The 144179-nt window shown below is 40.3% G+C and overlaps 2 protein-coding genes and 1 pseudogene across 4 annotated transcripts; 2 read left to right on the forward strand and 1 right to left on the reverse strand.

Annotated features, from left to right (window-relative positions):
* Positions 1 to 9949: 9949 nt before the first annotated feature.
* Positions 9950 to 101560, reverse strand: LOC146624750 (polypeptide N-acetylgalactosaminyltransferase 10-like). 3 transcript variants are annotated; one of them, XM_085364114.1, is made up of 14 exons: positions 101417 to 101560; positions 93992 to 94005; positions 84281 to 84290; positions 79636 to 79726; positions 75368 to 75506; positions 71139 to 71305; positions 42255 to 42440; positions 37460 to 37643; positions 30774 to 30891; positions 16238 to 16345; positions 13923 to 14144; positions 12190 to 12306; positions 10559 to 10708; positions 9950 to 10114 (listed from the first exon to the last, which is right to left on the reverse strand). In XM_085364114.1, exons 1-14 carry the CDS (start codon positions 101558 to 101560, stop codon positions 9950 to 9952), a joined length of 1815 nt encoding a protein of 604 aa, XP_085220240.1. The 3 variants fall into 3 exon arrangements, with proteins under 3 accessions (XP_085220240.1, XP_085220239.1, XP_085220238.1); XM_085364113.1 differs by lacking the exons at positions 84281 to 84290; positions 93992 to 94005 and adding an exon at positions 82416 to 82430 and having other exon boundaries at positions 79636 to 79738; XM_085364112.1 differs by lacking the exons at positions 84281 to 84290; positions 93992 to 94005 and having other exon boundaries at positions 79636 to 79738.
* On the forward strand, positions 22023 to 23333 carry LOC146624751 (general transcription factor II-I repeat domain-containing protein 2-like). The gene has a single exon (XM_085364831.1). It carries the CDS (start codon positions 22023 to 22025, stop codon positions 23331 to 23333), a length of 1311 nt encoding a protein of 436 aa, XP_085220957.1.
* Positions 101561 to 132094: 30534 nt separating the features above from the next.
* LOC146624752 (histone H1 pseudogene) lies at positions 132095 to 132896 on the forward strand (annotated as a pseudogene).
* The last annotated feature ends 11283 nt before the right edge of the window (positions 132897 to 144179 follow it).

Consider the following 144179-nt stretch of genomic DNA (forward strand, 5'->3'; position numbering starts at 1 on the left):
AACCCCATGGACTTACAGCAGGAAGTTCTGTGTTTATTTCAGAAATGCTACACTCAACAAAAATATAAACGCAACACCTTTGTTACTGCTCCCATTCCCCATGGGATGGACGTAGAGACCTAAAATTCATTCCAGATACACAATATAACCATCCCTCCCAAACAGTGGTCACAAATCAGTCCAAATGTGTGGTAGTGGGCACATCTGCTATATTGAGATAATCCATCCCACCTCACAGGTGTGCCACATCAGGATGCTGATCTGACATCATGAGTAGTGCACAGGTGTACCTCAGACTGCCCACAACAAAAGGCCACCCTGGAATGTGCAGTTTTGTCTCACAGCAAAATGCCACAGATGCCACAAGCAATGAGGGAGCGTGCAATTGGCATGCTGACTAGAGATGGCACGATACCACTTTTTTATGTCCGATACCGATACCGATATCATAAATTTGGATATCTGCCGATACCGATATGAATCCGATATAGTGTTTTTTAATCAACAAAACTGTTTTTTAAAATATCTTGCTGCATTTTGCAAGTCTGCAAGTTCATACTCAAGTTTAAAACAACAACTACACTAAAGCTATTCTGTTATACCTGTATACAAAAAAAATATTTCATAGTTCAGCAATACTGATCAATCTAATAAACTTAGACCTACACCATCCTCCCTATTCTGGTATTTTAAAGAGTACTTAGCGTAAATATTAAGCAACCTAACTAATAGGGTTCCAACTCCCAGCAACAACAAAAATAAATAAATAAAAAATAGGGAACCACCCCTCACGCGCCACCTCATGATGCTTAATCGACGTAATCAACCTTAATTTGATGCAGTGTGAAAAAAAATGCACAGAAATCAATTATTTTTCAAGAAATATTAAATAGATTCAACATCTTTCTTCAACAAAATTGCAGACTGCACAGATGGTACCCTCCCAAAGGAAAAAGCACTATAGCTTACTATATATATTAGACTTAATAGTTACTATATACAGTAATTGACTTCTACTCATTTTACATCAAATTAAAACTTTGGGTGTCAGATAATTATTTATTAAAAGCTCGACATTTTAAATGAGAATAAGAAAGAAAAGTATGTCTTTGTGCCCCCTTTTCCCAGTTAATGCCCTATCGGCCCCCCTGGCTAAACTTTGCTAGATCCGCCCCTGCACAGTTACCAGCCGTCAGCTACGTAGAAAAAGATCCTCGAGTAGAAAGTAATATTAAATAAATTCTAACAACAGCTTATCAAGCTTAAACGTGCTGCTGTTGTTCAGCCGCTGGTTTCCTCTTTCTGGTGCAAAGTGGGCCAAAAACAAACAAGAGAGACGGACTCGCAACAGAAAAGCCGATCAGCTGATCATTTAAGCAGTTTCACGATTGAAGTAGCAGCCGGAGAGCGAGAGGCAGTCGCTCGTTAAGCTTAACGCAGGAATGCTTTACAAACATTCAGAGATGGACTTACACACTTGCTTTACTTCTCTCGGTGATAACTTTGTCGGAGATGAAATGCCAGGTTGCTAGCGAAGCTCCACATGCTATCCAGACCACCGTCAGGTCACGCATGCCACAGCCGCTCTATCACGTGATGCCTACTGCTCCGACGTGCTAACGTTCTGAGGTGAGTTACGGCGTGTTGCAAGTTTTGTGAGGTGCTTTCGTGATATTTAATGGATCGGATTACATTTTTTATTTTTCTCCGATATCCGATCCAGTAATTTAGGTCAGTATCGGACCGATACGTAATATCGGATCGGTCCATCTCTAATGCTGACAGCAGGAATGTCAACCAGATCTGTCGCCCGTGCATTGAATGTTCATTTCTCAACCATAAGCCGTCTCCACAGGCGTTTCAGAGAATATGGCAGCACATCCAACCGGCCTCACAACCGCAGACCTCGTGTAACCACATCAGCCCAGGACCTCCACATCCAGCAGGTTCACCTCCAAGATCGTCTGAGACCAGCCACCCAGACAGCTGCTGGAACAATTGGTTTGCACAACCAAACGATTTCTGCACAAACTGTCAGAAACCGTCTCAGGGACGCTCAACTGCATGCCCGTCGTCCTCATCGGGGTCTTGACCTGACTCCAGCTCGTCGCCGTAACAGACTTGTGTGGGCAAATGCTCACATTCGATGGCGTCTGGCACGTTGGAGAGGTGTGCGCTTCACGGATGAATCATGGTTCACATTGTTCAGGGCAGATGGCAACTGAGAATGTCCCAGTTCTTGCATGGCCAGCATACTCACCGGACATGTCACCCATTGAGCATGTTCGGGATGTGCTTGACCGGCGTATACGACAGCGTGTACCAGTTCCCACGAATATCCAACAACCTCGCACAGCCATTGAAGTGGAGTGGACCAACATTCCACAGGCCACAATTGACAATCTGATAGACTCCATGCGACGATGTGTTGCACTGCATGAGGCAAATGGTGGTCACACCAAATACTGACCGGTTCTGGGTCCCCAGACCCCCAATAGCGCAAAAAACTGCACATTCCAGGGTGGCCTTTTGTTGTGGGCAGTCTGAGGTACACCTGTGCACTACTCATGATGTCAGATCAGCATCCTGATGTGGCACACCTGTGAGGTGGGATGGATTATCTCAATATAGCAGATGTGCCCACTACCACACATTTGGACTGATTTGTGACCACTGTTTGGGAGGGATGGTTATATTGTGTATCTGGAATGAATTTTAGGTCTCTACGTCCATCCCATGGGGAATGGGAGCAGTAACAAAGGTGTTGCGTTTATATTTTTGTTGAGTGTAGCTTTTCACGTGTAGATACGTGTAAAAGTCCACTGGACTCACATTATACACATTGTGGGCAATTTTTCAAAAAACAGTATTAATGATGTGAAAGGATATGTCTGTGAAGGTTCTCAGTCATCCAGGTCATCGTAGTCTAAGGAGCTTGCAAAGAAAAGCGTCTGGACTTCTTTAAGTTGCTTGAATACATTTCACCTCTCCTCCAAGAAGCTTCTTCATTTCAGTTCTGGATCATTAGGGGGTCCATTGTCTCTCTTGGGGGGACACTCCCACAGAGCTTAAATCTGGAACTCTCCACCATTTGACTCTAGAACTGGAGAAGCTTCTCAGATGAGAGGTGAAACGTCTTCAGTCAACTTAAAAAAGTTCAGGCGCTTTTCTTTCCAAGCTCCTTAGATGATGTGAAAGGATATATCTTTAAAAAAAGGTCCTTCCTTAACCAAAACCAGGAAGCAAATGAAAACAGTGTGAGGCAAAGTGCAAAACTCTCTGCTGACAAATTTGTGACTTGTACCCTTCCAACCTTTAAATCTACATTTTTCAAAGTCGTCCACTTTCAAGCTATTTGATAGAGTGGTATGAGAACACACAGTGTTTTGAGTTTTAGCTATAGTGTGCTCTAACATGCTGCACTACTAATATATTATAAGTACCTTGAATTATATGTTATCGCCATAACAATCTGCCCCTTGCTCTCTGCTTCTGATCATTTCTCTTGCAAGCATTATTCCTGTGATAGTTTCAGACAGCTGTCAGGGGGTGAGAAAAAAACAGTGAGTAGTATTCAGCATACGCCGTTTCTTTTATGTAAATTATAATCTTTTTTCTGAGCTGAAGAATCATTTAGCGGCAGTTTGGCTCCTGTACATGAGAGCTGCATTTGGACACCTGCCTGGCGTTCAGGCAACCTGAACAGAATATATAGCATACTGTCTAAATCTGTTAAAAGACGGAAGTGGCGGTAGCATATGTGTCGCCAACAACCAGCAAGGAACTGGCTGTTGTACAACAAAGTGCAATTTCTGCTTGTCGCTGTCAAAAAGCTGTTACTCTACAGCTTCAGTCAGCAGTTTACTCACCCAGACTGAAGGGGTTTATGAAAATATAACAACAGGCATTTAACTGCGTGACTGCGCTTCAGACAGATGAGGAAAAAAGAACAAAAAGAAAAGCTTTACCCGGAAGAGGTGATGATGATGAAGAAGGTGTAACACTAATTCTGACTGTATCATATCAAAAGTTGTACTTTAAATGTTTCTGCCAATGACTGTTCCTTTGATTGTTCAGCAATCCACCAACGCAAGACATTTCTATGATTATGTGAGAGACACATTCTGGCTTTCATTCAACCATGCACATAAAATAAACTTGGTTTTGGCTTTGTGACAACCGGACGAAAATAGATCCTCTCTTAATATGCAATTAACAAGCAGTTTGTTTTCATTCGGTGTCACATCACCTAAAAAAGCTTTAAGGATGAAACTAATATGTGCTTTTTTGTGTTCCAAACAGTCAAGCTTGTGGAGGATTTGGCTCAAAAACATCGCCACCAGGTCTCTGGTGGCCTGAGGGTGCCACTGCGACACTACAGTCATGACTTTCCATTTGTGTGTGACAGCGGGGCCATTAATAGCAGCAAAGCCCTGTGGGGAAGCAAGTTAGCTGTAATTATTCAGCTATGAGCAGAACTGGTCTGTCACACTTTCCACAGCTCCCTCGCGGAGCAAATCTTAGGCAAGGAGGAGATTTGGGATATTGCAGTCACACTAGACGGAAGTGTTTCCCCACAGAGTAAAACTGCACTTTCGTAAGGGATCATTGCAAGTTTCACTCAAGACTCTCTAAAAGCTTTATCTCCTACATGTGATTAATACATTTATTACCCTGGTTAATACACATCAAAATAAATGCTCCTGACCTAGTTCTGCAAATATATTATCAAGATTGACAAGATATATCTCGACTCTAAAGGAGAAAAATGGTCCTATTCTTTCATCACATTTTTGTTTTAGGGTTTGTCTCTAGCTTGCATCTTTACATTTCATGCTGTGCACTATTCATATCACACATCATCAAAAAGCAGTGAGAGCAATTGCAGGGTTATAATATGATAGAGGTGAATGTGAAGCTGAATGTGCTACTGGTTCAAAAGAGTGCATTATAGCTCCAGAATAAGTGGCTGTAAACTTACAAGAAAGATTACTATATTGAAGATTATCTGCCATTTGCTTGTGATTATTTATAGATTTGTGCAGAGTTTGTAATGTCAACATTTCAGTCAGAACAACACCTCTGAAGATAATAAAGGGAATGAAAGTATTTCAAATGCTATTTTCACATGAGAAAGACCAAAGAGCTTGTCCACTATTTTGTGAAGGTAAGATTGATTACATGGCAAAACAATATAGATTTAACTGATCATTAAAGAAAGACAAAGGACAAATTCAAAGACATATCCCTTCTGACTCGGTCTAAGATATGATAGCACTACCTCTGTAAAACAAAATAGATTTTAACTGGCACTGAGAAATATGAACATATTACTCCAGTATCAGCAAATTTATAGTGGCTGCCTGTTCCATTTTGTATTGATCTTAAAATCTTACTAAGCTTTAAATAGCCATGTTCTGATTTTTATGAAGAACTTGTTAGTCTCCTATATGCCTGGGTGCTTACTTAGATTGGTGCATGGAGTGCTGGTTATTCCAAGGTCTCAGTTCATAAACAAAGGTCAGTATTTAGTTTTTTTATGCTTTTAACAAATCTGATATTTTTTAATAAAGAAAAATGCAAAACATGGCTTCTGTGAAGCCATTCATAACTATCAAGAAAAATGCCACCCACCTGTCTTTTCAGTCATTTTAGATATTGACTGTATAAAAACTAATATTTGTGATGTTTGTCATGTTTTTGTAGCAACAGAATCTTCAATGAACTTAAAAAAATAAAAATAAATAAAACTTCCCTGATTAATCACAGCTGAATTCATCTGCTGGACTCTACAGTATGTGTGTGCTCTAAATTGGTGTAAAAACGTGCATTTTAATATGTCTAATGATGACCATGATATGTTTATTGGATGCTGGGTCTTCAACTCTTCTGCCTAAATTTAAGAATTTGTTCATACTTGTACTGTTTATATGATTCTGCAGCTGCACAAATATGTATTCATGACTGTATTCATGAAGTAAAACTGTTTTGTTTTTTCTCCATGATAAGATAGAATAAGTACATGCTAGAAGTTTAATAATTCATCCTAACTTACTCTCCGATTTCTGCTTCATTTTCATCTCATCAATATTACTCTACCCTCACTGCATGCAAAAATCTCCAGGTTAGGGGTATTTCTGCAGTGGCTTCCACTGTTTGTCTGACCTTGATGGCATTAGACAGCCAATAATTTCTCGGGAACCATACTCAGGTATTGGATTTGCCACTCAGGTTGATGACTCACTCTGTCAATAAAAAAGTGAAAGTGCCGAATGAACTTTGGGCCTCAGCAGCTGCTGTCCTTTGCAGATAATTGTTAGCTTGCTGTGCAGGTTTTATCCCCAGACTGAGCAGAGATGATGAGTTTGCGTGACCTCTGTTTTATCAGATTTCCAATAAGATGTTTTCAGACATATACAGGTGCTGAGTCAAGGATCTGCCTGATCATAGGTTATCCATAGGTTGCCTGTTACTCTAGAGTAGCCGGGAACATATTCTCTCTGTTAAAAAATGACTAGTTTCTCACACAGATTGGGTATATCAATGGTATGATTGTTCCTTTCAGTCATATAGTTTGTGCAACAATGTTTGCATATTATTTTGGGACATATTTGAATTTATCCAACAGGTTGAACACAGTGCTTAGTTTTGAGTTGATTTTTTTCTTCTGTTCATTGTATTTTTATTCAGTTACATGAATGGATTTCTGTTGTTTGTTCTGCCTGTTTTGCATACCATTTATTGGCACCACTGACTGATACGCATTTTATTGACGCACATATTCTGCCTGCAGGCTTGTCTACTAAAAATGACACTCTTATACAACTATACAATTTTCTCATCTCTGCATGCAATTTCTCATGTGTCACATTTGCAAGTAAATTAGTAATCAGCATATGTGTCTTTTATTTCTTTCTTCTCTAAAATGTCATGTTTTTCTGCAGCTGATGGTGGAGACAACTCATCACTATGATAGTTGAGAAAATGAAAGTGAAGCTTCTAACTTAGCCACTGTTGTGATATGATTTATTTCAACCTGAACTATGTGAAATTAAACTAGTGGAAATGGCAAAAGATTTTTTAAAAAACAATGCAAAAGTGAAACCTTTGCTCCAATTTAAGTTTTAAAAATAGTTTAGTAAGAAAGACAACTTAACTATGTATAGCAGTTATTAAAACCATTTCACAGCTTTATACACAATAAAAACACGCTGATAAACTATAAAAAGAGCAGAGGGTAATAAAACTTACAGTAGAATCATGCGATACACAAGTGCAAAGTCAGTAATAAAATACTGTGTATTTAAGAAAAAAATATTTTAAAAAATAATTAACAATATTTCTTAAAGCTAACTATGTAGCGTGCTTCAGTTCGGCTGGTCATTCCACAACTGCAGAGTCCCTTTTAGTCTCCAAGCATGAGGTGAAAACAGTCAGCAGGTCCTTGCATGAGGATCCCAGGCTGTGCACCAGAGTCCTGAAATCCCGAGATTTTGAATCCAGTTTGCAAGAGTTTCCTAGATGAAGATAGTTATTACTATCGACTAAAAATAGCATATTTTTTGATGATAGAGATCTGAACAGATTTGAGCTCCTGGAAAAAAAATCTATGCAAGAATGTGGACATCATGCACACTCCATGCGGAGAGGTACAAACCCAAAATCTTATGCTGTAAACCACTGTGCTGCCAATTCTGGACCTCTCTGACCGAATGATCTGTAGATGTGTTTATGAAAAAATGGCCGCCCCTCCCGGAGCCTGGTTCTGCTGGAGGTTTCTTCCTGTTAAAAGGGAGTTTTTCCTTCCCACTGTCACCAAAGTGCTTGCTCATAGGGGGTCATTTGATTGTTGGGTTTTTCTCTGTATGTATTATTGTAGGGTCGACCTTACAATATAAAGCGCCTTGAGGCGACTGTTGTTGTGATTTGGCGCTATATAAATAAAATTTAATTGAATTGAATTAAAAGAGTGCACACTGGTTTCTTGCATTTTGTTTAGAAATCAACAATAAAATGATAATGAAACTTTTGGGAGACAGGGCTGTACCCTGAGAATTCCTTTAGCTGTTAGAGAATTGCCAACACATGCAAACAAGCAAAGTGCAACTTCACTTTTGTTTTCTGTAAATGGCATAAATATCTGTTGGTTTACAACTGTTAATCAGTACACATGAGAAAACTGCTTAACCTTGCCTCAGTAGTAGTTTAGCATAGCAGAACATTTAATGAAAATATAATTTTAAAAAAGAAGTTTTTACCTGTAATTTACCAGACAACACAAAATACATTTTGAAATGATGTTCACGTAATATTTAGTTTGTTTATAACATTATACAAAAAAGTTCACTTTAAAGTCTTTGTGCCTTTGAAAAAAGTATATTTTTAGTAAATCTACACACTGTGCAGGATTTTGTCCCTCCTCATTTTCTCAAGTTGTGCCTTTAAAGAACTTGGGGCCGTGAGTAAAAAGATAGCATTGACAAAAATATATAAATAAATGAAATAAAAACTGGATAGCTCATCCATTAAATCCAGCAGTATCGGCATCAGTATCAGTATTTTTACCGCAGTCAAATTACGTTTTTTCCTCTTATACATTTTTGAGGTCCAAGTCTTCCATCTTTAAAAGCTCCACATTTTCAGGGTTTCCACAAGGCAGTCAGGTCTCACCATCGTTCTCCCATCCTGACGATAAACAGAATCAAAATATTATCAAAATCACAGATTTTATAATAGGCATTTTAAAATGAACTGTGTCTTTGCACTCACTGAGCGTTTCGGGTGCTGGTGCTCAGGCAAGCATGTCCTTCTTTTATCTCCTTTCCCACGACAAGCTTGCGCTTCATGATTGGATTCTGGATGTCACTGCTTGTGGTCCCACCAGCTCTTCAGCTCTCAGGGACTGCACTAGATCACTGTACCACAGGGTATGTCTGGAAAGCTGTGTCTTATTCACTTGTAGCTTTCATTCATACCTTGACAACACTGAAACAAAGGGAAGATATACAGGTTCCATAAATTCTGAGACCATTATAGCTCTATTTAACAGGCTTACTGGGTAATCCTTAAGGAAGTTAAAAAAAAGGCAAACTAGCAAAACATTAATGATAATCGTGTTCGTGTCTAGTTTCTTCACCGTTGTTAAATATTATTGAAGTTGCATCAATAAATGTTCATCACATTGGGCGACATGAAATATAAATATTTTTTAAAGGAGTAAACTTCTTTAAAATCAATCATAGGATTAACACACTGCAGGCCACAAAGTCAAAAAGTCACGATTTTTACTTTTAGTGTGAACGGCCATGATTTTGGGTTTGCTTCGCACACTTTACAGTTTAACTGTGAAGTTTTGGCAAATGTTTGCAGGCAGATCAGCATCTTCCATGCAAAGTACATAAGACACCAGCATTATGCTAGAGAACAAAGCTATAGCGAAGAGATTTTCGGTACAGCACCGTATCTTTTTGCAACCAATTTCACCTAGGGAATGCCAGCAACCACTTGCAAACTGGTTGGGGAACACACAGGTTCCTTACTGACTGACGGTTGCCCAGGTGCAGCAAGGTCTGTGTGACCAGGGCTTTATGATTTATGAGCATGTTTTCCTTCTGTAGTGAGCCTTGACCCTGTTGCCTTACACCGGTTATGCTGGCTGCAAACATAACTACTGGAAGCAACACATACAACCCTGTATGGTGTTTTATGTTTATCAGCCAGGCAAGGACCACTTTTAACATAAAAGTATACTCTAAAATGTACTACCAATAATTTCACGAGTCTTCAGGCCACTACAGTAACAGTGTGAGAAATTAAAAAGCAAAGTAATTTGTCCATTTCAAAACAAAATCAAACATCTCTTCCCTCAGAAAGACTCACTTGAACAAAGATGACCTTTGAGTCATGATCGTTCTTTTTGGAAGACGTGTCATCTCACTGTTCAGTAAGCTCAGTTGGTGCCCTGGTTGAAGTGCTCCAGCACAGTGGTGTTGGTTCTTTCAAACAACCACAGCTGGCTGAGAGAGGCAGGGTCACACGTGTTCATGAAGACTCGCCGCTCACTCGGACTGCTATCAATACAGCTGTTACTGACGGGATGATACAGACTCTTATCCTGGAGGAAAGATAAACATATACATATTATACAAGAAGCTAACTTCTTCACAGGACATTTATTTCCTTCTTTATACAAAGAGAAAAATCTAATACTCTGTGATTAATACACATTTTAAAGCCTTATACTCCACAACGATTAAACCTATTTCTCAAACTTGTTGGTGTTCTATATGGCATATGTACGCATTACTACCGGCAGGATGTTACACTTTGCTCCTGCAAAATTTAAAGTGTCTATCGACCTTTTACCAGGCACACACTGAAATACTTGACATTTCAATTTTTATTTATTTTTTTATTTTTACTTTGGTGACTTTTTAACAAATATAAAACCTTCCTAAGGCCAGGACAGTTGGAGAGCATTGAATAGGATGAATTAGTAAATACACTAATTTTCTACAAGCAGTGAACTCTAGAATTTCTCTATTTCTGTTCATCATACCTTTCTGTACCGCCAAAGCTGGTTTCCCTTCATGCCGTGACAGTCATACAGGGTGACTGGGCTGCTGTGGGAGATGGCATCAAAGCACAGCTTCCTTGTATGTATGGGGTCACCCACCCGGATATCCTCCCTCCAGCCAAATGTTAACACCTGCAGGGAGCACATCTGAGCTGTAACAACATCTGACTGTCCTTCCTTTGTCTACGTGAAATTTCTACCTTTTTTTCTGTCAGATTGATTTTCTTGTTGAAATTGGGGTTATTATGGTAGTGTTGCAGTGTTACATGGTGTAGAGATAGTAAAGCCGATAAAATAAGCATTTTGGATTTATTTGATTTATACAATAGTTTCTCCACATCAGTGTTCAATCGATCTAGCCCAAATAGTTGGAGGTTACATTTACACTCAGGTCCATAAGTTTGTGGATGATGATACATTTTTTAGTAGTAATGCTGTACAAAACCACAGTACACTTAATCAATTAAGATATACAGTACACATATGAATCACTTCCTTTTGTCACTAAAGTTTTTACTGTCTCACCCATTAAGAGTTCATTTCCTATGATCTGTTACCAAATCCAAGTTCAACATTTGGAATCAAATCCAGTTTTTATTTTTATTGAACTTTTGATATTAAAAGAAAAATGTTTTGCCATCCTAAAACATATGGACTGCACCCTATGACCATACAAGCTGCAAAATGTTATGGATGTGATAACTGTACACATTTGGTCACCACATTCTAATTAGAAGTTTTGAAAAAACAAGCTGTTTTTCCACAGGGAAGCATATCACTTTGCAAAAGTTAGAATGAGGTAACTCATTCTCACTCACTCACTATGTGTTAATAGACCTCTCTGCATTGAATCATATCTGTTATTAACCTCTGTCTCTCTTCCACAGCATGTCTTTATCCTGTTTTCCTTCTCTCACCCCAACCGGTCGCAGCAGATGGCCCCGCCCCTCCCTGAGCCTGGTTCTGCTGGAGGTTTCTTCCTGTTAAAAGGGAGTTTTTCCTTCCCACTGTCACCAAAGTGCTTGCTCATAGGGGGTCATATGATTGTTGGGTTTTTCTCTGTATCTATGAAGTGCCTTGAGGTGACTTTTGTTGTGATTTGGTGCTATATAAATAAAATTGAATTGAATTGAATTAATAGTACTATTAAAATGTATCTCAATTAAGTGATTAGACTTAATTTTGTACAATTATAGGATAAAAATGACAGGGCCAAATGTAATTCAAATATAACAATTTAAATAATGGGACAAATGATCGTTCTTTTGCAGTATTATTTTGACACCGACGTCTTTTCTCCACCTGTTAATTTTCTTTTTTATTTGCTGTTTGTTTAATTTAGCCCAATTAGGGTTTGGCTAAAAATGAATAGCATGACATTAAAAAGGTCCACTTTCTGTCTGTCTGTTTAGTTTTTTTTTCCTCCTTAATATACCTTGTTGGTAAAAACACACTTTCATTAACATGCTACTAAAGTAAGAAAACAAATGAAAATAATTTACCTGAAAAAAAAACAGCTTGTTAACAACCCATCATGTTGCTAGAACATCATCTCAGAGGCTTTAGGATATGAACTGAAAACCCAATAAGCTCATTTAAGAGGGTGCCCTTACCTGTCCGTGACTCCACCCCACCTCACCACGGCCTTTCACACAGTTCTCCAAGCGGATGGGGCTCCCTGACACAAAGTGTTTGACCTCCATACACATTCCACTGCCCACATTCTGTATCTGAAAAGCACATATATAACTATGATAAACTGACATAAACCAGAAACCCATAAACATGCTGAGATTACAATACACAGTATAATCTCCGCTCTTAGTCCTACACAAGTAAATCCATACACTGACTGTAGTCAGCAGATTGATTTTCAGTTTTATCTTTTTTCTTAAGTTCTTTTTTGTGCACTTCACATGTAAAGGCTTGGAGGCATTTTTTGCCTTCCAGGAGTGTAACTAGGCACCGATAGGAATTGCAGCTTGTTAAAAATACTAAAAAATAGTGTGTTATTGCAAACGTGTTTCATCACTGTTTCTTGTCTTTTTATACCACTGAGAATTCTTTAGCGCGTACCTCAATCCTTTATACCTTTTTAACAATTCTTATCAGTAATCTATTTTTCTTAAATCAAAAAACCCTCAAAACATTACAAGTTGAAACCAGTAGAAACGATTTTCCTGCCTTAAGCTAGTTTTTCGTGAACTTGTTACAGTCACATAATACATTCATGATGAAATTTTACAGTGAAATTATAGATTTTTGTTAAGTCTGTTGAAAATTTCAAACTTTGGTAATCTGTTCCTAAAAGAAATTATTTTTGGCTTTGGCTGATCATAGGATAGGGTAACTAGAGTTGTTCATATTTCCAACAGCTTTACTTCTGTGGCTTCAGTTTGGGTACATTGAGAGCAGAATCTGAATATTGTGAATACACTAATTTTTCTTTCCATGAAATGAGTTAGCAAAAGAGCCCTAAGGCATGAAACATGATTCCCAGACAACAAACAGGGAACTAGAAGATGACGATATTTTCAAAAGAAAGCTGGAAAAATACTTTGACCTTTTCATTACGCAGAGTTAATTTTCATACATTTTGTAATAATTTTCATCTTGATTTGATATAATTATTCATCTTGCTTTTGCCACGAAAATATTCTCTGCAGCACAACTGAAACATGCTCATTAACTGTCTGTTTTCTGATACTAAATGATTTATTTGAGCTACACACCGCAGTATTATATAATATATCTATTTGAATTTATTTATAGCAGCAGAATACAATTTAGCATCCAGGTTCTGAGCTAATTACTTTCAGCAAATAGTTTGCGTACAAAAATTGGTGAGTGATTAGTAAATATTCCCTTTGTGGCTACAGGCGGATGCTCGGCTATTTAAAGGGGAGTTAATGGATTGGAGAAATAGGGAATTTTGCAGCAGATGTCAGAGGCATGTTACACATGTATGACCAAGTGCAGCTGGATGTGACTGTGTGGAGTCATGTTCCTTGAGCCAGCTGGTTACAATTGGGGGCTTGTCCGGGATTCTAAATGAAAAATCAAACACGAAACATACCCTATGCCTGTATAGTCTCTGGAATTATGAAAACACAATGGGAACAAAGTTGGATTCACAGATTTTTTAAAATGTATTTATTATTTTTTATTATGACATCTAACTGCAGACATGTATTCAGTTTAGCGATTCCATATTCATTGTACACACAAAAACCTTTCCAGATGTGTTTTTTCATTTATTTTTTAGTTTGTATCTCTATGCATACATCTATTTATTTAATTTCTCTACATATATGAAAGCAGTTTCATGAACTAATCCAGCTCTTACCTCTCCCCAAGCAGCAGCAGGAGGTTCTACTGGTGGATAGTGTTTGGGAAGATCCCAGGCCACTTCATTCATAAACCACTTAAAGCTTTTACAGTTTAATCGGGTCCTCAGCTCTTTCTGCGCTGTCATGTCACCTGCAGACAGGTGCCGATACTCAGGTCGACGCTGGTACACATACTCTGCGTATTCGTCCATCCAAACTTCTGCTACACGTTTTAGATTCTGAAATCAAGTTAAAAGGAGTTTCACATGGTTGGATTAATTCTTTAAAATAGTTTTTTGTTAGCAGACAATTCAAATTTCACACAATAGGAACCTCTAACACATTATCAATAATGGGAGTCATAAAAAAGGTTTAAGGGTCCACTTATGAGTAATGCAAACTTTAACATTCCCATTCTCTTCAATTTGTTGTGGCTTTATACTTTAATGCAGCGGTCCCCAATCCCCGGGCCTCGGACCGGTACCAGTCCGTGAGTCGTTTGGTACCGAGCCGCGACAGTTGAGGCTCAGGTGTGAAATGTATGGTTTTCAGGGTTTTTAACGGTTTTCAGCATTATTTTGTTATCGTTTTTATTGTTAACTCGGTTTTCCTCCATCTTTTCACGTGTGTTATGAATAAACCTTCTTTTTTTTTTGGTACTAGTTTTATTTTGTTGTATTTATCCGCAACACCTTAAAGGCCGGTCCTTGAAAATATTGTCGGGCATAAACCGGTCCGTGGCACAGAAAAGGCTGGGAACCACTGCTTTAATGCATCAACTATGTGTTGTGTCAATGGATTCTGAAGCTGTCTGTGTTTCCACCTGCAAACAAGTACCCTAGTATAGGTCCTTTAGTTCCTGACAGTGAGACCAATTATATGAATGTTTACCTAGTATGCTGGGGTTTTTTTTTACTGTATATTTGTCTCTAGGAATCTGCCAAGACAACGGCATTTTATTGCTGCCGTTTTTGACCATTGTATTTGAGCTACATATATTGAAACTGACCTATAGAGTGCTCTCTTTGATTCAGCTTTGATTGAAATGATACCTCAACAAACGGGAAAAAAAGAACTATCCGCTTTTATGTAAAGGGTCAGGTGATTCAGGGACATCAACATTTCAATGAAGCTAAGTTAGAGACTGTTCCTCAGAAAAACAAAACAAAGCCAGTTACTTTCAGCTACACACTGAGCTATACCGAGCCATGTTTCAGGCTGAGAGCAGAGGCATACATAATGAATGGTGTTTGGCTACACCTCAGATGATTAAGCACTTTTAGACAATTTCCTATTCTGTGTAGGTGCTGAAAAAAAAATAACAAAAGAACTTAAGCTCATTCTTCACAGTAGCACCTGGAAAGGCTATAAGTTGTAGATAGTGGATACCCTGCATATTTCTGCCTCTTGCCTGGTGGTCTTTTATGAGTGAATGCTGAGCAGACTGTAAAGTACACTGAGATGAAAGAGTAGTGTACTTAGCAGAGGATGCAGAAAATACAAACCCTGCACCACTCTGTGTGTGCATGCAAATGTATAGCATGTGTGTTTACATGCAGGGTTAATGTATGTTTCTGTTTACTTGTTTATTGGGGTTAATTAGCTAAAGGTTCATTTAAAAGGCAGGGATGCATTCAGCTTCACTGCTCAGTGGACTTCAGAGGCACAGAAGTTGCTACAGTGTGTGTGTGTGTGTGTGTGTGTTTGTACTTTTATGAATACACACTTACACATACACATATCTACTAAAAACATCCCATCTTCCATATAACGTCATAATTAGCAGAGATCCAAAAATCATGTTTCTGTATTGCTTTTAAACCCTGAGTGTGAATACAACAAAACACTAGTTTGTCAAAAATCTGTTTACCTAAATGTTTACTCTTGTTTGAAGCATGCTGGTTGACAGTTAATCATTCATTCCTTATTAAAAATCTTACTGGCAACAATAAGAATTTTTTTAAAGGGTAGGGGGTGGTGAGTGTGAGCAAGCATGTGATGGGATGCACCATAATCCAGATTGAATACTCCTTCTAGTACTCCTTAGGATATTATAGCATTATACTACCATATACTACTGTAATTCAGTAAAATCAGAATTATTAGTCTTTTAAAAAATGAAAAAAGGAGCTCCTGGAATGGAAAAAAGGATTTTCTTTAATTGATCAGGCTTTTTATCTCATTGACTAGTTCTCTACTAGTTTATAGAATACAATAAATTGTTGCTCTATGACTTAAATGTATCAGAAGTAATGTTAGAGCCTGTGTATTTTGCTTTTATAGTATGCAGAAAATCCATCACTGATCCACTGCACATAGTGAGAAGAATTACCTTTGCCAAGCTGATCCCACCAGGCACTTTGTAGGGGACATACTTCCTATAGATGTGTCCTACCCTGGAGCAAGGGATGTCCTCCATCCGACCACCACACATCCACAGCTTCAGAGACACAAAGAGAGGGAAAGAATACTTTCATCTGATGAATCTTTATGGTGTTTAGAAGCTTTGTCCATTTTAAGATTCAAAGAGATGCACAAAGGTAAAGCAAGGTGAAGGAAGGAGATGACGACAGAGATGAGCAGAAGACTGATGGCTGAGCAAAAGGAGGAATAAGGTACAGTGATTCGAAGAGGCTTATAAATCCTGGGAGACCAACAGGAGAGAGAAGATGTAATAAAGATGAGAGGACAGAGCAGAGGAGGCAGGGGGCACAAAACAAATTATGCCAAGATGGTGACCTGACTTCACCTAAGAAGGAGGACCAGATGAGAAAAGGTCTTTCTGACAAATCACTGATACAATGCTTATGTTACGACACTATTAGAATATTGTTGGTATTCAAAAAACACAACTGGTTTACTAAAACGTCTGCCGTTTTATGGGAAAACAACATTTTTGTTACTTTTTTAATAGCTTTTAAGTACCTTTGTCTGAAGTGTTGTCTGAAGCAAAAACAAAGCATCATTGCTTCTTTTTCTTTTTAGCTGTCTATCTGACATAACAGAGACATTCAACAGTGTGTCTTCATTTTAATCCTCCAGCAATAACAAAGGCAACTGTGATGATTTGCTTACTTGGCTTTCAATGAGGAAAACAGACCATGAGAAGAAAGGGAGGCTATGAAAGGGGCGAGAAATAAAAGAAAGACTTAAATTCAGCAGGCAGGATGGAAAATGGGTTTTGTTTTAGCAAAACTAAATGAATAGAAATGAGAAGCTCATTTGAAACATAAGTAAATACTATCAACACAAGTTTGAAGACAGCCAAAGAGAGAGGCAGAGAGAAAGAGTGGTTTGGTGCTGCTGGTCCTGCAAAAAAGTCTGCTAATATGAGACTAAACAGGCTAAACGTGGGGAAAGTTTGACAACTTAGACATGAGCGAAGGAAAAGAACATGTTTTATACATCACTTCTAGTTATACAGACATACATTTCATTAGTTTGCGTTTTTTAAATCGTTGAAGGATCGCGGCAAACCCTTTGAATGAACTGAGCCGATCTCTAACTGTAAACCTATTACTACACAGCAGTTCATATGTAGATGTGTAGATACAAAGAATTTTTTTTCTGTAGTTTCCTGAGATGTGTGGCTCAGTGGCTCCCACCCTGCAGAGATGATAACATTGAAACTATAGAGGAACGTAGAGCAGATTGCATCTCAAATGCTGAAGACTGAAATATCAGCTAGTTGTCCTTCCAAGTCATCAAGTGCTGTCAATTCATCAAACCCACAGGCATCTCAAAGATATGCACAGTGTCCTTTGGCACTGAGTTATGGTATTACTCAGACATGTCTCAGTAGCAACATGTCACATATGGATGCTTCTAAAGAATCTCTTGCTGTTACATTTAAATGAACTATTTAATGGATTTTTTCAAAGTTAATGTTAATGCTGCTAAGGTGTTTATGTAATAAACAAAAAGCTGATCTTTTCTTAAACCTAGCCAGCAACTTATGGGGAAGTGAAAACTAAACTTTTAAGCAAATCAAAATAAAACAGAGCAAAAACAGAATTACCTTTGCTGGTGGATCAAAGCACCATGTGCAAATCTGAGATTCTGCCAGATGTTTTTATTGTTGCACAGCTTTTCATATGGCCTGGTCTAGAACCAAAATCAATAAGCTAGCATACACAAACTGTAGATTATGTGAGGAAAAACATTTTTCGAAATGTGGATTTTGAAGTGACCTCACTCTCACCTTATGATTATGAGTTTTTTATTTTTTGTCCTGTCTACATCCCCTCACCCACAACTGGTCACAGCAGATGGCTGCCCCTCCCTGAGCCTGCTGGTGATTTCTTCCTGCCAAAGGGGGGCTTTTCCTTCCCACTGTCGCCACATGCTTGCTCATTGGGGATTGTCTGACTCTGAGGTTTGCAGCTGAATTACTGTACGGTCTTTACCTTGCAAAAAACTGCCTTGAGGCAACTGTTCTTGTGATTTGGTGCCGAACAAATAAAATTTAAGTGAATTTACAGGAGGCAAGGAAAAATAGAAGCCGGTAATTGAATCCCAAATGTTCAAGGAATGTTTAGTGTTTAACTTCAAACAAGTTTGATTATTATTCAAGGATTTTTAGTGATTAAAATACATTAAAAATATTTTTGGTTTCCAATGGATGAATCATTTTCTACGGGCTGCTCTATGAGATTTTTAGCAGTACCTGCATAGCAACACTTTTTTTTTCTTCTAGCAGTTTTTAATATCGCTTTTGCAATACAAGTAGATGAAATACCTATCCCGTAGGAACCGCCATAAAGACATGAATCTATTTGTGTTGGGTTTTAACTTTGAGACACTAATGTGTGCCAGTGAATTATTGATATACTTTGAATTATTCTGACAGTCTAAAAATATTAAACTGACAATCTGGTTGGCAACAAAAGGTAAATATTTCAGGTTCTGAAAGCAATTAACATAAACCTTGGCACACATGGCTTGAAAGTTGTATTTTGCTTTTCATTATGAAGACGTTCATTAAACATTAACATGTTTAATTGTTTTGCCAACTGCCGTTTCCAAGGGCAGGAATTAACAGTCAAGCTCAAGCCAAAACATAAAACCTACTCTATGTCAGGTTCAAACTTTAACCTCCTAAGAACCGAACTCTTCCATGGCATGCATTTTTAATCTCTCTTTGATATTTGGGCTGATTGGGACCCAATGAATGTAAAAATAAAGAATTGCCAGATTTTTCTTTTTTCCTAATTTTTGTTTCTAAGAAAAATGAGAGCTACATATGAGGATATTCATATAAAATTTAGATAGAACGGTAGCAGCATAATGTCCTCGTAAGTGGATACCAGGCCCTTGTAGAGCAAAACTGATTGTTTTGGTCTAAATAACCCAAAATGTGATATCCACATATGTGAACGCCAGGTCCTAGGAGGTTAAACACATTCGGGGCTCAAATTTTAATTAAACTTGCAGACTAAGCTTACAGACATTAAAACAATAAGACAAAACCACTGACTATCTAGAAATCTACAAAGAAAAAGCGCTATCAGGCCAGTTAATGTTCCTCTATAGCAGCTCGACTTTCATTAATGAGGCGTGTAATCTCGTCACATGAAAATGTGTTTCATGGTCCAAGTAACATTAAACTCATATATCGTCCAGGCATGAAGTTCTCATGACCCTGTGCTGTTATCACTGTCACTCTAGTACAGCTAGAGTCTCTCTGCTCACATGAGTGTTCACAGCTCAGTTCAAGAAAAGAAACTACAGAACCACTGAATTCACTCCAAATGCATAAATAAAATATGTTGCTGCAAGAAAAAAAATCCAGCACTGACTTAAAGTGCAACAAGAACTTGAGCTGTCTGTACTCGTGTCCAAGAATAAATAAAACATGAATGCATACAGTTTGATTTTCTTCTGTGTTTCAGTGGCCTGGTCATGTGTTTTGCCTCCACTGCATGAATAATAATGATCTAACAAAATGCTCGCAGCACTAAATCTAAAGTCAGTATACAATAGCATCAATTGCATTTTAATGCTCTGGGACTAGAACAACAATCTGAATGGACTGACCTTGTGTGGTTTTTTTGTTTGTGTGTGTGTGTGTGTGTGTGTGTGTGTGTGTGTGTGTGTGTGTGTGTGTGTGTGTGTGTGTGTGTGTGTGTGTGTGTCAGTGTTTTCTTTCAACAGGATGTTTTATGAGATGCCTTATGAGTCTGGCGTGACACCTGGACTAGATTTACACTGGATGGCATTACCTTGGCATGCTGAGGAACCTCGGAATAGTCTTTGACTGAGATTTGTCCTTTCACTCACACAGCTTCTTTGTTTTTTAGTTTTTTTTTTAAACCTGCACAGCGTTATAAAAATGGGAGCATCCCGTCTCAGGGTAATGCTGAAAAACTAGTCCAAGCATTTGTTACAACTGTAATCTGCTTGCCCTAAACGCACTCTGAAATGCCTTCACTTGATCCAAAACACTGCAGCAAGAGTCTTAAGAAGACCTAGAAAGAGAGCTAGTTCCCCAACAGAAGCTTCTTGTCAAAACCAGAATCAAGTTAAATTTGCCCAATCTTATCCTGAAAACCTCACAGTGAGCAGACAAAACAGAACATCAGCTTTTGACATTATTCTTCAACCAACTAGAGGCTGGACCAGGGTCACCTGAACTATTACCTTGCAGGCCTACTATAGATTGCTACAGGGCATCCTGAGCACTTCTCCATCTCTTCCTTTCTCTTACTCTCCATCCATTAGCTGTACGTTTTCTCTGTTCCAAAGTTTGAGTTTGTCCTGTTTATTATTTTATTTCTATCTATCACGACGTGTTTCCCCAAAGGGATGAGTTATATTTCTGTCTATATTATAGATCTCATCCCTTGAGTTGACTTTTATTGTGATTTTCTGAAATCACAAGTAAATTTAATTGACCAAAGACCAATATAAAAAAAACTATAATAAGCAGGAAGGGGAAAAATCCACATCAAACATAATATGAGCAAATACATATTATTTGATGATGTTGCCGTGGAAACAAGAACCAGAAAGCCAGTGTACTTTTTATTCTTTCAATAAGATGATTTTATCACAGGCAAGGGTAGAAAAGTTAGTCTGTAGCTGTCTATGTCCATCCAGCGCTAAATCCATAAATATGAAATAACATTCTTTTAAAAACATTTTTTTTTCAATTTATGTTTTTAGAAAAGTTTTACCCTGCCAACTATTTGGAAGTTGGCAAATGTTTTCTTTGAACAAATACCCCTTTTCTGGCTCCATCCATGGAGGTTTAATTATTTCTGCCTCCAGAGCAGCTCTGTCTCCAAATGTTTGCATAAATGAAGCTCGTCCGAAGCAATATAAAGACTCCGCAGTTGGTTTTATGCCTGCACTGTCCCTCTCACCCTCCCTGTGAGGTCACATTGCTTCTGCTCTTTGGGCCTTTATGTTCTGACATTATCTTGGTGTGTGAGCTGGAAATGCTTGGTGTTCCCACACCGCTGTCACCAGGATGGAGCTTTAGATTAACTGTACCACTGAGTAAAGTAATTGTGTTTCACATGCAAGCAGGGCCCGGCTGTCTGTGGGAGCAGCAGTTTGGTTGTAAGGATTAGTATGAGAGCCTGTTAATCTTCTCACCTCAGGAGACTGGCTGTCTGCACTATATCAGCTAATGGGGATCTTAATAAAAAGGAAACCAAATTGAATATCTGAGCATATAAAGTAGACTTAAGAGGCACAGCAAGGCATGCGCTAATAGGAAAAATTAATAGTGATAATCTTGACCAAAATAATAACCTTGGTAAAGGGTATTATCTTAATGATTACTTAAGTTAGACAGAAAACTGTATTAAAACATAAAAGCTGTTCTCACCAGGCTCAGCCCTGGGCCATTGATGGCATTAGTCTAGGCCAGGCATGGGCGAACTACGGCCCGGGGGCCACGTGCGGCCCGTTAAACGTTTTGATCCGGCCCGCCAAACTTGAAAAAAAAATGTAATAAATTAACCTTGTTAATGTTTTATTTCCCCTGCAATTCTGATGTTTCCTCACTAGATGGCGGACTCTAGATATATTGGCTTTGTTGAGGTGAAGCGGCGTAGGCCTATTACTCCACGTTTGCACTTTACCCTGTGACCTACCGCCCCTCTATGAAGATGAGCGGACCCAAGAAAAGGAAAGTGGACAGAGAATGTCGAGTGTTCAAAAAGGAGTGGACAACTAAATATTTTTTCACTGAACACCGATCATCTGCTGTTTGCCTGATATGCCAAGAAACTGTGGCGGTTTTTAAAGAGTATAATATTAGCCGTCACTTTGCCACAAAGCACACAAATTATGCTAGCAAGCTCTCAACAAAAGAACGGGAATCTGCTGCTGAGAAGTTGGCAGCTAATTTGAAGGCTCAGCAAAGTTTTTTTCACCGTCAAACTGCCATTCAAGAATCAAGTACCAAGGCCAGTTTTATGCTTTCATTCAAAATAGCAAAGGCCAGCAAACCACTGTCAGAGGGCGAGTTTTTAAAAGAATGTATGGTAGAGACAGCAGGTATTTTGTGCCCGGAGACCAAAGACAAATTTGAGAAAATCAGTTTATCACGGCGGACAGTGACTCGCCGTGTAGAACTAATAGATGAAGATATCACCAGCATATTAAACAAAAAGGCAAAGTCATTCACTTTTTATTCTGTAGCACTGGATGAAAGCAATGATGTCAAAGACACTGCTCAGCTCCTCATTTTTATCCGAGGAATCAACGAAACCTTTGAAATAACGGAGGAGTTTTTGACAATGGAGTCTCTGAAAGGACAAACACGGGGAGAGGACTTGTTTGAACGAGTGTCTGCTGCCATCGAAAACATGAAGCTTCCCTGGAGTAAGCTTGTTAACGTCACCACAGATGGATCTCCAAATTTAACGGGAAAAAACGTTGGCCTGCTGAGGAGAATCCAGAATAAAGTGAAAGATGAAAACCCTGACCAGGATGTGATTTTCCTCCACTGCATCCTCCACCAGGAATCTCTATGTAAATCAGTGTTACAGCTGAATCATGTTGTGAATCCTGTGGTGAAACTTGTCAACTTCATACGCGCACGGGGACCTCAGCACCGTCAGTTCATTGCGTTCCTGGAGGAAACTGATGCGGATCACCAGGACCTGCTTTATCACTCCCGTGTCCGCTGGTTGAGTTTGGGCAAAGTGTTTCAACGAGTGTGGGAGCTCAAAGAGGAGATTGGCGTGTTTTTGGAGCGGCAGGGGAAGACTGATGAATTTCCTGAGCTGAGCAACAAGAGCTGGATGTGTGACTTTGCGTTTGCTACGGACATATTTTCACACTTGAATGAGCTCAACGTGAAACTGCAGGGGAAGGAGCAGTTTGTGCATGACATGCACACAAACGTGAAAGCCTTCAAATCCAAGCTGGCTTTATTCTCCAGGCAGATTTTGAACAAGTCATTCACTCACTAGCCACGCTGAAAGAGGCCGGAGCAAAAGTAAAGAAATACAGTGAGTCACTGGATGCACTGCACGGAGAATTCTGCCGTCGGTTTTTGGATTTCGATAAAATTGACAAGTCACTTCAATTGGTGGCCTTTCCTCTGTCACAAGACCCCGAAACAGCTCCAGAGGAGCTTCAGCTCGAACTCATCGACCTTCAGTCCGACCCTGCCTTAAAAGAGAAATTCAGCTCTCTGAAACTAAATGACTTCTATGCTTCACTCAATGATGCCGCGTTTCCAAATCTAAGGCGAAAAGCGCAGATGATGTTGGCTTTGTTCGGCTCTACCTTCGTGTGTGAACAGACATTCAGCGTCATGAACATCAACAAAGCCAGCCACAGATCCAAGTTAACAGACCTACACCTCAGATCAATCCTGAGAATCGCCACAACAAAACTAACTCCAGACTTTGATGCGCTGGCTAAAAAAGGAGACCAACAACACGCACGTTGTTAAAATGAACAGTGCGCGCAGATCAAATATAACGCTTCACAGACTGACTTGCTGCAACTGTTTCGTTCTTGCACTGGTCGTTGTTGACTTTTGGCACCGGGGAAACAAATTGAATAAAAGGAACAGGACAAGTACATCTGCATCTCCTACCGTTTTTGGGAAAAAAAAAAAAAAAAAAAAAAAAAAAAGTTAGGAGGAGAGTGATGTGATATCCTGAAGGATAACAGAACTTTCAGTGCTTTAAAATAAAATTTTCATTTATTTGATTTTCAGTGTTTAAAGGCTCATTTCGAAGTCAGAGATTTTATTGTAATGCTTTTCTTCATTTAAAAAAAATGAAATTAAAGCACATGTTTTCTCCATATCCCAAGATGTGTATTTTTCCCCCAATGAGGTGATGTTTTCAAAGCATGCCATCTATCTACTCCTGTTCCGGCCCATTTGTCAAATGTTAGAACTCAATGTGGCCCACGAATCAAAAAGTTTGCCCACCCCTGGTCTAGGCCTATCATTTGTTTCACATGCCCGGCTTCTAATCCTCACCTTTTGTTCAGACCTAAAGACACTCAACTGCAGTACAATCCATCATATTATAGTTTTAAAAATGGATTATACTTTTGCATCATGACGCATGGGTATCCAGGTATAGGTGACCTTGGTTTTTGGAATTAATCAGTCATTCAGAAACCGATTTTATTTCCACCCAGACATCCGTACATCAGTTTTCCTCTTCTTCATCTTCTTATTTTGTATAGTGTTGTCATTTATGGTAAGCATTGGGCAAATTCCTTCTCTTATATTCACAACTTTATATACCTACAGTGACTTCACCCATTGGTTTCTTGAAATTTAGACCCCAGACGGTTGTTCTTATCATTGTTTTTTGGAGTCAGAAACCAAAAATTTTGACAAATGAGCGCATTGCTATAATCTAATTCTAACCAGTAAACCTTAAGTTAAAAGATAAGGCCAGCACAGAAGCGCTAAAAGAATCATTGTCTGACATGGCCATTTACAGCTGGCTCCAAAAGCAGGTAAGTCTCCCCATTTCAGACTCCCAAGGTACTACACCCAACTCAATCAAGATTAAAAAAAAGCATGTTTACAGCCTGGTACACACAATGTTGAGGATTCTGTAGATGCTTTCACCTTTCATAGAAACTATACAGTGTCTTAGTGTTATTTTTAAAAATTATGGGCATATAAACAGCACAAAAAGGACAGAAATATGTGTTTGGTTGATTATTTCTTTGTAGTAACGGTGCTTCTAATCTGTAACTCACACGAAAACATTGGCGGACTTGTGACAAATGTTGACAAAAGCAATCTGTGACCAGCATGAGGATGAAGTGCCAAGCTGTTGTGGCTGTGAATGTTTCTTCCAGATGCTACTGAGTGAATAAATAAATGAAAACATTTGTAAATTGCCAGTATGTCTTGTTTCTTAAGAGTTCAATAATCCAATCCAGTAAATGACACCCAACAGGAGTCAATAGAATCTTTGATTTGAAGTTTTTCATGGGTGCAACCCACATATTCAAAGCTGCTTCTCAACCCACAAATGCAATTTTCCAAATGAGGTACCATTTAAGGATAATTAGACTGGTGTTAATCAACCAAACACAAATGTCCTTACTTTTGTGCTAAGCTTAGTCAGATGCAGATGTAGTCAAAAGCATAATATATAGTGTATCTAAAGACTATATGTTTTATTAGTTATATTTTTATAATTAAATTGATAAAAATGTGAATGAAAACATGAACAAAATCAAGAGGTCCAGTTCAGTGATTGGTTTACACATTCAATTAACAAGGAAAAGAAAACTGCTTTGATCCCAGGAGGAGACACAAATACCTTTGGGGTTGCATCAAGATGGGATAAATCAAAGAAGCTACCCGCTGTGGTGATGCCTTGTGTCTAAAGGGGCAGCCGAAAGTAGTTCTCTTTCACTCGAGTGGCTCAACTTACCGTGGTCTGAACTTACTCTGATACTAAATGAAGCTTATGCGTAAATTCACTAAGGAAGCTCCCTAATCAGTCATCTGCCTGCTTTCCTGGGTGTTAAGCTGCTTTCTGTTCATTACATCACTACCACTTTCCCACGCCGTCAATCTCAACACAGTCATCATTACTTTAAATGGTAAATGGTAAATGGCCTGTATTTATATAGCGCTTTACTAGTCCCTAAGGACCCCAAAGCGCTTTACATATCCAGTCATCCACCCATTCACACACACATTCACACACTGGTGATGGCAAGCTACATTGTAGCCACAGCCACCCTGGGGCGCACTGACAGAGGTGAGGCTGCTGGACACTGGCGCCACCGGGCCCTCTGACCACCACCAGTAGGCAACGGGTGAAGTGTCTTGCCCAAGGACACAACGACCGAGACTGTCCAAGCCGGGGCTCGAACCGGCAACCTTCCGATTACAAGGCGAACTCCCAACTCTTGAGCCACGATCGCCCCGCTTTAGTCCAATCATCTCCTTGCCCTTGAGCCAATCAGGCTCTGCGTGTGTTCATTTCTTTCTCCCTTTCAAACTCTCATTCATGCAACCCATCTCCACAAGCACCTCAGTCAGAGCTCCGCCCAAGCCTCAGTCTTCATCTTCACCACCACCATCGTAAATCCTGTAACTGCTGGGATTTTGTTCTGCTATGCCATGTGTAATTGAGTCTAATCGCCAAATACGTTAATTTCTATATCTCATGTTCAGTTATTCCAAGTGATTTTTGCTCATGAAAATAAGCTCACTTTACTTCTGTTTCCAAAACAACCAAGTTGGTATGGAACGCCAGGACTGCCATAATGAATTAATTAAATACGCCATTAAATAATTAATTAAATGTGGCAATAATTAATTAAAATTGGAATTAATTAATTAAATAAATAGTTATGACACAAGTAATTAATTAATTATTGACACATTTAATTATTTATGTATTTCACATTTTAATTAATTATTGACACATGTAATTAATTAATTATTGACACATTTAATTAATTATTTATGTATTTCACATTTTAATTAATTATTGACACATTTAATTAATTATTGACACATTTAATTAATTATTTAATGATATATTTATTTATTTCATTTTGGCAGTCCTGACGCCTGGCTCTCGTCATGAAATAATTTTATCTGTCAGCCTCACCCATCAAACTCAGGGGGCGGGGTTAACGCTGCCCATGCAGCTTCTCTAACATTTGATTGGTTGCCGTGCAAAGTAAGTCAAAACAGGTCGATCCTAGAAAATCGATTGCTTGTGTAGACTTGGGGCAGCCAGTTATCCCAGAATGCAGATCAAATCACAAGCAGCAATGGTGGTGGTGTAGTTTTAAAATACCCCGTTTTTCTGTCACCAGCTACACTTTTAACAGTGTTTTAGCCGCGAATGTCGCGACGTATGTCTGGTCAGGTTGTCAACATAGAACATGTTTGCAAAAGTGCTCAGATGTTTTCAGAGATTTCACTAGCTCTGCTAACAGTTAGCATGCAGAGTGCACCGAGGGGGTTACGTTAACCGGTTTGTTTACATATTCCACTCTCCGTGTTCCACATGTTGCATTCGCAGATTCTCATTTTCACTGAACGATCGTCTCTTTCCGCCTGGTCTTGTGTCTCTGTGCTTCTGTAACATAAAGAACGAGCTGACATTTTTCTCACGAAACCAGCGATCAGCTCAACAGACCCTCAGTTTACCTGCATGCATCCTCCTCCTCATCTGTCAGCTGTTTAACACCTGCTGCTAATTCAAGAAACACGCCTAGTTACCTGGTGATAGTCACAGTTTAACTGGGCAGCCGGTGCTCGATATAACGCAATGTCAGCGCATTTTTCTGCACAAGATAAGTAAATATAGTGTTTTCCCCGAGCGCAGAGCTGCTGGAGCTCGTTTCCTTACAGAGCACTTTATAGGCGAGCCAGCTTTATCAGCGGCTGATGTCCAATCACCGGCACACAGCTTTCAAACCTCAGCTGAGTTTTAGCTCTCAGTGGTTAAACGCTGGACTTCATTCACTCAGGTTCTGTCTGTCGGGTCACGTTTACTTCGCTGTTTTATTTACAACTGAGCAAATCGGTTTGGCTGAGGTTAAAGTTACGTTTCATAACTGCATAGTTTCACAGACGTTTAATGGTTCACTGGCACATGTGTTAGACTGAACTATCATCTAAATATCATCTGTTTTTTAATAGTTATTCAACTGTATTCTAAGCACCAGCTGTCTGTTAGAATGTGATTTTTTTTCTCTCTCTGTTGGCAGAGGTATAAAAATGCGCAGGAAAATCTGACGTGCATGGCGAACTTCACCGACGATATTTAGGGAGGAATAAACACACATCAAACATAAATGAACCATTTGTCTGTCTCCATAATTGAGAGAATTTTCTCTTCTTATGTCAACACTCTCTCTCTTTTTTTTTTCTTTTTTTTTGCTTTTTCGGTCATGTTATGTTTACCTGTCAAAGGCTTGTTACAAACTATGAAACACATTGTGCAGACTTCTGGATGTTAGAAGAAAACTAATACTGCTCATGAATGAGACTAAAGGCAGGAAGGTGTCCTTTAAAACTAAACATGTTAATAGGACCTCCCTATTTATATCATAGTTTATGATATAGCACGTGTATTTCAGTAATAGCCTGCTGAGGCCACTATACGTGCTGGCCTCATATCAAATGTGAAGGCAGACTGAGTCTATGTTTGACGTTTGTTTATATCTAATCTTCCTTTTCAAACATTTAAACAGCAGCGAGTCTGCAGCTGAGGGAATACAAATTCAAATTGTCGGAACAGGTTTGCTCGTTTCTTGGATTCATTTGGTGATTTATTAAATGTATAACTGTTATTCTAATCTGCTGCTGAGTCTCTTACACTTTTCTTTATGCTGTATATTTTCACGTCTCTGGAATAGTTGGCAGTTAGATAGTCAGCTGGGAAACTTTGTGTTAACTCATGGAGCTGAGGATATCGTGGATATGCTGACCTCGCTGCGTGGTGTACAGAGCGAGGTCAGCATGATTAATATTCACAATAAAAATATTAGCCGAACATCATGAAGTCTGTATGTGTTTCATAGTGTCGAACAACCTTTGTACAGTTAAAGCCAGCAGTTACTACATGACGGAAACACCAACGTTATCTCTTTTATGTGTTTATACACAGGTCACACTGATTACTGAACAAAAACCCAAAGATCAGATGTTAAACAGATTTATTTGCTCTCTCTCCTCCTTAAACATGTTTTTAATGTTAGTTATAATTCAGAATTGGCGACTGAAACACGTAGGACACATAAGAACATCAGGAAATAAAACATCGATAAATATAACCTCAGTAAAAGAAGTCAGCGGGGGTTACTACAGCTGTGTACCGGGGCCTGCGCTTTGTCGGTGGGATTGCTTGCGAGGCGAGCGGGTCTATCCCACGCTTTGCCGTGAGACTGGGCAGACATCTCCGAAATCATCGAAACACTTTTGCAAAGAGGCTGTATCTTGACAAACCGACCAGACACATGAAGATTAAACCACTACATTCTCGGCTAAAAAAATATTAAAACGGTATTTGGTAACACACAAACAGGGTTTTTCAAAGCTCAGTTCTGTTAGCTTCCACATGCCGGTTGTTGTGTGCTAGAAACAATGGCCACCAGGCCAAAGCAATGGTTTTGACTCGATCAGCGTTAACCCCGCCCCCTGAGTTTGATGGGTGAGGCTGACAGATAAAATTATTTCATGATGAGAGCCAGGCGTCAGGACTGCCAAAATGAAATAAATAAATATATCATTAAATAATTAATTAAATGTGTCAATAATTAATGAAATGTGTCAATAATTAATTAAAATGTGAAATACATAATTAATTAAATGTGTCAATAATTAATTAATTAAATGTGTCAATAATTAATTAAAATGTGAAATACATAAATAATTAATTAAATGTGTCAATAATTAATTAATTACATGTGTCATAACTATTTATTTAATTAATTAATTCCAATTTTAATTAATTATTGCCACATTTAATTAATTATTTAATGGTGTATTTAATTAATTCATTATGGCAGTCCTGGCGTTCCATAAGTTGGCAGTGATACACAGCTAAATGAAAGCCTCCAAACACAGGACACATCTTTTATAGGCCACAGTCTGTGCTTTGCACCAATTCATCGGTCCTAGTGACCATACTTCTAATAATGCAAACTTTAAGCTTTAATAATAATAATAATAACAACAATAATAACAATAATAACAATAATAATAATAATAATAATGGCTGGACTGGTGTAGTGATTCACTGAGCTGGTGTGAGAAACATACTGATGTTATAAATGTGTGCACAACTATTTGTTCTATCTGGTTCTGAGAAACACAAAGGGATTTTCTGTGTTTCTGTCTTCTTCTACTATGAATCTGATCACAGAAATGTTTGGTGAGAGGAGAAGAACACTCCCGTGGACATCTTCCTACCACCTCCACCACCCCCCTCTGTCAACAGCGTTGACGCTAAAGTAGACATAAAAGTAAATAGGCATTACGAGTGTTTTCAGTGCTGTCTGAGCTTGTTAAGATGTGGCTGAAGCGTGTTTAAAAGAGTTAAAAGGAAACATTAGAAATACACTCTCAGCTTGACCCCCAAAGCCAGAACAAAAACAACTCCCTTGGTCCTTTTGAAAAAAAAAAAGTTTAGTATTTTATAGATTTGCCGGAGGGCAATGAAAGGATTATAACATTGTCTGGGAACACCTTTAATTTGCAGGCAATCTTTTATTTAATTTTTTTTTTTTTGAACTGATGTAATCATGAAAGGCTAAAACTATGGCAGAGTGGCTCCATACAGAACCATTAACAAACAGGTTACAGGCAAGAATATAATCTGGCTTCACATCCTCAATTTAACGTCAAAAACATAATATAATGGATAATATTATCTATACATATTTACCTTAAAGGAGATCTCATACTGCTCTCCTCCCCAGATCTCCAGACCAGTGTCGTATCCTCCCAGCTCCCAGAACCATTTTCTATCCACAGCAAACAGTCCACCTGCCATCACTGGTGACCTAAAAGACCCAATGTAACACAAACAGTCACTGCTTGCGTTGCATTTCGTGAACAGCTTTTACTTAAAACCCCTCACTTATCCATAAAGAGTAGAAGCATCACAGTAATATCAATCCTGCCAAGGACAACATCTAAACAGACAAATCTAACAGCCCTACCTTTTGTGTGAGGCGAAGTGTGGATTTATTCAAAATGACAAACATGTTATCAACAGTGCATATAAATACAGCGCTACTTCAGACCCGTTTCATGAATAATGTGTAGGTTAGTATGGTACTTAAGGTCAGTTAGGGCAGCTTTGTTGAGTAAAATGACATGGTTAAAAGACGTGTATTACACGTGTCAATGCTCTATTTAATGCAAAATACAGTAAATAATGACCAATGTTGGGCAATTAATTATATAGTTACTTCTTCAAAAAAGTAACTGAGTTTTTTGTAGCTGTTTACTTAAAAATGCAGCCAAGACTTTTTTTAAACAAACATTTCAAATTATTTACAGAACAATCAGCTGTTCTGCATCAAGTCTGATGCCACACAAATTAAATCATTTCTGTCCACTATGAGATAAAGGAGAACAACAGCCTGAAACCTGCAGGCCTGACAACAGGAGATGTATCACTGCTGTAACACCTGTAACATTCAGCAGTCGCCTCATTGTTCTGACACACACAACAAAACTATTGACTACACTACACACTAACTACACAAGATTTGCGCTAAACGTCACAAATCTCTCACATCTCATTTTTTGATTGGTCGACATGGCACATTTTTCAACCAATAGGAAAGGGTTGGGGTTTTTTTTGGTTTTGTTTGTTCTCACAGTGGAGAGTGCTTTCGAGGGTTTTCCTTACTTTTAATGAGCAGCCAGTCACTTACTGACTAACACCGCAAAACAGAATTATTAAAGTTTTAATCTTAATTTCAATTCAGATTAGATTTTTTTTGTGTGCACAACGCAGATTTTCTGTTCGCAGAGACCGTGCCAGCAGTGCGCAAGCACGTGCGCAGCTTAGAGGGAACATTGGCTACAAGTCCAGGTATGGTTATAAAACATACAGGTTGAAAAGGAATACATCCATAAACCTTCTCAGTGCCTAGCAGGTCCATATTCAACATCCTCTATGCATTACATCCACTATCCCTCCTCTGCACATGTCCAGACCAACTCAGCTTCACTTCACTAACGTTGTCTCCAAAGTTCACAACCAGAGCTCTTGCTCTGATAAACTCGTTTCTATTCCTGTCCTAACCCTAACCCACTCCCAACAAAAATCTACCAGCTCCATCTTTAACTGTTACAAAATAACACTTTTTAAAAAATGAAACTACATGCTTTGGAAGAAAAAAAAAGAGTTGATTGTATAGGAAAACATGCATCCTTCTAATATGAATAAAGTTCAGCATCTAACTTGATAGTGAATTAAATCTACAATGGACAGGTAAAGGAAATTTAATATGCTTGAATGTGGCATTAAAAGTTTTCTTGTGGAGTCTAGAGAAGGTTTTCAACCAGACTGACTCCCTCCTTCACCCTTCAGGCCACCCTTAGAGCAAAATCTACAGCTGCTTTTCTTGCAGTGGTGTTGGTATGTATGTATTCATGGGAATCATGAACTCTGACATTTACACAAGATTTTTTAATGCAAAACTAAGCAACCTAGTCAACAAATTATACACCGGAAATGGAACTGTTAGAAGTATAATGGCTCGAAGCTCACCATCCACCTGCTAACAGAATATAAGGAGAAAATGACAGTTTTGAAACAGCTCCAACAGTGCTTGGACCAAAATCACATAAAGTCTGTTTTTGTGGCCTTGAAGAAAAAAAACATCTAAGCTGGTAATTGCTTTCAATGGTATATGACTTTTGGAAGCAAAAATAAAACGAGTGAGAATATTCAGAGGAATACAGACAGTAAGTCAGAGTGCATGTATTCCAAGTGGCACCCATTTCTCACCAGAAAATGAAGATGCTCTGCACAGTACAAAACCAATTAACCCACTATAGCACTGTGGTTTCTGTCTGCTGTGTCAAGATCTGTGCTGCTAAGCGCGAGACTTGTTAGCTGTTATGTGGCTGCTGTACATGATTGTTGCTGCTGCACACCTGAGGCACAAAAACTGGGGCAGCAGGTAGGCACACAAACACAAGAGTACGTCAGATTTCTTGTGAAGAACTTCACCAACTAGATCCGATCTTTAACCCACAACTTTCCACTCAACACCTGACCCCAAATGGTGCAGCACTAAATCAATCAAACACTGAAGCGCATCATTCTCATCTTTCTATCCCCCAAACGAGATGCGGTCCACTTCACTGCAGAAATATCACAGCACACACACTCGCGGGTACACGCAGGTTGTCATAGCTACAAGCTTTTCATCAGGTGGAAATCGGAGGTGAGTGAGCCAGCAGGTAGTCTGCTCTTGCCAAAGTCGTCCCTGAGGAGGATCAATTAAAGGCAAACAGTGCAGCTACTGTACTGTCAGCGGTGAGAAACACTCTAGGGCTTCTCATACCTCGTGAGCAGTGAGCACAGATATGAGTCCCTTGGTGATAACAGCCAGGTTTCTGCAGTTTTCCCTCTTCAAGGGTGAAAATAATTAAATGAATGAATAAGCAGTGATTACAGAAATCTCTGTACTCCTCTCCAACACTGTTTAATGTCTTTAACACATCATAATTACTCTGGGCACACTGTGTCGGGTTTGCCTCTAACACTCGTGCAGCTTGTTTACGGTCCTTCATTTTTAAAATTAAAATAAAAACCATTTGGCGTGATGAAAACATTTATGCTTCCTGTGCCCTCTGTGGGGCACGCTACCCTAAATTAGCACTCACAGCTCCACAATGCACACACATGATAAACGAATGCCTAAGTGCAGTGTAATAAAATTAACAGATTTTCCAATTTACTTTCTCAATGACAGCAATATTAAACGAAATACTGAAAACTTGGTGGTTTACTCGGTCCATCCCTGCTTTGGCCAGCACATCAAGGTCACCTGATGCTTGATGCTTCCTAAAAAACACTGGTATGCCTCTTGGGTCTCTAAATTCCCCTTTTGTTGTTTTAATCACAAAAACCTATCAGCATAAGAATATTTTGCCTGGAAACTGTCCCTGCACAATCACTTTTTTGTCCTGGGACATTTGTTGTCTATTGCAATGCTGTCAACCCTCTCTTGTCATGTTAGTTTCAGGCCAAAAACAATCAACTAGATTTTTAAATTGCTGTTTTATCATGTTTTACTTTGTCAGAGGTTTCTTCCTATTAAATGGGTGTTTTTCCTCCCCGTGTTCACCAAGTGTTACAGTCAGGTGGGCCAATGTGTTTGAGGAGCGGATCCAAAAGCATACGTATGGAAGACAAAACAAAAGGGTAACAAAAGGTGAGCCATTTATTTAGGCTGGTAGTAAAACCTAGAAATCAACTGGACAATGGTGAACTAAGGCAAAGACCAAAAGCTAAACTAAACTGGAAAAAGCTAGAGCTAAACATGAAAACTATGGCAAATACATAAACATAAATCTGAACAGGGGCATACCAAGAGCACAAACATGAACTTGAGCAGGAGCATGAAGACACAAGAAAGCCAGAGGGATACAGGGGACTTAAATACACAGGAGGGTAATGAGGGAAGTGAAAACACCCGGGGACAAATGAGCCTGAATGCCAGAGATGAAGTACGACTAAACGCACTAAACATGGAACACCAGACTCTTCACAATAAAACAGGAACAAGAAAGGGACGTAGACAAGACAACATGAGCTTGACAACATGGAACACGCAGACATGAGACACATGACAGACTGCACGGAAAACAGAAAAGACACATAAACAAGGAGACAGAGAAGAAACATAACTACACCAAAACTTAACTAAACACTAAATAGAATAATAACACAAGAACTTCACAATGTAACCACCAGAAATACAAAATAAACTCAAAAAAACAAAATAAACTCAAAATGCTGAGTCGTGGACCCAGCCTCCCACACTAAGTGTTTGGTCAAGCGGAAATTGTTTGGATTCTCTCTGCATTACTTTATATTTGACCTTTAAACAGCCTCGAGTCTCAAAGACTTACATATCATGATTTATCATATCACAGATGATATGATATGATGATACTTTTTAGCCCAATATATAACCAGTCTTCTACACACTGACTATATTAGAGGGATTAATAAAAAAGGTGTTTTACACAGTTATTTACACAGTGTTTTACGCCTACATCAATCAAGATTTAAGAGATTCTGTTTGATCCGACAGGGCAAGAAGGAAAAAAAAACTCAAATTACACAACGCTGCCTGAAAAAAAAGTGTTGCTCCAAACCATTGGTCTAAATCCACATCAATGTAAATATGAGCATAGTCAGTGTGGAAAAATGTGGGGGTAAGGACTTAATTACAGCTGAGACAAAGTGAAGCAAAGGAGCTGAGACGGAGTTGCCAGTCTAATTTCAGCTTCTGTCTTAATTAAGAAAGCTCAGCACTTTGTCGTGTCACAATTATCCTCAGAAACACATCTTTCTTTCTCACACTGTCACATTTGGACACATTGGCAACATACAGCAGGGGAAACCAGTGGATTTTTTTTGTTTTGCTCCAGTCATAAAAGCAGAATTACCAAAAAGCTGCTGCATGCCAACCAGTCAAATTGCATTTTACATGCATGTCTGTGCATGTGTGTAACATGTTACATTTAACATCTAAAACGGTATTTTGTGAGGTCACAATGACCTTGACTTTTTGACATTTAAGCAGAGTTATTCTAATGGTTATTAGTTATCCTTCTAGTTCATCTAATCACTTCATTCTTGTGTCCAAGTGAAACTTTGAGCCAAACTTGCAGAAGCTCCCTTGAGGACTTCCTGAGAAGGGGACAGACAAGTCGAAAACATAAAGCCTCAAAAATTGTTTCCTGTGGTTGTTAAAGTGTCCCAAACCTACAAAACACAGATTATACATATTCATAAGGGAAAAACATCACAAATGGGCATCTGGCACCTGTCTCTAGATGTTCTCACTCGTGAAGCGCTGTTCTATAACAGTGTGATCGTACATAAGAGAACCACTAAGCATACGGTTCAGTTCATCTGTTGCTATATTCTGTATAGTTAGATGAGCACTGCAGTGCACCAGTGAAGTGTCTTCTTGGGAGGGTTTGACTTCCAGTGCAGCATCTGATGTGTGAGAGCACGGATTTTGGGAACATAAATGTAAGAGACAAAAATGTCTGTACATCATTACTAAATACAGAAGGGAAAAAGTGTTGTCAATATTTAAAGTGAGCCAATTGGATAAATGATGGATGGATGAATGAATATGAAGATGTTTTTTCACCTCTCATGTGAAAGGTTTTAGTTTTACAAGCTGATGGAGGTTCTCAGGCATCGTAGCTCTATCTACTTAACATTCAAACCTCTATTTTAGCTCCAGGTTGCGTTCAAATTAAGTGCTTAGAACTACAATGACTGGATGACTCAGAACCCCACACAGATACCTCAAGCATAGAAAATACATAAAAAGACTGCGTTAGGCCACCTCTAGAGGCGGAGAGACTGTTCATCAGCATGGCTAAATACACGGACCAGTTTTAGTTAAAGCAAAAACAAAAGTGGAATCAATTTACATTCTACAGTGTTAAAAATGTATACAAAATTACACAAATGTTTTTCACCACAAAAATGAATGTATTCATAGTTAGGGGCAGTTTGCATTACAGAACTTTGATATAATTTGTGTTACTTTCATATTCTGCATAAACTGGCTTATCTGATAAACTTAGCCTTGTGCTAAGCTAGCATAATTTAGCAAACAGCTAGTAGGCCAAAGTATTCCTTGTTAAAAATATTTTACTGTAATCAATACTTATGTTCAAGCAGACAAAAAATAAGAGCTGATCTCCACTTTAAAAAACATCCGATATATATGCCTGATTCCGCCATTCTTTTTAAAAATCCAGCAGTAACATTACTGGAGTAGGAGTGAATGCATCTTACGTAACTGTTTGAAGTACAATATTTTGAAAATGAAAATTCTAAACAAAGCAAACAAAAGTCATCTTCTTAATGGAAGTATCAACATCCTTATCAATACAGTAAACTAGTATCAATTTGGTCATGGGAGGCATCCTGCTAAAAATATTATCATTTCTATAGAGACATTCACTCCCCGTATCATGTCTACTTTCTGTCTGGGCAGCCCATTAGTGATTGTGTGATCCTGGCAACTCACTTACACCAGAGTAGGGAAAAAATAAGCCTCACAAACCAACATCATCTTTACTCACAAGACAAAGTACGACATACGCCTTTATTAGAAAGAGACTTTCAACAGCTCAGCCTGGATAATGAGAAGATTATGCACAATAAAGCATTTTAGAGGAGTGGACTTCAATTACTGTCATTTTATCATTCATCATTTAGGTCATTTAAATAAAATCCTTCAAAATCTAAATGCATATTTAAATGAAATAGGTATGCCGTGGAAGGAAAGCTTTAAGTCACTGATTAGATTTAAAGTGCACTACTTTTAAACTTGCGTTACTCACTCAAAGGGTTCACTGGGGTCATCCCTCTGCATCTCTGGAGGGATTGGAATCCGTTTGTAGTACATTTCCCAGTCAAACGCCCCTCGCATGGCGTCCCCTGCCTGCGTGTCATAGCCAAAGTTGTCGTGGTCGATGACGTCAATCATTGGACATACAATAGCCTTCCTGTTCTGGGCAATTCGATCTGTGAGATGCACATAGAGAGCCATTTGAATAATGTGAGTTAAATAAAAAAAATAAATAAGACAAGTTACGTGTTTATTTGCTGTATGTTGTGATATGGACAATAATAAATGAAACTCAGTCTTGGTTAACCCTTGTTCTGTTTGGTCCTCTGTTTGTGTTATAATATTTAGTTTTTGTTTAGAGATTCATCCTTTGGTCATAACCTCTCTCTCTTTTTCTCTCCTTTGTTTGTATCTAAACTCACCGGCTACTTTACTGCCTTGGACCTCCCTTTGCTTTCACAACCATCTTAATTCTTCATAGCATAGTAGTAGAGTGAATTTTGAACACTGTTATGTTCAAGAAACCAATCTGAGATGATTTGAGCTTTGTGACATGGTGTGTTATCTTGCTGGAAGGAGCCAGCAGAAGATGAGTACAATGTTTTCATAAAGGGATAGAAAATAATCAGCAACAATATTCAGGTAAGGTGCAGTCACTTATCAGAGTAGGTGATATTTTTCCAGTCCTGATATCCAGTTTGGGTGAGCCCATGTGGAGTCCACATTGTGGACTGTGGACTCTGTTTCCTGTTCTTGGCTTAGAGGAAGGGTGCCTGGTGCAGTCTTCTGCTGCTGTAGCCCATTTCAAGGTTTGACACGTCGTGCATTCAGAGATGTGTGTATTATTGTAGGGTCTACCTTACAATATAAAGCGCCTTAAGGTTTGTTGTTGTGATTTGGCACTGCATAAATAAAACTGAATTGAACAGAATAGAATAGAGATGCTTTTCTGCATACCCTGGTATGTTCTCTATAGACAATAGTGAATCCTCAGCTTGTCTGACATCAACAACCACACCAGGTCACTTAGATTAACTTTCTTTTCCATTCTGATGCTTGGTTTGAACTTCAGCAGGTCTTCTTGTCCATGTTTACGTGCCTAATGCACGGAGTTGCTGCCATATGAGTGTGAGTGTATGTGTTCTTCCTTTTACTAACTTCCACATAACATTTACATTTGGATACAGCTGTGAACGGATTCTTGGCAACAGCACTCCATAAGTTAAGGTCTTTGATGATCCAGAAGGGGATAGGAAAATTGTCCACCACAGATGTAGTTTTTAAAAATGCAGCTTTATACCTGAGTTTGAATTTTTTACAGCAAACAATATACGGTAACTTTATATTTGGATTCAACAATTATTAAAATACAGAAAATATTTATAGTTTCCGCTCCTCTTTCAGATGAAAAGCATGTATCATATCAATATTTGTATTCATAATTGCCAATTCAAAGTAATGATACTGCTGCACCTAATGCAAACCTGCAGTGCAACTACAGTATGTTCACTTTTCCACAGCCTCCAGTCCTAACTCTTTCACTCCTGACAACAATCAAAGTGCCACAGTGGGCTGTAATGAACATGGCTGCTTGTTTATGTTACGCACTGGCAGACACACGTCCTATTCCCGCTTGATGTGTAAACAGCTTGACAGAGAGGTAACATGGGTCATAAGGTTTGCTGTGAAATGGTTCCAACTGGGAATGGCGCCATGCTGGGAAACCGAGTTGAACATGGGTCCTTAATGGAAAAAGGTAATTGATAAAGTGAGAATGAGGTAGTGAGCAAGTCCATCAGCCAGAAGAGGAAGCACTCAGTCTCGCAGCAGGGATAGTGTGAGTGCATGTGTGTGTGTGTGCATATATTTGTGTTTGAGAATGATTGGCTCTCTCTTAGTGAAAGCAATTTTGCAGCAATAACGTGACTTTGTACACAGCAAATCCAGCATGTCCAAATTAACACTGTCGGATTTGATTTCAACACTATTAAAGTGTCTATATGGGTCCACACCAGAGAGTGTTAATTTAACTCTTTTTGGAGAGTTGGTACGTTAACTCTGATTTAGTGTTAAACACCAAATCTGTCTGGAGTTGATAATTTAACACTTGGTGTTAAGAGTTTATATATTAACTCTCAAAGAGTATTTTAGTTTAACTACGTAAGAGTTATCTTCTAATTCATTCTAAAAAGCGGGAATTTTACTGTTCTGAACTTCTAGAAATTTCTTTTGGAAATAAACATTTACTAAAAAGATGCAATGGTTTTTGAAAAACATTTATTCTGAACTGTGCACCCCAATTTCAAAACATTTTCTGAAAGATGTAACAGTATACATGTTCTCACTTTCATTAGAATTTTGTTTATCAAAAGGTCTGACATGGTAAATGCAAATAACAGCATTCTCATCACTTATTTCTTCAATACAATATGCATGTCCTTCATTCATCCCTTTGTGGAACTTCAACGCACTTCTGCTCTCCCCCATATTCCATCTTCACAAGCATATCCTGTGTGGAGATTGAATAAAAATTAGTTGACACTAATTAATGGCACAAATAATCCAGTAAACAATTGCAGCACAGTAAAAAAAAGGAATCCTCTTTGAGCCATTACTTGTGTAAAGTATTTTCCCAAAAGACAAGGACACAGGCAACAGGTAATACTGAACTAAATGTAAAACCTCAACCTTTTTCATTTTTACCTAAACCGTGTGCACAAAACTCTGGAGGGATCTAAATGCTAACGTAGAACCCAGTCAGGACGTCAGCTACTGCTGTTTGCTCGTTGTTGTTTTTTTATGGGCGATCGTTTTCAGGCTTCAAGTAGCACCATTACACCAACATTTCACATTCTACACATTGTTTTAGGTGTATTTGACCAAAAGTTTGACTGAAAATTCACATGCAAGCTTTTTTTCAAGGCTGTGGTATTTGCCCGCAAACAATACCTTTCAGCTAGCTAAAACAGAATATTATGCTATCAGCGAGCAACATGGCTAATGCCTTTCACACAGCTTTGTCTCAACTTCAAAGAGCCACAGAAGTAAAAGCTAATAACAATTGAAACAATCTTTGAAAAAATGACTTACCAAGCATGGCAAACAACTCAAATATGTAGAGCAAAATGTTCTGAAACGGCTTCACTTCAGCTTCGATTGGAGCCTATGGTGCTGAGGGCGGAGTCTGTGAATTTACTCTGTTGGTGTCATAGCCCCTCTAGGAGTTCAGAGTTAAGAGGTCAAGAGTTAATGTTTCCATTTTAACACCTCCAGATTTGACAGAGAAACACTCATTTTTAACACTCGATTTTAACTACTATCATTTTACACCTCAGAGTTACATTAAAAGAATGTGACTCTGCTTAGAGTAAAATTAACTCTACTTTTGCAAGGAGACTATTAACACCAAAAAATTTAACACTTTTGAATTTGCTGTGTACATTCCTGTGCTCCGTGACCTTGGGAGTGATACATTTTTCCGAGAGCGATGAAATTTGGAAATTGACATTTGTCAGATTTTGACATTTATAGATGTGTCCTTTTTGTTGCAAAAGTGAGGCATTTTTAAAACAAAAAGTTATTTTTTAAGAAAATTTGAATATTTGTGAAAGTAAAGTAATTTAAAAATATTTGAAAATTAAACTGTCAAAAAGGTTGAAATGTTCTTTTGGAAATTAAGTGATATTTTTGGAGCAATTTTTGAAAGTGAAACGTTTTGGAAAACAGAAATTTCAGGACGTTTTTGTTTATTTAATTTATTTGTTTATTACATGAAAATCACAGTGCTACATTTAAACATTCAGCCAATATTCAAATGCTGAATGACTCTAATATGTTGCCTGGACTGGCTTTTAGTTGTTTACCAGAACGTCTGTAAACATGTTTTTTTTGTTTAATGCAGTAAATGTTATTATTGTGGCCAAAATAATTTATAATAATACATCTGTGTAGAAAATGTGGAAATTCATCCTTATATTTTTGATATTTTAATGGTTCAAGAGGGCAATGTGAACTGGGAGTGTGCAAGAAGCTGGTGGATACAACTGATATATAAAGTAAACACCATTACTATAATGATATATGCTGTAGTTAGCTTGTACACAAAATATCATTAGGCTACAAACTGTGGACACAGCTCTGAGTCACGGCGAGGACCCAGTAGTGCAGTTTAACAGTGAACGAGAGACAGCAAGAACGGACAAAAACTTGGTGATTAAACTATGAATTTATTTCTCAAACTGCACCTGTGTGGTGTCTCACTTTTCAGTGGCACTGCTGTGGGAGATGAGTCTCAGTATGTTGAAAAAAATGTGCCAACAGAAAAGTGAATGGCCTCATTTGTAGTCACCTTACTTTAGTCAACCATAAAGAAAGTAGCTGAGGTAGCAGAATATTAGTCACTGGAAATGTGAACGGGAACAAACCTGGATAAACTATTAAGTGAGTCTGAAACTCTACATACGCACTGCAGTGTTTATGATGTACACATTTTATGTATACATGAACTCATTTTTAAACGTAATGTTTATCCTTAGAACCCTATATCATGGCAGCTCTATCATAACTACGTGATCACAATCACATGCATTTGCTATTTTTATTACAACAATGTGGTCTGATGTCGTACTTTGAAGGAAGCCGTCAGACTGAATTGCTATTGGGTGTGGAAATAACACCCTATCTGGCTTGCAAATATTGGTATAAGACCTCGTACCGATTTTTGGATGGGAGATATGTCATCGGCACCTCATGATTGCTGGATGGATGTGTGCAAGCGTGTTTCTCACCCAGCAGTGGAGGCAGCCAGTTGACATTAGCTTCGCAGTGTGAGTCCAGGAAGGTGATGACTTCTGCCTTGGCAGCAGCGGCTCCAAGAAGACGAGTTCTGATCAGCCCCTCTCTCTTCTTCGTCCTCAAGATTTGAACCTTAGGCATCCGTTTCATGTACTCCTCCAGTGCCACCTTTAGGTGCTCTGCAAAGAGAGGAAGGTAGAGATGATTTGAGGTAAAGGACCACTCTGCTTCAGTAGATTCTTTATCACTTTTAGTCTTTTAAAACCAATCGACCACTTTTTGCTACCAAAAAGTCGTAATTTTTTTTTATCAATACCAAGAAAGGAAAGACTCTCATATTTTCAGTTTTCTAAATACAATATTTTAATGTCATTTGAACACTGCAACAAGCCGTACATGCTGTAATTATTTTCATTCTTTTCACACTTTACCTTCACATCGATCAAGCTCAACAACAAAATCCTTCATCACCGTGCTTTGTGTAAGAAGCTGATGCATATGCTTGAGCATTTAGTTTTTCAGCACAGCACTGTCCTTTGTTTTGTACTGCAAATGTTTGTTCAGGATTAAAATAAATACTATAGTAGCATTGATCATTTTGTTTGGAGTAGAAAATTTAAATAGGGACACATGTCCACAATGCATAGACAACGAACTCTCTCAATGTATTTCTTAAGTGTGAAAGAGTTGGGCAGCACGGTGGCACGGTGGTTAGCACTGTTGCCGCACAGCAAGAAGGTCCTGAGTTCAATTCCAACATCAGGCCGGGGTCTTTCTGTGTGGAGTTTGCATGTTCTCCCCGTGTCTGCGTGGGTTCCCTCCGGGTACTCCGGCTTCCTCCCACCGTCCAAAGACATGAAGCTTGTGGGGATAGGTTAATTGGATAACCCAAATTGTCACTAGGTGTGAATGTGCAAATGAATGTGAGTGCGAATGGTTGTTTGTCCTTGTGTGTTAGCCTTGCAACAGACTGGCGACCTGTCCAGGGTGTACCCCGCCTCTCGCCCTATGACAGCTGGGATTGGCTCCAGCACCCCCCGCGACCCTGAAAAGGATAAGCGGAAGTGAATGGATGGATGAAAGAGTTGTGCTGTGTGTATTACCAGTAACAACATTTCAGTGCTCTTAGTTTTTCCTTGGTCCATCCATTGGTGTTACATCTTCTCTGTATCTGTGTGAGTAAATGTGTGAATGTGTGTGTACCAGTCTTGTGATTTTTCTTTTTCTGTCACTTCTTGTTTTGTTTGGTTATCACCCTCATTGTGCATCTTTGTAGTCTTTGTTTTCCAGCTCCTGTGATTGTGTGCTCAGTCCTAATTGATTCGACCTGCCCTTCACCCACTCAGACAGTAACATCCTGTCGCTCCCATCTGTCCTTTGTCAGTTCAACTGCTGACCTTCCTGCATGTCCTCTTTTATTTTTATCTGAATTACTCTTTGGTAGAATCAGCAGCCATCAGATTTGCATCTGCTACCTTTCACCATTTCCAGTTAGTTTCCCTTTTTTGTTTGTTCAGCCTGTCTGTGTAGTTCTGTCTCTGCAGTTTGGTTCTCCTTGAATCAAGAACTGGCATGTAACACAAAGACTGGCGACCTACTGAGTTTACCTTCCCTCCTGCCCATGCTCCATGCTGGTAGCCGGGATACACTCCAACGCAGTGCAATTCTGCACACAATAAGCAGTTTATACAACAGCTGTTTTGTTTGTTTTTTTGCAGAGGTACCAAAAGAAAGTTTGGGGATAGGAAAGTTTTACTGTTCACTCACTGTGTCTACTTCACAAATCTTCAAAAAGAAGAAAAAAAAAATCTGTTCTCTGCTTCAGTTTTCTGCCTGTGGGATTTTGCCATTTTAAATGCAGAAATTACAGACAGAACATTTAACCACAGGAGCAACGAATCAGACTGATGAGATGCAGGGCTGTGATGTTTTACCTATGTAGGACAAATATCTGCAAACATGAGTGAAGGTAATCTCAGTTCAGGAAATAGACAAAACAACAACTCTAGCAATCCATTTAATGAGCAAGATCAGACAGCGTTCAAAACCGGCTGCCAGGAGATGCACGAACAATGAAATGTGAAAATCTCATTGTTAAGATCTCATTTGGACAATTGCTTGCACATATGGCTATAAATATATGACTATAAAGAGATAAACTTTACAAATATTTGCTCATACTCACAACGTTTCTCAAAGAATAGTTCTTTATACTTAAAATGTAACAAGCGAATAAAAGCGCATTATAACCTGACATTTGGTTAGGTTAAGATGTGTCACACATTTTTTGCAGAACAATCTGCAATTTGCTAAAAAAGACTGCTGAAACATTTTGGCTGTTAAAATTCAGTCTGTCATTGATTGTAATCATGTCAATGATCTGTAAATGCATAGTTAAGTGTAAGTACCATTATTCATTGAAATGGGCTGGGATAATGGTCTCCCTGAAGAGAGAAGGCTTTGTTTTTGTTTTTTTCGTTGTTACGTTTTAATGCTCTTCATACAAAATTTAAAGGCCTTTAAAAAAATCTAACCTAAAATGTGAGATATTTTATATTATTAGTATGACTGTCTGTGTAGGTGGCCTGGGCTGTTTTGTTTGTATAATAAGTACAATTAATTGCAACATTTTGACAAACCAGAGCATTACAAGTATGAAATACTATTTTACCCAACTGATATCATGGATTATTCTATGAGAACACTTAATTCTGTTATGGTGTCATGGTCTTGGGGCTGTGGTATTTTTGTGATTATTTAGAGTGTTTCTCTCTGACTTATGTTAATGATTTGAGTTTTTGAATTTCCATTTCTTTAGTGTAAAGCTACTGTGTGTAGGTATATATCTAACCTTTGCATTAGTTATTTCCTGTTTTGTTTTGGTACTTATTTGGCTCGTGTGCTTTGTATTCAGTTTTACTTTCTCCTCTTGGATTGTGTCTGTTGTGTGCTCCCATGTCTCATTTCCCTGATTGGCCTTCATTGTGTCTGTGTGAGTAAAGAGAGTCCTGTCTTCTGCTCGTCCTTTGTAGGTTTCGCTTTCCTGAATAACTAGGAAGTTGGAATTTCTGAGTTCCGAGATTTCCCACTCAACCAAGAGTTAACAATCCATTCAGAATCAGAATCCTTCACTTAATCCCTAAGGAAATTATGTAGAACAAAAACTCTCTAGCCACATAATTGAAAGGAAATCTATTAAACAGACGAACATTAAGAACAAAGTAAAGGACAAAAAATAAGTAAGAAAAAGTTAAAGTAAAGAGAAAAGCAGGAGCAACTGTAACAGGCTGCATGCATTGTTGATGCATGCACACTCATGATGGCGCACATCCAAGATGGCGGCCCTGGATGTAAACAATAGCAAATTTGTGAAACTTTCTATATCTATCTATGCTGTCACTGTTGTGTATTTGTGACTCACTACATAAGCCATACTGACCACGCTCTATCCAGTGATGTTTTTAAGCGCAAAAAACTTTTTCGTCACTTTATCTGGAACGAGCTAACTTGGACTCCAGAAGCAATACTCTTAAATTCCGACATCAGAGTTTTGAGTAATCTGGAGCATGGAATATATTCTGAAATCCAAATCCAAGAAAAATCAACAAACTACTGTTTGTTGATTTTGTTTGGATTTTTGTACAGACTTGTTGTGGGCCTTCTGCCAATAAAGCTGCCTTTTTGTTTAACAAGTCTGAATTTAGGTTATTTTCGTGCAATTTTATGACATGAAGAATCACAGTTGATTATCCAATGGGTTGGACATCAAATACCTATGCTCTGTCAGATTCTGTTGGTAAAAGATGAGCATAAGATGCGTAGGAGAGAACCAGCCTCACTGAAGATTGGAATTTGAAGCTTCGGGGACAGCAGTTGTGTTAGCCACACATCGTCAGCTAGAAGAAGATGACGCTTAGAGGCCTGTTTGTTAATTTACTTTTTCTTTGGTTTAGGCTCTAAAACACCATAAACTTTGTTAGTTTGCTAGGTTTGGGATGACAGTGTAGTTTGGGTTAAAATACACCCTTTCATAGCATTAAACACTGCAGATATGGCATCAACTCCTCACAAGGTTTCTGTCGGTCCCCTGATGCACTAGATTTATGCCATTACTAACACTCAAAAGCAGTATTTGATGCCCTGAATGAGGTTGGCATTTCACACCATGAGATGCCCTAACCCTGACCTTATCCCCAATCCTAACCTTTTCACGTTCAAAAAGCCTAAAACACAAAGACATTAAACACAAACGATGCTATTTATACACAATCCCTTAACGTCATGTTTTAATGCTAGGTGATCATTCTTGAGGATAAAAGCAGAAGCCCAGTGGTTTGAATAGAAAACCTTCTTGAAGTACAGAAAACGTGACATATGGTTTTGACAGCTTCTTTACAAACAGTGTCACAATACTGCCTGTCTAAAGAAGAAGACAGATAGACTAAGAGTAGCTGAAACGTTGACCTTTTAACGTCATCCTTTAGAAACTCTTTGCTTTCATGCCAAATGCAGAAATCGTACTGAGCTGAATTTGATGGAGAGGAAGAGAAATATAAAATTGCTCTGCCTGCTGCCTTTTTTAAATACATGAAGATGACCTGCAGTGGAAGGAAGAATGACTGCAGATGGTTTTATATTTTCAATATGAAGAAAGGTTAAGAAAGAAGAGCTAAACTTTCAACAGACATTAAAAAGACTGTAAATTGGTAAATAAAACAATCTCCACCCAACCCTCATTCTCCCAACTAATATTCCAGGATTTTATTTATTTATCTTTGTTTTGTTTTATTTCCAGAAGATGAAGCACTTTAGAACAGCAGCAGGGAAGTGGAGCAGGAGGTTGACAGATGAATTGGTGTTTCCATCAGTACTGATGCAGACACTGTACTGGTCAATTGTGGCGAAGAGAGAGCTGAGTGAGGCAGTTGATTTTCTAGATGATGTGCGTTCCTACCCTCACCTATATCATCATAAGCTCTGGGTAGTGACCAAAAGAATGAGATCGCGGTGGAAATGGGATAGTGGTGGTTGGTCATGTGGATAGGGAAAGGAGCTCAGAGTAGAACATTTCAGTTGAGGTGGTTCGGGCAACTAATTAGGATATCACCTGGGTACCTCTTAGGCCCTGGGCGCACCTCGGTGTCACCCCGCCCACCAGTGGTGGTGGCAAAGGAGAGGGAGGTCTGGGTGCCTCTGCTTAGACTGGTGCTCAGGTGGACCAGCATCAGAGCAGCTGAAAATGGATGGATGGAAAAGCAACAAGTCACATCAACAAACAGCTAGGAGGATGTGACGGGAATCGCACATTCTTTGTCAAGATTTCATGTTTTTTTTTAAACACTATTTCTTGCATCTTTCGGTGTCTCACCTGTTCACCTTTCCTGAAACAATCCTATTTCCCCCCAAGCTTAAGCTGGGGATCTTTTGCATGTTAGGCTAATTTGTAAACTACTAGAGTATTTTAACACGACTGATTATAAATGGTTATGGATTTTTTACAGAAACTGTATTTCTTCGCAGATGGTCGTAGGGTTTAAGAAAATTATATATATATATATATATATAGCAGCTGGATAGCGTAGTGGTTAGACTACACGCCTTTGGAACAGAGTATCGCAAGTTCGATTCCTTCCTGGGGCGTCTGTATCCAGTAAGGGTCCTAAGGTTAGACCCCCTATGCTAAGCAAGCCTACCGCAGACATGAGCGAGACAGATAAATATGAAGGCATGCCGGCTCGGACGTCGCCCGGATCAACAAGGTCCGCGTCAGGTGTTGAGGAACCAGGGCACCCTGACAAAAAGTGGGCTACTGGAACAAGAAGGCATCCACTCAACATCCACAATGACGGCGAAACAACTAGTAGCTCAGTGTTCCAACATTCGAAAGAAGGGACTGCTCTCACAGCTAGAGATTGACGAGGTACAACACAAATGCTACGGCAAGGAGGAGTCAGGACGCCAGGTCAGGGGGGAGATATCATCACCCCCACCCGAGATTGGGTACATAGCCCCAAGTGCGATAGGAGAAGGATCGTTGAGTGCGAGAGGAACTGACCTGAAAAATAGGATCATGGCCAAGCTTGAAACCTGGATCCCCTGTAGCCGGTTACCAAGATTACGTGAAGTACCCTCAGAAGGTCTGCTAGATGATGTTAATGCAGCACTACGGGCAATACCTACAACCACAATTACCGACACTAACAAGCTGATCTACAATACGGCATCAGTGAGATGCTTGGCTACAAGTTGAACAGCGACAAGGGGCAGTACCCTCCATGGAGAAGGAGGCTAGAGGGCAAGATCAAAGTAGCCAACTAACGGAGGTGCAGAAAGGTGCGACAAATAAGGTGCCTAAGAAATACAGCAAGCTGTCCATACTGAGGCCTTGGAAACTGCCAAGCAAAGACTCACAGCCTTGGCCAGCCGCTTGAGGAGGTACACCAGAGAGATAGAAGGCAGGAGAATAAACCAGCTGTTCTCCACAGAACCAGCAAAGGTGTACTCTCAGTGGCAAGGGAACAATAAGAGACGGAGCAATACTGGAAGAGCATATGGGAGAAGGACGCAACCCATAACGGCAATGCTCAGTGGCTAGTGGATCTGAGGGCAGACCACAGCGACCTCCCTGAACAGGGTCCAGTAACCATCACAGTGGCAGATATCCAAGAAAGGGTCTCCAGTATGAAGAGTTGGACAGCACCAGGCTGGCTGAAGAAGCTGACTGCACTCCACGAGCGTCTGGCAGCACAAATGAACCAGCTGCTAGTTAACGAGAGACACCCGGAATGGCTAACCGAAGGCCGGACGGTCCTGATCCCCAAGGACCCCAAGAAGGGACCGGTCCCCTCCAACTACCGACCAATAACCTGCCTCAGTACTACATGGAAGCTAGAATGCCTAGAATTGCACAAGATCAATGGGACCCTAAGAGCCTTCATCAGGAACTCAATGGGGATGTGGCGTACAACACTAGAGGCCAACTCCAAGCCCATAGCACAAGTCACCATCAAGTGCGGGATCTACCAAGGAGATGCTCTGTCCCCACTGCTGTTCTGCATAGGCCTGAACCCCCTCAGTGAGATCATTAACAAGACTGGCTACGGATACCGACTACGGAACGGAGCAGTTGTCAGCCACCTCCTGTACATGGATGACATCAAGCTGTATGCCAAGAGTGAACGAGACATCGATTCACTGATCCACACTACCAGGCTATACAGCAATGACATTGGAATGTCGTTCGGACTGGAGAAGTGTAGTCGGATGGTAACAAAGAGAGGGAAGGTAGTCAGAACTGAGGGGATTGAACTACCAGAAGGCAACATTGCAGACATCAGAATCAGAATCAGAATACTTTATTCATCCCGAGGGAAATTAGGGGACAGTTACAAGTACCTGGGGATCCCGCAGGCGAATGGGAACCATGAAGAGGCCGCTAGAAAAGCTGCAACCACCAAGTACCTGCAGAGGGTCAGGCAAGTCCTGAGGAGTCAGCTGAATGGTAAGAACAAGATCCGGGCCATCAACACGTACGCCCTGCCCGTGATCAGGTACCCTGCTGGGGTAATAGGCTGGCCAAAGGAGGCGATAGAAGCCACTGACATAAAGACAAGAAAGCTCCTTACCATGCATGGAGGGTTTCACCCCAAGTCCAGCACCCTGAGGCTGTACGCTAAGAGGAAGGAAGGGGGCCGGGGACTGGTGAGTGTCAGCACCACAGTCCAGGATGAGACAACGAACATCCAAGAATACATTGGGAAGATGGCCCCAACTGACCGAGTGCTCAGTGAATACCCCAGGCAGCAGAAACCCAAGAGAGAGGAGGGAGACGAGGAACCATCATGGAAGGACAGGCCCCTGCACGGTATGTACCACCGGCAGATAGAGGAGGTGGCTGATATCCAGAAATCCTACCAGTGGCTGGACAAAGCTGGACTGAAAGACAGCACAGAGGCACTAATCATGGCAGCACAAGAACAAGCTCTGAGTACAAGATCCATAGAGGCTGGGGTCTATCACACCAGGCAAGACCCCAGGTGCAGGCTGTGTAAAGATGCCCCAGAGACAATCCAGCACATAACAGCAGGGTGCAAGATGCTAGCAGGCAAGGCATACATGGAACGCCATAACCAAGTGGCCGGCATAGTGTACAGGAACATCTGTGCCGAGTATAACCTGGAAGTCCCGAGGTCAAAATGGGAGATGCCCCCAAGGGTGGTGGAGAATGACCGAGCTAAGATCCTGTGGGACTTCCAGATACAGACGGACAAAATGGTGGTGGCTAACCAACCGGACATAGTGGTGGTAGACAAGCAGAAGAAGACGGCCGTAGTGATCGATGTAGCGGTTCCGAATGACAGGAAGAAGGAACACGAGAAGCTGGAGAAATACCAAGGGCTCAGAGAAGAGCTCGAGAGGATGTGGAGGGTGAAGGTAACAGTGGTCCCCGTGGTAATCGGAGCACTAGGTGCGGTGAATCCCAAGCTAGGCGAGTGGCTCCAGCAGATCCCGGGAACAACATCGGAGATCTCTGTCCAGAAGAGCGCAGTCCTGGGAACAGCTAAGATACTGCGCAGGACCCTCAAGCTCCCAGGCCTCTGGTAGAGGACCCGAGCTTGAAGGATAAACCGCCCGCAGGGGCGTGCTGGGTGTTTATATATATATATATATATATATATATATATACTGTCTTTGCACCGATCCATATAGCCACCATTTACTGCACGAATGATGCTTTGAATGACACAAACAAGAAGTACTATGTTACTTATTTGAATAGCTAAATGCTATTAGCAAATGAAAAACTGCAGTCCTCACTTGAAAAAGCAAGTCAATCCAGTTTTGATGAGTGACATTCAGAGAATGGTCACTTCTGAGTGATAGAAACCAACATTTACATCTAACATTGAGGCTTCAGGGGAGAGCTTCACAAGCTAATGGCTAACTATGGCGTATAAAGTCTATGCCTTTATGTTCTATATCCTTTTGGTGAAGACTTTGACTGATCTGCAACTCCAAGCAAATCCTCTTTGCACTGTAACCAATGACAACTAGTGGTTATGCAGTCAGCTATTGACTGGACAACTGATTAACTATATTTATTCTATTTTTAATACAAATGGATCAAACTAATCTGATGTATACATGCTGCTGTATTTTTTACATTTACTTCATATGTTTTGCCCACTTTGATGTTGCTGTTTGAAGACTTTTACTTTTTATTATTCCATCAAAAACTAATCCTAAATTAGTTCTCTCTGCCCTTCCTTGAATTTCATGTTGTTGTTTCCCCTTCCTGCCTTCCATTGGACTGCAGTGAAGATCATTACTTTCAGCCCATGTTACACAGCAGCTGACCTACACCCTATAAAATGTGACATTGCAACAAGGGCGGAAGGTCTCTGTAAGGTCAGCATCAAACTGAGAGGAAAAAGCAGAGTCTCCTCACTTTATGCTCATGCAATAAATCAACCCATTAACTACTGACCATTAAAAGGCTGACTCTTGCTCTTTATGAACACTCACCCCGCTCAAAGTAACGTTTACATCATCCTTCCAATGACAGGAACCGAGGCAAAATTAATCAAAGAACACTCACCCCATGTGTGAAGAGAGCTTGTATGGGGAGAGGTGAGGAAGACAGATCAGAGCATTTAATTATGATTGGTTAATTTTCCCTCAATAAATTGTGATACAGCTCGTACTGTTTACCATAACCAAGGAGGCAATTAATCACTCTAATGAGAGTGAGCTGATGTTGGCAAACACATTAGTCTTTATTAGAATGTGAAGCAGAGGAAACTGGAAGGCTGAGGCGTTGGGGCCATTTAAGATAAGATAAGATAAGATAGAACTTTATTAATCCCTCGGGTGGGTTCCTCTGGGAAATTCGACAATTTCACAGTGTATACAGCAGAGGCATGAATCACTCATCATACAGCAGGCTGGTGATAGGAGTTCAGCCTATTTATTTGGCACAGAGTGGATTCCACCTGAACTCCCGTGATATTATCCATCCATTTTTGTTAGTTTACCTCCCTGGAGTCTGTCACACACATTTTACATGAACAGTCCTGGAGTTTTCCCGCCATCTTTCATCATCTCACATAGGGCCAAACTCAAACATGAATATGTGCTTAGAAGTTGAAAGACATGACAGCAGCCCTCAGGCTTTTGTATGGTGGCCCTGAGAGGTCAAACACACTGCACCTTAAGAAAACACCATGACACAGAAAAATGCTGCAAAAGCAGAAAAAAGGAGAGTTTTTTTTGGGGAGACAATAACGTGACGGAACAACTGTGGAAGTGAGACCAGAGGGTTCATCTGTGAAAAGATACAGTTAATGTGTGTTTTATTTGCATGATTCATATAATATTGTAGAAGCATGTTTGCTAACAGCTTGTCACTTCTGCAGCTGCTCCCTCACATTATTTTCTCCCCCAAAAGACTCCCCTTGTGTTTTGTGAGCTTTCTTCTTATTTTGTATTTATTTAATTTTGTTGTGACCTTTAAAAAAAAAAAACAGTTGTGTTTTGTGTGCTTTTATAGAATCTATTAGCTGGTGTTTTTTTCACGCTGCAGTGCATTTGACCTCTCAGAGCCACCGTACCTTCGTCTCGGTGATGACATGAGGTTAAAATGTCAAATGTGTCAGAATAAACTTGTGGATTATGTTTGTCTTACTTTGGTTCATGAACTTAAACAACACTGACCAAGTGGAGCCTCCTCATAGGACTAGTGAGTCACTGCATTATCCTTTGAATATATTAGCTGTACTGTTATTATTAAAATGCCTTAATTAAATAAAATGATAGCCCACAAATCCATCACTTTGCTGAATTGTTTTATAACATCTGTAAATTCACTAATCTTTGCTCAACTGAAATCCCAGAAATTACAATTACTAACTAGTGTTGTCTCACATTTAGATATGGGTTAGCTTGAATTCCAGAAAGGCTGCAATCATTGTTTTAAAGGATACTAACACTTAATAAAACGTAAGAATATCTGACTTTATGTAACCAAGATGTAACACATACACACCCTTCCCGCCCCCTAAAACACAAACCTCTGAAAGCTAAAAATAACTACTATTAAGTAAGGTTACTTTTTTATTGGATATTTTTCATTTTAGCACTCTAATATTGTAATGTTCTCATGAAGTATATATAAAGAAATAATAAAAAAAATATTTGCACCGAAGAGAGATCAGGTTTTAAGTCGTAGGGCCTATGAGCTCAAAGTCAAACACACAACACTGCAGTCCACACACGAGCAACATCCTTTCTAATGGATTAAAAAAAAAAAAAATCAATTAATGCTGAAACACAGCAGGTCCAACATGGCACACTGAGCTGTTTTCAGGGTGGTGGATTAATCCCTAGAAGCGCTGGCACACCACCAAAGACTGGAGCCGCTTGTTTATTCCCCCAGCAAAATATTCCAGTGCCCTTGTGAACTCCATCACACTCTGTCAGTTTTCTCTCATGAAATAAATTATTCTCAAGGGAGTGGCTGCGCCTATTGTAGGTCAGTTTTGCCACACTGTTAGGGACAGGAAGCACGAGGAAGTGCACGGCAAACAAATGATGTCAAGTTTGCGACCAGTGTTTCGCTGATCTGCATGTAATTTCACATTCTGTTTTACTCCGAGGAAAGCCTGATGAATTTCCTTAAGTAATTTCTTGAGTCAGCATTGGCTAGGGCTGAAGTGAGGAAAGTAAGTCAGGAAAATGCACTGAATGAATAAAACAACACCTCTTGTTCTGCTGCAGCAAGTTTGAAAGACTTAAACTGTCTACTGGGATTTCAACCTTTGCTGCAATGCCAAATTGGTGGTGTACGCCTTTAAGAAATTTGAAGAAGCCTCTGTTACCAATAACAACGAGCAAATAAATTCTCACTGTAAACCAGCAGTTGGCAGCAATCACTGCTTTCAAACAAAGTAGATCAAACAATGTAGACAGACTAACCAGAATACAATTATTAATTTATTTATTTTATATAGTAAGGAGCTTGGTCTGGCCTGATGACGTGAGATACATCCTGAACACAGTCTGCGCACAGACAGAAGAATGGCTGCCTTTATACTTCCATTTGTCAAAGGCTGAGGGTGTGGTACACATCTGCACAAGCTGTTTTCTTTTCATTGGGGACCTGACACGCTGGCTGCAGAAAAAGCTAGCAGTCGATATTCAGATGGATGAGGACAGATGGATGGATGGATAGTCCTTATTAGATGGCAGAAGTTTGGTTGCAAGTCAAAGATTTCACAGGCAGGGGAGCACAGATTTTGTCTCATTTGCGAGCTTTGTGCTTTTGCACTTTGTTTTCAGTCACATTTTAGTTTCACATTTTGCTGCTTGGCACCAACAGCTTGCCAACATTAAGTTTTTTCACATTGTAAACTTTGCACATTGAAAATTATTTTCAGAGGTATTCAGTGCCTTTACATGTGATGCCAAAGGGCCCTCAAGAAACCACATGTTTTACGTCAGTGGCATAACCCTTTAACAAGTCAGCATAGGACAGTGCATCGGGAACAAGTTATAGATGCAAGTGTGGTTTTTTTAAAAGTTCCTTTTTCTACCAAATACAATTTCAATCTTTATTAAAATCAGTGATCTTAGAGCATAATCACACCAACACACTGTCACACTGTCCTGATCACTATCACACTGCAATCAGGAAAGAAACAGATTAAATCAGCACAGAGTCAGGAAAGAATAAAATAACATAATAGAGGTTCACACAGACAATAATCGGGTGTCAAGCTTTTAAATGGCACCTGGGACTGTGAGATAATAACATTGTATTTTGAGAACATTTTTTGTTACTTTAGGAATTCATAGTTCAGATGCCACAGCGGCAAGAAATCACAAAGGAGCTCAGAACCAGCCTGTTTTCCATTGCAAAACAGTGTCCTTCAAGTCCTTACAAAAACAGAGTTTACTCATGCCACAGGCATGCCATCGAAGTACATGAACAGCTTTAAAGTACATTGACAAAACCATAACTGTCAGAAATCAGTAAGAAAAAAAGTATACAAATTACCCACTGTGATGTGTAGTTGTTTTTTTATTTATTTATTATCTAAGATCAAAATTAAAACAGATAAACACAACAACTTGATTTTTTTCCTTTTTTTCCCTTTTCAAAGCACAACCTCACTGAAAGATTGAAAGACAGAGATTTGTCAGTAAGAAAAAAAATTCTTTTATTATAGATGATAACTTACTGAAAAAAATAATGCAAAAGTAATAAAAGAGATCCTTGTGTAACTGAAAGTAAACACAATAGCATCTTACTAAAAGAAGGTTACATAATAATAATAATAATAATACTTTAAGACTGTATGTATTAAAGCCTGTTAGGCTTATGTAGGCTTTCCACAGATCTTCTAGCATCTGCTGAAAAATTGTCAAACAACAATCTTGCATAATTTACTGACCCTAGCAATCTCAGAATTGAGAGCTTGTTTTTACGACTCTTCATAGTTATCTTTAATCTGAACCTTTAATTGTGCAAGAGTTGGAAGTCTGCTGGTTTCATAAGCTCCATCTAAATGTGCTACTTTATTAAGTAGATATGAAAAAAATCAGTGGGAATGACAAGTGAAAATAAAACTTGTTTAGAATGAGTATCACTCATCTGGAGATTAACAAATATAACAAAAGAAATGTGGGTTTGTACAAGGAATGGCTTTATTTATATAAAACAAGCAACCCTTGTATCTTGCCACAAGACTCTTGTGTGCATTCATCATATTGTTTCTAAACTCACCATCAGCCTTTTTACTTCATTCATTTTTGATCGTGTCTTACTTAGATATAAGAAATACACTTTAACGTTTTTTTAATGTCCATATTATGACATTACTACTTTGAAAAAGAGAGAACAAACAAAAAAAAAATGTATCATGATGGCAAATATTCCTCCCCATTGCTTTGTAAGGATGGAAATTGTGTTTCTGTACTTGTGTTTTTCAGTTTTTAGAAGAGCTCAATTTAGTTATAGGAAGAACATATCACTTATTCAATCAGCAGCAAAGAAAGGAAGGCACTAAAGGTTGGCTTAAAAAGAAGTGAATATGGTATGCTGCTTTAAAAGGCAGGCCAAGACTACATTTTACAGGTTTATAACTTAACGCAGAGGCCAGCATATACAATAGCAGCGCTACAGTATATTTCATTTAGTTTGTCTTCACACAGTAAGCATGACTTATCTGGTTGTCTCCTCTTCAGAAAGACGTTTGAATCGATCAGCTCCCAGTGATGGCTCCACATCTCTAAATGGCAACACTCAATTAGCTGCTTTTGTCCTCTGTCGTCTGTCTCCCTCTCAACCTCCCTCTTCATATCACTCTCTCCCGCGTATCTCCGTCACACTTCACTGAGCGCCATTACCTCATTATCTCCCTTCACCCTCATTCACACACACACACACACACACACACACACACACACACACACACACACACTTGAATGAATAAACATGGCAAAATTTGTTCTGTGTTTCTGCAATGCCTCCTCTTTCTCCCCCTTTAGTCACCCCCCATCGCTGCCTGTCCCATAAATCATCTCCTATCTCCTCATCACCATTGCTTCCTCTCCCCACTGCTCCATCATGATGGTGAGGCTGCTACTGTTGATAAGACTGTAGCTTGACACTGCTGACAGTAGCTTTCTCAGGCAGCCAAAACAACAAATCTAACTAGACTGTTCCAAAATTTTAACTGATTGTGTATTCAGTAATGTTTATATAATATCCATAGCTAAATCTATATACTGTATCTACAATAATAATAATAATAATGGATTGCATTTATATAGCGCTGTACAATTCCACTATTCATTCACTCTCACACACTGGTGGAGGCAGCTACAGTTGTAGCCACAGCTGCCCTGTGGCAGACTGACAGAAGCGAGGCTGCCGTATCGCGCCATCAGCCCCTCTGGCCATCACCAGTAGGCGGAGTGTCTTGCCCAAGGACACAACGGCAGAGACTGTCCGAGCCAGGGCTCGAACCGGCAACCTTCCGGTTACAAGACAAACTGCCAACTCTTTGAGCCACGATCGCCCCAGTATCTGTCTCTCTATATATAGCCAAAAAATGTCAGTGGGTCAGAAGGTGCATGAGTCAGCCTGTGTACCACCTCAAATGTCTTAAAAACTCCAGGACATATTGCTTTGGAATCTAGTGCAAATAATTAAGACCCAAGAAAATAATCGTAATTAAAATTTTTGATCTTGAGAAAGCGGCAGCACGGTGGTTAGCACTGTTGCCTCACAGCAAGAAGTTCAATTCCACCATCAGGCCGGGGTCTTTCTGTGTGGAGTTTGCATGTTCTCCTCGTGTTTGCGTGGGTTCTCTCCGGGTACTCCGGCTTCCTCCCACCGTCCAAAGACATGCAGCTTGTGGGGATAGGTTAATTGGCTTATCCAAATTGCCACTAGGTGTGAATGTGAGTGTGAATGGTTGTCTGTCCCTATGTGTTAGCCCTGCGACAGACTGGCAACCTGTCCAGGGTGTACCCCGCCTTTCGCCCTATGACAGCTGGGATAGGCTACAGCGCCCCCCGCGACCCTGAAAAGGATAAGGGGAAGCGAATGGATGGATGGATCTTGAGAAAATAGAAAACGGTCCATGATCAAGCACGTAGAATGGCACAGGAAAAAAGGAAAGTTTAAAGCTTTTGATTGGGTGGACTTTTTACAGCCTACCTCTAAAGTCACTCGCTCTTTCCTCTTAGCATATACTAGATCATCTGTAACGTGCACAAGTGAAAGTCAAATAGATAGATGGATAATAGATCCAAATAGATGGATTGCCATTAAACTGACCGAGCAGAATGACCACTTTCAAACATTATATAATACAAGTAAGTGCTGATTTATCACGTAATCTAATCGGCATACCATAATGAGACTGACTCATTGCACATAGGATAACTTACTTTCTCTACACTTTCCTCCCCTCAGCCCTAACCAGTCATGGCAGAATGACGCCCCTCCCTGGGCCTGCTTCTGCCTCATGTTTCTTCCTGTTAAAAGGGAGTTTTTCCTTTCCACGTTCGCCAAAGCACTTGTACATAGGGGGCCATTTGCTTGTTGGGGTTTTCTCTGTATTACAGTAGGATTGTTATCTTACATTATGAAGCATCTTGAGGCACCTGTTGTTGCGATTTGGCGCTATATAAATAACTGACCTGAATTGAACTACAATTAGCAAAATGCTAATCTGGGCTATAAAAACCTTGAAGAGCAGCTACATGTTATTATTTTTCTGATTTTCAGTCGACTTGCTGAAAAGAAACAATGTTAGAAATTCTGTATGTTTTTGAAAATGGTCCAGTTCATTCTAGCCCGAGTTGGTTCTTGTTTGCTGTTCTGCGCCATGTTTAATAGCTTGCAATATTAGTAACCAACCATGTCAACAAAATATCCAAATACACACAAAATAAAAACAAACACAAGTACTGAGGGAACCCATCCACCACCAGAACGTTCTTATAAAGAAAAAAAAAAAAGACAAACAAATCAAATCACAAGAAAACACATTTGAAAGGCTGTTGAATTTTATAACGAAAATAAATAAAGATAGAGGAAAAACTGAGACATGGTGGAAATCTGACAGATTTCAGCACTCAGACTCTATTAGGCTACGTTCACACTGCAGGTCTTAATGCTCAATTCCGATTTTTTGATCAAATCCGATTTTTTTGTCTCCTCGTTCACACTACAAATAAAATGCGACAGCAAACGCGCTCTAGTGTGAACGCTCAAAGCGGCCCGCATGCGCAAAAGAAGATGTCACACACAACGCGCTCTGTTTAGACCAAGAACAAACAGTATTGTTTGACTGATGGCCGTTAATATAAAGACTTCGGACTTTACGTTTCCCAATTTTTGCTTTAAGTTATTTTGTTATTTACATAATAATGTAAATAACCTAATAATGATCCTTATTGCTGTTTAAGAGAGGAGCGGTGCTTCAAAGGATAGCTGCAGATTTCTGTCAGAATCTGCAGATTATACAGTACAAATAAAATGTTTACGTTGTCTTCCCAACAGTTTCACTGACATCTACACTGGATGGCTAGGAAGCGTTCGCGATGTCTTCTCGGGCGCTGATAATTGGCTTCAGTCTTGTGTCGGTGACGTAAAAGGCGGATTTAATGCGACTTGACCGTTCAAACAGCAGTCGCTTTCTAAAACATCGGATATGTATCGGATTCAGTACCACATACGAAAGTGACCCAGATCGGATTTGAAAATATCGGATTTGCGCCGTTCACACTGTCATAGCATGATCGGATATGGGTCGCATAGGGTCAAAAAAATCGGATTTGATGCGCTTTCGCCTGCAGTGTGAACGTAGCCTTAGTGTCACATTTTTCTTTGGCTGGACTCACAGTATTAAAAAAACAACATGAAACAGCATCAGATTCTATCTTGTTGTCATCATTCCAGCCGGCAGAAAAATGGGCCTTCTTTTATTTACTGCTTTATCTTGACAACAAGAGCAACTGGGCAGGTGCAAAAATGTTTCTGGTTTCATTCAACAAGCAGCTGAGACTGGCAGGACTGTGAAACCACACTGGCACATTTGGGAATCATTTTCCATCGCAACACAATCAAAATCTGTCAGTGACATATTTCTGCAAACTTAGCAGCAGGCTTCTTGTGGTCAGCTCTACAGTTGCTGCAGGTTGGAGGCTGTACTGTTGCCTGCTGTGGAAGCCCTGCTATGTGACCACCAGACCGCCTCAACATCTGACTGGAGATAGATCAAAAGTCGCTCTGCATAGTTACAGAGTACAGGCCACTCCTTATTTGAAATAAAGTATTGCAGTGATTTGCTCAATTGATCCCATCAGGGAGTAGAAAGTGGGGAAATAATTGGACGATCAATCTGCCAATGGCAGGTCTCCATCACAGAGTAGCTGATGTGCAGTGAGATTGTGATACCACTGAATAGAACTCGGGGTTTGATTCTGGCTGTAATTCTGAGACACAAGTCCTTTTCATTCAGAATAAAAATCAATGTCACTGAAAAAAGCAACAGAGTATTAATAAGAGAGCCGAAGAAATTACAGAACAGACTCCTGATGACAACCAACAAGCATTTTCATCAGTCAAAATTTTCTACCTTTATTTTCACTGTCACTCAAAAAAACCTGCATGTGGTGAATCATCAGTCAAACCTGATAAAGCAGCAAAAGAATTTAAAAAGTGACTCTACCAAAAATTTAAGCGTACTTGCACTGTTCTTCATTTTTATGCATATTCACCTGTTGCTTCATGTTCTCTTTTTTAAATCATGTGTCCTGTATTCCTCTGTTAATCTGCGGTCTTCTTGTGCATCTGTCACTTCTTGCATGGTCTTTGTCTTCTTGCCTTGTTAGTCCCCAAACTGTTCACCTGTGCCACATCAACAATCAGACCTTTCTGTATATCTAGTCTTGTCTGCCCCGCTATATTTTGACACACACCTGACGTAAGGCTTAAAACCCACAAATTTAGACTTTGAATATACATTAAGTCACATAACCTTAAAGTCAATGGGACCAACAGGACGGCAGGCATGACATGGAATATTTACTTTATTTATTTCTGTGCTAAATCTATGTCATAGGTACATGTTAGTGTATGCCACTCTTTTTCAGGTTTCCTGTTTTCCTCTAATGACAAACATCTCTGAAACCCTATGATGCAATGCAATCTACACCACAAACTAATGTGTGCCTCCAAAGAAATGTAATTACACATGTCGAGATGTCAGCACAGCCCACAATGACCTGTTCTATTGCGTACTGTGTACTCCTATGTATTTCCAGCAGCTTCTCCACAAGGGGATCAGTGAGAGAGTAGTAATCACTGCCTCAAAATAAGGACTCACAGATGTCAGCAAATTCCTGGAGGGAGACTGAAAAGTATTGGAATGGGCATGAGGGAAAGTGTAAAGAAAAGGAAAAGCTTGAGGGTCAAATATGTTAGCTGCTAAGAGGAAATAAAAAATGATCACAACAAAACCAGAGACCTATGTCCCAGCACTGTATTTCTTTCTTTCATGGCTGACACCATATATTTAATACTGGGGACATAACCACAAGGTCATTAACACATGTTTCATACACAAGCATAAATGCTGGCAATGACAGTTAGATTAAAAAGACTTTTATAAAGTTTCACTGCAGAAGTCTAAATCAGTCCTGAAGCAGCAGGTAGCTTGGATGAGATGGACGAACGTAATCGAATGTGAAAAGATATCTGGTGAGCAGAGTCCCAGTGCATAAAATTTTCAATCCAAGCTGTAGATGACATCTTACCTTGCCCTACAAACCTTGACTGAAACACTTTCCTGTCCACTCAAACACATCCTGTCCAGCTGCCAAGAAGCCCTAGGGGAGGGTCACTACCGGTTGGACCATCACCAGATGCTAATGGCAATTGCTGGGACTCTTCTCAGCCATAATAATAATCAGGCCCCACTGTCTCCCCATAAAGTAGGTAATATTAGTCAAGGCAGGAGAAACTGAAACTCCAATCTTGAGCTGCCACTGGTTTTCTTTCCACTACAAAAGAATTGCAGAAAGTGACAGAGACCAAACAACTTATGCTTCTCCCACATATCACATCAACATCCCTGCAACCAGACATTGTAACTTTGTTAGTGGCTTCAAACAGCATGCCCTGATAAAATTAACTATGTGCAAGGAAGATTGTATAGCTGAGGTTTTTGAGAGTAAGCTGGACAAGTACCAGAGGCTTTTTGCCAAGACAATGTTGGCAAGGATATTGCCATCCAGTGGAAGTAGACTGGAGAGGCTTTGCAGGTCGCTTTCTCTACAGTTTAAAGCTTGCGGAACATGAGCGGAACGCACAGAAGGTCAGTTATTAGGATTTCAACAGAGCATCAGAAAGAGCTTCCAGGTAGACATGGATCAAGAGGGTAGAGCGATGACGCAGTTTTGCTGTAAGGCAATTCAAGGCTAGGTTTTATCTTCTGTATTTTTCACTCATAATCATGCTTAGAGAGTTTTCAGATAGTTTCTTTAATCAGGTTTCTTTGACAGCCATTACTCTCTCTTATAATAATTTCACTTAATAATTCGAAGCTGCTTTTTCTCTTTGACCATAGAGATTATTTTTGGACCAACAGTGGGAGACCTATCAAAACATGCCAAGTAGTTTACCCAAGGTAGTTGTTAGAATGAGATGAAAAGTTTTCTACTGCATCTGTTTTCTCCACTCAGTAGTCATCGAAAAATAGGAGAACAAGTGGATGACTAAACTCTAAAAGCAATTCTTTCAAGGTTGTAACAGTTCTTGTTTTAAAAAATTTTTTTTTTTAAAAAAAGGTAGTACATTAGGGATTTTGGGTTGAGGTTTTAGTACAAGGACACACTCCTCTGCTACAAATGAACATTCAAAGTTTATTAACCCATTATAACCCATTGGTTGTTTGGTTTTAGGTCAAAATAGCGTAAGTCATGAACCAGTGGCAATATTGAAAATTACCAAAAGTTTTTTCAATGATATTATGGACATTACGGTACTTTGTAACTAAAAACTGAAAAGCTATAAACTGAAACTAGAACCACTAACAAACAGTGGGGTGTGAGATCAGTTTCTTAAACATTAATATGTAAATTGTCATGACCATTGATGGGGAAACTCAGTTACACTCAATGTAATTCAGGTAGTTTTTTTTACACATATGCAAGCAGGAAGAGTTGTTTTCTCATATTCCATCTTCATTCCTCTTGGAGATATGAGTTAAATTTATGGATACATTTTTTATTATTATTCCCAATTTCCATGCTATCAAGTAAAGTCATTCAACACTGTATGTCACCTCTCCTTGTGAGCCAATTAGCCCTTTCCTTACAGCTTGTCTGTCATACAACCCTCCTCATCTCCATCTAAAAATCACACAGGCTATCAGGGGCGTCCCATCCAAATTTCCCTTTGGTCCTGCCTTCAAATGCGATTCTGTTCTAAAATGTTGCATCGCATCAGATTCCAGTTACCTACTGAAAAGTTATATTGATGGATATTTTTACTTTAAAATAGTCTCTCCTATTGAAATACTGCCAGATAATAACTTGCATTGATGCACATCCACTTAATCAGAACAGTGTGGCATGTGTAAAGATGATCGATATAGTCTGCATTTATATTCATCAAAAATCTATGTGTATCTGGAGATAGATGTCTCCTGTATATCTGATGAACTCTCCACGAAAGATTCATTTCACCTCTCTAACAATTTGAAACATCTCGGGCCTGTTATTTCTGACTGAAGTAATTATGCTCTCAAAAATGACTATGCAAATTATAAAGAGATATAATTTTTGCTTCACTTACAAAAACAAACATAAAAATAGAACCTAGCCCTAACAAATGCAATCTGTCTTTTTAGAAAGCTTTAGAAAGCCAAATGAAGAGTCCAAGAATGAAAAGCAGAGGTGGGGCTTGACCCTTAGGCTGTAATGGTGACTACAGTTGGAAATAAAGACAGATTTAGGAGCTTTGTTGATTTGATCTAACAGCTCTACATTGTAATGCTTACATATAGCAGACATACTGTACATGCATTTCCTCTCTTTGTCTTCCATAGATTCTCTTCCTTGATCTGAGGAGAACGGAGGCAGCTCTTTGTTCTTCTCTGCGTGTGTGTGTGTGTGTGTGTGTGTGTGTGTGTGTGTGTGTGTGTGAGAGAGAGAGAGAGAGAGAGAAAATGAGGGAGAAAAAGAGGGAGAGAGAGAGACAAGTTACAGCTACTTTCCCTGCCATGTCTGGCCATAAATCCGTGAAATGACTTGGGCTCCACCAGCAGCATTCATCGCTCATGCTCAACCGCAAATGCTAAGCTGCAAGCGACATAATTCAACCTTTTACTGAGTGAAACCATCTTTACACAGCAGAGGTGAAACTGTTGAACTTTGTTACAGTTGGAGAATTGAATCGATTTCCAATGTTGAAATAATCATGTCGGAATCCATCTGACTCAGTACTTCTAATGATAATGTAACTATATGGACTTTTTATGTTGATTAGCTTTTAGCCTTAGCCACCACCGTGTGGTTACTTAATCCCAGACATGAGCCACATGTGGACCTATTCTAGGTAAGTTTTTGTGCTCTGTTGTAGTCTAGTATTTTTTGTGGATTAGCATTGTCCTGATGAAATAAGCAGAGCTTATACTAAAGCAAAACAAAAATACCCCCAAAAAAATCAGTGCCGACTGAGGGCCTGACGATCCCGGGCATCCGATTTTGATTTCTGGCCTTGACCCTTGTGTGCAGATATTTCTCCAGATTCTCAGACTCTTCACAATTTTACATTGAAGGACATTATTCAGATATCCTTTAACATTGTTTGGGTGCACATGCAGATTGGTGAACTTCCGCACATCTTTTCTTCAGAGAAAATCTGCCTGTCAAAGATGATCTTTTAGATGAATATTTATATGCTCTGCAAATTACTGCATTTTTTTTATTTTAGTCACATTTTATACAATTACTGGACTGGACTGGATATACTGGACTGGTAACAATGAGAGGTTGAGAGAGGCAGAGGTTGATTTGCGGGGGGGTCATTTTTGCGCTGTCCTCAACTGAAATCTGAAGAAATGTAAAAAATAGATATAAAAAAATTAAATTAAAAATTAAATTAAATTAAATTAAAAATAAGAAATTCAAGAGAGGAGAGACTGGAGGTTGGCTCCCTCACAATGGGTAAGGCCATATACAAGGAAGGTAACATATGCTTTAGCACAAAATCTGCTTCAGGGCGGAAACTAAGGGAATAAAAAGAAAATGAAGGTGCTGCCTCTTGATGTTTTCACTGCTATTTGATAGCAGGGGGTTATTTCATGGAAATTTACCTTTTCCTTGGAAGGCAGTTAAGTTTTGGCAGTTTCAAAAAAGTGAAATGGTGCTTTCCTTCACCCTCACACCCAATTTCTAACCATACCACTGGACCTCTTGTTGCTATGATACCTCTCCAACATAAATGCCACCTGACAAAAAGAAGTTATTGTGCCATGAAACAGATGGCAGCTAATGCTGGCATTAGTGCACAACTCGTGAGAGTTGCTTGGAGGTCTTCTTTTATCCTTTATAACTCTAAATGGAAAAATTTCACAGTGTTAATAGTCCATAAGCTATTTTGATGTCATATGCTGTTTAGTGATTAGATTAGGGTGGACCATTGCAATTTATCAGTTTTCCTAACAATGCTGGAATGAGAATACTGAGCCTGGAATGAGATTATATTTGTTCTATCTACTATAAAAGGCAGAATTAAAAATGAAACTGGTGAATGATGAGGCTCTGTCATATCTTGTAGTGCCTCATAGCAAAATGTTATCCCAATATCATTACTCAAAAAAGTAATTATTACATATATTACACAGAACACTTGTTTTAAAAGTAATACATTTGGGTATTTAATTACTCTCAGGATAAGCTAATTCTTTATACTATTCACTAAATTACTTACTCTGTAAAATGACCTCAACAAACTGCCTTATAATTACCATTTAACAATATAAACCTATAGGCTATGTTCCTACACACAAGTAAAAATCCTTATTCTAATGAGGACACATATATGATTTTTCTCAGTTTCTGTATTACACAAAACCGACAGCACAAAGCAAAGATGAAAACTAGCACAAAGAGACTTCAAAGCGATCACCACAGTGATTCTACTATAGAAACATGAACAGGTAGAAATGGAGCCTGCAGCCTGACTGCTCATCAGTTTGTTACTTGTTGAAGTTCAGTGTCTGGCTGTTGGGCTTCACTCAGCATTCACTCAGCTTTGTCACTCTGGGTTCTTGGCTAGCTTAGCATGCTTTCTAGCTACCTTAGCATGTTTGTGATGGTGCTTACAGGGAACAGAAGTTGTGTAACTCTAACTGTTGTGCAACTGTTTGCATTCTCTTCTTTTTGTGCAATTAAAATAAAAGTAATGTTGATCTCCACGCTGTCCAGCACTTAAGTCTAACATCACTTCTGGGTCCAAACTCCTCTTCAATTCCCAAACTCAAACACTACGCGATCACTGAGACAGAAAAAAAAAAAAAAAAAAAACCTCTGAATTCTTTCATCTTTAATATATTGATCACTGCGGTTGCTCTACCAAGTGTAACAATAAAGTTTTAACATCCAGGCATCCATGAAAATTTATGAAGTTTAACGATTTAGCTTATTAGTTTCCATCTAAAGATGATATACAACTTCTGACTGAGGGATTTGTGAAAACTAAAACGTACAGCTCTGCTATCACTTTGGACATAAATGAAGACAGAAAACTAAGCAACAGTGATGTTTGTAGGGTTACTGAAGTTAGGCTAGCTAATAATAAGGGTGTGTAAAGTGGTGGCGAGTTAGGATAATATAATAAACACATTAGCATAGTGAAGCTAGAGGATGAATGCTAACTTTTTTGAGCTATGATTAAATGCAATTGCATGGTTCGCATGGCAGGAAAAAGATGCTGAAAACACACCAAATTTCAGTCAGGAGAACTGAAATAGTCCATCCACAAAACATTAATATACTGCTGCATGGTTTGAATTACATGCTATGAAAAACTCCTGATCCTCAGCTTCATGTATCCATTCAAATCCTTGCTAGCCTCAGAATGATTCCTTTCTGACCAGTTCAAATATTTAATGTCTGGCAAACCATGAGCAGATGGGCTGTAGTTACTTTGTAGAAGTAACTAAAAACTGGGCTTTAAAACGTACTTCAAATTGATAGTGATGATAATAAAAACCCAGAGAGGCCAACAGTGATCACTGACTACTTTTAGGGCCTTGTTCAGATTAAATAGAACAAGATACAAGCGTTAAAACACGTTAAAAAGACAACATCCTTAATCCCTAATGAATGCAGTGTAGTTTGGCCCCAGAAGCAGGGATTTTACGTCTTCATTTAACAACTGGATTTTCCTCCTCTGATACACAAACTGAAATCAGATGATTGTAGCCCAAGTGCAAGAACCAATAAGTGGGATTGAAAGGCAAGCAGGCTCACAATTCCAAGGAACTGGACTACTGGGAACTACTTGTTCTTTGCTGGATTTCAATTATATGACCACGAATTCTTTTACCTTTTACTTCTAGTTTCTTCAAATTATATACATATATAAAATATGAGCTTACCACTCATATTTGAAAACTGGTCAACGCAAAAGTGACTTGGAAGACTGTAAACAACTACAAACATCTGCAGCAGACTGATAAGAGAGCGATAATCTCATGTGGAAAATAAGGCTGAGGGAGATCCTTTAATGATTGCATTAATATAAACTGGGGGTCATTTCTATAATTACAACATGTGTAATCTTACACACCTTGCAGGCAAACTTCAAAGTGTTAAAAATAACTGCCTCCTCATGTTTTAATTTGCCTCAGGATAACTGTTACAAGAAATGCTGGTACAGACTGAAGTAACCACATTAGTATGACTGCAGGCTCTGTAGCTGCCGTTAAGCATAGAGAGGTAACTCGGCATCAACAGAACTCACCTGGAGGGTTTCATACCATCTGTTTGTGAGTGTGTATTTTATACCTTCATGCAGACTGATTGGCTACTATTTGGTGAATGAGAATTAGATCCCCTTGTATTTCCTATCAATTTTCAAAACAGGAAGCCGAAAAAAAAAGCTATAAGGATGAGTTAACTTTGCCTTTCTACGCGTCTTAAAGTCATACTTGTGCTATATACAACCTCATTAAACCGGCTAAAAACCCTTAAAGTAGCTCAACCTAATTTTTGCAAACTGCTACCAAAAATAGTTTCAGTTTTTAGATAATTGTTATGATTATTTTTAAATGTGTATTATTACTAAAATTATCATTGTTAACCAACAAGTGGACAGAGCTGAACTGTTTTATTCCTTCATTCAGATGAAAATTGGTGATCGGAGAATAACTTCCACATCCTTTCCTCCCACTCAACAAAATCATAAATTATGTATGTGTGTGTTGTTGTAGCCTATGACCCAAACGTGATGGGAAGGATTTGAACATCATTTTAACCTTGTTCAATAATTGCTTTTTTAATTTTACCACACTTAAGTTGGTGAATAAAAAAAGAATATAAAATGAGCAAACCTTGCGTGGGGAGTGTGATGTGAACAGGTATCACACACCCCGGACTGTGATTTGACTCACACTTTTCATTTTTTATTCATTTATTTTGTTTGTGCCTTCTTTAGGAACACTTTCTCTTATTTTTAAGTGCCATGTTTACCACACAAATCCTCAAACTTACTTTATACTCACTTTAACAATAATCAATTGACATTCATCCATACACATGCGATTACAAAACACCTGACGTGGGTATCATTGATTCATCCTCCATTTTTAGTTTGAGTTATTTTTGAGCTTCATAAAATTAATGTGTGAACCAGAAATTAATAACTACCTTATAAGTCTGAACCACACTTACTTCAGACTAAATGACTTTTCCTCTTCCTCCTCTCCATATATATTTTTTTGTATACGAGGGTTTAAAGCTTGACACCGTTTCGTGTGTGCACAGAATCGGTCCAGGATTACTCTCTTTGACATTGTAACACTACTCAACCAGAAACCTGAAGCAACTGAAGTTCACTTTGGCCTCATGCCTCTTAAGCCTTAATTGCTGCCAAACTCATTTCTTATCAAATGACAGTAGTGGTTAGAAGGAACGTCAGAGCAGACGGTCTGCAGAGGTTAAAACCCTTCCCCGTGGCTGTGTAATGTTTTCCCATCAATCCTGATGACATGAGCGCTCACACCCATCCCATTTTTTTCCCTTCACAAAACTAAATTTTTTTGCTTCCCACCTGTCAGGTTGTGTGAGGGGAATGATATAGGACACATTTAAGGTCTTAGCTATTCTATGTTTTGTATGTATCTATTACATATTTTACTTCAAAGTTTACTTCACTGGATTGTTATAAGTCAATTTAAAATTAAAAACCAATTTACAAGGGCTTCTAAGAGACAGTCTTAATGTACTGCTTCACTTATTCAAAAAAAAATATCTTATCATATCTTTTTTTCTGAATAGCTGTATCACAACAAAACACCAGTATGGTTTTTATTGTTTAGCCATATGTTTTGGAACACAACTTCAACATGTATCAAAACAAATGGATACTGATCCATCAATAGCTTTATACACAATGGAGTTTGTACAGCTGCGCATCTGTAACATTGATTAGCCAGACTACACCAAAAATAAATAAATAAATAATAAAACCACAGGGCCTTGACAGAGGACCTCGTGGAGCGTCTTGTGGGTAGCTTGACCCTGAAAATGGAGTGATTTCAGTTTCTGTTTGCTTTTTGGATGTTCAGCTGCTCTGGCTTCTTAGGTTACAAGGAAACAGCGCAATCACAAATATGTGTGTTGCATTATTTATGAGGACATCTTGATTTTGTTTGAAAAAACATGTTCCTGCCAAACTGAAATTAGGACTACTGATGATTTTGAATGGTTCTAATTATGTGTCATCTTTTGGAAAACTCGAAGGCTTGAAATCCACTCAACATTTAATTTACCTATACAAATATTTGAGCACAATAACACTTTTGATTGAAATGACTTAAGCGTCCAGAAACGTGAACATTGAAATCGTTATTGTTTCCACTCCACTTGGCAGCAGCAGGAGGAGGGTTTAGTCTCGGAGCTCTGATGGGTGGTAACCTTTAAATGAGTCTGAGGCAGCAGAACATCTCATTACCGTGGAGACGAGAGGTAAACACATCCTTCGACGAAGGACCGTGACAAAGAGCGCTAATTAACAAGGAGTTAAACACTTTAAAAGGCCTGATGAAAGAGTGAGAGGAAACACACAGAAATGCATACACAGACACACACACAGACACCTTAATCTATGCGATGATAAGCAGAACACATTTACCGCAAATAGCTGTTGAAGAAACATTCAAAGCCAAATGTATACTGCTAATCCTATGCCAATTATAAGTTTAAATGAAGACATTCTATAAGAATGTAATCACAATCATGTGTTAACCTTATGTTGTACGGGTGAACAGATGTTCATTAGGAACAGGAACTATTCGGTATTTGCTGGGAACTACATCAATGCATAACTGAGGTAGAGTTATGACAGTAGAACAAATACCAAAACACTGTTTGGTTGATCTTTAAGATGGAGTGTCTTGCTCAAGGAAGCTGCTTTGCAGCCTTAAAATCTTCAGGATATTATCTGAGAAATATGTGAAAACATAACATTTCAGACAGTTGAGGGATATCGTGATCTCTAACCATCTCATCTAACCAGCATCTTTATCATCTGCTTTATCATCTTTATCATCTGGCCTTTCAAAGAAGGCTAGTTGGTGTGCACACTCTGACCAAAAATACAGAAAAGTTATAAGAAAGTATCTGTTACATATAGTCTAGAAAAAGGAACTGGGGACAACATCTCGACTCGATACTCCCATTCATGTGTTAAAAAAGGTGAAAGATTGTATGTAAACTCCCAAGTTCCATGTTTCATTCCCATGCAGACAAGTAAGATTGAGGGTAGGCTTTTTACCAGATTAGCAACTTTTACAGACATCTTTTCATAGACAGATTTTTCTCTTCAGTTCTAGAAATATTTCCGGGTTTTCTATTATTTTTTCCATGTGGCACCAGGCAGGTTTCTAGAGCTTTTTTTCTCTAAAAGAAAATGAAACCTTCATTAAAATACTGCATTTACTGCACGTGTGAGAAATATGTAAGAAACAAAGTCAGAAAGAGGGCAAATCCTTTCCCACAGCACGGTATATCGGGCTTTTACAGCTTAGTGTTCTTTGTAACCTTTCAGAGTTTAGAGAAGCTCTCACTACCTTTGTCACTGAAGTCATCCACCAGTATGACCTCTGTGATGAGCTGCGGGGGAGAGCGGTTGAGCACACTGTGAACAGTCCTTAGCAGAGATGACCAGCCCTCATTGTGGAAAGGGATGATGATACTGGTGTTGGGAAGCTTTTCTGCATACAGCTTCTGTCTGCAGCTAGACACACACACACGTACACAGACAAAATAGAAATAGATGTAGCACACTTGCAAATACATATATAAACACAGCGTATTCAAGAAAGGACAAGAGCATCTTATTCATATCCTGCATACTGCCTGGAATCATTCTGTTTTTTCTTTTTCTTTTTCTTGCACACTTGTCTCTTCAGTACATCTCAGGTCACAAAGAACATGTATATATATCAGCACTCAAATGAATGTGTATGGGCATGGTGAGCAGATGGCAGCTCTACTCATTTCACTGAAATACAGGTGCAATTTTCTCTGAAAGCTCAACTCAATTCCCTTTCTATCATCTGCTATTACAGAGACAATTGCATTTGTTCACCTCTTAGTAAGAAGAAAACAAAGAACAGCAGAAAACAATTTCAAGGACTGCTTTCCAATACACTCCGGACATAGTAGTGGTGGACAAGCAGACGAAGACGACCACAGTGATAGACGTAGCAATACCGAAAAACAGCAACATCAGGAAGAAGGAACACAAAAAGCTGGAAAAGTACCAAGGGCTCAGAGAAGAGCTCGAGAAGATGTGGAGGGCGAAGGTAACAGTGGTCCCAGTGGTATCAAAGCACTCTATGGAGTGACCGCAAAGCTAGACGAGTGGCTCCAGCAGATCCCAGGAACAACATCCGAGACCTCTTTTATGGTTGAATGTCCCTTAGTAAGGAGGCAAGTTTTGTCCAAAACCCGACATTTTTGCTAGCCATCAACAAGCTGGCATAATTCTGTCTGAATATTTGGCCACTCTTCTTTTCAGAATTGGTAGATTATTTAAATTTGAGGTTGGAGCTTTGAGAAGAGCATTCTAGAAGTGTAATGCTAGCCTGCAAGAATTTGAAGGCAGTCATTTATTATTCCATTTATGCAATGTACCAGCACTACTGGGTGACAATTTGCAGAGTTCTGGAAGTCTTCCCAGACATAGTGACACATCCACATAACCTGTAACCTGTACTCATCAGTTGTTTGAACTGATGAGCTTGGAATCAGCAGTTGTTTAAAAATGTCTTGAAAAGACCTTCCAACCTCATGTAAATTCACAATTCTCCTTCTTAGATCTTCACTGAGTTCCTTTCGCTTTCTCATTGTTCGAAGTATTAGTCAATCCAGTGAGAACTATCAAACAAGTCCTTATCATGCTTTCAAAGACAAATTAGTTTTTATGGTCATGATCATGATCACTAAGGGGATGTTAATAGGCTTTGGCCTTATCAAAAACACTGTAGAACTTTCAGCACTATTTAATTAAACATTGAAGTGAAATAAAAGTGTCTAAATTCTTTTACATTTAACAGAAAAATGAGACATCAGTCTATATTGTTACAAAACTAATCTTAATTTTGAGTTTTTCTTTTGGAATACTTTAACTGCTGAGTTTAACAGGTTTTAGTCTTTGAAAGAAAAGGGAAACAAAAGACCTAAAGTCATATCATGTGGAACACACAGTATGAATAGGGAAAAACAAGGCTGTGTTCCACTGCCTGTCAGTAATTTTACCAGCCTTGTTTAGTCAGTGAAACAGAAGCATTAAGAACTAGAAACCTTTCCTTTAACATACCAAGCAGTGACTGTGCAAGTACAATAGTTAGGCACTGTGACAGGAACGCTTTAAGTTAGTTACATCTAATAGATTGTGATGAAGCCGGAGCCTCACAAAAGTGACCGGCTGAGCGAATCTGACTATATTCACATGTTTATTTTGTGTTCTTCTTCTTTTTTTTGACAGAGAAACTTCAAAGTAAATTTCATGTCTCTACTGTCCATCCAATAAGAGCTTCTTTCATCAGCTCAGATTTACAAACATCAAAAATTTGGTCTGCCGTTGGTCTTCAGGAGGTATTGTGGACTTTACATCAGAGATTGTAGTGTTATATTCATTTTTTCACATTTACTTTCATGATGTTTTAAAAGTGCAACCATCATTTTAGATCAATTGTTTTTGAAGCTTTTTGGTTAAAGCCAATGATCTAATCTTTAATTGAGAGTTGCATAAAAAAAGGTTACAAATTTGTTCTCATCATGTATATTTACATGGTTGTCATGTGTTCCAAGGTAGTCATGTGATCAAAGAGAATAAACTGGAGCTAGGATGACAGCTTTGTGACATTTTCTAAAGCAAAGACCTTCAGATATGCTGCTAAATACATACTTAATTACTCGTGTCAAGAATGTCACCGACACGTTCCTCCTGTATCAGGGACAGTTGAACTTAGAGCAGTTATCAGCTGGCAACATGTGCTCTGACGATGGGCTGCAGCTTCCATCTTGTGCATTAGCATCGCAGCAAGAGGCAGGACCCCTGCAGAGGTGTTAATCATAAGACGACAGTTATATTCCTGCTCTGACAGAGAGAAAGTGTAAGTGTGTAGTGAACTGTGTCAGTCGATCAATGTCTGTGTTGAACATCAGCCTGCGTGTTATTCATTCAAATAAGAACACTGGGAGACAGGCAGGCTGACTGATCGACAGGCAGCTGGCCGACGAATCTTAACAAACCTTGTCCAATTCCACAAGGGGAAGGAGTAAGTGTGTGCTTCAATTAAATCTTTTCAGTGTGCAGAAATCGAATGTGTCAGTCTCAGGTCTGGGACTGGGTGACTCTGGGGCAGTGACAACATGCCAATCACTAAGAGGCAGACGGTGCCTATAGGGCAGACCAGGTGGAGGGGTTGGGTACAGGTGTGTCTGTCTGATTGGTCACACAGGAGTGATGAATGATGGCAGCCAGTTGGAGCAGCACCAGTAATCAATGACACTCCTTCATTTAAGATATTACCATGCTAATAATTCAATTACAGCCCCACGAAACCAAGATGACTGCAGCAGCTGTCATGTAAACACCTGAAGTTTTTATGACCTTCCTAAATCTAAACACACTTCAAACATAGTGATTTCAAATCGGAAGAGAGTGTTCATAGGTATGAAAGTAACTGTGAATAGTATCAGACTAAATGTGGTCGCTCAGAATACAGAATAAGTACCTGTGTAAGGTGTACCTTTACTCGTTCTTTCTTTGTGTAGATCCACACCAGTTGGATTTGGAAATAAAGTGCATACTTGCATAAGAAATTAGCTTACTATGCGGGGATGTTTTGTGATGATAGATTCACGTTTAGTATAAGCAGGAAAACACAGGTCATCACAAGAGATGTGGCAGGTCAAGGAAAGAACGGCTTCTACAAACACTAAAAGAAAGAAACAGTCCTTGTGGAAAGCAGCTTTGAAAGCTTCCTTTCAAAGCTGCTTTCCACATGAAGGAGGAGGAAGGGTCAAGAGTCAGTGGAAAGTTCTCGTCAGGTAAAAGCAAAGCTGTGATTAAAGGTCTTTCACAATGCCAGTCTATGCTTGAAGGAAGCACACAGTTCACAGGAGTCTGGACAGGTTCTTGTTTCTTTCTCTCTCTTTTTTTAAATTCCACTTTTTTCTTGGTGTACCAAAGCCCCAGAAGTAATCCCTGACAAACACTAAACCAAACATGCTCCCTGTGACCTGCTGTTCCTGAGAAGATGAATTGATTCTTTGGGCTTTATTAAATAGGTCAAAATGTTGGCTTCTTATAAACACTTCTGGCGAGACACCAGTTCAAATAATCCATGCAGTGGCATCTGTCATATCTAATCGTAGACATGCATGTCAGTAACACATAATCATTTTCAGGCTCCTCTTGGACTTGAAGGCATTATAAAAATGGAGGAAAAAACACATTATGTTCAAAATTGTTCTTCATTTTCCAAAGTTTCATTGTAGATTTGATACAAGAGGCCCACAAGGTGAGTAATGAGGGCACACATGCTGATTTAACTCTGAACAATTTAGCCTTCAATTCTAAAAGAAAATATTGCTTGCTTTTGCTTATTTTCAGAACCCAGTCTAAAAGAAATGGACATTCATGGAAAAACAACATTTGAATGGAGAGGATGACTACATCAGAAATCCAAAGTATTCAATAAAAACTCAGAAGATTCGATTTCTGGCTTTGGAGTGCATCCATTTACCTGAAGTGCACACAGACACACACAGACACGCAACTCACTTTTCATGGCGGATGTCAGGGAGAGAGCGGTTGAGAGAGATTCGGTCGCTGACATAAATGTTGAAGCCGTTTTCCCTGTAGGCTTGGTCGACTCTGTCATTTTCTGTCAGAGGGAACGGCTTCCCCTGCTCACCATTACCTATCAAACACACATGTATAGGTCAACAAATAAAGAGAAGAAAAAAATAACACATTAAAAACGAAAACACCACAAACACAGAAGAGAAGTCCAACTCGGTACCTCGAACATGAAACCTCTCAAACAGTTAGCAACCAATTCAGCACATACCTGTCACTCAAAGTGTCCATGTCCAAGTCATAACTTTTCATTTTAAAGGATAAGTTGTTTTTTTTAACCTCCTAAGACCCGAACTCTTCCACGGCATGCACTTTTAATTTCTCTTTGATATTTGGGCTGATTGGGACCTGATGAATGTAAAAACAAAGCATTACCAGATTTTTTTTTTACCTAATTTTTGTTTCTAAGAAAAATGAGAGCTACATATGAGGATATTCGTTTAAAATTTCGATAGAACAGTAGCAGTATAATGTCCTCGTAAGTGGATATCAGGCCCTTGTAGAGCAAAATTGAGTATTTTGGTCTAAATAACCCAAAATGTGATGTCCACATATGTGGACGCCAGGTCCTAGGAGGTTAAAATATCATGCACAGTTGACATAAAAAGGGGAGATTTTTTCTAACAATCAAAATCACCTTTTATAAGATCTAACTAGGCTGCAAACATGTTTATTTCTGCTTTCAAGTTCAGCATTTTAATATATGGTTCTCTAAGACTGGACTTACTTTTGCAGCTAGCCTCAAGTGGTCGTTTAAGTACTTCCAAAATTTAAGTTGTCAAGGTTTATATTTGAAGAATATACATCACTATAGGATTGAGATCTATAAGGTCTATTTATTAATATATATGAGGTACGCAACTCTGAAAGATATTCTTAATAGATAACCAGAACTGTGTTGTTTCTTTGGCTTTAAAGGAGGTTTTTTTCCCTGTTTCTTGGTTATTCAAATCATTTGAATAACAAACATATATGTATATATACACACACACACACACTTGTATTTTTTTTTCAACACTTGATTTTCCAGCTTGTAACAATAATGTCTGTCTATGTCAGTGTTATCATTTATGTTGTTGAACAACTAGGACAAACAAGTATATATTTGTGTATTAAAGAAAGTAGATTAATATCAGACATGAAGGTAAAATCAAAGTGTTTAACACTTTGCAAAGTATTAAAACTTGAACTAAATTTTTAATATTGATGGGAAGACAGCAAGATGTGCTAAAGCTTAAGCCCACACAAAGAACCTAGCAGCTACATTTAAAAAATGATTTGGTACAAGTGAATTCAGAATTACAGTCATCAAAATATAAAAAAATGGTAAGCATAATCATTGCATTCGTCTTAGCCTGAAATATACTCAAACCAGGCTCAGCAATCCTGCATAATTAAAAAAACAAAAAACAAACCAAAAACACACATGAGAAATATTCTGCAGTGTCTATTCGTATCTTTCTGCAGAAAATACTTTCTTGCATTTTGGGGACTAAAGTGGCAGAACTACCTAAATAAAACTGTAGAAATTATCTGCCATCCAAACATAAAGAAATGTACAGTATTTTCTGAATGTCATCTGTACAGCAGTGATAAGGTTTACTATATCATATTCACCATATTATATGCCCAAGGCATAATGTTTGCAAAGTAAACAAAAGAAGAAAGAACATCGGCACAAAAGTCAAACAGGAAAAAAAAATACAGATTCAGCCTCAGAAAGCATCATATTCAGCAGAAATCCACTGAGATCCAACAGTATCTACAGTCATATTGCATTAGGCTTTCCATCTACTCCTCATCAAGTTTGAAAAAATAGTTTTAGCTAAAGTTGTTTGGAGAGCAAGGAGTTTGGATTGCTTCAATTCAATTTAAATTCATTTAAATTCAATTAAATGGTAGAAATGGGGATGACATTTGTTCTGTTGCACCTAATTAATGAGTGGCTAATTATTCATACTGATGATGTTAGCACCTTGAGTGAAGTGAGTGAAGAAGCACGTAGCCGACATTTATTCAGCATAACTTGGGTCTGCAAAGAAAAATGCAACTCTAACTTGCTGAATCATTTCCAGACGTGGACACTCTCCTCATATTTCATTGTTTATAATTTAAAGAATTTCCAAAGTATGAACTGAACTGCCTTGTTCCATTAGGCAGAAATGATCTGTCTATATTCCTGAAGGTAACAACTGTGGAAAATAACTCCTCACTTTAATGGCTCATTTCAGCGATAAACCCTCTTCTACCTAGTTCTGTACTTTTCCCGGTTATTAGAAAGATCTTTGAAATTGGGATTTCTAGCCTTCCTCAGGCAAATACAAACCACACAGAGACAAATTATTTTTTAATATTTTTTGGGGGGTTGTTTTGTGTGGTCTTTCTGGCATCAGATTTATCGTTTTCATTACTTTCATTATGTTAGCAAATACAGTCACTCAGCTGATCATGGGTCTGCGCTAAGGAGAAGAAGCAAAAAGAAGAAATAGATGGAAGAAAATTGGAAGTGTATTATTCTCTGTTTTAATATTGGTCTTTATTTATTGAGAATTTACATATGAGCTGAAAAAAAAAAAGAGCGTGAATGAGTGACTTGAATGCAATAATGTCAAGCATTGATTGCAAACACTCTGAAGGGTTTCCATTGTATAAGAAGCTTTAATGTGCCCTCCTAAATTGTGCACATATAAGAAGAGGACATTCATGGGGTTCACTAATGTTGCTTGCAGAACAAGGCACATGAAAGGTTTGAAAATCATCTGTTGGATCTCTTCTTAGGGTACAGTATATCCAAGGACTTTAAGATCTTTTGGTCATGTTCAAGAGTTATGGGAAGGTGGAGCATGAGATGTAGTGTCAGCAATGACACAGGCGCTGTAGTGGTCATTAAGATTATAGGAGAGTTGAGCTGAAAAGCAAAGCTTTTGTTTTGTAAATCTACATTTAAACTATATGTAGTAATGAGCTATGGTTAGTGGCCAAAACAATGATATCCAGGATCTCAAATTTCCTCTCTAAGACATCTGGGCTAAGCCTTAGAAATAGTGTGAAGAGTTCAGACACCAAGAGAGAGTAAAGTTGGTTCAGCCTGAACCAACTGAGATCTAATCTAATCACGGTGCCTCCTGAGCACCTTCCTGTGAAGGTTTTCTGGGGATACCTAGCTGAGAGAAAATCTAAGGTAGACCCAGAACTCACCGAGGGGATTATTTATCTCATCTAGCCTGAGAGCATCTCAAGCATTCTCCAGGAGGGACTGAAAAGCCCTGATGGGAAGAAGGATATCTGCAAACCTTTCTTAGCCTGCAATTTCATACCCGACTTTGCATAAACCGAAGAAAAAAAAAAAACAGATATAATTAATCTTTTCTTGATCAATATGAAGCACCACATGTCTGTAGGCCAACCAGCTCGAATAAATCACACACACTTGATAATAGGGATGCTGTGCTTTTCTGAGGGACGAACTTAACTGATCTAGCTCCCACGTTTTCTTTTCATGCCCATATTATACATCAGATTGCACCTTTATGTCATTCTTTCCTTAAAAATATGAAAGTGCAAGGATTTTCTATTCATTAAAGCTTCAGAATGTATAGACATTTTCCTCAGTGTTAGAACCGTATCAACAATGGCATGTATGAGTTTTAAGCTTGTAGACTAGATGTTTGAAGGTTAACCAGATGCATCTGAGATGTTAGGATGTTTACATTTGTCTTTATTATCAATGCTGTTTTCTCCAAGCTGTTGAAGAGCATCACTGTCTATTGAGAAAATTAATGACTCATTAAATCTTTAAACAAGGGTACCTGAAAAAGCTGAACTCACTTTGCATATTTCTAATTTCTCTATATGCTTTAATGTGGTAGTTCAAACAAGGCTCAAACAACTAATTTTCTTCCATAATAACTACAATGTAATTCTATAAAAAGATTTCAAAAGGGATGATAATCTATGTTTCCCACTCGAGGTCTTGTTGTACAAGATTAACTGTGTTTAATAATGAACTCAGAACAGCACTTAGAGCATTGATTCGCACTGGTTCTGAGAATGAGTGAGAAATCCACTTCGAGGGAATTAAGAGAAAAGCAGCACAACTTTAGAGTTTTAGTGTATGTGTGTGTGGCCTTCTGCTAAAACAGAGCAGATGTTCTGAAAAACAGCAGCATCAGCAAAAAGTTTGTACCTACCCATGCGTGCAGCATCTCTCCTTATTGCCTCGTAGTCGTGCCAGTCGATCCGCCGCACACCGTCAAGTCCCACCTGAGTGACCTTACGCAGCTGGTTCAACCACTGCAGTGGTACAAAAAAACATAAAAGCCTTTAAGACTTGCGTCACAACTTTTCAGCTAAACTTACCATGTGGATGTCAAGTTTTTATCACTTACAAATGGCTCCAATGATGGATCTTTCCTCAAAATCATTACACAAGTATTCCAAATGAACGTCATTCAAGAAAGCTTGCTGAAGCATTTTATTGTTGTCATTATGTTGATATGTTTCCATAGAAAACCGAGTGCTTTCTTAAATATAGACGCAGTGCAACTGATATTAGAGGAAGAGTGCAAAGGATGTTCACTTTATTGGATGTTAAACAGTAATATTGGTATCAAAAACTGCTTAAATACAATATATGGTTAATTCACGCTTTTTATATCTCGCCAGCCTTCCTGTTGTCTTTCCTTCTTAAAGGAAAGACAACTGCTGACAGCTGGGGCTTTATAAAAAGAGGAGGGGGAGGGGGATGTGCTTTTTATTTGTATAACACAGAAAATGACATTCAGTTTTCCTGTCATCACACACGCACACTCTTATCACCATAAGCCATTATTTTCTACACAGAATTAAAATGCAAAAAACAGCCATTTACAAAATTCTTCCCGCGTTAGAAATGACTTCTCAGTGTCTCGAGATATTACAGGATCACAGCACAATAGTTAATCAATTAGCTCCGTGGGAGGATGCAATTAGTGAATTGTTGTTAATACAAATGATAAGTCTGACTGCATGGAGTATTATTAACCAGGCTGTTAGCTGATACCACAGCAGAGTCAGACAAACAACGATGATGAATGTACAGCTGTTCGTTTATTTCCTCTTTGCTCTTCTGCTCAGTGTTAACACAGTCAGCCAATCAGCCAATATCCTCTGTATTTCAGTAAGTATACTTTAATAATTTATCCCAAAAATGTAATATAGTATGCAATTTTACAACACCATTTTTAAACAAAGTATATAATCACAGTGGATGGACCAATTTAGACAAAAGCCCAGATGATTACAAAGGTCATGACTAAATATGACTCTCTGACCCCAAATACATGTTTGATCATCCTTAATGCCAGACTCAGATTGTTAGGGAAAAAAAATTAGTTACCAAAATCATTATGATTCATGCTCTTGGCGCTGGGAACCTGATTAGGAGTTGAACTTGGCCGGCTGTGAGACAGGGAAAAATCGGGTCATCTACTAATTGAAAGGCCAGTGGTTTGAGTCCTGGCTTCTACAGCCAACGTATCAAAGTGTCCTTGGGCAAGGTACTGAAAGCCAAAGACTGCCCTTAATGCAATATTGTATGAATTGAGTGTATGAATTTCCATCTAAATATGGCTTGTAGTGTCATGCACATTGAGTGGTCGATTAGACTAGAAAAGCACTACATAAAAGCTTATTTATCATTTATTGTCACTGAAGTTCTCCAACTTGTGGTGATGACAGGTGGAAAAACCTCAGGGAAGGTTTTCAAGTTAACTGTTTTCAACTGTTCTCTTTCCTCGGGCATCAATTAGGGCTGTTTTCTCAAAGCCGGTCGCATGAGTCATTCACCCACAAGGTGTCCGTTGGCGGCTGAGCTGGACGCATAAGGTTATGGCATTAGTGAGAGGCATCTGTCTCTTCCAAAACGTCATTTTATCAAAGTTTACACACTAACGACGAGAGACTAATCTCAACTTTTTCTCAAGAAGTTAAAGGAATTATGAGTGGGAGTGAAAATACTGTTAACATATGACATTCTGTGAAATACACAAGAAGGGGTCTCATACATTAGACCAACGAGACTAAATATCGACCACAAGATTACCAATTCCTTTATTTGTGTACAGACTTGACAGCTGAACTCTTCAGTTCTAAAATTAAATGACTGTAAAGCTTCAATTTAATGCAACAGCTCAGTCATTTCATGTGCTTTTACAATGATAATAAACTATGGTTTTTAGTGACACTGTTAGAGAGCTATTCATTTTTTTATAATACCTGTTTCCTTAGTCTTTTTTATTGAGGGTGTGGTTTGTAGCAATGTTATATCAGACTGCACATTATGAGATGTGACCAACCCATCTGCAATGCCTAATTAAGCATTCAGTGAATGTACAGCTGAGATTTAAGTGTGAATGCAAATAGAACTGCAAATTGCAGGCAAAGTGAAACGTGCTGCTAAAGCCAGAATTCGGCCAACCAACAATAATACAGAAAAAGCTAAACACAAGCTAAAGAGAAACCTGCCAAACCAAAGAAAACTACTGGAGCTACTGTTAAACACTGCCTTGTCCTTCAAGCATTATTTGAGACAGTAAATATTTGAAGCATGATAGTTCCCAGTAAACTGTATTCTCTCTTAAATTTAATACTTGTGATTAGGGCTGCACGATTAATCGTTAGAAAATCGCGATCTCGATTCATACTTATGTGCGATCTCATTTCCAAATGACAACGATTTAAAAAAAAAAAAAAAGAAAAAGAAAAAGAAAAAAAACGACGACTGTACCGCATTTTGATCCGGGACGTAATCTGCATGAAAACAAGCGCTCACTCTTCCTGCTCAACAAATGAAAAGGGCGGAGCCTTATACCACGTGATACAGAAGCTGTGCTGTGTGATGCTAAAATTAGCAGGGGAAAAACAACGGAGAGCACGTCAGGGAAGACGAGAAAGTGACAGGAGAAAATCCGTCCCGGTCAACCACCCAAACATCAATAACGGGAACCTTATACAGCGCTTCCCTATACCCGTCGAACTCCCGCAGGCACGAAGAAATTACGGAGGCTATCACTTACCTGACCAAAGATATGGCTCCCATCAACACTGTGCAAAACGAGGGATTTAGGAAAATGATCAACATCCTAGACAAACGCTACACAATGCCGTCCCACGACTATTTTTCTATTGTTGCACTACCTGCTCTATACACGCAGTGTCGAGCAACAGTGGAGACGGAATTTCAAGCAGTACAACATTTTGCGGCAACAACAAAACGTGAGACATTTATTGTTTTTATGTTCAGTTTCAACTGTTACGAAGTTGATGTGCAGTTAATAAGCGCTATAAATATTTATACTGGAAAAGAAAATCGTGAGAGAATCGTGATCTCAATTCTAAGCCAAAAAAAAATCGTGATTCTCATTTTATGCAAAATCGTGCAGCCCTACTCGTGATGAAAATATAGGTCCAAATCATGCTAATGAAGATGGTCTTAGCCATAGTTGAATCTGGCAATGTCTGGTGGAATCACTGTTGAAAAACCCGCAACCTGATTGTTTTTGCAATGAGGTTGTTGAATTAAAGACACCATCGCCTCCTTCCAGCTGAAGTTAATGATGGAGCACATCACTAAATTAATTTATTTAGCATCGATTTGGAGCTGCCAGCTAAAACCTCGCATTAACTTTTCTAATTGTCTCAAACTCCATCCTCATTCCTCTTTTTTGGTTCATATTTTCTCCCAGTGTGTCGTGCCAGGACCTGACAGGCAGTTAGAGTCCATCTGTGTGTTTCCCACTGAAAGGAAGCGACACTGCGCTGCCCCATTTCCTTTTGATTAAAATTTCAGCACACGTCGGCGTGATATTCCACTGGGGCTTTCTGCTCTAACAAGACCTTGAAAAACAAGACAAGGAGAATGAGAAACTTTTGTAATCTGAGTCTCTGCGAGAATCTTAGTGTGACTTTGCCTAGGTGTTATGCTGTTTTTCTCAGCCTCAGCCCAGGCACACCACATAAACACATGCAAAATAAGAGACAAGATGTGGGTGAGAAGCTGATTGAGATAAACAAAAAGACAGAAAGGAATTTAAAAAAGAAAAAAAAAATCTATTTCTTCTTGCTCCATTTCTTCCCATATCTACCGCTTTCTCACACCTGCACGTGCACTCCAGAAGCAGATGCAGAGGACCACGCAAAGAACAAACAGCCGAGGGAATTTAAATCCCAGAAAAGCTGTCGTAATCACTCAACACAATAATGCAGGAAATGGAACTGGACACCACATTAACCCAGCTTTCTAGTGGAATATCCATTGCCTTCCCACAATAAAGGTGCACACATTTCAATTTATTTCATTTCAATTGAATATGGTTCAGTTGAAAATCACCATCATTCTGTATATGATGATGATGATGATGATGATGATGATGATGATGATGATGATGATGATGATGATGATGATGATGATGATGATGATGCCAAACAATTACCGCTGAAGGTTTTACAACAAATGCAACACGCTACAATTAAATAGGTTGTATCATTCTACAATAGCAAAGTACGTACATTAATCTTTACAATTAAAAGTCAATTAAAAACAATTAAGTCACAATTTATAACTATATATAATAATTCTGATAGAATACGGTTACAATGCTTGATGTATCATCAATATTTTTATTGCCAACTACAAAATTAAATCCTTCTTCACCAAAACCAACCAGTTTCTGAGCTTTATTCATCCCAAGGCTCCTAAATTACATGTTTTTAATCCTTATATTTATGACAACACAACGTCCAGTCACAACACACTGAAATCAGACATGTAGCTGTTTTCTAAAGATTCAAGTAAACCCAACCAGAACTCTCTTGTGTCTCACAGCGCCTCACCTGCTGCTAAGTAACTAAACACAACCCACAGGGATTTCTGACCTTTGCTTGCCCACGCCAACAGTTGAAAAAGATTCAGTTCAGTTGTATTTTTTAGCATCAAACGCATCAACTGCAGCCGTCTCATACAAGCTGCTATAAGTAGCTCTGTTCAAAAAGAAAAACAGTAAACACAGCTGTCTTTATTCTTCTCCGAGTTTTCGCTGCCTCCCTGCTGTGTGTGCTGCTGCTACTGTTTCTGATGGCTATCATCACAGAGATGAGGTTCACACTGGCACAAATACTTTTCTGCACTTTCTAACACATAATTATTCAAGGTGCAGTATAAAGTAGCAATCGACCACTGGATTAACCATAGCACTAACACGTAGCCAAGTAAAAAAAACTGTTCTTTTTAGGCCAAAATTCACATTTTTGTTAAGAGAGGGGAAGAAAGTAAGCTATTTCACATACTGCACTGCTCTCTTCATCGTGTATCTCTTACATACAGCACTTCAAACAGTGCTGTATGCTTCCCAAACACAGTTAAGTCATTACCACACATGCAATGCAGCCTTGCACTTATTTAGACATTACCCAGTGGGGGTGCATGTCAGAACAGTTTAACTCAGTCAAACCAGAAAGGAAACTGGCTTTGACCTGCCAGCTCCTTAGCACAAAGTCCATTTGATTTATGCAGCAGAACAACTTTAGACAATGTTCCAACCTTTTCTCATCACTGGTTACTTTATTTTTAAAAAAACCTCTCCTAGTCCTGCACTGGTTTGTTGTCATTTTGCAGTTTCTGCCCGAGTCCAGAAGGACCTGAGCTTTATATTTCTCTGAGAACGTTCTAACTGCCTGTGTTAACTCCCGTGTCTTCCTCTATTTCTAATGTGAGATCCTGTGGCTGAAACATGGATTATGGTGACCCTCTAATGTACTCCTAATGTGTGGAAAAACAAGTCAGTGACCTCTCCCTCACCGCACTCTCACTCACCAACTGGACTTTCCTTGTAGAATCTCCCTGTTTGGACTTCTTGTACTAATAGCTCTCTCCTCTCTTCCAGAGTCAGACCAGCTACCCAGAGTGACCTCAGAATCTCTCTATTAAACTGATAATCCAATCTATTTGAGTCTCGTGTCTGAGGTCACCATTACAAATGGGCTGAAGTGTCCTATGACATAAATGTGGTGACTGAGTGGAAAATAAGAGACTGTAAAAGAATGACCAAATGACCAACATGACAGCTAACAGAAGCAAACTTCCACTCGAGGACGTTGAAACTGTCATTGTATGCATACATTTTAGATGTTTTTAAATCAGGATTTATTTAAACTAACCACCACGCGTACAACACAAGACTCCAGTCAAGCTGTTCTTACTTTCTTGACAGCTTTCTGGTGAGAGAGCCAATATTACATTATAATGTAAACAACAACAGGGTTCTTTGTATTTGCCCTTTAAAAAAAGAAAATCAAATTTGGTACAATGTTTTGATTTAATGTCCACTTCTGCCAAGAAACAGTGCCGACATTAATTTTACCCTCTTCTCTGCAGTCATACGACATAACAGCCCAGAATATGTACTGATATAGAAACTGGCATACTGAAAGTAATACAAACAATACCCGTGAGGTTTATTCAGATAAGACCTACCACGGTGCTCTTGAGGAAGACAGCATTCAGAGCAACAACCGTTACAGCTGATAAAAATAATAATAAAATGAACCTTGACATTCAAATCTCTTGTGCCAGACCTTTTGATTCGCAAAGTTTTCCACTGTGTTTTAATAGAAAGTTTAGAAAGTACATGCGACCTCACTTCAGACCATCAGTGGCATTTTGTTCTGTCACGTGTTTCTCTGCAGAAATGTTTCGGCCCTGTGCCACACAACTTCACCAGAAGAATATAAAACATGCTTAGGTGAGTCTTTGCAGAACATGTGACATCTTGACAGTGACAGTCCAGATGCTTAGAATTAGTCTCGCATGTTCTCCCTGTGTCTGCGTGGGTTCTCTGCCTTCCTGACACAGTCCAAAGACATACGTAGGGGCTGCGTTTATTAGTGATTCTAAACTCACCATAGGTTTGAACACAAACACAGGTTTGCTGTCTGTGTCTAAAAAATAAAATAAAAAATACAGTATCACCACCACTATCTTAAAACCACTGTTATTTCTAATGGCTTTTTAAGAGCTTGGCAGTTAGACCTTGCTAAGAATTGGCAATATCTCCCTGAACTCCAGATAAATAATTTCCAACAGATTATATCGGACAGGTTTTCAGAACAAACAACACATTTTGAAATTGTAGCTGCAGCTGGCAAATTTTATTACAGATTTAAGTTCATTTCAGTTCCCTAACAGGGCTCTACACTAACTTTCTGACACAGCTGCAGGCGCACCAGCACAAAAGTTAGACGCACCCAAATCTTTCAACCGCATCGCTTAACATCGCAGTTTTACATGTGCACTTCTTTGGGGGCGGAAAATTGCTGTCCGTACAGACAATGATTAACTAACAATCTTGTGCTTGTGCTTAAAGTGCTTTGGCAATATTGTAGACAATGTTAAACGTAATCATCATCTCAGCCTCCTCTGACGACCTGTTTGCTGCTGCCTGCCGCTGAAAGGCAGTGGAGAGAGGGGACACTTGGGCGGTGCATTTATCACGACATATAATATGTTTTCTGGATACACTGTACTTTTTAAGCGTTCAAAGACTGATGGCTCCGTGTCAGAGCACTGGCTATGAATTTCGGACGGATCAGGCCTTAATGAAAAACTTATCAATGGTTCTTTTCATCTTTTCTCATTACCCATAGCTACATCCACTTATGTCGGGCCTAGGCTACTCACTAGGGCTGGGTGTCATCACTGATTTCTATAATCCATTCGATTCTGATTCACAAGGTCCCGATTTGATTCAATTTTGCCTCAGACAGTCAGAAATATTATAATTCTGATCATTTAACAGTACTGACACTTGTGAGACTTCATCAGAATTGTGAGCATCACAGCAGATGCTTTGTGTCAAAGTAACTGAGAATAAAACACAGAAAAACATGAAGGAGATTTTCCTGGCCTGGCTTTTTATATAACAGATAACCTTCAAAATATTCTGCAATTTTGCATAATTTTAAAAAGTTTTCTTCAGTATTGAACAGCAGAAATTAGGCTTTGTCCGAGGTCATTTAAGAAAAAAAAAAAAAAAAAAAAAAAAAAGGACAGCGGCTGACCGCGCTGTAAACAGCGGTAGACTGGTGGGTTATAAGCGAATGAATAATGCAGAAAACAGAGGTTTGAGATGCGTAGTTTGCTGCTTCTTTTGCTGGTGGTTCAGTGAATTTTGGTTGGAGAGAGACAAAACCTGCAGCGCAGAATCTAACGCAAAAAAGACGTACACACAGCGCCGACCTGGTGCATCAGAATCAGTGAGCTGTCAGCTTTCAGCCCCGACACCGTGTCCGTCTACGTGCCGTTGAGTGAGAAAGCTGATTCCGATGCATCAGGTCCACGCTCTGTGTTTACATCTTTGTGTGGAATCCATTTATCTGCTCTCATTTGCTGTTTGGTGGTCGTTGAAATTGTTTTATGAGCTTTAACCTGAGATTCTGGCAAAATACATTTATATTTAAAAGTCGATTCAGGATTTAATGAATCGATATCGCTTTATTCAAGCTACTCACCGCTCTCTATCCGCCTGCACTTTCAAATGTACAGACGCACTACATGAATATCTGGACCATGACCAATCAGAGAGGTCCCGCCCCTGATTATCTCTGATTGGTTTACACCACAATAGGGGCATAATGTGTGGCTGTTGTTGACCACACGGAGACTTTGAGAGTTGCAGAGACTTTTTTTTTCGTTACTCAAACAGTTGGTGGCACTGGTGCGACCTAAGATATTTTTTTTGTCGCACCATTGAAAAAATGCCTAATGTAATTGAAAACTACTTCTCTGGCTGTTGACTGTGTCTCTCGTGTTTCCAAGTTTGCTTTAAATAGAAATCTGTGCTGAAAATAAATGGATCTAAAGTTGAATGTCCAGGGCAGAAGTTCACCATCATCACTGCTGCTGGCCAGTGTTGTAGGATGATAACTAATCAATGTGTTAGTCAGACAGACACACTACATCACTACAGAGATCTGTGTAAGAACATAAAGAACATGTCTACTGAAACCGAATCAGCAGGAAAAGGGGTAAGAGTTTTGGTATTGGAAGCTGTGAGCTTGGTTAAATATTGGAATGTCGGCCTGAGCGGGAATAAATAAATAAAAGTGTTGAAACGCAAACTAATCCATATAATCTGATGATGATTTTTCTTTTTTTGATTTAAGTTATATATTTGTCAACAATGATCAGCACACAGAACATGAAGACTTAAGCCACATATACAGTGACTGTACCAGAAGTTAACAAATGATAGGCATTCAGTCTAGAGAAACATAGTCTGGTTTGCTGGAGGTAAGTTTTCTAAAGCCCATGTATAGGAATTTATTTTATTTATGTATTAATCACATTATTTTATTGTATGATGCCTTGGTGCTACTGGATTTAAACATATTTCACACTCATACTGCAAGACAAATGGTGGGGGTGTAGTAAGGAAGTTGGGGGAAGCAGACCACTCCCCAGGAAGAGTCTTTTGTCTCTTTGAGGACTCTGGGAGGTAGCAAGGGAGTGTGAACCTTAAGGTGTGAAACAGCTGTGTACTGCCTTTTGTTCCTGGAGAAGGTATTTAACTGAGAACCATGTTAGGCTCAGGAAGACTCTGCTGACCGTCTGCCCCGCGGTCATGCAGGCTCTCCACCAAGCTTGGTTTTTCTCTTCTTTGTGTTTTGATTAATGAGTCTTAGCTACTGCTCACCGCTCGTCTGCAGGCTTTATTTAATGGAAAACGTCCACAACACCCAACAGCCACTTATTTTACTTTATTTACTCTTAAAAATTCACAGTCTGGTTCCCACAGTGGATGTATTTGTCCTGAACAAGCATTCTGAAATATATTTCATACTTCATGATAGCATTCATTCGTTTTGGAAATATACATTGTGCTTTATTGTTTAAATTAGTTAGAAAGGCAAACATACATATAATACATCTCAGTTGTAAAAGACAATATAACGACTTCCAGCTACTATGTTTAGGAGAAACCAGTATCAAAAAGTATAGCTTTAAAGGTCTTCCTGCAGCTGGTTATTTTGTTATTATATAAAACAAGAACATAAACAAGCAGTCCCTGAGCGAGACCTCAATCTCACCTTCCTACCTCTGGCTAGACACTGGAGAGCCCTGCGATCAAACCCAGCTGCACAAAAAGCACAGGAAGGAGGCAAATCAATATACAACTCCAAGCGTATGTCTAGCCCCGCTAAACATAGAAATGGAAGGGAAGTGAGTTTTTGTCTGACTTCACCATCAGAGACACTTAACTCTGTGACTGTGTTTGAATGACTCAGAACCAGCTTCCTCCATCTTTGTTCCCTGTCACAAATGCATACAGTTTAGAGGAATATTAAGAAATTATGAACTTGAATAATGTTTACCCACAAACATGGGAAAAATACTTTGTAAGCAGCAAATATTAGGTGCAAGATGAATGTTTTCATGCTATAGTTGCTATCTATCCAAAAAAATATAACCGACTTCCTCCCAGAGGGCAATTTATATTGTTACCATTTTCAGTTTTTTGTGCAAAAGTAAAAAAAGAAAGAAAGAAAAAGACGAGTCAGAAAGACTAGTACAATCGTGTGTGAACTGAGGTTAAACCTTTGAGTTTGGGGGAAAATTGTCACGGCTGGCGGAGTGAGCCGTGTGGTGTGGAGGAAAAGGAGGACCCAAAATGCAGCAGTGACTGATGATACGAATGATGTTTATTTACAAAGTGGTAGTGGCAGAAACAGGCAGTGAGGTATGACAAAACAACTGAAGAAACCTAAACTGGGAGAACTAACTGACAAACCTGAGACCATACAAAAGGGGCGATGGGCAGAGAGACGCTGTCACGGACCCAGTTCCAGGGATTCGGGGTCCGTGAGCAGTGTGGACTACTATTGTAGTTATTATTATTATTATTATTATCATTATTGTGGTTGTTGTTATTATGGTTGTGTCTGCTGTCCTGTTTTTCCGTGTTGGTGTACTGTCAGGTGTTTAGGGGGTGTGTGCTTGTGTATGTGAGGGTGCGGTCGTGGCAGGCACTTTTAGGCCTGGTGGGTGTGGCCCTGCCAGCTGACCGGTTCCACCCAGGAATCCACACACACCTGGCGCCGATCAAGCCTCGTCAGAGGAGCTTCAAAACAGTGTGGCTGAGAGCTCCTCGACGCTGGATCGTTGAGTGACTTCCCGTCAGTCTTTAATCCATGTGCAAGGTTAGTGCAAGTCTACTGTTAGGTTTTGTACTCACGGCTGCCTTTTGTATGCGTGTTTCCTCAGGAGGAATTGTGGCGACCAGGAGGCAGCACACGGAGAGTACACAGGGAACGGAGACAGAGCACAGAGCACGGGATAAAGGAGAAGACACGGAACGGGAGTTGGGATCGCACGGGGGGATTTATTGTTGTTTGGATTGTCACCACTGTAAATAAACACTGTTGCACTGTAGAGTCCTGCATTTTGGGTCCTCCTTTCCCCACATCCCCACGGTCTGCCAGCGAGACCGTGACAGACGCAGAGACAGGAACACCATAGAACGCAGAGCTACACGGATAAATGCAGACGAGCCGACAATGAACACAGACCGACACCCACTAAATATACATACACACAAGGTAATCAGGTAATCACACACAGGAGGGAAGAACAGCTGAACCTAATACACATGAGGACCGGAGGAGACAAGCTGAACACAATGACAACAGACACAGACTTTCAGAACAAAACAGGAAATCTAGAACCCGAACCAGACACAAGGGGGGAGGGCACAGAATAACTAGAACAGAGGAAAACAATCACAAAACACAAAACGCTGGGTCAACGACCCAGGACCATGACAAAAATGGCCTCCTCCAATGTCACAAACTTCAGGCTATATTCAGGCTTTCAGGTATTTTCATGTCCCTCTAGTAATAAAGATTATAAATATCAAAAGTGGTTCCTAGTTTTATTATAAGCTTTATGCTTCCTTTTTCATAAGATGGCTCAAGATTACCATCATTACCAGAGTCTCTTGGACTTGCTCAAAAAATGTTCTTCCTCCAACTTGAAAACAGATTGTTTGCTGATTTTCTACCACTTTCTGATCTGTTCTAAACAAACAGTCAGCGGGAAAATGAAAGACAGATAAACGCTATCGGACTGCTTTTGTCTGGCATTAAGAAAAATAAAGTATTACCAGCTGAGCAGTGCATCTGATAAAAAACAGTGCTGGCAATTCAATGTGCGAGGTCAATACTCCCCTCATGTGATACAATTACCTGCTTTTCATGTTTTGCTTTACCCTCTTCTTCTCCTCCATCATATTTAGGCATTTGACAGACAAGTTGATCTGAGCTAGAGGGTCAAAATCCCTTTTTCCATCTTCTAAGAAAGCGCAACTTCTCTATTCACTTAAAAATCCATTTCCATCTTACAATCGTAGAACTGTACAATCAGAAGTACCAAAGGTAATTAATGGGTCGTGATTCTGTGTATAAAGTATCTTTGTGCTTGTTTTTTTCTTTGCCAGCTAACACACTCTACAAAACTCACAGCTTTTAAACAACACTTTGAGCAACACTTCAGGTATCCACTGAGTAATACTGTTATGTTACTTGAGTCCTGAGAGCCATAGTTACAAAATCGTACTCTGCTATTTCAGGTAAGTTGCAAAAGATCTAGACTATGCTTCTGGCTGATTAACCTCATTGTGACTCACATGCAAATCCTTCAAGGCTTCTGCTCTCTGTCTCATCTGAGCTAGACATGAGCTTGAGGCAGAGGACCTCCCGACAGTGATCCCTGCAGCGAGGCACTCCAAACTCCCCTTGCAGAGGAGCTCAGCAAGGCCACTGCACAGTCCATTATCTCCCAAAAGGAGTCATTATCCAAAGTCCTGCTGAGATGGAGAGAGCAGGCAGAGGACCACAGAGAGGCCAGAACTCCTGGAGTTCTCTGCTTCCTGTGGTTTCAAACTTTCTGCTTAGATATTGATGGATTACGACGCAAACACTGGTCTTACAGAATTTTTTTGGACCGCCTGCTGCTCCCACCAAGCAACATGAAGACCAAATAAAGTCTTGTGCTCCTTTCTTTGGTCAAATCAGAGAGAAATCAAAGATGAAAATATGTGGAATGTAGACAAAGGTTTGTTGTTTTTCCCAAAAGTAACATGGAAAAATTGGCAGGGACTTACTTTACTCTTTCAAAAAGTGCTTCAGTCGATGGCTTCGTTTGCAAAGAACAGTTATTTTTCTCATTATCAGAGCCTTATCTCACAAATATTATCGTGGCTAAATGGACATACTGTAGGCTGTAAGAAAGCCTTAAAACAACAGACTCATTGTAGAATTACATTTCCAATCACCACAGGAGTCTGCCTGTATTGTCTACTACTTATTTCAGTGTGTAGAGTTTGTATCGGCTCATGTTTCATATTACAATGCAACAAAGAACAGAAAAAGGACACACTAGGAGATTCAAACTAAGATACAACGTCAGCTGGATATTTGTACACAGAAAAAGAACTTCCATAGCCCTCATTAAGAAACAGTTTAAAACTGTTCTGATATCACCAAAGAGCTGAATGCAGTGTTTTCCCCACACAGCTTAAAGGATGTTAATGTAAGCTGCTGACAGATCCAGCTGGTAAACATTTCAGATATCTGATTTTAAACTGCTCTTAATACTACTGAGCAAGTTAATATATTTTATGCATAAACTACTGCTAAAAGGTATTTGCTTGTTCCAGTGCTTGCTTCCATTCTGCTGTAAGCAGATGGAACTCTGGGCCAAATCAACGCTGCAGGTCCCTGGGTGTAACCAGTTCCACCCAGGGACAGCCACCAATCACTCACCAAGGATTAGACACATTTTTCCCTAACAACCAGAGATTGCCAGCAGGTCATCTAGGCCTGTGTAACTGAGGCCTAACATGAGACATAACTAGAGAGAACCCACATAGGCACAGAAAGAATATAAAAACTGTACACAAAAAGGTATCCACTAGCCCGCTCTGGATTCAAACCCTTGATCTTGGTGTAGTGGGATGGCAAGGCTAACCACTACTTTACAAAACAGTGGTTAAAAGTAATTCAATGAGTAATCAATTCAGTTTTATATATGTAAATCCAAATCACAAGAAACATCATCTCCGGGTGATATAAGGTACAAACAATAAAAGATAATTTAATGTCGTTTGTTATTTTTAACAGGATGAACTAAACTGTATTTATTTCCAATGGTTTCGGTTATTTCAAAACCCGTTAGTTTTTGAAAAACTACAAGACAAATACCACAAAAATACACCCTGCATAATATGCTGGAAATGCTGGGATTGCAGCCTTCACTGGTTGTTGTGTGAATTCACATCAGCTGTTCATATAAGCTCCTTATTAAAATGTCTGAGGGAGACGAAAGCAGCAAAGAAGCAGTACTTAATGGTCACCGCACAGAATTTCTGGTGCTGCAAGCTCAAAGAGCAGCTTCCTGTCACATCTATAGCCAGAGGCAAAGCTGGCAGAAAGGCCCCAGTATCAGCCCCCAAGCACAGAACAGCACTAAGCTTCAGAAGTACACTAAAATGGTGAGCATGTTTGCCTCCAGGTGAGAAAACAAATGAATGTTCAACAACAACTGAAGAATTTCCACTACATTAAAGCTTAAATAATCACTGAGGTGAGTCCGTAACTCCGTTCTCACTACAAACTGGAATCTGTGATGTTTCATATCACAGAGGAAACAAGCAATAATTCAGCAATAAATAAGGAATGACACATGCATCAACTTTCCTGAAATACGCGAAGTGTTACACTGATAAAGAAAGAAAATTATTTTCATGGATGCATAGCACATCTGCAGTAATGACTGAGCTCAGGTTCAATTAAAATGTCACAATAAACTGAACCTCTTTGTCTTTGGTTATGAAGCTCAACGTTAGATGACCATCAGCTGCAGTGGCAACCCTGCAGTCCTCCATTCCACACCATCCTAAATATCACCCCGTCAGCAGAACTCGCACTACAGATGAGTAACTTTGCTTTGCATGTTGCCTTTCAGCTTTGCTGCCACTAACTAAAGAAACAGATGTGATTTGCACTGGCTTCCCTAATCCCACATGCTCTCTATCTGCCCCATTAGAAGCATCGACTTAGGCTGATTTGCAGGGCCACAGTCATGCTGGGTTCTCTTTTTTGAGCAGAGAACACAGAGACAGGTTGTTCCTTCCTTCACTACAGCGATCAATGCTCGGTATGGTTAAGAGGAGCAAATCAATTGGTTTAATAGAAAGAGCTGTCACTGTGCTGCTGAAAGGCATTTAGCCACACTGGTGAGTACAGTTATCTCAAGGCCATTTTGTTTTTAAATCAAACAGTGGATTTTTTTGTTTCTTTTCAGAATAAAACTTTTTCAGCATAGTAATAAAATGAAAATTCAACGCTACGCAACAAAGCATAGACAAAGTGCTGAAGTGCGGAACAACAGGTGCAGCCAAAGCTTTCAGTCGCATTAAGTGATTAGTCTTATTCAGCGCTCGGTGAAAGTAGGGCTGACGGTTCAAACACAGAGCATTCGTTCACACTGCATTCATATTGCATTTAAACATATTGCTTACATCCCAGTTTGGAAGAGTTTGCCTCATTCTCCTTGAAAACCACTCAGGTTCTCATGTATCAGTTTAGGTCACTGATGAAGCAGGAGACCACATGTTACATGGCTGAAATGTAGCAGCCCTTTGCTACATGCCCTCTCCCGCTCTCTCTTCCCCTCTTTCCTGCCCACTCTTCACTACTAAACTAGTAAATAAGAACAGGCTACATATTACTGCATTGACAACCAAATCTATAGGGAATAAAAATCAACATATCGCAAAAAAAAAAATGTTTTCAGAGTCAGTGTTGAGAATTTTTAGGTTAAGTCACATCAGTGTGCCTCAGCTTCCCCAAGTGTCTTTCAGTGACAGAGCCCAAGGTTGTCCATTTTTTACCTTACATTTTTACTTTCGGTTGTTATTGACAAAATTCTGGGATATTTTCAAGCGAATAATAAGCAAGGGTTTGAGAGGTTACGAACTGACTAAGAGATAAAAATAAGGGAAGAAGACCCACAGTAAGCATGTCAGTAATTTTCTGTTCAGTGTAAATCAAATGTAAGGCATGCTCCTTAAGTGGAAATCCTTAACCTTGGTGGTGCAAAGCTGTGGAAAGACTGTTGGCTTTAATTGTACCAGTTTGAGATATTATAGCTGTGACTGAATCTACACATAAATTGTGGAAATGAGTCCTGGGTCCGGGTAGTGGTTTGAGAATTCCCAAATGATGTTTTGTTACTCTTTACGGTTTCATGACTGAGGGTCAAGCAGAAATGCAAAAATGTGGATATGAAAAAGTGCAAATGAGGACATAGCACCAGAAAAGCCTTCTATGTCCGGCTCCCTGGGTAAATCCATCTAAGAAAAAAAAACAATAAATGTAAATGTTGTTCATTTATATCCTGTTATAACTAATACATCCGTGGGACAGATTGGTTATGAATGAGAATGTGGCTCACCCTTTTTGTATTGAATACACTCTGATCTCATTCTGATGGTTTAAGCGATGTGTAGTCGACAAGTGAAGCAGACAGAAACCAACAAGGGGAAGAAAATATCAGCTACAAACGTCTCTAACAAGACTTATGTGGGAAAAGCCTGAATGGGATTAGAGTATTGATTTTTATCTACTTCAGTGAAGCCATAACAGCCCACAGGGAGCACTCAGACGCCGAGCACAGACACACATATTGTTCCTTCCTTTTGCCCTTATTTGTTTTTTGTTCCATTTGTCTTTAGCTATTAAAAGTTTACAAGAAACAAACAGAAGACAAGATGAATGTTTGCAGCCGGTTTCCAACAGTGTAAAGGAGTTTCTGTGCCATTAGAGGTTAAAATAAGATAAATGTTAGGGTTGGATGATGATGTGCTGGCAGCCTAACCCGTTTGTCTCCCTCCTTTTCGCTCAGTCCATGCCTTTCAGTACACATGATACAGAAATAATGGCACTTTATGTCAAGTGGGAGTAAACTGGCTTCCTAATTCACAACAGCGAGCGTGATCGATGACTCAGATTTTTCTGAGCTCCAATACATCAAATGCATAAAAAGAAAAACAATAAGACAGCTCATATTAACTAAAATCCCTGATGAAGGGAATTAAATGCAAAATTAACACTTTATGCGCCTCCCTGCGTATTCAGGGTGTTGTTTAACATTCACACTACCAAATCTATAACTGCACAAACCTCTTAAGTTTCCTGATGTTGTAAATTCATCTAAGTGGCAAATGACAAGCTTTTCCATCTCTAACTTCAATCCCACATGACATGAACGCAGCACAAGTGAGTAAATCAGACAGCATTATTGTTCTGATGTTGATGTTCTCGCAGCATGATATGATTTTTTTTTTTTTTTTTTTTACAGAGGAAATACATTTTGACAAAAACCACCACAAAGAGATTCATATACCTAAATTACATAAAAATTGCAAATCAATATCAATCAATATTTTATTTCTATAGCACATTTTAAAAGGACAGTGTCCATCAAAGTGCTTCACACAAGGTAGCAAAGCAGATTAAAACAAAGGCAACAAAACAAGTTAAAAACAATTATAGTTACAGTTACATAGCACAACTGGAGACCAGGTGGAAGTCCAAACTAATTTGCATCAAAAGCTAGCTGGAACAGGTGAGTTTTTAAGCATGATTTAAACGACTGAATGGAATCTGATATGCGGACATTGATAGGAAGATTATTCCAGAGTTTGGGTGCGAAAGCTCGGTCCCCTCTAGTCTTTCGTCGGGGCCTTTGTTGCACTAAGAGCAGTTGGTTAGAGGATCTGAGCATTCTCTTGGGGCTATACACGTCGAGAAGGTCTGCTGGGTAACTGGGCACCAGTTAAGAGGCGTGCTGTGGCATTTTGAACTAATTGCAAATGCTGGAGGAGAGAGAGAATTGGAGGCCCATGTACAGAGAATTGCAATAGACCAGTCTCGAAGTAATGAAGGCATGGATAAGCTTTTCAATGTGGAATATAGGGCTTTGACTTGGAGATTTGACGTAGCTGGTTTTTACCACACTATATTAATGCACAAATATTCCCCATTAACTTGTTGCTTACATAGTTGCATATTACATTTTCCTTAGATGAATATATTTTATAAGTCAGGAATTCCCTTAAATTACAATGCTGTGATTGCAGCCATTCCCCAACTCTCTGTGAATGGTACTCATGGCCATTGATCAGTGGTTGTTGATCAATGGTCATGAGAATTTGCATAATTAAGATTAAGGAACTGACCTCCCAGCCCATTGTTCCTCAGTGGGCTGGTTTCAGTCATTATGCAAATGTACTGTTTCTAAGGTTGGGGAAACCTGCAGTCAGCTGAGACTGAAGAAGTCACGTGAATGAGTGACGAAACGTTTCTCCCACAAAACGCTACGTCCAGATGAACAGAATCAACTTTTGGAGATCCCTTAAATTAAATTCTTTTTTTTTCTTTTTTTTTCCCACGGAGACACGATTAGGAAAGCACATTGATATTGATATTTATGTACGGAATATTTATGTACAGAACGTGTGATTAATATATTTCATTTTGTATTGCCGTTATAAGGTGTAGAAACATGAAAGGTGTCATGGATGTTTATATACAGGGGTGCACATAAGTGGTCCGCATGTGCGCATCCGTTGGAGGTGGAGGAACACCAAAGTAATTACTTAAAGGAGCTTGCTTCGACATCTTTAAGAATTCTAAACAAATGTCTGTCCTCCTCCAGAAAATCTTATGTATGCAAACGCACATTGCAATTTTGTTCTTCCAAGATGGGTTATTGGAGTCTAATCGCCAAATACATTAATTCCTCTATCTCAATCAATAATGTTCAATTCTTCCACGTGATCTCTCCTTATTGAAATAGGGGTCTGGCTCTCTGTGTTCAGTCACTGGGAGGTTACTAAGTAAAAGCCGTATTTACTAAGTTCAGCATATGAATCCTTGAGTGAAAAATAAAAACTCAATTTTTTTTCTTAAGTAATTATTTTCATAAGTTTACAACTTGAATCTCTAAAATTCAGGGTTATAACTCATGTTATTATTATTATTTTAATCTTCAGTAGCCCTAATATTTCCCCTACTGTTTAGCTGTTAAATTGAAAAATGGAAAGGAAGCCTTTTCTGTCATAGGCACTATATAAAATGGACTGTGCTACTGTGAGATCACCCACTAGTTTTGAATTAGCAGTTTTGCCCCTGACATGTTGTTTTGTGAAGACAAAAGTCATGCTGCATCTACAAAACGCATAGGCACAATGCAGATGACCTACTGATCATTTTTGCAAACTAATAAAATAATAAATTTTCATTGAGTAAAACTGAAGCTCAGATTTCTTTGACTATAATATGAGACAGATAAGTACATTAAAAGGCTTCAACAGGTACCAACAGCACAGACGTGGCAGAAACATCCAGTTTATTCATTCATGTATCGGGACGGCTATCGGTAAAATGAGCCACAGCCCGCACTGCAGCATCCAGGTGGATGAGTTATAAAATTCACACCAGTCAGAGTTCTTATGAAGGGGAAAATATGCAGACAGGCCAAACTCTTTTTAGAGCCAGACAGTAAACAAGTGTTTTTAATGCTAAAAAAAAAAGGGGGAACTTGCTCAGTTTTACATCTACTATGTGAACTTCAAATTTTCATAATTGGCACTGGCTACAGCCCAAGAGGTAGATTTCTCTGTTCAGTCAAAGGGAACTGAATACGTCAGGCAGTAGATGATCAATTCTAATCACTGGCTCTCATCTACTCCATTGCAACAGTGGGAATGGAACAGAAATCAATGCAAGCATCAATAACAGGAAAGCTGTGATTGGGCACCTTACACTGATGACTGAATGCAAAAACATCAAAAACATTAACGCAGGCTGGATTTCCACAAATCTACACATAAATCATGCTTAAGTGGTCATTTTTACTTCATGGTTTTGAATGTTGTTTAATCCCTCAGAGAAACTGAGCTGATATATCTTCATCACTGAGGGAATGTTAAAGAAAAAAAAAAACATTTCATGCGTTCAGTGTAAATTTGACGCTGAACATGTGGCTTTTCTTCTCACACATCAAGGAATGAATGGTTTTGTCAAAGTATTATGTACAGAGACGCTGGATATGTTGAGTCTAAATACTATGAAAAAGTTTTAAATGAATTTGCAATGTTGAAGCTTTTTTTATGACAGCCACTTCTTCTCACTTAAAGGACTACCAATCAAGAGAAAATTAATTCGAGCCAAAAATTTCATTGGACTGATTTTAAATTCCAAAAGCCTGTCAGCAGTATGAGCATTAGCAGCCTTCCTCTGTTTTCATTTTATAATTTACAAGAAAGAAAAAGAGAACCTCCTTGACACTACTGGAAGCTTGCTGCATAAACATTCGTCTTGTCTCTCTTATTAGAGGTGAGGCGCATCGAAGCGTTTGCCAATGACTGACGGGCAGGAAGCCAGTGTTGCTGTGCTCTTCACTCGATACATGCCTTCTACATATGATTCTCAAATAAAGGCACCTCAATGTCAAATAAGAGTGAAAAACAGTTTTTAAATTTACAACATCCTCCATGTTTATAACTTTACAACAATGCTGAATTGTAATGGAAGTGCCTGAAATGTCAAGCAGATGCCTCACGCCAGCCGCATACCTTTATTATTTTATTTTATTTTTGTACCCTGCCTCTCAGGTGTGGAAGCCTTAGTAAAATAAATATTGCATTTTTTTTTAAATAGAGTACAGTACAGACACTACAGCAACCAGGATCATCATGGTTTTAAAAGACAAAGCACTTTCACCAATCAGAAAGAATAGTCATGAATATAATTTTACGATCTGGTAGATGCTCCTTATTATTCTTCACATGACATGCCAACAAATTAGTTCCTTAATATTAATCAATAATGAGGGATTCAAAGCTGACTGCCAGGAAGCTCATGCTGAAGCACGTATAATCCCACAATGAAAGCATCTACATTTGTTCATCATAAAGAAAACTCTCAGTTCCACTACACTAAAACCAAGCTAAGCACAGAAAAACAATCAATATCCAGACAGTGAAGATGATTAACTTTGAATGCCAGACTGTTACACATCTCATTGTTTAATGTGTTGAAATAAAGCAATAGTGCTGAAATCGTCCTAACACCCAACAAACTTTGTCTTGCGATCCTTTAGGTGCCTTGGCTCTGTCCATGGTGCTGAACCTGAGCAACGCTTGTACGCTCTCCATGGTGCTGAACCTGGGAACACATGGGTTTCTTTATTCTATGTTTCTTTTTTAGATAGTGGTAAAAGAATGTGTCTTGTGGATATTCTCAATAGTTTTCTAGTTTTCTTTTTTTCATATTTCCCACTTTTAAAGTCGCCTATATGAATATTTTCTCTGTTTCAGATTTCCCTTTCTCAACCAGTCTACTGAAGCTACGCTCTGTCCACACTTTACAAGGCTTTAAAGTAAGGCGAGGGTTGCTTTGTAATCTCACTCTTCTGCAAATTCTACTGCACGTCTTACTATTTTGAGTGAATGACGGCTACCTTAAGCAACACTGTGCTACACTGTGTTTCACGTCTCACTACATTATCCTGAACCTGATCCTGATTTTACAACATATACGGAAGATTGGATTACATATTTTCCTTACTTGAAGTGAATTCTTACGCGTTTTCTGTAGTTTAAAAGTCTCCTGTATGAGAGTGTGTTCTTTGTTTCAGATGTCCCAGTCTCAACGAGAATAAACCGAGGCTATACCGTCTCCCTGCTTGTCTTTTAAACCGAGAACAAGTGGACACAGTGAGGAAACACGATGCATGTATGTTTTTTAAGACTGCCTTTAAAGTCTTAGCACCCCTGCGTGACACGGGGAGCGTTAAAGCCGAGCTTCTCTTACCTGTATCGGTGCATCCACTGTGTAGAGAGAGTTGTCAAACACTCGGTCCCTGTACAAAGACCACAACCCGACGTTAGGGAGGAATAACAGAGCCGCTATGAGCAGCCCGGCGAACTGCAGCAGCCTCTTCTCCTTCCGCCTCATCTCTGCGGGAGAAAGCGCGCGAAGCAACGGCGGTGCGAACAGCAGGGTCCCGTCTCACCACTTTTCCAAGCGGAGACAACTTTCGCTCTGACTCGAGGAGCGAGCTGCTTTTAAGCTAACTCTAATACCCCACCAGCCGGGACATCCGGGTGAGAGTTTCAAAATAAAAGCACACGACTTACGAAACGCTTTCACTTTGGTCTAACGACAAAAACTAACTTTCAAAGAGCGACGAATGGTGGCATTTGAAGATTATATCAAATGAATCCTTTCTCTTCTATTATACTCTGTCTTGAATGTCAAACCAGTTTCAAGATTTCAGCGACAGAAAGCCATATTTCTCTTTCTAGTTCATTCCATCTCTCAATGATGCACTCACAACACTACATTAAAGGTCACATTGTGGGATCTGAAAACGGTTATGTAGATGGCTTCTTGTGCCTTTGTAGTTTCCTGTGTGAAACGTGGACACAGGCATTTTATATCTGACATTGAATCACATCTTTAGTTTGTAAGCAGCAGATATGAATGTGACCAGACATTTAATGAGCATTTATGTCAGGAGTCTTTCAAGCTTGAGCACAAATGGTGCTTTTCTCTACAAAAGTCATAGTTTTTAGTGGAAAGACATAGATGGTAGAGCAGCTTGAGGAAACGTCTACTGCCTCAAAAGTCTCGTTTTTTTTTTAAACCTTTTTTTTTAACCTTTTTAACCTGAAGCTGTTGAACAATTGTTCCTGCAAGCTGGAAAATGGGGGTTGACTGGTGTTAAAAAAAATCCACCAAATTGCACAGTGTGAAGACTCTCCGTGTGCGGTGTAGAATTACACAGCAGGAAGGCACACAGAAAATGTTCCACCTTGCATTTCTGAAAGACCCAAATTGGCTACGCTTTCTTCTGACATTTCGTCCAGACTCTGCTGTCTTTATGAATCGCTGCGATATGTAGAAATATTTTCTTTGTATTTCTTTTTTAAGTTTACGAGTATTATATTTAATTGGTCATCGAGGTTAACAAAAGTATAGCAATCGGAGTCAGTAGGTCTTTTCAATACAGTAGATATGAATGTAGCAGAGCAGTAAACAATTAGCTTAATTCTTATTGACTGGATTGATGCTTTTGTTTTGAAAGGCTAATTAGCAATTTTCCAGTGGTTTCCTGCTCTGTAAAACCTGCTACACTTTATAAACCACGGCTTGGTGGGAAACCCCAGTTGCTCATGTTTGACTGTGTTTTAATAATCAGGTATGCAATAAAACATAAAACAAAAGATAAAACATCAAGAGCCATTTCAATTCTTCTTTTTGATAAACACAGCAATTTCTTTTTCTCACAGTGACCCTCTTATGTCCTGCCTGCTGATCTCACCCAGCAAACAAACTGGAAAGTCCCACTAAAACGGGAGCGCAGCCTTTAGGACTCATGTTATGATGTTCTTCAAAGACAATGGAAACTAAAGACCAGTAGTGACAGTAGTGAAGGATTTTTTTATTCTGTATCACTGGAATGGCTATAAATAGAAAGTCACTTCAGGCATATTTCATGTTCACATGTCATGTAATACATAGAAAATGACTAAAGCCTGGGGCAGGGTTCAGGTCATTTTCATGGTTTCGTAAAAGTGTGAAATGGCAGATGAAAAGGAAAAAAAATGCATAGCATTAACATGTAGGGTGACTTCATGTGTACTGTTACACTATTTCATGGTATCATTTTTACCTGCTTCTGCTTTCCAACATGTACTGTGTTTTTGTCCTTTTAAAGTCCTGTTAATTCTATCAATCAAACAATAGAAACACAGGGCTGCTGCTATTTTAGTGATTTCCTTTGCAAACTCTTCCCGTATTCTTTCTTCCATTTATCCTTTTTTCTTAGTGCTGCATTTGCAGACAGAGGAAGTCAGTGTACATAATTAATGCACTATGAACAATGTCAGTCCCTCATCAATTTTCATTAATTAACACAAATGATGATTGAGCCTGGCCTGGTAATGAGACATTCCACTATTCTAGTTGAGCTCATGCAGAAGGTGACAGGTTTTTTTTTTCTTTTTTGTTTTACCAATTACAGCAACCACAATCAAGAAACATGATCCCAGATCACTTTATGAAGCCGCATGAGATGAAATTAGATGAGATGTGATGAGATCTTGCCAATCTGTGTTCATCAAATATCCTGTATGATCTCATATTTAACTGTTTTGGTCTAATCAAACTAAAATGAGAGCACATTGCCTGTATTTTACAGTCTTCTTTAGCCCTTTAAAACCAGAACAATAAAATAACTGCCAGAAATCTTTAATTTCTTGATAATGGAGTTTTTGTTGAACCTTTAGACAGAATATATAATAATATATTAAATTTTAATCTGCATATATATGTTTTAATTAGTATCACATTTGCTACATAAGCCATATTTTTGCAATTTAGTCATTAAAATTGTGCCATGCAATTTACATAATTTTTCGTGGGTAAAAAAACAAAAAACAGTGCCAAACAACTGTGTGACCTGTGTAGCTCCACATTGAGCTACACGTCTGCTCTTTTTATATGTTTTATGGTATCTGCTTTGACTTTTTTTCTCCCTCTTTACAACATTTCTTTTTGTCAGAATTTTATTGTTAAGCTGGGTACACCATTTTTTTCTGTTTTCACTTAAGGCAGATCATATTCAATCAACAACTTCCACTGCATATAAATGTCAGGGGTAGACATTTGTTCAAACACAAGTAAGAGAAATGAGACACTGTAGACCGACTCAGAGAGTATTAGAAAGCGTGCGCACGGGTGTGAATGCCTCTGAGAAGACACACACACTGAGCGCAGGCTTGGTTCTTTATTTATAGTGAAAGTAAGTTACATAGTACTTCCTCTTTTAACAGAAAGGGGAGAGGTCAGGCATTATCTCAGCTTATCTGACCTTGCACACATACACTGAAAATAACGATGCAGAAGTATATCATGCTTATCTGACATCACACACTGAGGTAAGGAATGCATTATGTTCTCTTTTAACAATAAGCTTGGTTATGTGAAAACATATGAACACACAGAATATAAGGCACACTTGATTATATTGTATTATAGAGATTTGGTTATATTGTATAATGTAGAAAATCTCTTAACAATAGCATACAATAAATGCATAAATAATTAAATGTACTGATTTTTAAGTAATTTTTTTAAACACTCAAGCATCATTTTTGGGTGGCTGTAGCTCAGGAGGTCCTCTACTAATTGGAAGGCTGGAGTTTTGATTCCTGGCTGCTCCAACGTGCATGCTAAATATCCTTGGGCAAGATACTAATGCCAAGTTGCTCTACTATGCATCCATCAGAGTGTGAATTGAGCATTGAAAAATGTACTTGTGTGTGAATGAGGCACGGTGTAGGCTATAGAGTCCTTTGAGTGCTCAGCTAGATTAGAAGGGCATTATATAAGAACCAGTCAGTTTTATACATTGGAGTTCATGTCACCATAGACTGTATGTTAAAGATGCATACAGTAGCCATCACAGATTGATTTCTCACACCTTGACTTGAGATGGCAAATGCTCCATGTGAGACTTGGACTGAATAGAATTTGATATCCTTAAGCAGTCAGATGAATCGCCAGTTGCTATATATTAGAAAGAATGCACTTTGTTGACAGTCCGTTCCTGTCATGTTTATTTATTTATGCATTATTTATTTCAAATGCATATGATGGTGACCAATGAAGGCAAGGAATGAAAAAAAAGACTTCTGCATGTGCCCCCCCCCCAGGTTTGCCCTGCTTTGTTTTCTAACCACGTACGATTGTACAATAGTTAGTCATCTAAAGCCTCTCGACCCAACTCAACCAGCTAAACAGTGAAAAAAAGCTGGTCAGTACAGAAGTGAGAGTAAAGGTTTTCTTTTCAGTTGATAAACACTGAAATTTGTGACTGAAATTTTGATCACCTCTTCCTGACCTTAAACTGCCCCATGATCCCTTCTTATTTCAAATGTCAGTTGATGCTCCCTTTTTTAACCTCTGACACACACGATGAACAAATCCTCATTTCTAAGCTACTCTAATCTCCTATAACCCCCAAATTTGACAGGCACAGACAGAGCATACACAGACTGGAAAGAGCTAGTTTAAGTTAAATGAAGATTAGCTACATTCTTTAACAGAGTGGACTTGAAGCCAGGAGTTTGACCCTCTCTGCCCGCTAATCGCGTCCTTTGTATTCCTGATCTGGACGCTGAGAAAAAGGAGAACAGCTCATTCCTCTCTCGTTCTCTCCATCTGTACTGGCCGGAGTTGTGACAATTCAATCTGTTCTCCGTCTTCCTGCATGAATTATGGATGAACCTTGCAACCTCTCAATGTGGTGGGGATTTAGGCTTAATAACCCCTCCTGCTCATGTCACTCTCTCAGTGTGGATTTGAAAGAGGTTGGGGGAAAAAAATCAAGGTAATTTGGAGAGCATCAAAGCAGAGGAAATGGGGGTATTATTATCCTCTAATGGCAAACCACTGATTGACTCTTCCTTGCTGAAAGCCATTAACAAGGCCCATTCAGAAAGGGCTGGGCTATGACTTCCTTGATAAGCAATTACCGATGCATCATTCTTTTCCAAGGAACTGAGCCATGAAATCCGAACCCACAGGTCAAATAAACAGAACATTTTCAGCTAGATTTTTTTTCCCCATTGGAGCAACAACAAACAAAAGCCTCAATTACAAAATGCCACTACAGTCTTCCACCTTGTTATCAAAGTATAGGAAATTCTGCCCACAATTCCTCACTAATATAGTAGTGTTAAAGTGAGTTAACCTCCTAAGACCCGAACTCTTCCACGGCATGCATTTTTAATTATATTTGATATTTGGGCTGATTGGGACCTGATGAATGTAAAAACAAACAATTACCAGATTTTTTTTTACCTAATTTTTGTTTCTAAGAAAAATGAGAGCCACAAATGAGGATATTTGTTTAAAATTTCGATAGGCTCCAGGCCCCGATAAGCGGCCGCCAAGGAGTGAGCCGGTGTGTACCTGGACGCCCATCCCCGGACACAAAGAACCACCAACGCACCGACGTCTGAGGGAGTCCGCCACTGGCAGGGGAAGTGGTGGTGGGGGAGATAGGCCTCCAAACCTTGGAGGGCCTGAGATGTCCCCAGAGAGGTGGCGTCTGATACCCAACCTGACATATAGACACAGACATACAGGCACACACATATACAAACATCCATTCCCACCCTCATGCTCTCATATGCACTTACTCCACACTCAACCGACGTGGAGACAGACATAAAGAGACGCTGTACACACGATCACACTCCCCAAGCGTACTCTACAAACCGGGTCTAGGTACCCTTGCCCCTGGAGGGGGGAACTGCACCCAGACCCAGGTGGTGTTACCCTTTTCCCTGTGGTGGGGAGAAGCAGACCGCCCCGACTCCGCAGCAGCAGGGAGGCCCCACACTCCAGACCCCAGTCGGACGGCCAACTCCTCCTCCTAGCCCCCCGCTCCAGCAGGCTGCAGAGAACGGGGGTGAGAGAAGACTCCAAACCTCCCTCCGCCTGCTCATTGTAGTGTCGATGCATGTGTGTTCTAAGGTGCATTTAAAACCCAGGAGGGCATGGAGCTACCTGCCAGAGAGCAGCAGGTAAGCGCATAGTCCCTCCTGCTAGCCCTCAATGTCTACGTGTATTTAAAATTGAGAGGTGGGCAACGACGCCAGGGGTGAGGTGTACACCCTGATAGTAATTTGGATTCCGTGTATCGTGCCCACCCCCAAGATCCTATATGTATGTGTAATGAGAGTGTGAGTAATGTGAATGTCTAAGTTGTGGGATAAAATTGAGGCAGAGGCAGCCAGAAGGGGACAGGGGGGGGGGGGGTAGCCTCCTCTGCACCCTGGTGACATACCCCTACTCCAAGGCCCTGCATGTGTGGGTGGATGTGGTGGAGCGGGAAGAGGGAGGCAGCTGGAGATGGGGAGGGAAGGAAGGGAGGGGCAGGTAACCCCTCCCTGGGGCCAGCTCCCCCTGCAGAGAGTTCCTGAGGAGAGGAAAGCTCCTGCAAGATGTGACAACCTGCCCCACCAGTTGAAGAGCCCCCCAGGTGGCTCGACGCATCGGCGGCACCCTGCACCAGGGCTGGGCCCCGACACACCCACCCGCCCACAACCCCAGCAACACACCAACCAGGACCCAAGCCCCCGAGGCCCGGCCAGGGCCCCACCCCAGAGACGGAGCGCCCCCAGAACCTCACGCCCATCCCGGACCCACCCAGGGGCAGCCAGGCTACTAGGTCAGTAACCCACGTCCGTCAGCACAGACCCTCCCCTAGCCCCGCTGCACGCAGCCACGAGGAAACCGTCACCTAAGAGCCAACAGAGCCCCTAATTGGCCATGACCGCTACCCCGGGTTGAGCCCCCCCAAGGAAGATGCCCCCAGGGAACCCCCCGACGCCCTAAGCCTGTCCCTACCCCCACACCAATCACAACAACAGGTGGGACCAAACTATGACCCCCCACCCCCACTAGGTGATGGAGCTGATCAAAGGAGCAAAAACCGAAAAAAAAGCCAAACCGAAATTGCTAAAAAACAAAAGTGCAGTTCTTTAAATGGCCACTTGAGGCTGACTTTAAAGGTGCATTGGTTGCTGTAGACTCCCATGATAAACCATTAGAGGAAAAACAAATATTTATTGCCTGGGATTTTTTTTTAAAAAAAGTCTCTATGACAAATATATTTTATAAAACTATTTCTTTGAAATTTTACACACGATGTGTGACGCATTATCAGGTGCATCATCATCGCTTGTGGTGTTGGCGTCTTTTGACAGTTTGCTTTTCAATTGCCTGACAATTAATAATTCAAGGTTCAAGGTTCAAGGTTCTTTATTTGTCACATGCATAGTTATACAAGTATAACACACAGTGAAATGTAGCCTGACACACTCCTCGACATGTGCAAAAAAATTTTTTTTGGGGGGGGGGGGGGAGAGGAAAAACATATATATATATATATATATATATATATATATATACATATATATATATATATATATATATATATATATATATATATATATATATATATATATATATATATATATATATATGTATATATATATATATATATATATATCGTAGTGGTTAGACTACACGCCTTTGGAACAGAGGATCGCAAGTTCGATTCCTGCCTGGGGCGTCTGTATCCAGTAAGGGTCCTAAGGCTAGACCCCCTATGCTAAGCAAGCCTACCGCAGACATGAGCGAGACAGATAAATATGAAGGCATGCCGGCTCGGACGTCGCCCGGATCAACAAGGTCCACGTCAGGTGTTGAGGAACCAGGGCACCCTGACGAAAAGTGGGCTACTGGAACAAGAAGGCATCGGTGGGCAAGAGACGAAAACAGGGCGTTGTTGGAATGCTACTATGCAAGTAACCCTGGCGGAAGGGGCTACATGAATAGGATGAGGGACCTATGGATTCTTCGATACCCAACATCCACAATGACGGCGAAACAACTAGTAGCTCAGTGTTCCAACATTCGAAAGAAGGGACTGCTCTCACAGCTAGAGATTGACGAGGTACAACACAAATGCTACGGCAAGGAGGAGTCAGGACGCCAGGTCAGGGGGGAGATATCATCACCCCCACCCGAGATTGGGTACATAGCCCCAAGTGCGATAGGAGAAGGATCGTTGAGTGTGAGAGGAACTGACCTGAAAAATAGGATCATGGCCAAGCTTGAAACCTGGATCCCCCGTAGCCGGTTACCAAGATTACGTGAAGTTCCCTCAGAAGGTCTGCTAGATGATGTTAATGCAGCACTACGGGCAATACCTACAACCACGATTACCGACACTAACAAGCTGATCTACAATACGGCAACAGTGATCAGTGAGATGCTTGGCTACAAGTTGAACAGCGACAAGGGGCAGTACCCTCCATGGAGAAGGAGGCTAGAGGGCAAGATCAAAGTAGCACGGAGGGAGGTTAGCCAACTAACGGAGTTGCAGAAAGGTGCGACAAATAAGGTGCCTAAGAAATACAGCAAGCTGTCCATACCTGAGGCCTTGGAAACTGCCAAGCAAAGACTCACAGCCTTGGCCAGCCGCTTGAGGAGGTACACCAGAGAGATAGAAGGCAGGAGAATAAACCAGCTGTTCTCCACAGAACCAGCAAAGGTGTACTCTCAGTGGCAAGGGAACAATAAGAGAACAGCACCACCAAGGCTGGAGACGGAGCAATACTGGAAGAGCATATGGGAGAAGGATGCAACCCATAACGGCAATGCTCAGTGGCTAGAGGATCTGAGGGCTGACCACAGCGACCTCCCTGAACAGGGTCCAGTAACCATCACAGTGGCAGATATCCAAGAAAGGGTCTCCAGTATGAAGAGTTGGACAGCACCAGGGCCCGACATGGTTCACGCCTACTGGCTGAAGAAGCTGACTGCACTCCACGAGCATCTGGCAGCACAAATGAACCAGCTGCTAGTTAACGAGAGACACCCGGAATGGCTAACTGAAGGCCGGACGGTCCTGATCCCCAAGGACCCCAAGAAGGGACCGGTCCCCTCCAACTACCGACCAATAACCTGCCTCAGTACTACATGGAAGCTCCTGTCAGGCATCATATCGGCTAAGATGAACAGGCACATGGGTCAATACATGAGCGGGACACAGAAAGGAATTGGCAAGAATACCAGAGGCGCAAAACACCAGCTACTGGTAGACAGAACAATCAGCCGAGACTGCAAGACCAGACTGACCAACCTGTGCACTGCCTGGATTGATTACAAGAAGGCCTATGACTCAATGCCCCACAGCTGGATACTGGAATGCCTAGAATTGTACAAGATCAATGGGACCCTAAGAGCCTTCATCAGGAACTCAATGGGGATGTGGCGTACAACACTAGAGGCCAACTCCAAGCCCATAGCACAAGTCACCATCAAGTGCGGGATCTACCAAGGAGATGCTCTGTCCCCACTGCTGTTCTGCATAGGCCTGAACCCCCTCAGTGAGATCATTAACAAGACTGGCTACGGATACCGACTACAGAACGGAGCAGTTGTCAGCCACCTCCTGTACATGGATGACATCAAGCTGTATGCCAAGAGTGAACGAGACATCGATTCACTGATCCACACTACCAGGCTATACAGCAATGACATTGGAATGTCGTTCGGACTGGAGAAGTGTAGTCGGATGGTAACAAAGAGAGGGAAGGTAGTCAGAACTGAGGGGATTGAACTACCAGAAGGCAACATTGCAGACATAGAGGACAGTTACAAGTACTTGGGGATCCCACAGGCGAATGGGAACCATGAAGAGGCCGCTAGAAAAGCTGCAACCACCAAGTACCTGCAGAGGGTCAGGCAAGTCCTGAGGAGTCAGCTGAATGGTAAGAACAAGATCCGGGCCATCAACACGTACGCCCTGCCCGTGATCAGGTACCCTGCTGGGGTAATAGGCTGGCCAAAGGAGGAGATAGAAGCCACTGACATAAAGACAAGAAAGCTCCTTACCATGCATGGAGGGTTTCACCCCAAATCCAGCACCCTGAGGCTGTACGCTAAGCGGAAGGAAGGGGGCCGGGGACTGGTGAGTGTCAGCACCACAGTCCAGGATGAGACAACGAACATCCAAGAATACATTAGGAAGATGGCCCCAACTGACCGAGTGCTCAGTGAATACCTCAGGCAGCAGAAACCCAAGAAAGAGGAGGGAGACGAGGAACCATCATGGAAGGACAGGCCCCTGCACGGTATGTACCACCGGCAGATAGAGGAGGTGGCTGATATCCAGAAATCCTACCAGTGGCTGGACAAAGCTGGACTGAAAGACAGCACAGAGGCACTAATCATGGCAGCACAAGAACAAGCTCTGAGCACAAGATCCATAGAGGCTGGGGTCTATCACACCAGGCAAGACCCCAGGTGCAGGCTGTGTAAAGATGCCCCAGAGACAATCCAGCACATAACAGCAGGGTGCAAGATGCTAGCAGGCAAGGCATACATGGAACGCCATAACCAAGTGGCCGGCATAGTGTACAGGAACATCTGTGCCGAGTATAACCTGGAAGTCCGAGGTCAAAATGGGAGATGCCCCCAAGGGTGGTGGAGAATGACCGAGCTAAGATCCTGTGGGACTTCCAGATACAGACGGACAAAATGGTGGTGGCTAACCAACCGGACATAGTGGTGGTAGACAAACAGAAGAAGACGGCCGTAGTGATCGATGTAGCGGTTCCGAATGACAGCAATATCGGGAAGAAGGAACACGAGAAGCTGGAGAAATACCAAGGGCTCAGAGAAGAGCTCGAGAGGATGTGGAGGGTGAAGGTAACGGTGGTCCCCGTGGTAATCGGAGCACTAGGTGCGGTGACTCCCAAGCTAGGCGAGTGGCTCCAGCAGATCCCGGGAATAACATCGGAGATCTCTGTCCAGAAGAGCGCAGTCCTGGGAACAGCTAAGATACTGCGCAGGACCCTCAAGCTCCCAGGCCTCTGGTAGAGGACCCGAGCTTGAAGGATAAACCGCCCGCAGGGGCGTGCTGGGTGTTTTTATATATATATATATATATATATATATATATATATGTAGTATATACATTGGGTGAATGTGCAGCAGTAGCAGCAAGCAGGTGAATTCTGTACATTAATATGAATAGACATCTGACTATTGAATAGACATATATAGACTATATGAATAGACATCTGACTATAATGTGGCTCATTCCCTGCTGAATTTTACTACAGACTATGCAAGAAGTACATTTCAATGCACACATAATCTTGTTGGATAGTTACATACTTCTGGTATTTTAATCATCATCATTGTATGCTATATTCAGTAGAAGCAATTGCAGGGAGGTTTTTGGTGCAGCATCCTGTTTGTGACTGATTTTACGTGGCAACAAGCAGGAACCTCACCCTTGTCAGGTGTTGAGGAATACACATTTCCCTCTACAAACCCAACAGAAAGCGTCCCTGACTGATCTGAAGGCCATATTTTAAAAAAAAAAAAAAAATTTTGCCCAAGTTGGGTTGCATTAACTGATAGCCAATTAACCCAAATAACAATAATGATAATAATAAAGATGTCAAGGACCTAAATGCTAAAGTAGAGGTTTCCAAACAAAGTTTCAAAAACAAATGAGTTGCATCCCATTGGCATCTTTTGTATGCAGTCTTTGTTTTTCATTCACTGTAGTTTTTTTCTTTTCAGTCACTGTAGTTCATTAAAATAGCAACTATGTTTCATAAGGACAATAAATTGCAGGCAAGCATTGCTGCCTGCAATTTATTGCTCCTGCATGAAAGACTACATTTACAGCACATAAAGAGAAGTTTTCCTCAGCTGCTCAGTTTTGGGTGACATTTGAGTCTTAAGCGCCATTTGAATCCAGTTAACCTCTAGTGGGATTTTGTGGTAGCTGATGATTTAAGTCATTGATCTGTATGTGATCTCGGCCTTGCCAAAATTACAGGATTTGGTCTGTGACAGAATTTCCACAGGAAAGTTATGTAACCTTTCACGGTTGTCATTTCTAATTTGATTGAGTAGTGAGTCTCATCCAGCATGAAGAAGAAGACTATAAAGACACTGGAGGGAAGATGAAAGTGAATGTCTCAACGCTGTTTCCTCTGTTTTACCCCACGTTTCTCTCTTTTTTTCTCAAAAAAATCTGTTTTACATACTTTTTTCACCTGTCTTCACAAGCTGTGGGTAGTGACCAAAAGAATGAGATTGCCGAAACAAGTGGAGGAAATGAGCTTCCTCTGATGGGTGACTGGCCTATTGAAAAGCGGGCATACACTGTGTGATTTTTTTCAGTTGCGTTATTCAGCTCCTGCTCAAACTGTACGACTGAATTTCAGGGGTTAGACGTTCGTAGGTCACGATGCATGTTCTCACACTATACGGCCCAATGCTCTGATGTGACCTGAGTGCTCACCATGTCCATGACATGAAGTGATAACATGAAGGTTGTAGCACAAAATCTGTCTCTCGCTCTCCCTCTCTGTCTTACACACACACACACACACACACACACACACACACACACACACACACACACACACACACACACACACACACACACACACAATTTTCACAGTTGTTGCTGTTGTGATAATTTTAGGAGGCCACATCAAAAAGCCTCAGATGAGCTTGCCAAAGTTCTACAAGTTGGGCCTCCATCATTTGTGTCCAGATCACATGCTGCACTGCTAGTTGTGAGGTGTTAATCGCTTTTCATTACCCCATGTATACTACACGATGCACAACCCACACAATGGTTGCACAAGTGAAAAATGGTCTCAAAATGGGCCAAAAATTGTACAGTTTATGCTCAGCTTTAGAGATAGGGTGAGAAGTTCAGCCATTCTTGAAGGGCTCAGAGTAGAGCTGCTGCTCCTCCACATCAAAAGGAACCAGTTGAGGTGGTTCACACATCTGACAAGGATGCCTCCTGGGTGCTTCCTGGATAAGGTGTTCCGGGCATGTCCCACTAGGAGGAGGCCCCGGGGGAGATCCAGGACATGCTGGAGAGATTATATCTCTCTGCAGGCCCCGGACAAGCTGGAGGAGGTGGCTGGGGAGAAAGAGGTCTGGGCTTCTCTGCTTAGGCTGCTGCCCCACGACTGGCCCTGGATAAGCGGAAGAAGATATTGAACCACCAACCTTCCAATAAGTAGATGACTTGTTCTACCTCCTGAGGTCATATCTGACAAGGATAGGCAAAGGAAGGAAGGAAGGTAGGAAGGATGGATGGATGGATGGATGAATGGATGGATGGATACTTTTGTTTTCACAAGCCATATCTGACCCACAGTTGGTAAAATGAAGGAGGACAGAAAACATTTTTACCAGTAAAAAAACCCCCCAAAAATACCACAGAGGCTGTGTTTGTTAAAATACACCTTCCTCTTATGAGATTTAAAGTACAGAAGGACCAGAGAACAGGAACACATTAAACAAATTGGGCTGCAGTTGTCTTTTTATATTTATATATTTTTATATTTGTATAAAAAAAAACATTACAGTATACTGCGGCTTGGCAGCGTGTTTTTAATTCTATTTCATGCACATTGCATCCATCAGCTTATATTTTTATAGTTTATATATCCTATTAGATTAGGCAAGGCAAGGCAAGGCAAGTTTATTTGTATAGCACAATTCAACAACAAGGTGATTCTAAGTGCTTTACAGAGACATTAGAAACAAGAACAAATAAAAAGCATGATTTAAAATTGATTAAAACAAGCAAATAAACTAACTAACTAATTAACAAACAAACAACAAACAACAGTATATAAAATCAAAACAGATAAAATCAGAACAGTAGATAAAATCAGTAGTTAAATGTAAGTTTTGAAATTTAAGCTTAAAGTGTGGATTTGGTGCTTTATTCAAATGCAGCTGAGAACAGGTGAGTCTTCAACCTGGATTTAAATAAACTGAGTGTTTCAGCTGATCTGAGGCTTTCTGGGAGTTTGTTCCAGATATAAGGAGCATAAAAGCTGAATGCAGCTTCTCCGTGTCTGGTTCTGACTCTGGGAACTGATAAAAGACCGGATCCAGATGACCTGAGGGATCTGGATGGTTCATACTGGGTCAGGAGGTCATTGATGTATTTTGGTCCTAAACCATTCAGAGCTTTATAGGCCAGCATCAGAACTTTAAAGTCTATCCTCTGACGGACAGGCAGCCAGTGTAAGGACCTCAGAGCTGGACTGATGTGGTCCACTTTTTTGGTCTTAGTGAGGACTCGAGCAGCAGAGTTCTGAATGAGCTGTAGTTGTCTGACTGATTTTTTAGGTAGACCTGTAAAGATGCTGTTACAGTAATCAAGCCTACTAAAGATGAATTCATGGACTAGTTTTTCCAGGTCCTGTTGAGACATCAGATCTTTTATCCTTGATATATTCTTGAGGTGATAGTAAGCTGACTTTGTTATTGTCTTAATGTGTTTTTCTAAGTTTAGGTCTGCATCCATCACTACACCCAAATTTCTCGCCTGGTTTGTGGTTTTTAGATGTATAGATTGAAGTTCTCTGGTGACCTGTAATCGTTTTTCTTTGGCGCCAAAGACTATTACCTCAGTTTTGTTTTTGTTTAGCTGGAGAAAATTGTGGCACAACCAGTCATTGATTTCCTCAATGCATTTACCAAGAGCCTGTACAGGGCCTCGGTCTCCTGGTGACATTGTAATATATATTTGTGTGTCATCTGCATAGCTGTGATAGTTTATTTTGTTGTTGTTTATAATCTGTGCCAGTGGGAGCATGTAGATGTTAAACAGAAGGGGTCCCAAGATGGAACCTTGGGGAACTCCACATGTGATACTTGTCTGCTCAGATGTGAAGTTACCTATTGATACAAAGTATTTCCTGTTTTCTACGTATGTTTTGAACCAGTTTAGTACAGTTCCTGAAAGACCTGTCCAGTTCTCCAGTCGTTTGAGTAATATGTTGTGGTCAACTGTATCAAATGCTGCACTGAGATCCAGTAAAACTAAGACTGACATTTTTCCACTGTCTGTATTCAGACATATGTCATTAAACACTTTGGTCAGAGCGGTTTCAGTGCTGTGGTTCTGTCTAAAACCTGACTGGAAGGCATCGTAGCAATTATTCTGTTTTAAGAAGTAATTGAGCTGTTGAGAAACTGCTTTTTCAATGATCTTACTTAAAAACGGGAGATTTGAGATCGGCCTGTAGTTTTTCATTTGTGTCTTGTCAAGATTGTCCTTTTTCAGTATAGGTTTGATTACAGCAGTTTTTAGTGATTCTGGAAACACACCTGATAATAAAGAAAAGTTGACGATCTGTAACAGGTCTGACTCTAAAGTCTTTGAGACCTTTTTGAAAAAACTTGTTGGCAGGACATCTAAACAGCAGGAGGAGGAGTTCAGTTGACCTAAGATGTCCTCCAGGTCTTTGCTGTTAATAGGTTGAAACTGTTTCATGGTGTTTAAACAGTTTTTTGGTGGACACAGTACATATCCTGGATCTGCTGTTGATGTACCAATTGCTTGTCTAATTTTTTGGATTTTTTCAGTGAAGAATTTGGCAAAGTCATTGCAGGCCATGGTCGAATGAAGTTCAGCTGCCACTGACACAGGAGGGTTTGTTAGCCTGTCAACTGTAGAAAATAAGACCCGAGCATTATGGCTGTTTTTAGTGATGATGTCAGAGAAGTAGGACCTCCTTGCATTCCTCAGTTGTAAATTATAATTGTGAAGTTTCTCTTTATAAATGTCATAATGAACCTGGAGGTTTGTTTTTCTCCATCTGCGCTCAGCTTTCCTACACTCTCTTTTTTCATTTTTCACCAGTGTGGAGTTTCTCCATGGAGACTTTTTCCTTCCAGAGATAACCTTCACCTTAATGGGAGCAATAGTGTCCATTACATTTAACATGTTAGCATTGAAGCTATTGACGAGCTCATTGACTGACCCTCTGGGCAGGTCAGGTGTTAATGGGAAGACCTGGTTAAAAATTGCACTACTGTGTTCAGTTATACACCGTTTTGTGATCACTGTTGTTGATATATTTGTGTGGGCTGAGATTTTACTTTCAAAGAAAACACAGTAATGATCAGACAGGCCCACATCAGACACAGTAACCTTTGAAATGCTCAGGCCTTTGGAGATCAGTAGGTCAAGAGTGTGTCCTCTATTATGTGTGGCCTCTGTTACATGCTGAGTCAGCCCAAAGTTGCCCAGAGTGTTACTCAGGTCTTTAGTCCCTTTGTCCTGAGGGTTGTCCACATGAATGTTAAAATCCCCAGCAATAATTACACAGTCGAAATCAACACAGATCACAGACAGCAGTTCACTGAGGTCATTAAAAAAGTCTGTGCAGTATTTGGGAGGCCTGTAAACATTAAGAAACACAACTTTGGATGGGGCCTTCAGCTGTAAAGCCACATATTCAAAAGACTGAAAACTTCCAGGAGATAGCTGCTTACATTGAAATGATTCATTAAATAAGACAGCAACCCCTCCTCCTCTCCTGCTCGCCCTGACCTCACTGATAAAACTGTAGTTAGGAGGGGTCGTCTCGATGAGAACAGCTCCACTGTTACTTTGGTCCAACCAAGTTTCAGTTAAAAACATAAAATCAAGGCTGTGCTCAGTGATTAAATCATTAATTAAAAATGTTTTCCCAGCTAGAGATCTAATGTTTAATAAAGCCAACTTAAGTGTTTTAGAGGTATTACTTGTCCCCTCGTGTTTGGGAGCAGTCTGTGGCACACAAGGTATGTTTACTATGTTTAAAGATCTTTTAGATTAGTGTATCTTTGTGAAATTGTGGGATTCCAACAATGCAGAGTGTTTGACCTTCAGAGATATAAACATTTCACACACATTATGTCTTTTTACATAGATTTCATACCTATACTATTTATTTGTTTCACTCTATTCAGTTAGAGTCTAGAACCGTGTTTCATGACCTGCAAAACAAATGAATAGGTGGTTACTTTTGACAAAGTTGTAGCACAAATATAAAACATGAGGGCACACACTGTTGACAAAACAAGCTCTCTTTTCTATAGTAGGTGTGTGTATGCATGTGTGTTAGGTCATTAATACAGCTATCGAACCACAATGTTTCAAATGATGAATGCTGCCTCTTGTGCCATGTGTGTACTATTTTTGTGTCTGCCTTTGGAATTGACAATGCTATTTTTACTCGAGCCCAACAGTGATTAGCCGAGCATTACTGCTGGCGCTGTTTTCCGGGAGACAAAAGCAGATAAATGTAGGCAATTATTTCTGCTTCAGCAGCTTTAGCTAAAGTACCATCTCACCTTTCTGTAAGCGAGAAACTGAAATCCTACCTGGGGAAAATTAAAGATGATCCATTCGCTCGCTCCCTCTCTTTCCCTCCCCGGCTTGTAAAATATAACAACTGCAATGCACACTATCTGCAGGGATTCGATAAGGTTGTTGAGTGATACAAGTGATTCAAAAACTGCTTCTTTTGGGTAATGAGTCATCAGCTTTACTACCTCACTGTCTCCAGTCTGCAAAGTGCATCCTATTGTCAGCTGTTTACGATGTCTGCAGGCAAGCCAGTCTCACATTAAGATGTGTAATAGCTACATTAGTCCACAGGGTAAAACATATTAGTTCTATAATTGTTGCATTCCTGCAGTTTTTTTAATTGTCATTGTTACTTCACTACATCAACTTTTTAGTGACTGCCAAGATTATTTTGCTTTATAGATGGAAAGAGTCAACATTTCTCCAAACCCTGAATTGGACAAGCAGTCAAGAAAATAGTTCTCATTTATAATGTAATCGTTCTAATATAGAACTATTATTTATTTATTTATTTATTTATTTTCACTGTTCATTTTAAAACCTGCTCTTTCGTTAGATTTAAGCACCAAAAAGCAAGATAGCTTACATAATAATAATAGTAAATAAAAGCTATTGACAATTAAGCTATTACAAATTTAGGTGCAACTGGAGCTCATCTGCCAGCTCAGCTTGAAATCGATCGAATCAATACTTTCAGCAAACCTCCTTAAAAACAGACAAATGTACAAAGACACAGTAGCACGTATTGGCAGCAGGTATTACATTTGTTATATTTATCTACGTTTTTATTGCCATCTGGTTAGCTAATGTTTGCCTTGCCTGTAACAGTCAGTCACAGTGCTATTCCTTTTCTACCCCTTTATGCATCATAGTTGTTAGACTAGTTGTGTGTTTATAGCATCAAACTTTAAATCACTGTTAAAATGCACATCATGACAATGTCAATACTGCATTTCACTGCATCTTTGCATTCTGCTAATCAGCATTTCACTGCAATGACATGAATTTGAATCAAATCTAGCTTTCATGTCAGAAGCAAAATCCATTGTATTTTATACATGTACAGTACAGAAAATGTCAAAGGCAAAGCTATTCAGTTTCTTGTGTGAGTGTATGTAAATGGGCAGAGGAATTTATTTCTCTTGCAATGGAGGGCCACCTAAAATCTTGCCTAGGGCACCAAAGTGGTTAGAAGCAGGACTGATGTAGGATATAGATGTAGGAGGACATCAAGCACCCATGAGTGCCTTGAAAACTGCCACTATTCCATTCCATTCTGTCCATTCAATCAAACTCTATTGGTCTATTAACCATGTACTAACTCTGTTGCCATTTCAGACCTGCCACTCCCACCTCTCTGCTTTCCCTCCAGTATGATCACCTTTGGGCTTTTAAACCATCTCCAAATCCTGGAGTTTGATTTTGTCTCATCCTTCAGCCCTGGTGTTTTTTTAGGCCCAATTTCCTGAATCATCAGAAAAAAAAGGTATCCTCTGAGCTTTACTCCTTAAAAAACATAGAACAGCACATATAAATATACAAAAGGCAATAAAAAACAAGAGACACAAGTAGTGAGACTGTTCATTAATCAGCAGATGCTATAATGATCCATTGACTGTTAGCTTATTTTCAAGCAAAGGTGCAAAGCAATAATTATCACGTAAGGTGCCTGGCTCCTTGAACCAGGGTTATCAGGGGTTTTTCTCATATTTCTCTCTTCTTCAAGTCTTGAATGAAGAGTAGATAGAACTGAAACAAACATTTATTTTTAGGTCCATTCTGCTACTGATACATACTTTAGGTTTCTGAATATTAAACTTGTTTCTGCCTTTCATAGTGCGTAACTTGAAGGCCCTGAGCACTTTCTCGCACACTGAAAACACTGGGATGATAAAAAAAATTTGAACATTACCTAATAAGACTGATTCAGGACAGACAGTTATTCTAAACTTTTCTAGCAGTCCTTCACAAACAGGGAACAGTCTGTCTATTCTCTCCATCTGTCAGCTGCTGCTGGCTCTTCCTCCTCCTCTTCCTCACACACTGCTGAGTTTTCCTGGTGGATCATCAGGGGTGCAAAGCCTCACAGATGATGTGCAGCAATGGGTCCCTCAGTCTGTCCTCACTCTGGACACTTGCAGTTGTCACACATGGAAATCAAATGTGTGATAAGCTGCAGGATTAAAACACAAGTGTAACTTATAAACACATGTTCATACTTTTATTACACAATCAGAGAGAAAGAAAAAGAGAGAGAGTGCAGGACAGACAGGTGACAGTCTCAGGTGTACACACTGCTACAAAACAGCACAAGAGAAGGAGGATTTAGTGTTTGTGTTATTACGAGTGCTAAACAAGAAGAGTTCCCAGATGGTGCAGTGGACACATGTGACTCCTGTGATTAAAGCATCTTTCTTTCAGCTTAACGAGTGAACCGTCAGCTCGTTCAAACACACGTTAAAGTCCTTTTGGCTCGACACCACCGAACAGAGGCAGCAATATAACATAGCTAACATTAACAGTTTGGGGAAATTTGGGGAAATCGACGGTGCATTTGGCGACCACATTTGGAGTACACTTCGGATTGGGGGGGTGTCTAAACTCATAGGCTGCATCCTCCTGAGGCCACATTTGTAGGCCGATTACGTCACAGTGACGCGACGAAGGCTGTCCAAATTCGTAGATGTCATGGTCCTGGGCCATGTTGGCCCAATATTCTTAGTTTGTGTGTTTTTGTATTTTGTTCCCTATTTATGCCTTGGTTCCTAGGTTATTTAGTTAAGATGTTCCTTATTTGGTTACCTCCTGTGTACCCCTGTGTATCTGTGAGCCCTCGTCTCTCCTTGTGTTTTATTCCATGTTTCCCCCAGCCTGTTATGTCTGTGTTCTCCCCGTGCTCTCTCTCCTCCTGTCTGAACCTCTGTGTACTTCCTGTTTTACTTTGACAGTCTCTCGTCAGTATGCGTCATGTTGTGTTCACCCCGCCCTGTCTCGTTACGATTATCTGTGTCAGCTGTGTTCCCCATGTGCTCCCACTTCCCTCGTTAACCCTCTGTGTATTTATGTGCATGTCTCCATCAGGTCAGTGTCGCGTCGTCAATGTCTTCTCCCCGAACCCGTGTGTCTTTCTGTGTTCCCATGGTTTTCTGTTAGCATTCCCAGTTTAGTTCTGTTCCTTTGTGAAACCTGCAATAAAGCAGTGATTTTGAGTTCAGTTCCTGCCTCCGTGAGTTTTGCGTTTGGGTCCTCATCTGCCTCCACACAGCCGGTTCATGACAGTAGACTCCTCCGAATACAACTGACAAATGCGTCCTCCTTTTCCCCGAATTTGAAGGATGGGTCGGGCGTGTGCTTCATGGCCCACCATATCCCAGAATTCATAGCGCGGCTCAGCCAATTCCAGTTTTCAACAATGCAACAGCTCCTAAGTTTTTAATATTATTCTTATTACTCTTTCTGGGGTCGTGTCCAAATTCATGGGTTGCATCCTCCTGAGGACCCGGCCTTCACAGTCTACGTGGGCCATGTTAAGTCAAATTGTTGAATGTTGTCATTGTGTTTCTTAAATTTGTAAAGTCTTAGTTCAAGCAGTATAGGATCAAAGACATTCCTTTGATCCTTTTTTATTGTAAGCGTCCTGCTTTTATGATCCTTTTGGTGAGCAGGAGGCCACACACACACACACACACACACACACACACACACACACACACACACACACACACACACACACACACACACACACACACACACACAGTGCCTTGTCTTTTGTAACCAAGGGGGTTCTACGATGGGAGGTGCTTGTGTTGTATTGTGTAAACTGTAACTGGGAATAAATAGCTGCCTTCCCTCGCTAGCAAGTAAAAGACCAGTTAAAGATGTTCTGTCTTGTTTTGTCCTTCACGAGAATAAGTTAAAAAAAAAGCACCCCTCGGACAGCCAAACCCATCTGTTCTCTGATTGGATTGTTACATTTGTGATTGACATGACATTGACCAATCAGATGAAAGGAAGAAAAATAGAGTCAAAATTCGTACTTGTAAATTGCAGAGGTTTTTTTTTGGCTAAGTCCACACACAAATCTTTTTTACACATACAAATCCTGATTTACAAGTACAAAATATTTATGACTACAGTTTGAGCCCATAGAAGCCACGTTAATGACAACGTGTACAACCATTGGAGATGTGAGCAGGACAGACGGAAAAAGTGTGGACTATACCACAAATTAAGAACACTAACAGTTTGTTTTCTTCCTGAATACTATCGTTGTTTATATTTACTACAGGAAGAAATGGTAAAAACTGTGTTTTATAAGGAAAACGCTCAAAAGCACTCATTGCCTGTGAGCAAAAACAACACCCCCAAAAACAACTAGGAAGGGGGAGGTTTTAGGAGTGACGGAGGTGTTTTGAGATGTGAGAGATTTGCCACGTTTAGCGCAAATCTTGTGTAGTTAGTGTGTAGTGTAGTCAGTAGTTTTGTTGTGTGTGTCAGAACAAAGAGGCGACTGCTGAATGTTACAGGTGTTACAGCAGTGATACATCTCCTGCTGTCAGGCCTGCAGGTATCAGGCTGTTGTTCTCCTTTATCTCATAGTGGACAGAAATTATTTTTTGGAGTGGCACAAATAATTTGTGTGGCATCAGACTTGATGCTGCAAAAAACTTTGTTTGCAAAACCTTTTTGAAGAAGTAACAATTTATTAATTGCCCAACATTGGTCATTATATACTGTATTTTACAGACAGAGAGTTACAGGACTATCTCCCAGACCACAGACTCATACTCATAATACAAGTCAGAGCAAAATAAATAAATAAATAAAGTTGTGTTTTCAAAATTGGAGTTAAAGTTATTTTTACTTCCAATAGTGTTAACATACTACACAGGTCATGAACAAGATTTTTTTTTTAAATTTTCATTGTAGCAGTTAATTAAAAGTAGTCTAACATAAATGTAAATGCTGTAATTTAATTATTTTAATAAAACATGTAACTTGGATGGATTCGATGCTGGCGTGACCACAGTGCTCACGTCTGCTGTCGCTCACAGTGGTCCAAGGGACCGCTCAGGGAGTTTGTGTGTTTGCTCAATGTTAGCCTGATTTTGTTCAGCTGTGTTCCCTGGTGTGTCCTCTTGCCCTAATTACCTGGTGTGTATATTTTGTCTGAGTTTCCCTTTATCCTCTGTCACATGTTGGTTGTGTTCGCCCTTGCAGTATGGTTTAACTGAACATCATTGATTTGGTTTTTCCAAGTTTTCTGGCTCACATTAGTTTACCACCTAGTTTAAGTTAAATAAAACCACTTTTAGTTTACCCCTTGTGTTTCCAAGTCTTGTGGCTCCAACTCGGTCAGTCAGACTGTTGGTTAACCGTCAACACAATGGCATTTCTACACAAGTCAAACCCAAAGCAACATTATAAGTTAAAATTTGAGCAGCATATGAGTTTTGATTATTTAAAAATAATTAAATATATACAGCACCTGAGTCAGCAGGATTTGAAGAACTGATAATATTTGCTTTAAACAAAATGTATTTCATCCATGTAAACACAACTAATGAATGTCAGTGGTGCTATTGTAAATATTGTTTTACTGTTTGTTGTAGGCACATTAAAGGGGGGGAAAAAAAAAAGAAAGATTGAATTTAATCATTAATATTGCCTACATGACCAGAGCAAAATTCCCAGACTAAAACTGTCTTGCTGCCTTTGCTTTTTTTCTATCAGTGATAAAGAGGCTGGATGGAATACTCCATACACAATTTATGAAAGTGCCCTTTCTTAATGCCGTGAAAGGTCAAGAAGTGGTAATTCACTAGAGAAATTACCGTTGCACATGGCAAGACTGGCGAAATAATATCAGGCACTACTGGTATGCTGAGTGGAAGAGTAGAACTGAAGCAGAATTGTTTTATGGTTCCACTTTACTATTCTCATCTGATGCTTTCTATATAATTGCACAGCTTCCCCAGCGAAATCTGCACAGTGCAGCAATCTATCATGTGGGGAAGCTCAGAAGACATTAGGAAGAAGAATCTCTCCACAGAGGAAGCCATAAAACCTATACATACTTTAAAATACACTATTTCGTTTGAAACTATCTGTCCTGTACACCGGAACAAGGAGGGAAAGGACAAAGTCATCCACAAGATCTTAAAGTCAAACAAGTGCAAAGAAATATACTGTGTGTGTGGAAAAAGTCTATAACCATTTGCAAATGAGATTTCCAAAACTGTCTTGATGACGTGCAACAATGAAATACAGCCAGAATAATTGACAAATTATTTAAACAGATTTAATAGAAAATGGTAAAAAGACAACATGTCACATTTTGAAGCATGAATTGTATTTATATTATTTTAAAACAGTGATTTTGAACTTGATCCAAAGCTTTCAAAAAGGTTGGGGCAGGTGTATGATTTCAGTGGGATTGCATCACCGCTTTTTTCACTCTGTAAGAGTTGAAGGCTGAATGTTTTCCTATTCTGGCCTGATATAAGGCAGGTCAGTTTATCACTTGGTACCATGCTGCTGGTATACATGCAGAATGCAATGAAGTACTGTTGTCATGCTGTAACAAGCAAAAGTTATTTCTGTAAAAACCTTCTACAGAGTTCTAGTGTTGTTGTCCACTCCAGTCAGTATTGCATTTTTCTACGTGTTTTACTTTTTAATTCTATTTCATTGCTATCTTTAAAAAGTGATTCTAATTTCAGGTTCATGATATTTAAAACGCCATCATCTGTATAAGCTTCCCATATGAGTCGCTAAGTACGATATCAACACTTACACTAGTTTGAAAAATGCAGGAACTTGGAACTACCAAAATGCAATAAAAGGGGTAAAAGTGCTGTTCTCAGTGTGCGAGCTGTTAATTTTCTGGCCCAGTACCTGCCCCATTATTTGGCGTGGATGTGCGTGTAATGTAATGGCGCGTAAAGTGCTTTTTTTTCCCACTCATATGTGCGTCTTTGGAATCAGAGCAGATGGATCAAGTTCTCCATGTTATGTAATGTAACATATACCTCTAATACCCTCATAGATGCTAGTTTTTGAACTGTGAGTTGATATCAAGTCAGGTCATTGGACAGACCACAGATCAGTTTTCTACTTCGTTTTAGTTCATCTTTAAGTTGTTTGCACTTTTTTCCCTTAAATGCATCATTGAGTTTTAACTTATATTTGTGGATCTTCTGCCACTGGTTTTCAAAAGCAACTTCTGCCAGTTATTTTCAAAAGCAGTTTTGAAAACCATGCTGTGATTTCGTGGAGGCCGTGGTGTCCCAAAGATTGCAGCTGTTTGATATCAGGTTTCAGCCTCATGTTCTGTGTACAGAGATTTCCCCAGATTTTCTTAATCTTAATGAAACCCCACAGGCCTGCTGTGCCAGGGAAGAGGATCTTAAACTATTGCTCAAAAAGCAGTGGATGAGGGGTGTTATCAGTGGCGCCACTACCAGGTGCTGAGAGTTATTGCAAAGGCTATCAGAACAAGGGTCTTTTTCCAGCAATGCTGCTTTTATCAAGGCTGGGGAGAAGATGCAACAAGACACAAACCCTACAGAGGTTTCTGGGAACAGCACAGGACTGACAGCTTAAGGTCGACCTGAGGACATCATAGCAAGGCTACCCTCAGGCCTGACATGGTTCTAATGTCAAACTTCCAGGCAGGTGGTCCTGGTGGAAGTGAGTGCCCCCTGGGAAAACTGGATGGGAGAAGCGCTTGAGGAGAAAGTGGCCAATTACGAGATGGAAGACCAATTGTTACCCCACTGATTTTGGTTGCTGAGGTTTTTCCAACCTGTCACTCTACCAGGCCCTCAAGTTGCTGAGGATCAGAGGAATATATAGCGACTTGAGGGATCCATCAGGTACATCACTTATATAGCTGGGGAGGCATCAAGCTGAACATGAGACAAAGAAGCTAGTGACTCATCGCCCTAAGCTGGCTCACCTGACCAGGTGTGTGATGTTGAAAAGACCGAAAACACCTGATAACTCATAGGGTATGTCACTGATGACGTGCGTAAAATCAATTTCACTTACATGCATTCACGAATGAATATGACCGTTGTACAGAAGCAAATTGATGGAAAGTTCAATAAAGTGGCCTACAACATTAAATTATGCCACAACTCTTTGATTGCACTGAATTCTATAAAAAAAAAAACAAATTTGTTGCTTTAACGGATTCATTTAGGCACTAAAAATCTTCCAGCTGGACTTTTTGTTTTATTAAAACATTATCACTTTTGTTCAGTGGCGTGTGCCAGCCAAATTAAACATTTTCCATGCAGGGATCCTTCTGTGTTGACAATAATGGAGTCTGCTCTCTTTGTGTTAAAATAATTATCTGCTATGTGTGTTTCCTCAGGCTCATGGTGTAACTAGCAGACAAAAAAAAGATGAGATTGTTTCCTTCCTAGAGCTTCTCCTGGACCGGTGCCCTCTATATTCTCTGATCCCTCATCACTTACATCCCTTACATCACATTAAGTCTCTCAGTGTTTGTTTATATACCCTTATTTATAGCTCTGGCTGTAGTTCTCCTACCTTCTTTGGAAAAATCACAGGTGCTGCCAGGCAGTCATATATCTGTCTCTCCTAGTAGCTTCTGTTCAATGCCAGCTGTGGGATCAGAGGAGAGATCATCAACTGCAGCTTCTATTATTCCCATTCTCACACTTCTGTTGCCTGTAGTTGTTTTTTGGGGCTCTCCTGTGAGCCACTTCTGGACTCCAACCCAGTCATAAAGTGGTTCTCTCACCATGCAGTGTTGTCTAATGTTTATGTGTTTCTATATTAATGTATTCCAGTATTTCCAGCTTCTTTTTTTCCAGAATAATTTTGGTTCGCCCAGTCTTTGTTTTACATCATTGTGTGTTTGAATCATCTCTTTTCCATCTTTTTTATGTTGTCTCACTGATTCATTAAAAAAATGCATTATCAGAATGTGTAACCTTTTTATTCCACATCATTATTTCTAGTAAGGCGAGTACTTTTGCAAAGAAACTTCTGCCTCCTGCTGCCAGTCATTCCCACATTTACAAACCTGCGTAAAAGGAGACAAACTCCTGTCACTTGGCCTGCCCAGCTCTTATTTGCCTCTCAGCATGCGTTCATGTACCTGTCATTTGTCTGTCTTAGAAATAATCTTTTCTTGTTTTCACACTTCCACCTTTGTCATCTACAGCCAAGTACACCTTGTTCTTGTAGATGGGGGAGAGCCCGTCTTTAGACCCTATCCTAAAAGTGAATGTAAATGGTAGAATAGGTGATGGGGGAAAAAAACAAATGTGTGAAGCTTGACGAATCTTCGACAAGTCCCAGGAATCCAGTGATTTAGTCCTTTGCTCTGGCGCTATGTTTTCTGGTCTAGGTGCAGGCCCACTGAGGGGATGATGATATTTTTTGAGCTAGTGGGTATTTGAGTTAACTGAATCCGCTTTCTGGTGTCATGGCTGATCACTGAAATGATAGTGTGCATTGGTTTTGGCTCAGTGTACATATATTAATAACAGCTTCAAATCAGAACCTGACTTTTCAGCTAAAGAGTCTAAAGCTAGCCCCCTTATGGAGTGACAGGTGGAACCTCTGACATTGAGGATCAGGGCTGGTTCCTGTCTACTATAGTCAACCAGAACAAAAATAGGTGGGCAGGGCTCAAACTGATTCTTTAAAAGAATAACATGACTAATATACACACTGAGAGGCAGTCTCTTTAAACCCTCCGAACAAAACCTTTCCAGCCTTTTGTGTCCAAATTCTTGCAAATACTGCTTTCATCAATGCTACTACAGCTGCAGTAAAAGCAAGGTGATAGTCAATGTTTAAATTTTATATTCACCCTTCAGTTCGCATAGAAACATAAGCATCTCTCCATGAGGGAAAATCAAGGTTCTCGTTAGAAAAGCTCATTTCCATATTGCTACACAAAAAACATTGCTTACATAAAAGTACATGAGAATGTAATGAATAACAGTTCAGCGCCATAATGCACATTTAATTGACACAAAGGGTTTCCTCTCAGTGGCTTCAGCACAGTCATAAAAAATGTAAATGAGGAAAAATCTCTGACTGATTTTTAAAGAACTCGTTTGTTTTTCTGACCACAACAGTAATGATCTACTGTTTCATGAGAAATGTTAAGCCAGTGAGAGAGAGCACTGCAACACATCTTACAGCAACACAACTGCTACACAGGTAGACTGGTTCTACACAGACTGCACAGAGGAGAGTGAAAAATGAACGATCTGACTCAGCTGCTGGAGTTACAGCAGGTTAGATGTTTAAGCATGTCATTTTTTTATTTTTTTAATGCATTTGTTTATTTTTTACAAGCCATATGTCTGTGCTTTTCTGGTCTTGCTCTGAGCTGAGAGCAGAACACCTCCACACGCTCAGACACACAACAGTCTGTTTTGGACCTCTTTGTGTTTGTACCTCTGATCACGTAAGAGAGTGGGCGGCGGGATACTCCAGAGGAGGGAGTAGGCTGGCTGCCCAGTCGGGAGGTTTTTTTATGTTTAGTTTTCTCAATTGAGTGGACACGACACCCTGTTTGGGTGGGCTGAAATAACTGTGTTCTCCTAAAACCTCCCTTGTCTGGTATTCTCTTTGCTACCAGAGTGTCTGTTGCCATCATTCCTGAACCTTAAGAAAACAAACAAACAAAAAAACAGACGAGGTGGGGAAGTAATTTAAATATAAATAATTATTATTGTTACTATTATTGTAGCAACTGTTGTTATCAAAAAGGGAAAAACTAATTTCTCACTGACCATATCTGCAAAGATTAGACCTTGTAGAACAGGGGTGTCAAACTCAAATACACAGTGGGCCAAAATTCAAAACTGGAACAAGGTCGCGGGCTAACGTTAATATTTATTGAAAAAAAAAACTTCCTCCAGATTTAAGAATGAATCTCTTCTTATGGACTCAAACAAGTTTTGCTGAAAAACTGAATATGGAACAAGCAAAGCTTAATACAACAAAAAAAACACACCCAGCACGCCCCTGCGGGCGGTTTATCCTTCAAGCTCGGGTCCTCTACCAGAGGCCTGGGAGCTTGAGGGTCCTGCGCAGTATCTTAGCTGTTCCCAGGACTGCGCTCTTCTGGACAGAGATCTCCGATGTTATTCCCGGGATCTGCTGGAGCCACTCGCCTAGCTTGGGAGTTGTTAGATTTGTATTGTTGATTGTCATTTATGCTTAGAAATATTTACTTATATATGCTTAGAGTTTTGTAATCAGTTGTAGATTGGTAGAGGTTTTGATCCTTGATAGTCTGCAAACTTTGTGTGTATTAGACAGCACTTTGGGAGCATGAGAGGTCATACCGTGTCTTATTGTTTTATGGTAGGATTAACGTAGCTACATCTGTTCTAGTCTAAGTGCTCTTTGTTTAGATGAACTGCAGGACTTCCTCACCGTGTTATCTAGGATGAACCATCTAGGGTGAGGGGGAGGCTACCCTCTTCCTGACCAAGGATGTTTGACCCTTTGATCAGCAGTACACACACACACACACACACACACACACACACACACACACACACACACACACACACACACACACACACAGGCAAGGTACTCTTTGTTTGTATGTAGACGTCGTATGTTAATGAACCTATGCATATTCATGTAACCTCAATAAAAGGACAGTGTATGGGAGAACGGACGAGAGCAACTGGGGTCAAGCGAAGGAACGGTGCCTGTCCGGTTCTCTCCCGTGCACGAGAAACATGAAGAAGCTTGCCTACTTGTGTCTTGCTTTGCAGTGTAATTATATTGCCTTTAACGTTCCAGCGGATGGGTTCAAGCTACAAACCTATCATTAATTGGTCCTTCGAGAGCCGGAGCCCTGGAATCGCATTCACCGAGGGGAGGAGGGACACGCTGAAAGACTGACGTCAGCCAGGAAGTTCCTGTGGATTCGCGGTCTATCTTTCTCCTCGATGAATGGCGATCGGCGGGATTCGAAGCTGATATTACACGCTAAGCAACGCCAAGTAAGTTTGAAGAGGCCGACTCTATAACCGTGTCGTTGTGCAGTCTCCGCCATTTTGCGAGGCGTTGAGAAGTTCGCTGCTTTGTGGAGCGATAACTGGGTTTGTGTCCCGAAAAAGAGGTTTTGGTTAAATCGCCCAAGGGTCCCAAGCGTCCGGTGAGTGTCCGGTTTTGAAATCGCCCTGGGTGTGTGTCCCGAGCGTCCCTTCATTGGGTTTTGTCGCGCGAGTGGGTGAGCGTCCCACAACTGGGTCAGGGTCCCGAGCGGTCCGGTGTGAGTCTGGAGTAGGCCTATTTTGTGTTGTTGTCATTGTTGTCGTCGTCGTCGTTTTTGTTGTTGTTGTTGTTGTGTGAGTGTGTGCGGAGCAGAACACGTGGTCTGTGACACCGACTGTTGTTGTTATCATGGGTTTCTAAGCAACCAAGAGTGAGTTGGAGGGAGACAGACGTTTGTGCTGGACTTTGCTCCTGGCAGCTGACACAAAACGTTAACTCTTCAGCCTGTGTGCCAGACCATAGACGTAATTGAGGTGGATAGTTGTTAAAAGTAATCTACATTAAGCTTGTGGTTGCTTAAATTCAGTACGATGACATGTGAGGTGAAGTGATATAGATAAATATTTAAACTAATGAAGTGCATAGAGGCACTTGACCTGTGTGGAAGACTGTCGTCTTATTATGAGCCATTGTTGAGATGTAGAGCACACCTGTGAAAACAACTAATATGCTCAACCCTGTATGAAACATCTAAAAGTACATGATGGAGAAGCTGAGTTGAATATGAAAGTGTAAGACTTTGCCGCTGTGGGCAGAGCAACTACTGTGTGATGTCGCGTTGCAGTTTTGTTTTTGTTTTTTGAGCTGATGAGCAAGCTACACATTATCAGATCAAGAGCTGTCTGAGAACTACTCAAAGAGAGGGAAACAGAGAGTGTGCAGCGTTTCCATGAGCAGTTTTTCTGCACCTTGACTCGTGTGTGTGTGTGTAGCATCAGCATCATGTTTTTGTTTATTTGTTTTGTTGGATTAAAAATAATTAAATAAACTGGTGATCATGCTTATGGATCACCATGGCACATATCTCCAGCCATATGGTTTATTTATGCAGATGAAAAAGTGAGTGTGAATGTGTCTGACATCACAGTGTTTTTGTGCGCTGTGTAAAAGTAATTGCCTTTGATTGTGAGTGAGAGCGGTGATTCTGCAGGTCACCAGCTATTGTAACGAGAAAAAAAAAAGAAAAAAAAGAGTGAAAAAGAAAAATAATCATAGGAAAAAGGTTTTGTGTTGATCAGCCAAAAACAACTACAATTTCATTTTCTGCTTTTAAGAAAGGATTGTTCACAAAAACACAGAGCGAGAGAGAGAGAGAGAGATGTGTGTTGATTAAGCAGTGATGATAATAATGAAAATGTTTTAGTTTGTCACTTTCAGGTGAAAAGCAGACCTGAATCAATTTTCCACATGCAGCAGTCGGAAGAAAGTTATATTTTAACATCATTGGAAACATGCAGGCCAAGTTTCTGGCTGACTTATTTACAGCGCCATGTGTCTCTCAACCTCACAAGCAAGCAAGCTCTCACCCCTCCCTGAAGACAAGGAATGCAGCTCCAAAGCAATAACATGATAAAGAGACAGCATCAAGTCCTGAGCAAAAAAGTCCCAACAAGCAGCAGTAATGTGGATAAACAGCAGCAGAAGAAGAAAGCAAACCCATCTTCCTGTCTGATTGGTTGAATTTCACGGAGGGGCGAGCAAGATGGCAGCGTGAAGAGGAGTTTTTGTTTGAGTTCTCAGCACGAGACACTTATTTGACGTCTTTCTGGCCTTCGGGACTTTTTTGGAGATCAGCGCGCTAAACTTGCTGGATCTGAGGCCAGGGTCTGCGGCGGCAGCATGTTGAAATGCTCAAAAAGGACTGAGTGACTCGGGCAAGCCACATGCGGCTAGCGACATGAAAGAAATGGACCCTTCATGATGCGTTCAACGTGCCAGCGCTGTGGTGGGAAAGGCTCCATCATAAACACGCCCTGCACCGAGGTTCAGGCCAAGAAGAAGAAGACTATGACTTCCAAGCCCAAGAAGGTCAGCCTCAGCGTGGGCGAGCTGATTGTGAAAGCCGTGGCCGCTTCCAAGGAGCGCAACGGCCTGTCCGTGGCCGCCCTCAAGAAGGCTCTGGCTGCCGGAGGCTACGATGTGGACAAGAACAAGGCCCGTGTCAAGACCGCCATCAAGAGTCTGGTGGCGAAGGGCACTCTGGTGCAGACCAAGGGCACCGGGGCCTCCGGATCCTTCAAGATGAACAGGGTTACTGAGACCAAAGCTAAGATGCCCGCCGCGGCCAAAGCCAAGAAACCGGCAGCAGCTGCTAAGAAGTCGCCCAGGAAGGCAGCAGCAGCAGCACTTCAGCCACTAGCACGAAGTCAACCGCATCAGAGGACAATAGTGAGAGTGGCTGTGACTTCACTGTGCATGTGAAGAAAACGTTTGGGAGAACTGAACAGTTGGAGTTTGACATTTGCCACCTGTGGAGTAAAATGGCAAGAAGAGACAGTGGGACACAGGACAAAGCTGAAGGAGAACTGCCGGCTGTTGGACTGTTGAAGTGGGAGAGGACAACAGAGTGAGAAGACTAGGTGAGAACACATAGGAATTATTTAATGTGGGAAATCAAAATTTGGGTTAGCAAACCTGGGGAAAAGAAAACTGACTGCTTAAGTTGGAAAATTGAGACGGAGTCTGAAACATTGCGAAAATAGAAACATATACAAAATCACACACACACAAGCAGAACATGCATTAACCCTACTAACAATTCCAAACACAAAATGACTCATGAAGACTCATAGCACATTAGTTAAGAAATGATTAAATAATAGCAGAGAAGTGTGTAGGAAAGGCAGCTTTAAGAACATGCTCTGCTGGAGATGCAGCTCCACAGACATGCATTAGACCTGCCTAATAACACAAACACATGTAATGAAAATTAGCTTGTTATCTTTCATCAGTGTTAAATTAGTGTCAATTTAGCAGACACTTGTTATCAAATGCTGAATTTATCCTAAAGAAAAAAATTGACTCTCTAGGTTGCAGGACAACAGTTTAACTTTTGTGGGAAAAAAGATCCTGGTTTGACCAACCAGTGATCAGACAATAAATTTAGTTGTTAAAATGGTAAATTGGGAGAAGCTTCCTGCTTGATTGATGCAGCAAGTAATTTACTGTATGAGGGAAATTGTCTTTTGTGATACTATTTTGAACATGCTTTTCTGTCGTCCTGTCAACTTAGTGGGTTAATAGCTGATGTGCAAATTAGTTGATTGGTTTTAGATTAATGAAAGGTGACTGAATTCTAGCACGAGTGAATGAGATGTGTTGGAGTTGTGTGTTGAGTGGAGACTCTAAAACACTGAGTTTCCTGCTTTGATGTGCGAGTGAATCCTGTATTTAGATACACAACTCTGAATACGTCAGAACAAACTTCTTTTGTGAAGTGCATGACAGCATGTCACATGTTTTATGATGAAGGGAAAAGGAAAATTGAATAAAATAGATCTGTGGCCTAAATGAGTGAAGAGCACAGACCTGGTAATTAAACTCATAGCTAATAAGACATTAGGATTATGTTGTGTGTTGTGCAGCTGATGGTTGATTTGGAGTGAATCTAGCTGATGATTTTTCTTTTGTTGTGAAGTCGAGCCTGCCGATTAGTATGATGGTATGATGAACCATGCTAATGGTATGATTTACCTGAGATGAGGAGTTTGTGTCATGACTTAACAAGGCCTTTTTATTTTGATACTTTCACAGTGCACTGAAAGTTTTGTTTGATAATCTCTGTTCTTTAAGCAGATCTGCACGTCGGGAATTAAAAGCGCTACACGTCGTCGAGAAAATTGTGCCAAGTGAGTTCTCCACATTTAAATGGACTCTGGAGAAAGCCACTTATTTGGGACAATTATTAAATGACAGTCCCAGTCCAAAAGGATTCAGCGATGTAATCCAAACTAAAGTTCTTCTTTTTCTTTTTGAAATGACGTCATTTTGCTGAGAGTGGAAACTAAATGCGACGATAGGTTCCACTATCAGCAAAGAAAGAAAGAATGAATGCATGAATGAGTGAGTGAAAGGAAAACAAACTGACTGACTGGTAAAAGCTGACAAAAGCTGACAAGACTTTACTGATGTAACACGACTGTGTGAAGTTGACCCCCGCCTGGCAGAGGTGCAGATGAGTCTGTGTGTGCTTCCCTTTACAGAAGCAGAAAGATGACAGCAACACTCGAGGTTGCGTGATGATTTAACATTTTAAATGACATTTTCTGTGTCTGTGAATTTACTATGTGTGTGTCATTCACTAGCTTGTGTGCTCACAGAGATAACTGTGACAAAGTATGCATACGCCTGCGCAAGCGCTAACATTTGCATTTTCGTTTTTACAGCATTATGGTTCTTCATGTGTTTGATCATGTGATTTATAGGAATACTGGCTAATGTTTCTCTACTACAAGATTTCTGGGTTTATGTGTGAAGAAAACTGTAGTTACAGGCTATATGTTGATGGAGAAATTAATATAGTTTGAGACATACTGTGATGAGACCAGTGTTACTTTTTCCACAGCGAGTGTTAACTTTATGGTGTTTTATGGCACCTCTGGAATGTGGATGGCCGACGCCTGCCCACCAGGATGGTCAATGTGTATTGCTAATGTTTGTTTTTCTGAGACTGTGTTTAGAAGATTCAGCTGAAGCGGACAAGTGACATGAGTACAACAAATAAGAGATTACGGTAATTATGGAATAGTTTATTATGGGCTCATTTGCTGGCCACTTTTGAACCCATAATAATAATATATGAGTGGAGTGACTTTGCTTAAGAGAAGTCACTGATTACATTAATGTTAACAGAGTACATGGGATAATCCATGTCTGAGGTGAATTAGGGTAATAGTTGTAGTTACTGATTTGAGAAAACCTGCACATGACACTTGTCTTGCTGATGTTGAATGCTTATTACTCTTATGATACAATTGTTTACAGGTATGAAGTTTGATTTCACTTCCAGATTTTGCTTTCCAGGCCGTGATGGTGTGTATGCAGGCTCCTGGGAGAGCCAGGTGTTAAGCAAACTTAATATGCAAGACACGCTAACATCTTTTATTGCAGGGTTACGGAGCTACTCCAGAGGAGATGCCCTGATGTTGCCTGGGACATGATCTAGCTAATCTTTTTCTTTAAGACAGGGATCCAGGTTTGGTGAGTTGACGCATGGGAATGTCCATGCGTCAAGAGGTGGAGTGCAAGGATTAACATTAAACAATGTTTACTATTATTGTTGCAGTGATTTGTGTGATTAGCTGTTTTATTTACAAGTATTAAACCTATGCAAGTGGTGCATCCATGTTCAGATGAGGCTTTGATGGCCTATAAGTGAAGTTCACTGAACTAAAGAATGTGGTTTGATGATTGTTGACATGCTCTCCAAATAGAAGTTTTTCTTCTTAGCAAGGAAATACAGGTGCAGCAGTAATCTCCTGAGAAATCTTCAGAGGCCCAGTGAGAAGCGTGAACCATTCCAGGCATAGCTGACAGCCAGGCAGTGGTTGAGGTCAAAGGTCAAGCTGGTTGGGGCCCATCATGAGATCAGACCTTGGAGCCACAGCAAGGACCATGAAACTGCCTGCAAAATAGAGGAGAGGATCGTCCACAAGATGGGAGCTGAGGCCAGGAGAGAGGCTTCAGGAGGATCAGAGATCATCTTCAGCACAGCAGACATCACACAGAGGGCTGTGCTACTGAGCTTCCAGGAGATTTTAAATAAAATGAAAGATTCAATATTGACGCTGAGGAAGACAACTAAGGTGTACGACGTGCTCTGCCTTAAACCTTCAGCAGCGTTGGAACATGAAAACTCGTGGGATGAGGGGAGCGTGCCAAGCTCCATCGACAGCGCAGAAGGAGTTCGAGGATGACATCATGATTCTGTGAAAGCACAGGAACCAGAAGCTATGGTGGTGATGACAGCAGTTTCCTATGAACATCACCTAATGCTGTGCCACTATACTGTGCATACGATGACACTCTGAAGGCTGCTGGGATCATAACAGCAGTAAGATGACGGAACCCAGCACCCTTTCCACAGAGAGCTTTTCTGCAGAGCGTGGACAATTAAGGAGTCATAAATATCCCCCTCACAAGACGAAGGTCTGAAGTCAGGTGATGGGGGCTGGTAAGAGGCCATAAAACTAGAGTGCTGAGAGGTCTGCAGCTTTGGAAATAGCTGAGACCCATGTTGACAAACAACAAAACCAACTGGTATGTTTGAATGTTTATTCTACATACATTTGGACTCTGGTCCTATGGACAACGAAACAACTAGAAGAGACATTCATGTCGCCCTGCAGAACTCAAACCACTCTGCAGAGAGACGTGATGTGCACACCTGGAGGAAGCATCACCAAGCTGAGATGTTTTTGGAAATGTTATCTTCTTATTTTCACTATTAAATTAACAATTTGTTTGTTTGTGGGATGCAGTTTGCCATGAGATGAGATCAATGAGGAATGAGATAACTGCTAATACATTTGTTAAACTGTGTACCTTTTCAGTAATTTAGGGTGATTTGACATATGCTGAGTATAAAAAGGTTTGCATTGAAACTGTCAGACATGAGGTATTCATACCTGGGAACTTTTCAAGCATAAAGGTCAAAAAGGGGGGAAATGTTAGATTTGTATTGTTGATTGTCATTTATGCTTAGAAATATTTACTTATATATGCTTAGAGTTTTGTAATCAGTTGTAGATTGGTAGAGGTTTTGATCCTTGATAGTCTGCAAACTTTGTGTGTATTAGACAGCACTTTGGGAGCATGAGAGGTCATACCGTGTCTTATTGTTTTATGGTAGGATTAACGTAGCTACATCTGTTCTAGTCTAAGTGCTCTTTGTTTAGATGAACTGCAGGACTTCCTCACCGTGTTATCTAGGATGAACCATCTAGGGTGAGGGGGAGGCTACCCTCTTCCTGACCAAGGATGTTTGACCCTTTGATCAGCAGTACACACACACACACACACACACACACACACACACACACACACACACACACACACACACACACACAGGCAAGGTACTCTTTGTTTGTATGTAGACGTCGTATGTTAATGAACCTATGCATATTCATGTAACCTCAATAAAAGGACAGTGTATGGGAGAACGGACGAGAGCAACTGGGGTCAAGCGAAGGAACGGTGCCTGTCCGGTTCTCTCCCGTGCACGAGAAACATGAAGAAGCTTGCCTACTTGTGTCTTGCTTTGCAGTGTAATTATATTGCCTTTAACGTTCCAGCGGATGGGTTCAAGCTACAAACCTATCAGGAGTCACCGCACCTAGTGCTCCGATTACCACGGGGACCACCGTTACCTTCACCCTCCACATCCTCTCGAGCTCTTCTCTGAGCCCTTGGTATTTCTCCAGCTTCTCGTGTTCCTTCTTCCTGATATTGCTGTCATTCGGAACCGCTACATCGATCACTACGGCCGTCTTCTTCTGTTTGTCTACCACCACTATGTCCGGTTGGTTAGCCACCACCATTTTGTCCGTCTGTATCTGGAAGTCCCACAGGATCTTAGCTCGGTCATTCTCCACCACCCTTGGGGGCATCTCCCATTTTGACCTCGGACTTCCAGGTTATACTCGGCACAGATGTTCCTGTACACTATGCCGGCCACTTGGTTATGGCGTTCCATGTATGCCTTGCCTGCTAGCATCTTGCACCCTGCTGTTATGTGCTGGATTGTCTCTGGGGCATCTTTACACAGCCTGCACCTGGGGTCTTGCCTGGTGTGATAGACCCCAGCCTCTATGGATCTTGTACTCAGAGCTTGTTCTTGTGCTGCCATGATTAGTGCCTCTGTGCTGTCTTTCAGTCCAGCTTTGTCCAGCCACTGGTAGGATTTCTGGATATCAGCCACCTCCTCTATCTGCCGGTGGTACATACCGTGCAGGGGCCTGTCCTTCCATGATGGTTCCTCGTCTCCCTCCTCTCTCTTGGGTTTCTGCTGCCTGGGGTATTCACTGAGCACTCGGTCAGTTGGGGCCATCTTCCCAATGTATTCTTGGATGTTCGTTGTCTCATCCTGGACTGTGGTGCTGACACTCACCAGTCCCCGGCCCCCTTCCTTCCGCTTAGCGTACAGCCTCAGGGTGCTGGACTTGGGGTGAAACCCTCCATGCATGGTAAGGAGCTTTCTTGTCTTTATGTCAGTGGCTTCTATCTCCTCCTTTGGCCAGCCTATTACCCCAGCAGGGTACCTGATCACGGGCAGGGCGTACGTGTTGATGGCCCGGATCTTGTTCTTACCATTCAGCTGACTCCTCAGGACTTGCCTGACCCTCTGCAGGTACTTGGTGGTTGCAGCTTTTCTAGCGGCCTCTTCATGGTTCCCATTCGCCTGCGGGATCCCCAGGTACTTGTAACTGTCCTCTATGTCTGCAATGTTGCCTTCTGGTAGTTCAATCCCCTCAGTTCTGACTACCTTCCCTCTCTTTGTTACTGTGATATTATTCTGTTATCATATGTTACCTTATATATGTAATCAAAAGTAGTTGAAGTATGATACTGCTGTAGATCATATTATACCCTTTAACATAGAGTGTGTGATCAGTATGTAGTCTTAGTTTGCATTATACTTCTGACCTAAAAGAGTGTGAAAATCATTAGATCTATTGGATTGACCTGTATTACTCGACACTGTTGAATGTGTTACACTGTTTCTTGACATTTCATACTGCTGAATCATGAAGAGAATGTTGTGTGCAGAGGACCTTGTGCCGATAATAGAAGAGACAGACCACATTCCACACCCCCACCTTACAGAAAGCAGAGAAACAACTGCCGAGGTCATAACTTAGGCGCTGTAACAGAGAAAGAATGTGATGTTTCGGCTTTTACGACTAGCTGGGGGCCACTAGAGACTATAAAAAGCTGAGCAACCCGTCACCATTTTGAGACATGTGCCTGACCCTCTGGTAGCATCTCTCCCGTCCGGACGTTGTAATGCTCTGACTGTTGAATTGTATGGAAATAAATGATTGTTGATTGAGCATTGATACACCGAGTATTGTCCTTCCTTCAGCCCAAAGATTCAAAGAATTGGGTGATCTCAACATTACCATCCGACTACACTTCTCCAGTCCGAACGACATTCCAATGTCATTGCTGTATAGCCTGGTAGTGTGGATCAGTGAATCGATGTCTCGTTCACTCTTGGCATACAGCTTGATGTCATCCATGTACAGGAGGTGGCTGACAACTGCTCCGTTCCGTAGTCGGTATCCGTAGCCAGTCTTGTTAATGATCTCACTGAGGGGGTTCAGGCCTATGCAGAACAGCAGTGGGGACAGAGCATCTCCTTGGTAGATCCCGCACTTGATGGTGACTTGTGCTATGGGCTTGGAGTTGGCCTCTAGTGTTGTACGCCACATCCCCATTGAGTTCCTGATGAAGGCTCTTAGGGTCCCATTGATCTTGTGCAGTTCTAGGCATTCTAGCTTCCATGTAGTACTGAGGCAGGTTATTGGTCGGTAGTTGGAGGGGACCGGTCCCTTCTTGGGGTCCTTGGGGATCAGGACCGTCCGGCCTTCGGTTAGCCATTCCGGGTGTCTCTCGTTAACTAGCAGCTGGTTCATTTGTGCTGCCAGACGCTCGTGGAGTGCAGTCAGCTTCTTCAGCCAGCCTGGTGCTGTCCAACTCTTCATACTGGAGACCCTTTCTTGGATATCTGCCACTGTGATGGTTACTGGACCCTGTTCAGGGAGGTCGCTGTGGTCTGCCCTCAGATCCACTAGCCACTGAGCATTGCCGTTATGGGTTGCGTCCTTCTCCCATATGCTCTTCCAGTATTGCTCCGTCTCTTATTGTTCCCTTGCCACTGAGAGTACACCTTTGCTGGTTCTGTGGAGAACAGCTGGTTTATTCTCCTGCCTTCTATCTCTCTGGTGTACCTCCTCAAGCGGCTGGCCAAGGCTGTGAGTCTTTGCTTGGCAGTTTCCAAGGCCTCAGTATGGACAGCTTGCTGTATTTCTTAGGCACCTTATTTGTCGCACCTTGCTGCAACTCCGTTAGTTGGCTAACCTCCCTCCGTGCTACTTTGATCTTGCCCTCTAGCCTCCTTCTCCATGGAGGGTGCTGCCCCTTGTCGCTGTTCAACTTGTAGCCAAGCATCTCACTGATCACTGCTGCCGTATTGTAGATCAGCTTGTTAGTGTCGGTAATCGTGGTTGTAGGTTCAAGTTCAAGTTCAAGTTCAACTTTATTGTCACTTCAACCATATACAGTTTAAAAATACACAGTGAGGCGAAACAACGTTCCTCCAGGAACCAAGGTGCTACAAGACAAGTTAGTGCAAAAAAAATAATAATATATAATATATCTAGTAATAATATTGTGCAAAAGAGCATTTACAGGTTGGTGTGTGCGATGGTTTGGTGGTGTAGGTCAGTGTGTTTGCGCTTGTGTTGGTTAGTCAGTCCAGTCTCAATGTTTTGAGGTATTTGAGTTAAGCTGAGTGATAATGTTAGTGTATGTGTGTGTGTGCGTGTTTATCAGTCAGTCCCTTTTTGCTGAGGAGACGGATGGCTTGTGGAAAAAAGCTGTTGCACAGTCTGGATGTGCGTGCCCGAATGCTTCGGTACCTTTTTCCAGATGGCAGGAGTGTAAAGAGTGACGGTGTTAATTCTGCTATGAAATCACACTTTAAGATGCGATTTGATACTGTCCCCGTCCCTCTTCTCAGCTGTTTCTCTTTCTCTCTTTCTTTCTCCCCTTCTTTCCCCCAGTCAAGTCTGTCCCGTATTCAGTAAGTGAAAATAAAATAAACAATAAAAGGTGAATCAAATGGACCATTACGGCAAGGCTGGGATGGTCAGTTTGGTAAAGTAAATCCGTTGGGCATCTTTCTTTGCCTTTAGACAACAATTCTGAGGGCAAAAGAGCCAAACGGGACAGGCCAAAAGAAAAAAAAAAAAAAAAGGAGTGTAAAGAGTGTGTCCGATCAGCCACAATGCTGGTGGCTTTGCGAATGCAGCGTGTGGTGTAGATGTCCTCAATAGAGGGTAGAGAGACCCCGATGATCTTCTCTGCTGTTCCCACTATCCGCTGTAGGGTCTTGCGGTCTGATATGGCACAGCTCCCAAACCAGACAGTGATGCAGCCGCTCAGGATGCTCTCAATAGTTCCTCTATAGAAGGTGGTCAGGATCGGTGGTGGAAGCCGGGCCTTTCTCAGTCTTCTCAGAAAGAAGAGACGCTGTTGGGCTTTCTTGTGCAGGGAGCTGGTGTTGAGGGACCAGCCGAGGTCCTTCTCCAGGTGTACGCCCAGGAATTTGGTGCTGTCAACGATCTCCACAGAGGAGCCGTTGATGCTCAGCGGTGAGTGGTCGCCTCGTGTCCTCCTAAAGTCAACAACCATCTCTTTTGTCTTGTCAACATTCAGAGACAGGTTGTTGTCCTTACACCAGTCCGTTAGTCTCTGCACTTCCTCTCTGTACGCTGACTCGTCGTTCTTGCTAATGAGACCCACCACGGTCGTGTCATCAGCGAATTTAATGATGTGATTTGAACTGTGTGTTGCTACACAGTCATGAGTCAGCAGTGTGAACAGCAGAGGACTGAGTATTGCCCGTAGTGCTGCATTAACATCATCTAGCAGACCTTCTGAGGGTACTTCACGTAATCTTGGTAACCGGCTACGGGGGATCCAGGTTTCAAGCTTGGCCATGATCCTATTTTTCAGGTCAGTTCCTCTCGCACTCAACGATCCTTCTCCTATCGCACTTGGGGCTATGTACCCAATCTCGGGTGGGGGTGATGATATCGCCCCCCTGACCTGGCGTCCTGACTCCTCCTTGCCGTAGCATTTGTGTTGTACCTCGTCAATCTCTAGCTGTGAGAGCAGTCCCTTCTTTCGAATGTTGGAACACTGAGCTACTAGTTGTTTCGCCGTCATTGTGGATGTTGGGTATCGAAGAATCCATAGGTCCCTCATCCTATTCATTTAGCCCCTTCCGCCGAGGTTACTTGCGTTGTAGCATTCCAACAATGCCCTGTTTTCGTCTAGCCTTAGGACCCTTACTGGATACAGACGCCCCAGGCAGGAATCGAACTTGCGATCCTCTGTTCCAAAGGCGTGTAGTCTAACCACTACGCTATCCAGCTGCTTTTTTATATATATATATATAAAAAAGCCATACCAAATAATAATTTGGTATGGCTTCGCGGGCCAAATGTAATTAGGGTGCACGCCAAATTTGGCCCGCGGGCCAGAGTTTGACACCTATGTTGTAGAATAATACCTTATTCTGTGGTTATGCTAATCAAAGAGTTGCAACGGTTACACGAGGAACATTTGGCAGAGACCAAAGTGAAGAACTTCAGGAGCGTCTCTGCCTCAGGCACTGGGCAGCTTGCAGACACTAACTGAATTATTAATTTATTTTTTTTATTTTTTAAAGAATCCAAAATTTTATTTCAATATTATTGCACGATTGAACCATAAATGCTACACGTGTTGTTATTGTCTGTGACATGTTAATGTCATGTCACATCAGATTAAAGCTGATTCTGAGTGCTTGAAGATAATGTGAGGCCATCAGTCAGAAGGTTGAAGCTGGTTAAATGGACCTCTCAAAAGATGATCGTAAACATACGAACAAACCCAAAAGGAATACGTAAGGGGACAGTGTCTCTATAAGCGTTTCTATGGAGGTCTCAGAATGCTAGATGCCACAAAGAGATGAAAACACCGTTTTCATATCTTTGTGGGGACATCTAATTGACATAATGCTTTCCCTAGCCACTTACCCTAACCTTAAACATCAAAATTGAAGGCCTAACCCTTAGCCTAAACCTAACCTTAACCTAATTGTAACCCTGAAACTAAAACCACATTAGAATGAAAAATGCTTTCAAACTCGCGAGGACCGGGATTTTGTCCCCATAAGGGCTTTTGGCCCCACAAGCATAGTAAACCCTTGGCCTCATCAAGAAGGAGAGAAAGGTTTTAAAAAGGGGCAGTACATGCAAAGTAGCCTTCAAAGATGCTCCAAATGAAAGAATGTTGTGGTGATCCCAGCAATTGGTGAATAATTGTGCAAAACATCTACAAGAAGTTGTTTCTCTCCAAGTGAGCGTTGTTACTTTTGGTTTAGTGTTGGAATGTTGAATGTTGTAGAAAGCATCATTGATTGTAGTGTTTGAATTGAACTATCTGCTTCATAGCTCATAGTAATGCATGGGCTGTGAAATAAGAGTATCAGTGCAACCATCAAACAGATGCTTCTTTTACTATTGTCTCTTGGAGCTTTTCAGTGAAACAGCCTCACAATTACACTGAGAGCTTTTCCTGCTTTTTACTCCATAATACAGGCACCACTGAAAGTGATGCTCCCATTATGGGGGCTTGAGTTTCACCTTTGACAATAGAGGACCTAGAGTTTGATGTGAACAATTTCATCTTCCTCCATTAGGAACAAAAGTGAGAGTGCCTGCATTCAGCAACGTGGTTCTTCACTGACTTTTTGCAGCTCTTTTTCTCTGTGCTGTAAATCCTCACAATGCACTTCAGCCACGCATCCCCATTTTCAAAATTATAACCACCGGGGGAAAAAAAAGTGCAATTTCAACCGTGCAGCTCTAATACTTTGATCTTGCTGTGTTTAGAAGGCTGTCTCTCCCCCTCTGTTTGCTCATCTCTGTCTCCTTTGTTTGT

The sequence above is a fragment of the Diplotaxodon limnothrissa genome, linkage group LG10 (genome assembly GCF_057381915.1).
Source record: "Diplotaxodon limnothrissa isolate DT_005_m linkage group LG10, D_limnothrissa_male_GT1.1, whole genome shotgun sequence".
Classification (NCBI taxonomy): Eukaryota; Metazoa; Chordata; class Actinopteri; order Cichliformes; family Cichlidae; genus Diplotaxodon; species Diplotaxodon limnothrissa.

What these genes read in the sequence shown, in the direction of transcription:
- LOC146624751 (XM_085364831.1), top strand. Translation starts at nt 22,023, where the DNA reads ATGAGCGGACCCAAGAAAAGGAAAGTGGACAGAGAATGTCGAGTGTTC.
- LOC146624750 (XM_085364113.1), bottom strand. Translation starts at nt 101,560, where the DNA reads ATGAGGCGGAAGGAGAAGAGGCTGCTGCAGTTCGCCGGGCTGCTCATA. An exon ending in CTGGCTGCCTCCACTGCTGG is followed by an intron (nt 37,644 to 42,254) that starts GTGAGAAACACG and finishes TGCATCTCACAG; the next exon opens with ATCGAATTGCCCAGAACAGG. An exon ending in CTGCTGCTGCTTGGGGAGAG is followed by an intron (nt 12,307 to 13,922) that starts GTAAGAGCTGGA and finishes TGTGCTTTTCAG; the next exon opens with ATACAGAATGTGGGCAGTGG.